This window comes from Lissotriton vulgaris, assembly GCF_964263255.1.
Source record: "Lissotriton vulgaris chromosome 12 unlocalized genomic scaffold, aLisVul1.2 SUPER_12_unloc_1, whole genome shotgun sequence".
In the NCBI taxonomy this organism is placed as follows: domain Eukaryota; kingdom Metazoa; phylum Chordata; class Amphibia; order Caudata; family Salamandridae; genus Lissotriton; species Lissotriton vulgaris.
The window spans coordinates 1330284-1474462 of record NW_028240611.1 but is presented as its reverse complement, the minus strand read 5'-3'; the positions used below and the strand labels follow the sequence as shown (position 1 = coordinate 1474462).

The 144179-nt window shown below is 50.9% G+C and overlaps 1 protein-coding gene across 1 annotated transcript; it reads left to right on the top strand.

The window, feature by feature from the left end:
- The first annotated feature begins 44646 nt into the window (after window positions 1-44646).
- Window positions 44647-127089, top strand: SLC39A3 (solute carrier family 39 member 3). Its single transcript, XM_086947833.1, has 3 exons — window positions 44647-44750; window positions 117230-117753; window positions 124931-127089. Exons 2-3 carry the CDS (start codon window positions 117547-117549, stop codon window positions 125684-125686), a joined length of 963 nt encoding a protein of 320 aa, XP_086803959.1. The 5' UTR covers window positions 44647-44750; window positions 117230-117546; the 3' UTR covers window positions 125687-127089.
- Window positions 127090-144179: the final 17090 nt, after the last annotated feature.

The following is a 144179-nucleotide window of genomic DNA, read 5'->3' as shown; positions in this document are numbered from 1 at the left end:
CTGTGGATTCCTCACCGACCCACCGCCTCCCCGTTGTCCACTCTTCTATACCAGAGTAATTGTAATGTATGTGTATATATATATATATATATATAGGTGCTGGGTGCTGTAGTACCAACAGCACTACATCAGGTGAGCGACCACATGGCAGGGGAGGTGCTTCCTCTCACCAATAGGAGGCATGCAGGTGGATTTTAAGTGGAAGCGCGGGACTGTTTGTCAATGCAGCAGGGGCGTCTGAGGAAGACTTCAATGTCGAAATGCATAATGCCTTACCTGCGTGTCCAATTAAAGGCTTATTTCCTGAGTTCCCTGCGTGTGCCTCTTCCTACAGTTCTGCTGGAGGTTGTGTGGATATTTTCAGCGTCAGCCAGAGACGCTTCAAGAGGCCACATCTGACAAGTGACTGCTGCATCACTGGCTTCTGCGAGAGCAGTTTTCTTCTTTTGTAACCGAGGTATCGGATTGCAGCAGCACACCTCTCCAGCTCCAGTCAGGCAGAGTTCACTGATAGCAGTTTCGTGACTTTACGGATAGGATTGGATATTATTGCAGCCTAGGACTCAGCAGACTTGTGCTGTGGCGGTGCAGATGAATGCGGGGACACAGGGAAGCCCGAGGACTTCAATTTGCATCAACAACAGTGCGCTCCACTCTGCAGTGCACCACAGCCACATGGACGTTATTTCTTCATTCCCCTCGCAGTACCAACCCAGGGATGTTGCATTCTGGGTGCTGTAGTACCAACAGCACTGCAGCAGGTGAGCGACCACATGGCAGGGGAGGTGCTTCCTCTCACCAATAGGAGGCATGCAGGTGGATTTTAAGTGGGAGCGCGGGACTGTTTATCAATGCAGCAGGGGCGTCTGAGGAAGACTTCAATGTCGAAATGCATAATGCCTTACCTGCGTGTCCAATTAAAGGCTTATTTTCTGAGTTCCCCGCGTGTGCCTCTTCCTACAGTTCTGCTGGAGGTTGTGTGGATATATATATATATATAATAAGCTTTGTTGGGAAGTGACCATGCCCACTTGGGCAGTATTATGAGACATAATGATAATCATTTAATACCTTGTGAATACATGAGAACAGGGTTTATCCATGTGGATTTGCTAGTTAAGATGGTTAATCTTTGATCCTACACGTTTGTGCAGCCTTATTTGATTTGATTTGATTTGACTTATTGTGTCATTGACAACCAAACATCTTTTGTATCTATCTTTTTTGAGGTATTAACTGCATATTATATTGCTTTTTGCTTTAGATACTACACCTCTCCAATATGTCTGCCATGTATTTTACACTGGGGGGTGAGTGCACTGTAGTCCTTTTTCAATGTCATTATTTGGTTTTTTGTAAATAGGACTATCGTTTTGCAATCCATTACAAACGTGAGCAAGCCGTAAGGTGAAACGCGTTGTTTGTTTTTGCTGCCTGAAATAAATCTTTGAAGCACAGCAACCTTGTGTGTCGTCGTGCATTTCCTGTGAACTGGGAAATTCTTCGTAGTGATATATATATATATATATATATATATATATATATATATATATATATATATATATATATATATATATATATAATTTTCAAAGGAAATGTTTTATTTTAAATGTTTTCCTGCATTGGCTTCACACTATGTGTGTGTTCTATCTTGACATTTGTGTACTGTGTATACTGTATATTTATCTACTGTCATCGGTCCGTCCGTGTGCCTCGAAGGCATGGAAAAAAGGGCGGAACTGATGTCATCACGCCGACGCGGACCTAATATGGTGTCGGTGACGTCAGCGGAGTCACGCGCGATGCCGTGCCTCTGTGACATCGGCGCAAAGCTACGAAAGAATTTCCGAATGTTGCTGACGCAAGGGGGATATTCACAAGGTGAGGAATCCACAGGCAGATACTGTATCTACCAGAAAAAGCGTTACCAAAGGTAAGTAACTTGTTCATCAGGCCCTTTCTGCAATCCAGATTTTTGCAGAAGGTACACCGGATGCTGTCACTATAATAGGGCCATTGTCATTTTATCTGTGATAATCGTCTGCAGTCTCAGAATGACAATAAGCCAGCCCCCAGTCTTTGCGAGGTCCGGTAGGGGCTGCTGCAGGCAGCCTCTGTCTACAGATTAAAAGATGAGATGCCCAGAGTGGAAACTTTTAAACTCATGGGGCCTCTCGCAGGGGAACACCTTACCTTCCTGAAATTCCCCAATTTTATTTTAGTGTGATGTCTGTAAGCCGTACTTAATTTGGGGACCCCATATTACAGATGCCTTACAGCCATTTATTTATTTGCAAAGTTTTCTATAGCACTGACTAGACCCGGGGGTATCAGAGCGATTTATATGAGGATCAGAGAGTTACAGGTTCCATAATTACATAGACAAGTATAGACATAGGAGAAAAGAAAAAAACCAATGAGATTACACAATAACGTGAGAATTATTAGCGCGTAAACACACGCCTTATGCGGACTAAAATAACGGACGGTCCGTGAAATTTACAGATGGTTTGTCACCCTAGCTGCAGCGCCTTCTCTGCATCCAGCAAGGCTGCAATGCCTTCTCTGCATCCAGCGAGGCTCCAGCACCTTCTCTGCATCCAGCAAGGCTGCAATGCCTTCTCTGCATCCAGCGAGGCTCCAGCACCTTCTCTGCATCCAGCGGGGCTCCAGCACCTTCTTTGCATCCATCGAGGCTGCAGCGCCTTCTTTGCATCCAGTGAGGCTGCAGCGCCTTCTCTGCATCCAGCAAGGCTGCAATGCCTTCTCTGCTTCCAGCGAGGCTGCAGCGCCTTCTTTGCATCCAGTGAGGCTGCAGCGCCTCTCTGCATCCAGCGGGGCTCCAGCACCTTCTTTGCATCCAGTGAGGCTGCAGCGCCTTCTTTGCATCCAGTGAGGCTGCAGCGCCTCTCTGCATCCAGCGGGGCTCCAGCACCTTCTTTGCATCCAGCGAGGTTGCAGCGCCTTCTTTGCATCCAGTGAGGCTGCAGCGCCTCTCTGCATCCAGCGGGGCTCCAGCACCTTCTTTGCATCCAGTGAGGCTGCAGAGCCTTCTCTGCATCCAGTGAGGCTGCAGAGCCTTCTCTGCATCCAGCAAGGCTGCAGCACCTTCTTTGCATCCAGTGAGGCTGCAGAGCCTTCTCTGCATCCAGTGAGGCTGCAGAGCCTTCTCTGCATCCAGCAAGGCTGCAGCGCCTTCTCTGCATCCAGCGAGGCTGCAGCGCCTTCTCTGCATCCAGCAAGGCTGCATGCAGCGCCTTCTCTGCATCCAGCAAGGCTGCAGCGCCTCTCTGCATCCATCGGGGCTCCTGCGCCTTCTCTGCATCCAGCGAGGCTCCAGCACCTTCTTTGCATCCAGCGAGGCTGCAGCGCCTTCTCTGCATCCAGTGAGGCTGCAGAGCCTTCTCTGCATCCAGCAAGGCTGCAGCGCCTTCTCTGCATCCAGCGAGGCTGCAGCGCCTTCTCTGCATCCAGCAAGGCTGCATGCAGCGCCTTCTCTGCATCCAGCAAGGCTGCAGCGCCTCTCTGCATCCATCGGGGCTCCTGCGCCTTCTCTGCATCCAGCGAGGCTGCAGCGCCTTCTTTGCATCCAGCAAGGCTGCAGCGCCTTCTTTGCATCCAGCGAGGCTGCAGCGCCTTCTTTGCATCCAGCAAGGCTGCAGCGCTGTAATGGCTGGATTTCCTGTCTAGATGGGATCAGCCCCCAGGGGCCCCTGTGACCCAGCCAAAACGTACTCACCTTCCCTTCTTAGATCGTATTCACAATGAGTAGCTATACAGATAAATATACAGATCGCACCTAAGAATGGGGAATAACAATATACATATATGGAGTTTTTTACAATATCTTATTCACATCAGTTGGCCTCGCGGTCGCCCCGACCCAGACCGTTCTACCCTAGGGCAGATCTGACACACAATCCGGCGTGTCTACACACGGGCCTGCAGAACCCAATGCTCCCTTTTCCAAGCGTTCGCGATCCTGCGAAACATCCACGCCAGTATCCCTCCTGGCGCTCTCACTTATCTTATACCACAATCCGGTGGCTTTACACGATAGTATCCTCCCTATCGTTCTCATTAACGCCGCATATCAACGACGACCACATTCCTATGAAACGTTATTGGGATGATATCTCAGCAATCTACTTAGGATAAAACTAAAGTAATAACTTTGGATATGGATTCAGATTATATAATGTACTTTGTGCTCACGACATCAAAGGTCCACTCACTCCCTCCTTATTTAGTTACCACTTATCGGATCGGGATTTCTCATCCGTTCGTCTAAATAGTGCCTAACTAGAAGTGCCATTTACCAAGATTGAACATAAGCACCAGGTACACGATAATTCTATATGAATTAGGGTATTTATTAACAATAGGCATAAATCACATTACTATGCAGCATTACATTTGCAAAGAGAATAAAAGATAAAGGTTAGAGTGCACGCACTATAAGAGTCGGTCGGACATCACCTGGTTAATGGGAAATCGGGACTCGGCAGTCATCTAGGCTCCTGTCTCGTCTCTGGGTCCTGGCTCGCCTTGCAGTCACCCTCAGCCGTCACAAGTACACGTCTGCACAGTTAGGCTCAAACTCGTCTGCTCTCCCTCAGGACCTCGGAACCTTGCTGTTAATTAGCTACCGTCTCTCTCTCTCTCTCTCTGCATTAGTGCGCTTCGCGCCACTTCTCGTTCAGTCTGTTTTCAGAGAGTCTCGGTCTTAAATCTTTCTCCGACTTCAAAGATGGCGACTTGTCCACCATGAAAGTGAATAATAGCAGAGATGCTAACGGCTAGATGCCGCCTACGGACTGACTAACTGAAAAGACTAACACCTTCGCTAATATCAAAGCCCGTTCCTTCATGGAAATTCACGGCCAGTAACCTGCCGCCCACCAAATTCTTGTACCTCCCCGTACCAAGGACACTTTCCCAGCCGGCCGGCCTGAAGTTGTGTCTTCGGAGTGGAGAAAAATACATTCCTTCGATAAGGGTCAGCCTGAACCGGTTCTCTCCAAGCGAACAACAGCTTGAAACTAAAACATTACATTTCACCTAGAAAGCCTTCTCGAGCTACCGGGCAGAAAGCAAAATGGAGTCTGTCTCGTTTAAGGCCTACGGAGCCCATAATATGCATAGCTCCATGAGAAACAGATCGGCATGTTAGCAAATGAGTAAATCATGACTAATACTTATATATCTAACCCCTCACTTAACTTCATAAGCCTTACTCTAAGGGAATTGGCACGAAAATGCCCTTATATCTGTAAGACAGGGTCCCTGTCTATCGGCCTAATCCCTATACTACGAGGGTGATAGGCTGGAGTCACTCTCCATCATTCTCCTTCTCCAGGGAGCTGGCAAAAAGACAGCCATAACATTACACCCCTTGACTCCAGTCTATTAACCAGCAACTAAATGGAACTAACGTCAGTAGATGAATAATATGAAACAAAACTAACTGATCTACGATTCTTCGTAAGTCTAAAAAATTGTAGCAGGGAAGGGATACACTGAATAAAGCAACAAATCGCTATAAGGATGCAGACAATAATAATAACCCCTCCCAAAATTTGTCGTAAAAAATGCATGTCAGGGAGCCAATTAAAAAGCCAGTCAAAGAAACCCTGATCTATGTGTTCTCTAATTTCTGCAGTCAAGTCGTGGAGTTTATTAATATGGGACTGGATATCTTTAGAATGGTCAGACAAATTAAAACAGCATAGACCTTCAAAATCAGAGCATTCATGCCCATGTTTTAGCAACAAATAATCGATAGCGGCACGATTCTGCAAAATAGCTCTACGTTCACCTTGGGAATCTAATAATAAATCGGACAGAACAGTAGAAGTTTGGTTGATCGATTTGACCATCCAGCAGGCCATCTTGCCGATTGTTTTGGCATTATAAACGGCCAATGCAGGAACACCAATAATGGAAAAAGCTAAACCAAGATATTCTGATCTGGAATAAAGATGAACAGAGGAATCACAATCTTCATGCAATGACATAGAATCTCGAACAATACGGGAATGTGAAGGAGGATGTGAAGAAAACATCAGCAAACTTAATCTAGTGATGGCACATGGGCCACCAGAAATATTCGCAGGAATATAGGGCCAAGATGAATTCCCGCATGAAAAGAGCCATCCAGCCGGTAACAACATTGAACGATAATGGCTAGTGGCAACAACTAAACTTTTGCAAGTCATATTGTTCTTCACTGAAAAACATGAATTAGGAAGTCTTTTCATACATAACAAACGCTGGTGAAATGAAAAAGTAGTAGCGGCTTGGAGTTTCAACCGCAAACATTCAGAGATGGCTTTAGGATTACAGGTCATCATGAAGCAAAGGTCACCAGGGGTAATATTAAAAGTAGTGATTCTGGAATTAAGTAGGACATCCTGGTCTGGAAGAAGAGTACATGAGGGACAATACTCATGGGCCAAGAAGTCGCCCAAAATGACATTAGGTCGGGCACTGGATATATTAAATACATGACGAAGTGTATCAGTAGATGCAGGGACAGCAACCAAACAGGTTGATAAAATGTCAGTGACGGACTTCATGGGTGTAAGACAAAAATGCGGAGAGTTCGTCACTCGCTTCGCGAGCGTGATCCAAAAATTGGAGGACTTCTGCCACGCGGACCGCGCGGCTCTTGTTATCCCATCACTCGGCGTCGGTAGATGCTCTCCTCTCCCGGCGTAGCAAGCCAAAAGGAGTCCAACGACGACACATCCTGCAGCAGCAGTCCAAAGAATGGTCTGAAAGAATACAAACACAGGCCTTAATCATTCTCGTAAGTAACATTTATCAGCTGGGACAGCTTCCCAGCCATCTTGCCCTGGCTTCATCACCAAAACGGTATTGTCATGACCGGTCGCAATAATATCAGCCTGTTCAGGAGGATTTTTAGGCGATTGCACCCATATTTTAGCTCCAGGAAGATCAGAGGATCCGAAGCCTTTTTGTCCTCGTACAGTTAGCAACGTTGGGGCAGAGCCTTTTTTGATCTCACCACTGAAGACAGGCATAATCAGTAACTGAGCAACACGGTCAGACTTTTTGATAAACAAATCCGTCTCACTGCTATTAAGCAAGAGAACCTTAATCTCTCCCTGATAATCACTGTCGATCACTCCTCCGAGTACTTGAACACCTTTCAGGGCCAGGCCAGATCTAGGGGCAATTAATCCAAAACTACCGGCAGGTATAGAGACACCAATGCCAGTTTCAACAATTATTCGATCTTTTCCTGGGAAGTGTGCATCATTTAATGCATGCAGGTCGAGGCCTGCGGAACCTGGGGTTGCTCTACATGGAGCCAAAGCACCGGGGGTAATTTCCCAATAAGTCACAGTGGTAGCAATAGAATTAGGTTTCGCATCAACATGTGGAGGAAACAAACGCATCAAAGGAGATTCAGCATGCAACAAAGGACGATTATTCAGTATTAACAAGGCTTGAAGTAAGACATCTCTCCACTGGCTGTAACGGTCATCAGTCAACTTGCGCAACTGTTCTTTCAACAAACCGTTCATTCTCTCAATCAGTCCTGAAGCTTGTGGATAATATGGAATATGAAACACCCAATCAATATTGTTCTCCATACAGAATTCCTGCACCAATCTTCCACGAAAGTGGGATGCATTATCTGATTGAATTTGGAATGGGACACCATAATATAAAATAATCAGTTCCAGGGTTTTAATCGTATTCACTTGGGTAGCATTCTTGCAAGGGAAAGTGACCAAAAGGCCACTATAAGTATCAACTGCTGTACAAATGTATTGACAATTCCTGCTCATGGGGAGCGGACCAATATAATCAATCTGCCAAATTTGGGCGGGCAATTTACCTCGATGTAAGTGACCTCGAACAATTTGAGGCACCTCTTTCTTTCTAGAATGCTGGCAAATGGGGCAATGTAAAATGGCATCTTTAATTAAAGAAAAGGGAATATGAATTCCTCTATCAGCAGCCCACCTGTTAGTGGCTTTCTCTCCAAAATGTCCTGCTTTCTGATGGGCCCATTTCGCCAATCCCGCCAAATCAGAATCTTGTATGTCAACCACTGCCTCAGAAATTTTAGACTGTTCATCTGCAATGTTATGGAAAAATTTGTCAAGGGAGTCGATTGGAGTATGAGCATCCACGTGAAAGATTGTTACAGTACTCTGCGGAAGCATTTCCCAAATTTCCTGCCACAATTCTCTACCCCACAATTCCTTAGAATGCAATTCCCAATTGTGCGAGTGCCATGTGGGCAACCACACCGCTAGTCCATTTGCAGTGGACCAAGAATCAGTGAAAATATGACATGTACCTGGTAACTCCTGTTTCAAAACTTGGTAAACTGCATAGAGTTCAGCATATTGACTACTCTTACCATCTCCAGTCGTGCTCAATAATTTCTTTGTAATCGGGTTATAGGAGACAGCTTTCCAATGTCTCTTGTCACCAATGAACTTCGCAGAACCATCTGTAAACCACACATGTTTTCTATCCTCCACGGACAGATCATCAAATGATTTACCCCACTTCACGGGAGACTCCTGCACTACGGGAACCGAACGCTCACTCTCAGCTTCATTGGAGGGCGCCTGCGCCACTCGCTCATGTAGAACCGCCACACCTTTCGGACCCACACGTGCCCTGTCCTGAATGTACCATTTCCATTTAATCACACTAGCCTCCTGAGCATGTCCAATTCGATGGGACTTCGGTGAACTCAAAACCCACTGCATGATGGGAATCTCAGGCCTCAAAATCACAGCATGGCCTAAAGTCAATTGCTCGGTATCCACCAGAGCCCAATAACAAGCAAGCAACTGTTTTTCAAAAGGAGAGTAACGCTCACCAGCCTCTGGTAGCTTTTTGGTCCAAAAACCTAATGGCACTTTTTGTCTGCCCTGCTTTTGCCACAAACTCCAATTGGCATACAGACCTTCCACGGACACATTCAAATCCACATTACCCTCACTCACGGGCCACAAATCCAAAGCATACTGAATAGCTTCTTTAGCCAAATCAAAAGCAGTCTGTTGAGGTTCACCCCACTCAAACGCATTCTTTTTACGAGTAACTCGATACAGTGGAGCCAAGATTTGACTCAAATGTGGAATATGTTGGCGCCAAAATCCAAACAACCCAATAAAGGATTGCGCCTCTTTCCTATTTCTGGGAACAGCAAAATCAAGAATTTTACGTTTAACTTGTGGGATCACTTCTCTGTGACCTTCATGCCAATTAATTCCTAGAAATTTCACAGCTTGGGATGGAGTTTGTAATTTGTCAGGATTGATTTCCCAACCTTTTGCTCGCAAACAGTCAATGATGCGATCTAAATGAGACTGTACTTGGTCTTGCGTTTCACCTTGAATCAAAATGTCGTCAATATAATGACAAATCTGAACTTGTGGAATCGAAGGCACTTCAGACAAATGTTCCGCCACCAGCCGGTGACAGATTGTAGGGCTATGTACATAGCCTTGAGGAAGACTCCGGAACGTCATTTGACGTCCATTCCATGTAAAACTGAATTGTTCTTGGCATTCGGGGGCAATCGGAATCGAAAAGAATGCATTAGCAATATCGATAGAAGCATACCATGTACCAGGATGCTTTTGAATTCTCTCAATCAATGTAACAATGTCAGGCACTGCCACAGTCAATTTAGGTGTATGTTTATTCAATTCTCGATAATCAACAGTCATGCGCCAAGAGTTGTCACTTTTGCGCACGGGCCAAACAGGATTATTCCAAGCGGATGTGACCGGAGTAATGACTCCCGCGTCAACCAAATCCTGAATCGTAGCTGTAATTTCTTCATGACCACCAGGGATGCGATATTGTTTCTGAGAAATCACTTTCGTCGCTAAAGGGATCTTAATAGGTGGCATGCGTAAACGGCCAACCCGTACGGGTCTGGTCGAAACGTACTGTCTAGTACCAAACTGATAGTAACCATCATCCAAATGCAAAGTCATACCTTTCAAGATGTCAATTCCAATAATGTATTCCAAAAGTGGCACAACTAACACAGAGTATTCTCTACGAGGAATCCTACCAATTTTAATCTCAAGTGCAGTTTGAACTGCGGGCGTTTCTTTACCACCCAGGCCGGTAATTGTAAAAGACTGTCCATGAAATTTCCTTGCTTTACCATGAATTAAAGTGGCCTCCGCCCCAGTATCAACTAACGCTCGGGCCCTTTGGATATTACGATGTTTCCAAAAAATCTCAATATCTACATATGGTCTGTAATCTCTGTGGGCCCACCTGCGTACCGGAGCTTGACCTATTTCCTAGTCCTTATTCCCGCGTTCCGTCAACCAAGACAGATCAGGGTAGATGTTTTCAGTTTTCTTCGGTATCAGAATATCTTGTTCATATCCGTCTCCAGTACGAAACGGATTAGTGTCAGGTTCAAAAAGTTGTGAATTACGGTCAGAGAGTCTGTTACGATCCTCCCTCCTACGTACATCAGGGGAAAAACTCCTTGCATCTCTACGTCTGTTAGAACCACGATCATCTCTTCCCTTTTCACGATCATCCTCTCTCCCCCTCCCATCACTACGACGGGGGGAATCACCACGTTCTTGGCGCCGATCATCACGGCGATCAAAAGTCACACGTCGTCTCTCATCACCACTGTCATCCGAACCACGATCATAATCATTCTTTCGCACACGACGGGCACCTTCCTTCCGATCCAAACCACGCTTACGAAACATATCCCATAGGATATTATTAGGTTCACCATCGATCTCTTCCCTTTTGACACCATCAGCAATGAGAGCAAGAAACATGTCGCGCCTAGAGAACTTATAGTCCCCACCAGTACGACCCTCAGGTCGGGATTGTCTTTCAGGTTTAAACCATTCACCCAGCTCACCAAGCTGACGAACAGACTCAAGCACAGCAGACAAAGGATTGCCAGTTTGATTAATCAATAGTGTCATCATGACCTGCTTGTAAGCAACAGGAGAAGTACGTATAATGCGGTTACGCACGGAAGATGTTAACAAACCATCCAATAACCTATCAGCAGTACTAAGGAAGATACACGTTTTCATGACTTCCTCCTTTAAACGTTGCGACGCATCGCGCAAAGTGTACCACGGCTTTTCATCAGAGGGCCAATCAGACTCTGTTGGATATTTATGATTACAGCCATCAGACGCAAGCTGGAGCAAAGAAGTTTGGACATTACCATTAAAATTTCGAAAATGGTCCTGAATAGTGGAATCAGAACTCAAAGAGCAAAATCGTAAGCAATCAACAGCATCGAGCATAATACCGGAAGCGCCAAGCTCATAAAGACGCACCATCCAGGTAAGCAAGGCCTCACCAGGCCGTTGTTTAAAACGTTGCAGGATGTCACTAATCTCCTGCTGAGTAAAATCTTCAATACAGTCAAGAGGGATGCCACCCGGATTACCAGGGGCTTGTTGTAATTTCCGTCGAAAGATCGGGTGAGCAGAAACTGCGGGAAGAGCTTCCGAGGAAGCCCGCATTTTAGATTTAACAGAACAATCAGGGCAAGCTACGTCATCCGCACGGGAAGAACGAGCACAGTCAGAATCGGGAGTCAAATCAATGCATGAAGCAGATTTACAATCACGTCCGGAGCGAGAAGACTCGCGCTTGTCACCCTCCTCTGCCGAGGAGTCAGAAGTATGAGAATCCCAGATATTACCGTCCCATTCATCAGGGTTCCAATCCAGTCCGGCTTTTGCTACAACCATACGCACCTTGCGTGAAGACACACGTCCACGCCGATGTTTGTATTTATATCGTGCAATACGGACCGCAGCTCTTTCGGCAATGGTCTGATATGTTTCAAGTTTGTCGGCAAGCAGTTTATTTTGACAACGTAAAAGAGTATGCGAATTTTGCAACTCAACACACTGTCCTTCCGTATCTTTAAATTGTTTCTGTAGTTGAACAAACTTCTCATGCAACATTCTGTATGCAGTAAGAACAATCCACCCTCTACGTCCTAAAATAGGAAGCTCATCACCCTTCACTACTGGCGCTTTCTGTAGGCACGAAATCACATCAGCAGGCTCCGCCTGCTCCAAGAATGAAGACCAATTTTCACTTAAACCAGTAGAATCAGCCCACTCACGGGCCAAAGCCTCGTAAGGCGTAGACTCCCAGCCGGGAATCTGGATCGGTAATTTAAAAACCGACGGAGATTTTTTCGGAAACATATTAACACACAAAAAATTATATACACAATTATAAACAAAATTAGATACGTACAAGCCGAGCGCAAACCAACGAGATGAAAACAACACAATGCACACAGGCTTCGTAAACAGTTCGTGACGCCAGATGTAATGGCTGGATTTCCTGTCTAGATGGGATCAGCCCCCAGGGGCCCCTGTGACCCAGCCAAAACGTACTCACCTTCCCTTCTTAGATCGTATTCACAATGAGTAGCTATACAGATAAATATACAGATCGCACCTAAGAATGGGGAATAACAATATACATATATGGAGTTTTTTACAATATCTTATTCACATCAGTTGGCCTCGCGGTCGCCCCGACCCAGACCGTTCTACCCTAGGGCAGATCTGACACACAATCCGGCGTGTCTACACACGGGCCTGCAGAACCCAATGCTCCCTTTTCCAAGCGTTCGCGATCCTGCGAAACATCCACGCCAGTATCCCTCCTGGCGCTCTCACTTATCTTATACCACAATCCGGTGGCTTTACACGATAGTATCCTCCCTATCGTTCTCATTAACGCCGCATATCAACGACGACCACATTCCTATGAAACGTTATTGGGATGATATCTCAGCAATCTACTTAGGATAAAACTAAAGTAATAACTTTGGATATGGATTCAGATTATATAATGTACTTTGTGCTCACGACATCAAAGGTCCACTCACTCCCTCCTTATTTAGTTACCACTTATCGGATCGGGATTTCTCATCCGTTCGTCTAAATAGTGCCTAACTAGAAGTGCCATTTACCAAGATTGAACATAAGCACCAGGTACACGATAATTCTATATGAATTAGGGTATTTATTAACAATAGGCATAAATCACATTACTATGCAGCATTACATTTGCAAAGAGAATAAAAGATAAAGGTTAGAGTGCACGCACTATAAGAGTCGGTCGGACATCACCTGGTTAATGGGAAATCGGGACTCGGCAGTCATCTAGGCTCCTGTCTCGTCTCTGGGTCCTGGCTCGCCTTGCAGTCACCCTCAGCCGTCACAAGTACACGTCTGCACAGTTAGGCTCAAACTCGTCTGCTCTCCCTCAGGACCTCGGAACCTTGCTGTTAATTAGCTACCGTCTCTCTCTCTCTCTCTCTGCATTAGTGCGCTTCGCGCCACTTCTCGTTCAGTCTGTTTTCAGAGAGTCTCGGTCTTAAATCTTTCTCCGACTTCAAAGATGGCGACTTGTCCACCATGAAAGTGAATAATAGCAGAGATGCTAACGGCTAGATGCCGCCTACGGACTGACTAACTGAAAAGACTAACACCTTCGCTAATATCAAAGCCCGTTCCTTCATGGAAATTCACGGCCAGTAACCTGCCGCCCACCAAATTCTTGTACCTCCCCGTACCAAGGACACTTTCCCAGCCGGCCGGCCTGAAGTTGTGTCTTCGGAGTGGAGAAAAATACATTCCTTCGATAAGGGTCAGCCTGAACCGGTTCTCTCCAAGCGAACAACAGCTTGAAACTAAAACATTACATTTCACCTAGAAAGCCTTCTCGAGCTACCGGGCAGAAAGCAAAATGGAGTCTGTCTCGTTTAAGGCCTACGGAGCCCATAATATGCATAGCTCCATGAGAAACAGATCGGCATGTTAGCAAATGAGTAAATCATGACTAATACTTATATATCTAACCCCTCACTTAACTTCATAAGCCTTACTCTAAGGGAATTGGCACGAAAATGCCCTTATATCTGTAAGACAGGGTCCCTGTCTATCGGCCTAATCCCTATACTACGAGGGTGATAGGCTGGAGTCACTCTCCATCATTCTCCTTCTCCAGGGAGCTGGCAAAAAGACAGCCATAACAAGCGCCTTCTTTGCATCCAGCGGGGCTCCAGCACCTTCTTTGCATCCAGTGAGGCTGCAGCGCCTTCTTTGCATCCAGTGAGGCTGCAGCGCCTCTTTGCATCCAGCGAGGCTCCAGCACCTTCTTTGCATCCAGCGAGGCTGCAGCGCCTTCTCTGCATCCAGCGAGGTTGCAGCGCCTTCTTTGCATCCAGCGAGGCTGCAGCGCCTTCTCTGCATCCAGCAAGGCTGCAGCGCCTTCTCTGCATCCAGCGAGGCTGCAGCGTCTTCTCTGCATCCCGCGGGGCTGCAGCGCCTTCTCTGCATCCAGCAAGGCTGCATGCAGCGCCTTCTCTGCATCCAGCGAGGTTGCAGTGCCTCTCTGCATCCCGCGGGGCTCCTGCGCCTTCTTTACATCCAGCGAGGCTGCAGCGCCTTCTCTGCATCCAGTGAGGCTGCAGCGCCTTCTCTGCATCCAACGAGGCTGCAGGGCTTCTCTGCATCCAGCAAGGCTGCAGCGCCTTCTTTGCATCCAGTGAGGCTGCAGCGCCTTCTTTGCATCCAGCGAGGCTGCAGCGCCTTCTTTGCATCCAGCGAGGCTGCAGCGCCTTCTCTGCATCCAGCGAGGTTGCAGTGCCTTCTCTGCATCCAACAAGGCTGCAACGGCTTTGTGTCCGGGAGATCCAACGACCCCTGGCGCAGGTCACACACCGTGGCAGCCTGGAGCACTGCAGCCTTGTGAGGGCCAGCGAGTCCCACCAGACCTCTCTCCACGGGATGGGCAGCCCTGCCAAGTGCTACGCATCAGGCATTAGACTAACGCATTTCAGTGCGGTGTTTCGCATCACTGCACTGAAATGGAAAGTCACGCATTAAAGTGCCTCCTCAGCTGTCAAAGCGGGAGCGCTGCTGTAATGCTGCATCACTTGCTGAATTTACACTGGAGTGAAGGCGCACTGTCACAGTGCCTGCTGCTGAGTGCTTCCGACCTGGGGGCAGGCTCAGCCGGTTGCAGCTTTGGCTGGTGCTACAATGTAACACATTCACTTGAAACAGCGCGCCACCACATTAATATGGACACAATCGAGTGACGTCTTTAAAAGCGCTGTGGGTCGGCGCTGCAGTAGTTCATGAGGAAGTTTTGGCTACTGGCAATGAATGAGTGCAGCTTGCACCGTTAAATCTAATAAGGAATACCCACAACTGGCCCTCCGAGTAGACCCCACACTTGCAGCTGAGAGAACCTGGCCGCAGAAGTGGATCCTCATCGGAGCTTCTGCCTACCTAGAGCACACCAGCAGCCCTGAAAACCAATCCTGCCCGGGCCATGGTCAGGCCCAGCTGCAGCTACCAGCAGGAGCAGGAGTGTTTCCCATGGCTCGCTGCAAGAAGTGAGTGCCTGGAGGGATGTTTGTACTGCTATACTATTTTCTGTGCTGCCACCATGCCTGTGCTTAACCTTACACTTTTCAGTACGTTTTTCATAGTCCAGAGTTGCATGGCAATAACTTGTTTTTGCATAGGTGAACGTCCGCCCACTGCTGGTCACTGAGGTTTACTTTGATGATTACAGCGCCGATCCGAGCAACTTCCGTCACTTCAGTCGAGCCGGCGCTGGCTGTACTAGCTCCTTGACAGGCTGGCTCCCCCGGACTCTTTTTCTTGTACCACTGCAATGTAGATGTCTATTTTGACATCCACGCTGGACATATATCTCATGATTGTGAGAATTGGATGGGCAGGACGTGTTTCTGGAGTTTCCTGATACACATGCTGCCTCTGCTGCCAAGGGATCGCCTGAACATGTTCTATTCTTTTGCCCCTTATACTCCTGTTTCCGACTTAAATGGATTGCCCCCTTTGTAGAAATCTGGGCGTAAGGAGACACAAGGAGGCATATAGAATAATGAAGACAAATACAATGCGTATGATTTATTCTGTACAGCAAAAGTTCCTAATCGCTGCATGGATCAGGCGTACTAAGTACTCTTCTGAAAGCGTTTAGGGTGTAGCTCTTATTGGTGCACATTATGAGGCCCCTCAAAGTTATGTAGAGATTTTATCGTGGATTGTGTCCTAATTCATTAGCACACAGATTTTTTATATTTTTTCATTCCTTTAAAAAGAAATCTCAAGCAGAGGTTTTTTAGGACTCGGACTAGCGTCCCAAGCAGCGGGCAGAGTCCGAGATTTTATGTTTTGGCAGTATGGGGGCTTGAACCCGCCCCTCTTCTCCATTGACTGGCCTCGTAAATGCTGGCCAGCCATTGGAGGAGAGGGGTGGCACTCGGTTCAAGCCCAGTCTTTTCCAGATTCGGGGGCGTTTCTCTCTCGTTTTTTTAAGCCCCGCCCCTTTTCTAGTGGTGGGCGTTACACCCTCCCTCTCGCCGAGGTCCATGGATTCGAATAAATGCTTTTGACTGGAAGAGTCGTCGCACCGAGTGTTCTAGTGTACCCTGAGGGCTGGTTGACGCTGCGAAGGATGATGAGCAAGACGTCCGAAGCATAAAAAATCAAGACCATTAATTCCTCACTTAGACGCACAGACACACCATGACCCGGCCGCCGACGCAAGGCCTGCCGGACTGGGCGTTTGACTCCATTAAACTCCGTCTTGCGCTTCACCACCGGCTTCTAAACCTCAGCCCCCCTGGGCAAATACTCAGGCCCTCGGAGACCCCACGGGGTGTCCCCGTGTTTGTACACGAGGCCGTGGTCTGCGCAGGAACAATTACTCCTACTTAATACTCTTACTTCCATCCACTTAAAGCCAGACTCCTGATTAAAATCTCACTCGCTCCGCACCACTTGCCAAATGTAGCATAAACAGACGTGCGAGCTTCACACCCAGAAACAGGCGGCCTCCCGGGGGCGCGTGCAGGGCAGCTGGCAGCCTGGGCATGTCCCAGCGCGCTCCTGCGGGTCAAGGTTGGGTGCAACACTGGGGTAATCCCGGGGCAGCTCTGCAGCACGTGCTGCACCTGTGCAAGGCAGGGCCCCAGCTCACGACCCTTTCACTCACCCACTTCTTTTATTTCCCTCCTTCCGTCCTCCCTTCCTCACCAAACTCCACTAACCCCCCTTCCTTCTTTGCGCACTCCCCTCTTCTTCCCCCGCTCCCCCTATTTCTCCCGCCGTTCCTCATTTCTATCCTATCTCTTTTCCTTCCCTCCGCCCTCCTTGATTTTTTCTTCTTTCCTTCTTTCCCCCTTTTGCGTCTACCTTTCCTCCACCCTTTTATCCGTTCTCGAGTCCCGAGTCCCTTACCCTTCTTCCTCATACCCCCACCCTTTCCTTCTTTTTTTTATTTCCTTTTGTTTCCTCATTTCCTTTCCTCCTTCCACTTTTCCTTTACTCCACAACCGCTCCTTTTGCTTCATTTATTCTTTTCTCTGTTCAACCCTTTTCCTGTGTGTTCACATCTCCTCCCCTGCACTTTCGTTTTCCTTTTCTTTTCCCACCCACCCTTTAACACCCCTACTAGTTGCCCCTTCTTTCCTTTCAGATTCCTTCTGCCCCGTGCCCTCCGTCCTGCCCCCTCGTCCATTCTAATCTCTTTTACTGCCCGCCCCCTCTTCCTTCCGCCGCTCGCTCACAGTTCCCCTTTTCGGCGATTCACCCTCTATGTCTTTCTTTTCACCCCCTCAGCATTCCCAGCCTCCGGATGCCCCATTTCCTTAGGGTTCAATTCTTGGCTGATGTTCCCGCTCCCATCCCGTGTGCCCCTTTTTACCAAGGGCTGCCCTCCACCTTCCTTCTCTGCTCCCCCCACTTGTGCCCCAATGCACCGTGGGTCCCACCTTCTTTCCCTGCCCTCCCCGCCCAAGCCTTGTGCCCTTTTCACCAGGCGCTGCCCCCCTTGCCTTGGGTCCCACCTTCTTTCCCTGCCCTCCCCGCCCAAGCCTTGTGCCCTTTTCACCAGGCGCTGCCCCCCTTGCCTTGAGTTCCACCTTCTTTCCCCCTACCTTCGAGCTTGTTTCACCAGGCGCTGCCCCCCATTGTCTTGGGTTCCACCTTCTGTCCCCCCCCCCCCACCCCCCCCCCCGAGCTTGTATCCTTTTTCACCAGGCGCTGCCCTCCCTTGCCTTGGGTCGCACCTTCTTCCCTCCCCCCGACCTTGTGTCCTTTTCTCCAGTGGCTGCCCCTCCCTTGCGTTTCACCTTCCTTCCCTGCTCCCATCCCCACCTTTTGCCCCTTTTCACCTGGCGCTGCCCCCCTTGCCGTGGGTTCCACCTCCCCCCTCACCCCCCGCCACACCGACCTTGTGTCCTTTTTCACCAGGGCTGGCCTCGTTGGTCATTCTGCGCCATCATCACAGTGCCTTGTTATGTGTACCACTGTTCCTTACATTTAGACGTAAGTATCCACTTTACAAGATCTGGGTGGCCTATAGGGCACCATTCTGTTTGCTTCAATACTTCTAACAACGTCATGATTAAAAACTAAAATCTGTAAGCGAGCAGATGAGCAGACAGAGCAAGGTGTGTGTGATTTCGAAGCACGCGTGCAGCAGTCTGGGGTACATAATGCTAAGTCGAGATTTGTGGTCCAAAAGTTCCATTAGAGCTGCAGATGGCAAGTGTTTCCTTCCATTCCAAGCTTACGCAATGAACACGACTTACGTGAGTGCCCGGCCCAAACAGGGGCCACCAGGGGCTGGAGGTTTAATTTAGCTGAGTAGTCAGCAGCTTGCAACACGTCAGTCTGCTCCCCAGATTTTAAGAGGAGACCGTAATAGTGGGCACACCGCACACTGAAAGGAAATGAGCTTGGCGTGCAGCTGACAGTAGGAGTATCTAGATATCTGTATCTATTTTATTATTATTTTGTGCACTTGTTGCTTGTGCTTGCTCCCCTACCCCCCTCGTTGCTTGTGCTTGCTGTCCTCCCCCCCTCGTTGCTTGTGCTTGCTGTCTTGCCCTCCCTCGTTGCTTGTGCTTGCTGTCCTGGCCCCCCCTCGTTGCTTGTGCTTGCTATCCTGCCCCCTCGTTGCTTGTGCTTGCTCCCCTGCCCCCCCGTTGCTTGTGCTTGCTGTCCTCCCCCCCCTCATTGCTTGTGCTTGCTGTCCTGCCCGCCCTCGTTGTTTGTGCTTCCTCCCCGCCCCCCTTGCTTGTGCTCGCTGTCCTGCTCCCCCTTGCTGTACTCCCCCTCGTTGCTTGTTGTTGGACAGGCCTCGTGGCATGCCCGACCCCTCCCCGCATGGTGGGTCTTGGACTACTACCACCCCTGTTCCCAGGACAAGAACTATACCTACAGCCCGCCGGGTCAACCCCCAGCTCTTCCCCGACGGAGCCCAGGCTCGTAACCACAACATTCTCGGCTGGCCCGGGTCCCTTCCCGAACCACCGTCCCCGGCCCAGCCGCCATCTTGGACCCTCCACGACCAGGACTCGTGGCCTCGGGTCGACCTCAACCTCAGGCCCAGCCAGGCCCCGACATCGAGGCACCACCATCCACCCAGGGGGTAACGAGACCACTTGGCGAGTCAATGGGAGAAGGAGTGTCGATGGATCCCCTCCGCATGGTTTCGATCGCCCCCAGCCTCCCTGGGCGCTGGCTCCACCCCCCTGCTGGGTGTCTGGACTCCCTCATCCCGGACCCCCCGACCTCCAAGTGCGAGGGTCCGGACATCAAAGGGCGCCAGACCTATAACTGGGGTAGCTCCAGAGCAGGAAGCCAGTTGTGTCCAGGAGTCGAGAGACACCTAGACGAACTCATCCTTGGAGGCCTGCTGGCGCTGCCGCGGCTCCTCTTCGTGAACCATCCTTGAAGGCCTGCTGACGCTGCCGCGGCTCCTCTTCGTGAACCATCCTTGAAGGCCTGCTGGCGCTGCCGCGGCTCATCCTCTTCGTGAACCATCCTTGAAGGCCTTCTGGCGCTGCCGCGGCCCATCCTCTTCGTGAACCATCCTTGAAGGCCTGCTGGCGCTGCCGCGGCTCATCCTCTTCGTGAATCATCCTTGAAGGCCTGCTGGCGCTGCCGCGGCCCATCCACTTCGTGAACCATCCTTGAAGGCCTGCTGGCGCTGCTGCGGCTCATCCTCTTCGTGAACCATCTTTGCAAGCCTGCTGGCGCTGCCGCGGCTTATCCTCGTGAACTATCCTTGAAGGCCTGCTGGCGCTGCCGCTGCTCCTGCTTGAGAACCCTCCAGCTCGAGGATTGAGAGCTATACACCTGTACCGGACCGGTACCGAGACTGTCCCGCTACCCCTTTACCCCCAGAGACTAGAATTGAAGGAATCACCGTATCCTGATCCTACTGTATCGTCCAGTATAACCTACTTAAGAATACCTATAAAAGTGTGCAGAACCTATCTTTGTGTGGCGTCTATCTGTGGGGGGGGTAGTTGCTCGTCCGTACGATCTAAGGAGAGGGCCCTCGCCAGGAGGCCTCTCCCCCTTGCTCGGCCGACCCTCAGGGTCCCCGTCTAACATTGGTGGCCAGCGGCGCGATTCGAGCCAACGCATAATCGTACGGAGAGTAGTTCACCCCACGACACCCAGCAACAATGACGACAAAAGAGACCGGAACAACCGCAAAATTCCAGATGGAACGGCTAGAAGAATACAGCCACAAGGAATTAAAACAATTCTGCATGGACTTGGGCATCGCTACCACGGGACTGAGCACCAAAGATGACCTCAAGCACGCCTTGGAGTCTTGGGGGGAGACAGAAGCGTCCCCACCCCAAAACGAAAGCATCGAGACCACAGAAACAGTTGCAACACCCGAAGAAGAAAGAAGAGCGGGCCTCCCTTCCGAGGAAGCCCGAGAACGGGAGAGGAGCCGGCTCCACGAGTTGGAACTGGCTCGACTCCGCTTAGATGGGGAACTAAAGCTAGCAGAAAAAAAGATAGCCCTCGAACACTTACGGCTACGGGAAGAACGAGAAGAAAAAAAAAGCCAGAGGGAGCTGGAAGAGAAGAAACTAGTGTACGAACACGAGCGCAGTTAAAAAGAACTAGAGATTCGACGACAAAACCGGGACCTCGGTGTCCCCGAGAACCCGAGCTCCGCTCCCCCTACGGACACCAAGGTCCACATTCCCAACGACGTCGTCCGAGAGTACTACCGGAACGACGACATCCAGCAATGGTTCAAGGCCTACGAGGTAGTCATGATCTCCCACCGTATCCCGCGAAAAGACTGGGGAGCCGGGTTGTGGGGGAGATTCGTGAACGAAGGAAGAGATGCCCTGCTACAACTCCCCGACGCAGAGATGACCTCCTACGAGCACATGAAAGCCGCCCTTCTCACTCGCTATGGGCTCACCCCCGAGATGTACCGGCAGCGATTTCGAGACTGTAAAAGAATCCCCGGTACCACCTGGGTGGAATATGTGAACTTTTTTAGCCGAGCCTTAGAGGGGTGGATCAAAGGCAGCCAGGTCTCCACCTACGAACAATTATTTGATCTCATTGTGTGGGAGCACCTATCCAATAATTGTTTCGTTGAACTAAGGCAGCATCTCCTCGATAGCAAGCTGACCGAACCCCGGAAACTCGCCATCGAAGCGGATCGATGGGAGAGCACCCGGGTCCCCCGGAATTGGCCGGGCGAACAAAACAGAGCCTCCCAGGGGTCCCACCGTCCGCGAGGGGGAGGAGGAGGCCAGGGGCGGGGCAGGGACACCGCCACGGTGCCCACCACTAGCAACCCCCGTCTCCGGCCGGAAGAGGAAGCCCTCCGACGCGACCGGGATTCCGCTCCAACCTCGTCTGCCACAAATGCCAGCGGTCCGGCCTTTACGCCAATGACCCCAACTGTCCGAGAAACCAGTCAGTCCAGGACCCGGGTCCAATGAACCGCCAGATCACCGCCGCCGCCCTCGGAGAAGAGCAAGGCGAAGAAGAAGCCGAAGAGTGCGAACACTACCAGACCGAGTGGGAACCTGCAGCCATGTCCCTGGTATGTATAGGGGAAAGGGACATGGTCCCGCGGGCCCCATCCCAGCCAACACACAGAAGTACAGCCAGTGGGTCACCATTAATGGACACCGGGCCGAAGCCCTCCGTGACACGGGGGCCAGTGTGACCGCAGTCCGTTGCTATCTGGTGACCCCCGATCAGATCTTGCCCAACGTACTTTGTCCAGTACGGTCTGCGGACAACTCCGAAAGCCTGTGCCAGATGGCCCGCGTCCCCTTCGAGTGGGGGGGAGTGTCGGGCATGCTGAAAGTGACCGTCCGAGACGATGCCCCCGTGGACTGCCTCCTGGGGAACGATCTCGAGAGCTCCCCCTGGGCCGCCGTTGAACGAAGAGAGCACCTGGGGATGCTTGGTCTCCCTGAATGGGTCTGTGCGACGACCCGATCCATGGCCGCCTGCGCCATCCCATCCACTGAAGAACCCGAGTGGCCCGAACCTCCACCGCCTGTCGTCGCTGAAGAGACCACCCATGAACCAGGTCCACCGGGGTCCGACAACGAAGCGCCTGACCCACTCCGAGTCCTTCCGGAGCTGGCCCAGTGGCGCCAAGAAGGTGGCCCCACTCAGGAACAGTTCCGCCAAGAACAAAGAACGTGTCCCTCCCTCGAGGGGCTCCGACAGCAAGCCATAGCCCAGAGCACAGGAGATGCCTCGGGGGCCCACTGGATCTATTGGGACAATGAGCTCCTCTACAGTGAGCAGAAGATTGCCGAACTGGGGGCCAGCCGAGTGCTGTTGGTCCCCCTCCGATTCAGAGACTTCCTCTTAAACCTGGCACACGATGGGCCTCTCGCCGGGCACCTGGGGCAGGACAAGACTTACAGCCGCCTGGTGACCCATTTCTACTGACCTAAAATGCGGAATGACGTGATAAACCACTGCCAGGCCTGCCCCACCTGTCAGGCCAGCGGGAAGAGCGGCCGGAAACTAAAAGTCCCCCTGCAACCCTTTCCCATCGTCACCACTCCCTTTGAACAGGTGGGGATCGACATTGTGGGGCCGCTGGAGCCCCGGACAGCGCAAGGGTACCGGTTCATACTCGTCCTGGTGGACCATGCCACCCGCTATCCCGAGGCCATATCTCTCCGGACCGTGACAGCGCCCGTGGTGGGCCGAGCCCTGATGGGAATATTCTCGCGGGTGGGCTTCCCCCGAGAGGTCGTCAGTGATCGGGGCACGGATTTCATCTCCAGATACATGAAGTCCCTATGGCAACAGTGTGGGGTCACCTACAAATTTACGACCCCCTACCACCCGCAAGGAAACGGACTAGTGGAACGATTCAATCGCACCCTCAAAGGGATGATCATGGGCCTGGAAGAGCCCCTACGCCGCCAATGGGACGTGCTGCTACCCTGCCTCCTGTTTGCCTACCGGGAGGTCCCCCAGAAGTCCCTGGGATTCAGCCCCTTCGAGCTCCTGTATGGGCACCCCGTCCGGGGTCCCCTCAGCCTGGTCAAGGAAGGGTGGGAGGTGACCCCCCAGAAGACTCCTGTTGTGTACAAGTACCTCTTGACCCTCTGGAACCAGACTCGGCGGTTCAGGGAACTTGCCAAGGCCAACCTCAAAGCCAGCCAAGAAGACATGAAACGTTGGTACGATCAAAATGCCTCATCCATTGAGTTCGAGCCGGGACAACGGGTCTGGGTCATGTCCCCGGTCGACCCTTGCGCCCTCCAGGACAAATGGACAGGACCTTTCAAGGTGGTGGAGCGCAAGGGCCCCGTCACCTACCTGGTAGACCTGGAATCCCCCCGGAACCCCCTCCGGGTCCTCCATGCCAACCAGCTTAAGCCTCACTTTGTGCGCTCTGAACTTAGCCTCCTGATGGCTACCGACAGTGGGGCTGAAGAGGACTCCGAGCCCCTCCCCGACCTCCTGAGAACCCGCGAAAAAGACGGCTCCGTGGAAGGAGTCCACCTCTCTTCTGCCCTGACACCAGCACAACGCCAAGGCTGCCAAGACTTGCTACAGCAGTTTGCCGACCTGTTCTCCCTCACCCCTGAGGTCACCCCCTGGTGCCTCCACGATGTCGACACCGGGGATAGCACCCCTATCCGGCACAGGGCCTACAGAGTGCCTGATCGAGTACGCGCCTGCATCCAGTCAGAAGTATTCAAAATGCTGGCCCTAGGAGTAATCGAGCCTTCCGACAGTCCCTGGGCCAGCCCGGTCGTGCTGGTCCCCAAGGCCGCTGCCCCAGGCGTCGCCCCCGAACTCAGATTTTGTGTGGACTACCGGGGCTTGAACGCCGTCACCCGAACAGACGCTCACCCCATCCCCCGAGCTGATGAACTGATCGACCGTCTGGGGGCCGCCCGATACCTGAGCATCTTTGACTTAACAGCGGGCTATTGGCAGATAGGTAATACAATCAAGAGGGTGTATCAGGGAAATATTTATTGACCTGTTGCATTGCTACGATCCCTACGTATAATGAAAAAACAAATAATAGCAATGGGTCAAAAACAACTTAAGCTATCCAGAAAAATGTGTATGTGTGTTGGGATACAATCTATGAATCCAAGGTATTCATGGTGAAAAATTGTGTTCCCATCAGATACCCGTCCTGTACCGCCCTACATCATTTGGCATCCTTCACCCGAAGGAAGTGGAAACATGTCCACTATGGATTAGGTAGATTGTAGCCTAATCGTGTAGAAGGATGCAGGGATGTGTTGGAAGAAATGGTATCAGGGGGGAAAAATAACTAGCAGTGCAATTAAATGAAAGTGCTATGTGCAATAGGTAAGTGAATAAGTTAATATTGGGTTGCAGGAGTGGAAAATGAATTTTAATAGGATCCTACCCACACCCAAGGTTAAAAAACAGTGCAAAATAGTGTAACAAATAACTACTTAGATGTAATCGAGGTCGACATGTTTCTGCAGAGTAGTAGGGTCAAGGGATCCCTGTCTGCTTCTTCAGGACCTTAATAGAAAATGCTACTGCTGATGAGTGTGTTATAGTGATTTAAAATCATATCACCTGAATTCGCCCGTCGAGATGATCAGGATAACCATAGAAACATTATGGATGGACGAACAGAGAAAGAATACACAGTTAGTAACGATAGCTTGTATAGAGAGATAGATATCTCGTGAAAATTACATGATGCCAAATAGTATTGATCAATGATTGCTTAATAATCAACCTAAATTGGTCAAATCGACCTTGATTAGAGAAAGAATAACATTATATTCACTCATCCACTGTCTGGGGAATAAACTCTCCACCTCACCCGGCCACAGCTCAGGTACAAATGGAGCACCGCTCTATTGGAAAGAAAGACGAAGAAAACACTATAGAAAGAGGAAGAGCTAACAGGAGCAAAGGCTAGACACGCCCTGTCCCTGACATGCGTAGGTCATGCATTTCTGAATTTGCATTTAGTAACCTACGTGGGTGCCTGTCTGCAGTGGCTGTAAATGTAGGGAAAGTATCTAGTATCAGAAATATTGGTGTGTGGTGGACAGGCCACGTGAAGGGCTTGCTTCCTCCCCGCATGACAGGGCCCGAGCCCGGCCCTCCAGGTGTTACCCACAGAACTAACCCGCACCCCGTCTCATACGGGACTCCTGCCCCCGGACATCTCTGCATCATGGGGCCGAATCACTACCGGCCCCCTCGCCCGGCCCGGCCGCCATCTTGGACACTGCACCACGAGGCCGCGTGGCCTCAGATCGACCCTAACCCTGGGCCTGGCCAGGGCCCGACATCCCGGCACCACCATCCACCCAGGAGGTGAGCGGCCCACTTGGCAGGTCAATGGGAGAAAGAAGTGTCGATGGCTCTCCCCCGCCAGGTGCCGATCGCCCCCAGCTCCCCCGGGCGCTGGCTCCACCCCCCTGCTGGGTGTCTGGACTCCCTCATCCCGGACCTCCCGACCTCCAAGTGCGAGGGTCCGGACATCAAAGGACGCCAGACCTATAACTGGGGCAGCTCCAGAGCAGGAAGGCAGTTGTATCCTGGAGTCGAGAGACACCGTGACAAACTCATCCTTGACGGACTACTGGCGCTGCCGTAGCCCTGCCTTGTGAACTGCTGTCCTACCTGCTGGCGCTGCCGCAAACCTTCTGAACCCTTCATCTTCACCGGGACCTGCTGGCGCCGCCGCGGACCGTCGCTACCTACGATCATCCCGGGACCTGCTGGCTCCGCCGCGGCCCGTCCATCTAAGAACGCCGAGCTCGAGGATTGTGAGCTAACCATCTTATCATCACATCTACCAGAGTGGTAACCAGACTGTCCCGCTACCCCCCTTTCCGCCCAAGAGACTAGAATCGAGGGGACCCCTGAGTCCAGACCTCCTTGTACCATTCTACCGTACTTAAAGATTGCTTATAAAGAACGTTAAACCTTATCCTTGTGTGGTGTACGTCTGTGGGGGGGAAAGTTATTCGTCTGTACGATCGCTGGAGACGGCTCTCCCCGGAGACCTTTCCTCCTGTCCTCGGCCGACCCTCCCGGTCCGTCTAACAGTGTGGAATGTCCTCACGTTGCAAGTACATGCCGATCGTGATTAGTACTAATTGCGCTGAGCAACGCTGCAGAGAGAGATTTTGCCCAACAAACTCATGCAACAAGCGGAAACCCAGACCGCTGGTATATTGAGCGTCCAACTATTGTGGAGAAAAGTTAGCAAAAAATGCTTTGGAAGACGCGTCGATGCGACCAGGAGTTACTGCCGCCAAGTACAGGGAAATCAAGATTTCTTACCCGTCACATATACGCTCTAAACTAGCGTGAGCCCACTAGGTTTGTCCCGTCTCGTCTCGAAAGAGCTTACCTGTCCGTCGGTACTCCTGACATCCGTCTAGGCCAGAGGTCTTCAAACCTTTGAAGGTTGAGCCCCCCCAGCGGAATTTTTGTAAATGTCGGGCCCCCCCACCACCTGACAGAAATTTCTGGAATCTGGTACACTACATATTTGACCGCTACCAGCATATCCCTGGCCATATCCGGCAAATAATGTTCAAAACAATGAGTGTTTCCTCCTTCTCCATGAATTCCCTCACTACCACTCACCAACAATGCACCTCATCTCTCTATAGCACCTTTCTGGCAAACATATAATTTTTTTTATAGTGCTACTCATAGTTTCATCATACTCAGGGGTATATGTACAAGCACCTATAGATACCACACCGTCACTTTTTACGATGTTGTGGTGGTGATAGGGGCATTGCCGTATTTACACGGCAGGGTTAAGCCACTTAACTTGGCTTAACGCTGCCTTGTAAATGCGGCCCTCTTTCATACTAAGCTTAGCGTGAAAGGGTGGGCAGTGGGTGTTGCAGTGGGCGTTCCACTGCAACAGGCACTGATTTTGATGTTGCGCCCTATTTACAAGGGCAGCGTAAAAGTGAGGCAGCGTTAAAATTAAGAACAGGGAAAACCTGGTCTTAAGCTGGTGAAAGTAGGAGAAATACATTATTTCTCCTCATTTTTGCTTCATCCATTTGTGCTGCCTTGTGCAGCACACATGGAAAAAGCAAAATGCCTTGTATTTGTACTCTTTAAAAAAATCAATTTTGTGATTTCTGTGTGTGCTGCATTAAGCAGCACACATGGAAGTGAGACAAATGGCATTTAAAGATTGTTTATGTACAGGAAGGTCCTCCTCCTGAACATAAACAATATTTTCCCTGCACCCAGACAGCCTTGAACTATGGTGCAATGGTGTCTGCGTTGGCACTACACTGCTAAGGGGAAACGCAAGGCTGCACCATATTGTTGTAAATATGGTGCAGCCTTCCGTTTCTGAAGTGGCGGAGAGAGGCTTTAACACATGACTGCTAAACGCCTCACTCCGCAACTTCCTTGAACATATGCCCCTCCAGTTCTTTGATCTGCATGGTACACCTTCTTTGTAGCAGGCACATTAACCCTCTGTGCTGTGAGGGTGGCAGGAGTGCTCATGTGAGTGCACAGTGAGGTATGCGACAGTGTGAGAGTAGGGTACATGGAGTGACTGCAGGGTGAGTGAGGTGACCATATGAATTTGGGTGTGCATGTTAGTGCAGAGTAGGACTAATGAATGCATGGTTAGTGATGGGCTTGTTTAAGTGAGATTGCAGATTGAGCAGTGAGGGGGACAGGTGAGTGAAGTGTCACATGATTGCAGGGTGGGTAGTGTGCTTGTGTGGCTGCAGGTTGAGGTACAGGGAAAACCGCGGAAGTGCATTGTGAGAGCAGCGTGATCACTGAGTGCAGGGTGAATGGTGTGAGTGCTTGGGGGTCAGTATGAGGGAATTGTGATCGCTGTGGGTGCAGGGTGAGCATGAAAGTGAAGGACGAGAATGAGGAGGAAGTTGTCTGAATGCAGGGTACATTCCCAGACACTTGCAGTAAATAGTTGCAAAATAGTTGCTTTCAGTTTTAGAAAAGGGGGCTCCTTGCCTCCCACTGCAGCTAAAGCATTTCAGCTGTAGCAATTAACCAGGATAGCCCCCCCCCCAAACATAGCTGCAAAGGTTTCAGATTGAAATGTGTGACATTTTCTTAATTTCAGTGTAATTATGAGTGACATTTCAAGGACTGTGAGTGACAATTTCTTGCAGGCAAACTCAAGCAGTGAAGACGAGGGAAACATACATATCAGAAATGACACCCATGTGAGCAACAAGGAACTCTAAGACGAGTCACATCATAAACCACAAGCTGTATTACAGAGCGGTGCACCCCGGTCCTGAATATTGCCCACTGCCTGCCAAGCCCCGCTGGTGGCCCCATCACACCAGTTGCAGCCTCTCACACAGAGCTACCCGGCATGCTCTTCTTACTCCGTGTTGCTTTGCGCGCTGAAAAGTTACGTTGGCAAGCACCACAGTCGCTCTCACAGTCACCTGACCCAAAACAGGTTAGTGCAAGCAACTACTAACACAGCTTACTGTCAGTGAGAAGACAGACTGCTATGTAATGTACAGCTCTCAGCTGTTACAGGGCAGACAGGCGGCAGCTCTGAAGATGATCATGACTGAGGCACAAGAAAAAAAAATAACTGTCAGGGGTGTTGCCAAGCAGGCCTGCGCAAATTACATAAAGCAAGAAAAATAAAGATGCGCAGTGAAAATCGGCCTAAAGCTGAAACCTGCACTCCATGCAAGCTTCTCAGGAAAGATCTGCTCAACGAGTCCCTAGGAGGCCTCTGCAACACGTTATGAGATTACTTGCATTTTGATGTGAAACCGAGCCCGCACGCGGCAGAGATGAACAGAGGCCCCTGCACACATTTGTTTTCAGATATATAAGCGGCTCTATCCCCTCTCCAACAACATGGTTCACCTTTGTCTTCAGAAGGGCAGTGTAAACCCTTTATCAGTGCTGCACCCTCCCACAATAATTACGTCTCATTTACACCTGTGCTTAGTCCCTTTACGGCGATTACATGGCTGAAAGGGAAATCTTGTATTGTTAATGAGGCTTTAATAGTTTTCACCCCTTCTTCGGGCCCCTGCAGCTTCGCTCTGCCGTCTGTTACTTTAATCAGAAGAGGACAAAGGTGAGATTTACGGTGGACTACGAGCCCCCCCTGAGACAGCGGCACGCCCCCCCAGGGGGGCGCGCCCCACAGATTGAAGAACTCTGGTCTAGGCTGTCATGTGGGAGGTACCTGGACGGACAGGAAGCAGACATTTAAACTTTCTTTCACGGGCTGCGAAGAAGGTCACGTGACTGCTTGTGTCACGTGCGCTAATTCGAATGGGCTGCTGGGAATTGTGGTTTATCTATGTGGTGGGAACAACTGCACTGATAGAGATAAAAGAAACACTAAGGTCGTAAGTCGACCGTGAGTCCTTTATTTTTATTTTTACTGATATTTATACCGCTCGTTAATGAACTGGCACATGCTATATTCTAATGATATTAAAAGAATCATTGCCTCAGTTAGAACAGAACTATAGTCTTGCTCATGTGGATGTAAGTATATCGCACTGCAATTACGTCAGGCTGATAGAATCGAAGTTGGTCAGTGTCGATTGAACACAGAGACCCTTCATAAATCTATGCCAATTATGACAGCCCTATCTACACTATAATGGAACTCTTCATTAAACCACGAGGTCTAATGTGATCGTGAAGAACATCACGATTGTGTAGGGCTGCTAAAATTAGTGGTCTATGTATATTTTATGCCACAATGACTAGAAAAACAATTTAGAAGGATAGATTACTGTGATTACTTTGTGTTCGTTTAAAAAAAACTTTTATAGTCAAGTGTTTGGAGTGTCACAACAAATGCTCACTGTTGACACAATACCTAGTGAGGTTCACAACATAAGGACACCCAATCGCCGAGAAGTCTATCATGACATCCACGGGATGTCTTCATTGAGACCTGTTTTGTCAGTTTGTAATTTGAACACCCACCTTTGCTCTCTTCTGTGTAGGAAGGTGCTTATGTCAGAAACTTGCTTGGGTATCAAAGGTTCTAGCACAGTCCAATGTAGATCGGTAGGAGCATGGTGAGCTGTTAAAAAATGCTTTGTCAATCTCGTAGCCTGCTTATTGCAAAGTATTGAGCTCTTGTGCTCTGTATCCTTATCTTTATTTTCCTGGTGGTCATGCCCACATACTTTTTTTCACAGGGGCAACTAATTAAATACATTAGGTTCGAACTGTTGCAATTCGTAAACCTACGTTGTTCCCATGGTCGTTCTGTGCCAATATTTTTTATTTTTTTATTTTATTTTATTTATTATGAGAAAGCACATCACAAAGTACAAATATTCGTTCGCCTACAACCCATCTCGGGCCGGCAGTGGGTCTCTGCGCAACAACCATGACACATAGGATGACACATGAAAATCATAGAGTTCAATTCAAGACATCGCAGCAGTTCAGCAGAAGCAGGTCTCCCTCTGTAGGCTTGTACAATCTGCGTTGTAATGTGCACTGTAAATAAATGGATAAAGCAGTACATTTTCAACTTTTCCTCCCAACCAATTCCCTGCCCCATAAAACCCGCCTCCCCTTAACTGGTCCCCTGGTTGTGCTCTCCATGTAAGTTCTCAGGCGTCCCGCTGGCAAGTTGTGGCTAGTGCAGCATACCACTCTCCATCTTTCCGGAGTGTCACACCCCTGTTCTCACATCTCTAGGGATGGGGTAACTCCTACCACCCATTGACTGTCTGGTGTGTGGGGGAGCGCCCTGGCCGGATCAATCAGGCTCCAATTGCACGTCACTCCCTCGTTCCTCCCCCTCTCCCTCTTCTGAGACATCCCCGTCCGACCTGGAGGACAGGTAGGTCTGGTACAGCCCCCAGAAGTTCTTGGGCCGACTTCTGGGCGGAAGGAGCTCACTGTATGTTTCCGCCTGCGTGTTACAGTACATCATGTCGCTAGCCCACCGCTTGAGTGTAGGTAGTGGGCCCCTCATCCAGCATAAAGCGACTACACGTTTTGCAAGGAGCATTCCCATGCTTACCAGCTTTCTAACTGAGACGGGTATCAATTTCGTGTATCCCATTAGAGCAAGGGCTGGGTCCATTGCCAGGTCCAGCTCCACGATAGCGCTTATTTCAGCAAAAACGCAGGACCAGAACCTCTGGACCCCCGGGCAGTTCCAAGCTAAATGCAGGAAGTCCGCAACCTGGGCGCGACACCTCTCACAGCGTGGAGTGTCGCGGAGACCGTACCTGTGCAGACGTTCCGGCGTATGGTACACCCTTTGCAAAAATTTAAAGTGGACCAAACGGTGCCTCCCGTTCAGGGAAATTCGTCTGGAGGCCGCACAGCAGTACGCCCACATGCTGTCATCGACATGGGTGCCTAGGTCAGTCTGCCAGGCTAAGCGCGCCCTCGTGTAGAGCAGGGCCGTGTGCTCGTGTCCTATCTTGTAAAGCCTAGTAATCAGCTTCTTCGGAGACTCAGTGTCTATGACATACACCAGTTCCGGGACTTCAGGGGGTTCCTCCATGTCAGGGCCCAGCAGTTCTAACAGGGCACTACGTACTCTATGGTACTGGAAGCGCTGAAGCAATGAGGTGCTCTCCCTCCCATGTGAAATCTGTACCCACGTCTTCACCTTCCCTTGCACGAATAGGTCCCCCAAAGTGCGTGCGCCCAGTTCGTGGAGGACCCTATGGACACCCGGTTCCGTCAATGTTGGTAGCCAAAGCGCCCACTGTATCGGCATGTTGGGTGCGTACATCAGCTCTTTGTTTTGCCTCTGCAAAATGGAATGCCAGGCGTGGTTAGTGGACAGTAGAGAGTCCAGCATGCCCACTCTGTGGTCTTTGGGGCCAAAAATGGTCGCAGGGAGCGGGGTAGGGTCTGCAAACAGCCGTTCCAGAATCACATGCGGAATGTCCTGGTTGCCATGAATCCAAGTGTGGAGGTGGGAGGCTTGCGCTATCCTGTAATAGCGTTCCAGGTCCGAGGCAGCCAGCCCCCCTTGCTCATATGGCAATTGCAGTACCTTCCATTGCACCCTAGGTTGTTTCCCAGCCCATGCCAGTCTCACCAGGAGTTTGTTTAGGGTTGCGAAGAAGGCTTTCGAGAGGACCATCGGGAGATTATTGAAAAGGAACAGAAACCTCGGGAGAATAACCATTTTCATCATGGCTATCCTTCCCATCAAAGACAGCGGGAGCTTGATCTGTAGTTTTCCCTCAGCATAATGTCTGGGTCCATGTGGAGCATGATGCCCAGATATCTTATCGGTTCAGTGGACCATTGGAGCGGGTAGTCCATCTCGAAGGGGTCAGTGATTGGGGTCAGTGGGAAGGCGACCGATTTCGCCCAGTTAACCTTCAGTCCGGAGAGTGCGCCGAACCTCCCTACTTCCCTCAATACCGATGCAAGATTATTGGCCGGGTCCCTGACATACAGCAGGGTGTCATCCGCATACGTGGAAATACCAATCTTGTAGGTAGGGTAGTTGAAGGCTTCGTACGAGTGGTATTCCCGAATCGCACACGCCAGTGGCTCTGCCACCAGGGCGTAGAGTAGCGGGGAAAGGGGGCACCCCTGTCTCGTGCCTCTGCTGATGGAGATCGGCTCCGAGACTGCATCTCCCAGTCTAACTCTAGCTGTGGGCTGATGGTAAAGGGCGCCAAGGAGTTGGAGGAAGAGCTCTCCCAGCCCCAGCTTCTTCAGTACTTTGCGCATGAAAGGCCACTCCACGGAGTCGAAGGCCTTCTCCATGTCTAGAAAGACCGCAATGGCTTTGGTGTCATGCCTGGTGTGCTGCATGGCTCCCATGACCGTGCGGATATTGTAAGTGAGGTTCCTAGCCGGGATAAACCCTGCTTGCTCCGGGGCTACCAACTCAGGTGCCACAAGTGCCAGCCTGGTCGCCAGCACCTTCGCGTAGAGCTTAGCGTCCACATTAAGAAGGGACAATGGGCTTGCCAGGTTTCAGTATAGTGACAATGAGTGCCTCTCTCATAGAGGGCGGCATAACGCCGTACTCACAAATTTCGTCAAAAAGGGTGGAGAGGTGGGGCAACAGCTTGTCTTTGTACGCCTTGTAAAAGGCCACAGTCAATCCATCGATCCCGGGGGCACTTTCCGATCTCATGCCGTCTAGCGCGTCTGATATCTCCTCACGGAGTATAGGGGTCATCAGGAATTCCCTCTGCCAGTTCTCGAGGAATGGCATCCTGATATAGCTGAGGTAAATGTCAATTTGGTCCTCCACCCCCGAGATTTTAGTGGTGTACAGTTCCTCGTAGAACCTCCTAAACTCCGCTAGTATGTCTTCCTCCGCCGTTAGTGTCTCCCCCCCTGGATTTCGCATTTCCGTGATTGTCTGCCTACGCCTGTTGCCCTTCATGATCCTGGCTAGTAGTGCACCTGGGCGGTCACCCTCTCCATACGTGCGCGCTGTCGCATATTTTCCTAAATGTCTGACCTCCCTGTCCGCCTCCTCGTGGAACTCTTTCAGTAGTTCTTGCAAGGTCCCATCCCCTGGCAGGTTCGGGTCGAGTAACTGGCGGCGTTCATAGTCTGCTATCTGCCCCTCCAGATACTTCAGCCTGTTTCTAATTGCCATCAGGACACTGGAGTGCTTCGCCATGACCACCCCCCTTACGTACACTTTAAATGTCTCCCAAATCGTCCCAAAGCTGTCCACTGAGCCTAGGTTGGTGGCGAAGAAGTTGTCTATGTCCTCTCCCAGGTCAGCCCTGAATGACTCATCCAGCAAGGAGTAAGGTGGGAAACGCCACGTGAACGGAGGGATTCTCTGCTTGGGAGTGTTCAGTACCAACAATACCGGGGAGTGGTCCGACAGGGTTCGGGGAAGCACCCTGCAGCCCCTGACCGTGGAGAGTAGGGTATGTGTGGCTAGCCAGTAGTCCATCCTGGTGTGGATGTTGTGGTACGCAGAGTAGTGCGTGTACCCCCCCTTGGCGCTATGTCTTTCTCTCCAAACATCTACCAGACCCAGTCTCAACATTTCTGCCTGCATTTGTTGCACAGCCGCCGCCGGTCGCCGGGGGGGGGGCGCCGATCTGTCTAGATCTGGGCTAAAAGTGAAGTTGAAGTCTCCCCCCCAAAGCATGCTATCAGCGGACCATTCTGCACAATGTTCCGCTACTGCCGCATAGAAGTCAGGGGAGTCGTAATTCGGGCCATAGACGTTCATGACCAGTAGGTTGTGCCCCTTGCCTGTGCACCTGCTCAACACAAATCTCCCCTCCGGGTCCGCCTTCATCAGTGCAAGGGATAACTTAGATTTCGGGTTGACCCACGTGAGGACCCCCCTGGCGTGTGTGGTGAAGCCTGCGTAAGTGGAGTGTCCCTGAAGCCCCCTGTGCGTGAGCATCTTGCTGGTATTGGGCAAGTGAGTTTCCTGCAGTAGCGCCAGGTCTATGTGGTGTCTTTGTAGATAGTGTAGCACCTTGCGGAGTTTCCGATAATCATTTAAACCCCTCACATTCCAAGTAACGGCCTTAAGGGTCTCAGTATCACTCAGTAAATCTGCATGTGTCGTGTTAGCCATTGACAGTGAAAGAGGACATCAATTGCAATGTAGTGACGAGTACCCCCCCCTCCAGAAGTAGCAGTTGCCCACCCACCCTGCGGAACATAACATTTCAGAGCACATTTTGGACCCCCCCGAACATCCCCGAACTCAGAACCCCCAATTCCCCCCACCTCCCACAGTCAACCAACCCCAACCTGGTGTGACCGAGACCCCTGCATTCCTCCCCCCCACCCATCATCAAACCCATGCAACACTTCTCCAAACAGGCTCAATACGAGCCGTAAGCTCTGTAAGCACTAGGGCAGAGGTAGCCTACTCAGTCTTTTCGTCGTACTCAGTCCTTTCGGGACTACCGTGCAATGTTCATAAGCTGCCCCTTCGCCCGCGCCCCCTTATGCTAGTGCGGCAGTGAGTTGTAAATTCCGTATACTACTAGCTGTAACGTCCCCCCCCCCCCCAACTCCAACCTCCCTGCACATTCCTTGTGTCGGTGCCCCTTTCGAGACCACCCCAGCTTAGGATAACTGTAGAATAGATAGGACAGCCCCCCATGGGAACTAGTACAATCTGTGCAGATCTCACCCAGAATTTCACATACTGTAGTCCAGCAGTCTCAGTGTATTGCCCCGAGCGGGCGCCTCCTGGCCAGCAAAGTGGGGGGGCGTCTCGGTCACCGGAGTAGCTGAGTCCCCAGAGCGTGTCTCTGCACACCCCCTCTCATCAGTCCTGATCCTCCAGATCCTCTTCGCCAGTACGCTCCTCTGCACGTGCCGACGGGCTACCTCGGTTCTCTTTAATCCACTGCTTCAACGATTTTTGCAGTTCCTTGGGATCGGTAAAAAAATGCGAATGTCCTTGCCTGTTAATGCGCAGCCGCGCCGGGTACAACATGGCGTAGTCCAGGCCCAAGTCTCTAAGTTGTTGTTTGTACGGGACGAATTGTCGCCTCTCCTCCTGGACTTTGGAGGTAAAATCAGGGTATAAGGATATGTCCATTCCCTCGTACTGTAGCTTCCCCTTCTCTCGAGCAGCACGGAGGGCAGCGTCCCTGTCCCTGTAATTGAGCAGTTTCGCTATAATCGGCCTAGGAGTCGCGCCTGGGGGAGGCCGTGGACCCAGAGTGCGATGGGCGCGCTCCACTATAAACATGGGGGAAAAGGTGTCGTCTCCCAATAGCGTCTTAAGAAGCTTCTCAACGAAGAGTTCCAGTTTACCCGTTTGGGTCGACTCCGCCACTCCCGTGACGCGGATGTTGGAGCGCCTGGAGCGCGCCTCCAAGTCCTCCGATTTCTCCTGGATTACCTGCAGCAGCCTCCCAAATTGTTTGCGGTCAGCGTAACATTCAGTTTGCGCCTCCTCCGCCTCCGTCAACCTGCGCTCCGCCATATCCAGCCGCTCCGCATGCTTGTCCACTCTTTCCGTCATCCGGTCCATCCGGTACGCCAGGGCGTCAATCTTGGTGCCGATGGCCGACATGCCCTCCTGCAGGCCTTTCTCCATTGTGGTCAGCATTCCTTTTATTTCCGCACATAGTGAGGCACCCGGGTCACCAGTAGCACCCGGAGACTGGGCGACTGGCTGTTCTGGCCCCTTCTGTCTCCGCTGGTCAAACGTGAGTTTCGTCTGTGTCCTGTCCCCCTTGCCCATCGGACCGTTAGCTGGGGAGGCGGGGGGGCACAAGAAAGAGAGTATTAAGGATGTCTCAAATGGTCTGCGTGCGTCCCCTCTCCGTCCGCAGGGCGATACTGGGGGACCGTCAGCCAGGCCGCTCTGATCGTGTGCCCAGGCGGGCTCGGCCTATAGTTCCTTCTCGAGTTGCTCTAGAATACCCCCGGACCTCTTCGGAGCGTCGCTCTTGTGGTGGGGGTCCTTCCTGCAGCAGACTTTCTCTCCCCAACTCTTGCCCCACGCCCCCGATTTACCAGGGAGTGCTATAAGGTAGAGAGCAGAGGGGCTCGTGCCTTCGCGGGGTTTCGCCGGCGCCACGTGGTCCCCCACTGGTTACCTCGTTGAGCAGTCGCCTCTTTTTCGTCTCCTCTGCAGTCCCGAAGCACCCAAAGTCTGTCCAGGGCGCCCTCAGAGGTGATGGGAGGGTGTGAGAGAGCTGTGGGGGCCGCCGACCTCAGGTCCCGTTTAGCTCCGGGATGTTCGCATCGGGCGGCCGCACGTCTGGTGACGCAGCTCGGCAGTGCGGTTCAGGAGAGGCCGGGGATCTAGGCCTGGTCCGTCCAGCTCCGATAGGTCGTGCAATGGAGGTCTCCCGTGCTCGCTTCTTTCCCAAATTGCGGTCGGAGGTCCGTCAGGGGTAGGGGAGTCAGCCCCCGCCGAAATCGCTCGGTGTTCGCCGCTGAAAAGAGGATCTTTGTCGGATATTTGGCGACGCTAGCTCGGAGCTCCGCTCTTACGCGTCCGCCATAGACGCCGGCTAGCTCCGCCCCGTTCTGTGCCAATATTAATCTTGGTAGATTTACAAGTTTGGGGGCATGCTGCAAATTCGTCCATACAAGACCGAAGATGGAAGTTCCAAGAAATACAGGCACCCTTTGGGAGATGCCTGCAGTTACCGGACATCATCCATGTGGACAGTGTGCAGCATGCCCTCAAACTTGTAAATCTACCAAGCTACGAGATTGACAAAGCATTTTTTAACAGCTCACCATGCTCCTACCGATCTACATTGACTGTGCTAGAACAACCTTGTGTCAACAGTGAGCATTTGTTGTGACACTCCAAACACTTGACTATAAAAGTTGTTTTTTTAAACGAACACAAAGTAATCACAGTAATCTATCCTTCTAAATTGTTTTTCTAGTCATTGTGGCATAAAACATACATAGACCACTAATTTTAGCAGCCCTACACAATCGTGATGTTCTTCACAATCACATTAGACCTCGTGGTTTAATGAAGAGTTCCATTATAGTGTAGATAGGGCTGTCATAATTGGCATAGATTTATGAAGGGTCTCTGTGTTCAATCGACACTAACCAACTTCGATTCTATCAGCCTGACGTAATTGCAGTGCGATATACTTACATCCACATGAGCAAGACTATAGTTCTGTTCTAACTGAGGCAATGATTATTTTAATATCATTAGAATATAGCATGTGCCAGTTCATTAACGAGCGGTATAAATATCAGTAAAAATAAAAATAAAGGACTCACGGTCGACTTACGACCTTAGTGTTTCTTTTATCTCTATCAGTGCAGTGGTTCCCACCACATAGATAAACCACAATTCCCAGCAGACCCGTCAAATTAGCGCACGTGAAACAAGCAGTCACGTGACCTTCTTCGCAGCCCGTGAAAGAAAGTTTAAATGTCTGCTTCCTGTCCATCCAGGTACCTCCCACATGACAGCCTAGACGGATGTCAGGAGTACCGACGGACAGGTAAGCTCTTTCGAGACGACACGGGACAAACCTAGTGGGCTCACGCTAGTTTAGAGCGTATATGTGGCGGGTAAGAAATCTTGATTTCCCTGTACTTGGCGGTAGTAACTCCTGGTCGCATCGACGCGTCTTCCAAAGCATTTTTTGCTAACTTTTCTCCACCATAGTTGGACGCTCGATATACCAGTGGTCTGGGTTTCCGCTTGTTGCATGAGTTTGTTGGGCAAAATCTCTCTCTGCAGCGTTGCTCAGCGCAATTAGTACTAATCACGATCGGCATGTACTTGCAACGTGAGGACATTCCACACCAATATTTCTGATACTAGATACTTTCCCTACATTTACAGCCACTACAGACAGGCACCCACGTAGGTTACTAAATGCAAATTCAGAAATGCATGACCTACGCATGTCAGGGACAGGGCGTGTCTAGCCTTTGCTCCTGTTAGCTCTTCCTCTTTCTATAGTGTTTTCTTCGTCTTTCTTTCCAATAGAGCGGTGCTCCATTTGTACCTGAGCTGTGGCCGGGTGAGGTGGAGAGTTTATTCCCCAGACAGTGGGTGAGTGAATATAATGTTATTCTCTCTCTAATCAAGGTCGATTTGACCAATTTAGGTTGATTATTAAGCAATCATTGATCAATACTATTTGGCATCATGTAATTTTCACAAGATATCTATCTCTCTATACAAGCTATTGTTACTAACTGTGTATTCTTTCTCTGTTCGTCCGTCCATAATGTTTCTATGGTTATCCTGATCATTTCGACGGGCGAATTCAGGTGATATGATTTTAAATCACTATAACACACTCATCAGCAGTAGCATTTTCTATTAAGGTCCTGAAGAAGCAGACAGGGATCCCTTGACCCTACTACTCTGCAGAAACATGTCGACCTCGATTACATCTAAGTAGTTATTTGTTACACTACTTTGCACTGTTTTTTAACCTTGGGTGTGGGTAGGATCCTATTAAAATTCATTTTCCACTCCTGCAACCCAATATTAACTTATTCACTTACCTATTGCACATAGCACTTTCATTTAATTGCACTGCTAGTTATTTTTACCCCCTGATACCATTTCTTCCAACACATCCCTGCATCCTTCTACACAATTAGGCTACAATCTACCTAATCCATAGTGGACATGTTTCCACTTCCTTCGGGTGAAGGATCCCAAATGATGTAGGGCGGTACAGGACGGGTATCTGACGGGAACACAATTTTTCACCATGAATACCTTGGATTCATAGATTGTATCCCAACACACATACACATTTTTCTGGATAGCTTAAGTTGTTTTTGGCCCATTGCTATTATTTGTTTTTTCATTATTGGCAGATCGGCCTCACCCCAGGCGCCCAGGAGCGATCCGCCTTCTCCACCCCGGATGGCCACTACCACTTCAAAGTGATGCCCTTCGGGATGAAAAACGCCCCCGCCACCTTCCAGAGGCTCGTGAACAAAGTATTGGTGGGGCTGGAAGAGTTCAGCGCCGCCTATCTGGACGATATTGCCGTGTACAGTCGCCACTGGGCCGAACACCTCCAACACCTCCGGGAGGTCCTGACCGCCCTCCGGCGGGCAGGACTAACAATCAAGGCCAGCAAGTGCCAAATCGGCCAAGGGTCCGTGACCTACCTGGGGCACCAGGTAGGAAGTGGCCAAGTGGCCCCTCTCCAACTCAAGATCACCGCCATCCAGGCTTGGGAGCCCCCGGTCACCCAAACAGAGGTCCAAGCCTTCCTGGGGCTCACCGGATACTACTGGCGCTTCGTGGAGGACTATGGCAGCATTGTGGGGCCCCTCACAGAACTCACGTCCAAAAAGAACCCCCCGAAAGTACACTCGACCCCTGAGTGTCAGGCCGCATTTGAGAACCTCAAGTCCGCCATGTGCACCGCCCCAGTGCTCCAAGCCCCCGACTACAGCCGGGAATTCATAGTACAGACGGATGCCTCTGATCATGGCGTTGGGGCCGTCCTCTCCCAAATCAACACAGAGGGAGTTGACCAGCCAGTGGCCTTCATCAGCCGATGCCTGCTGGCCCGAGAACAGCGCTGGAGCACCATAGAGCGAGAGGCCTTCGCCGTGGTGTGGGCCCTCAAGAAGCTCCGGCCCTATCTCTTCGGTACCCACTTCCGGGTGCAAACAGACCACCGACCTCTGCAATGGCTGATGCAGATGCGAGGAGAGAATCCGAAGCTGTTACGTTGGTCCATCTCCCTGCAAGGGATGGACTTCACTGTGGAGCATCGCCCAGGCCAAGACCACGCCAATGCAGATGGCCTGTCCCGCTTCTTCCGCCTCGGCGAGGAGATTACCCAAAAGGATGGGTGACTCTCTCTGCCTTCAGCTGGGGGGACGCATGTTGGACAGGCCTCGTGGCATGCCCGACCCCTCCCCGCAGGGCGGGTCTGGGACTACTTCCACCCCTGTTCCCCGGACAAGAACTACACCTACAGCCCGCCGGGTCAACCCCCAGCTCTTCCCCGACGGAGCCCAGGCTCGTAACCACAACATTCTCGGCTGGCCCGGGTCCCTTTCCGAACCACCGTCCCCGGCTCAGCCGCCATCTTGGACCCTCCACGACCAGGACTCGTGGCCTCGGGTCGACCTCAACCTCAGGCCCAGCCAGGCCCCGACATCGAGGCACCACCATCCACCCAGGGGGTAACGAGACCACTTGGCGAGTCAATGGGAGAAGGAGTGTCGATGGCTCCCCTCCGCCTGGTTTCGATCGCCCCCAGCCTCCCTGGGCGCTGGCTCCACCCCCCTGCTGGGTGTCTGGACTCCCTCATCCCGGACCCCCGACCTCCAAGTGCGAGGGTCCGGACATCAAAGGGCGCCAGACCTATAACTGGGGTAGCTCCAGAGCAGGAAGCCAGTTGTGTCCAGGAGTCGAGAGACACCTAGACGAACTCATCCTTGGAGGCCTGCTGGCGCTGCCGCAGCTCCTCTTCGTGAACCATCCTTGTAGGCCTGCTGGCGCTGCTGCGGCTCCTCTTCGTGAACCATCCTTGAAGGCCTGCTGGCGCTGCCGCGGCTCATCCTCTTCGTGAACCATCCTTGAAGGCCTGCTGGCGCTGCCGCGGCCCATCCTCTTCGTGAACCATCCTTGAAGGCCTGCTGGCGCTGCCGCAGCTCATCCTCTTCGTGAACCATCCTTGAAGGCCTGCTGCCGCTGCCGCGGCCCATCCACTTCGTGAACCATCCTTGAAGGCCTGCTGGCGCTGCCACGGCTTATCCTCATGAACTATCCTTGAAGGCCTGCTGGCGCTGCCGCGGCTCCTGCTTGAGAACCCTCCAGCTCGAGGATTGAGAGCTATACACCTGTACCGGACCGGTACCGAGACTGTCCCGTTACCCCTTTACCCCCAGAGACTAGAATTGAAGGAATCACCGTATCCTGATCCTACTGTATCGTCCAGTATAACCTACTTAAGAATACCTATAAAAGTGTGCAGAACTTATCTTTGTGTGGCGTCTATCTGTGGGGGGGGGTAGTTGCTTGTCCGTACGATCTAAGGAGAGGGCCCTCGCCAGGAGGCCTCTCCCCCTTGCTCGGCCGACCCTCAGGGTCCCCGTCTAACACTTGTGCTTGCTCCCCTGCCCCCCTTTGCTTGTGCTCGCTGTCCTGCCCCCCCTTGCTGTCCTGCCGTTGCTTTTGCTCGCTCCCCTGCCCTCCGTTGCTCGTGCTTGCTGTCCTGCCCCCCTCGTTGCTCGTGCTTGCTGTCCTCCCCCCCTCGTTGCTTGTGCTTGCTCCCCTGCCCCCCGTTGCTTGTGCTCGCTGTCCTGCCCGCCCTTGCTGTCCTGCCGTTGCTTGTGCTTGCTCCCCTGTCCCCCCGTTGCTCGTGCTTGCTGTCCTCCCCCCCTCCTCCTCCTCGTTGGTTGTGCTTGTTCAGTCTGATGGGAATGTGCTCATTCAGTTTGTGGCCTCTCTTGCAAATGTCAGTTTCATGGCTCTTGTGAGAGTGAGTCTGGCAGGGAGAGGTAGTCCCAACAATAACTTGTGTCTATAGATTAGTAGATTCACAAGTTGTAGTAACCACACAGCCCTTGAGTGCCATTTTCTTCGGGCTGGGGTTGAGGGAGGGAGTAGAAGTAGCTGCAGGCGGTCAGCATGGATATGCCTTTCCAAACTGTGGGTCAGTCTGAGGTCACGGAGAGAGGACAGCAAGCAAGGGCCTGATGCATAATAGAAACATGGGTCTGAGCTCTGGTGAGACAGGAACAGACACTACTGCCAATGACTGCTCTCTCTGCCATTTGGACAGTATAACAAAGAGGGGGCTGTTGTGCCCAACCGGCTACCCTGAGCACGCTATAAGGTAGCCAGCCTTGCACTCATAATGTAATGAATCAATTTCTGCAGACTGTGAAAGCCTTAGGGCTCAGTTCAGTAAATGTGATGGCCTTGTAGTGGAATGTGTGTGGCTCTGTGTGTGTGTGTGGCTCTGTCTGTGTGTGTGTGTGGCTCTGTCTGTGTGTGTGTGGCTGTCTGTGTGTGTGTGTGTCTCTCTGTCTGTGTATGTGTGCCTCTGTCTGTGTGTGGCTCTGTCCTTGTGTGTTGCTCTGTCCGTGTGTGTGTGGCTCTGTCTGTGTCTGTGTGTGTGGCTCTGTCTGTGTGTGTGAGGTTCTGTCTGTGTGTGTGAGATTCTGTATGTGTGTGTGAGGTTCTGTGTGTGTGTGTGTGTGTGTGGCTCTGTGTGTGTGTGTGTGTGGCTCTGTCTGTGTGTGTGGGGCTTGGTCTGTGTGTGTGGGGCTCTGTCTGTGTGTGGGTCTCTGTCTGTGTGTGGGGCTCTGTGTGTGGGTCTGTGTGTGTGTGTGGGGGGGCTCTGTGTGTGTGTGTGTGTGTGTGTGTGTGTGGATCTGTGTCTGTGGGGGGGGGTTCTGTGTGTGTGTGTGGGGGGGGCTCTGTGTGGATAGCTTTTTTTGTAGGTGGCTCTATGTGTTGGTGGCTCTGCCTGTGGGAGAATGGCTCTGTGTATGTGGCTCTGTGTGCGTGAGGATGGCTCTGTGTAGGTGGCTGTGTGTGTGTGGGTGGCTCTATGTGAATGACTGTGTGGGTGGCTCTGTGTGTGTGTGTGTGTGGCTCTGTGTGAGTGTAAATGCAATAGGTCATGCATATGCGAGCGATTAAGCTATTGGCAATGTAAATGACAATGCCATTTATTTAACGATTAAGCTATTGGCAATGTAAATGACAATGCTATTTATTTATGATTTTAAAAAAAAAGTCATGAGCAATGCCAATAGCTCTACCTTTAATAATGCCGAGACCATTGCATTGTAAAGGCCTGTTCGACTTATATTGATGTGATTGTAAATGGGCTGTGAATGTCTTTATATAATGTTATGGCCTATTTTTCTTTTAAAAGAACATAGTCTTGAACATATGTCATTGTTTTCTTTTAGGTACACTGTAATGAAGTTCATAATTTTAAATAATGATGCTGTTTTTACAATTATGCTGCTATTATACGGAACTCTTTTTTTTTCACCAACACTGACACACTTTGACCTGTCTATCTTGCTGTGACTGTAAAGAGGCTGTGTCTGTTAATTTATAATTAACGCTCCCAGTTTTCCATTTTTACAGATAAATACAGACAGAAAACAATGTTTTTTCTGTCTGTATTTATTTTTAAAAGTGGAGAAATACAGGAAATTGTGCTTCTTTTAATTGACTCTCTGTGATGTCTTTAATGAATTATAGAACAGCAGCTGAGCAGATGGACAGCATGGGAAATTCTAAAAACGGATAAAATGTCTTTAAATAACAGCATATGTCAACATACATTTATGGTATAATGCTAGTATTTACCAGTGGATGTGTTGTTATGTAATATTTAGCAGCTTAAATAGCTAAAATACAACAGACATCAAACTATGAGTGTGTGTCTACCAGTTAAATATATATGGAAATGTACCGTTTTACAACTTCACTTACACGCAAAATAAATATGGATAAATACAGATAAAATACCCTAAAAATAAATACCCTAAAACCGGAAGCCCTATTTATAATGAAATGTCTTATTTGTATTGTTTGTAATTGTCTTGTTTTATGGTGTATTTTTACGATCCTCAGATATCGAAATGAAGTCTTTTTGTGTCTGTTCTGCCACAACTTCTTACGTGTCCTGAGTAAAGCCCCTAGACTGGAGGGGACAGAGGGCACCTGCACACCCCACTGCCAATCAAAAACCGGTGCACTCTCGGACCGCACTCGGATTGGCTGGGATGCCCCAGTGCACCAATCTCAGGTTTGCGTAGACTCAGCAGCACGCTCAGAGTATGCTCAGCTGTCCCCGGGATTGGTTGTTAGGCGACCCGGAAGTACTAACAATACGGACAAATGACAACATCCGTGACATGTTTAGCAGCGGGTGACGGAGGAGAAGCTGAAATGACGGCCGACCCCAGGGGCGGGTGAGTGAAGAGACGGAGGGGCCGGGGCGGGGAGAGGGGTGAGTGGAGAGACGGAGGGGGCGGGGAGACGGAGGGGCCGGGGCGGGGAGAGGGGTGAGTGGAGAGACGGAGGGGCCGGGCCGGGGCGGGGAGAGGGGTGAGTGGAGAGACGGAGGGGGCGGGGAGAGGGGTGAGTGGAGAGACGGAGGGGCCGGGCCGGGGCGGGGAGAGGGGTGAGTGGAGAGACGGAGGGGGCCGGGGAGAGGGGTGAGTGGAGAGACGGAGGGGGGGGGGTGAGGGGTGAGTGGAGAGACGGAGGGGGGGGGTGAGGGGTGAGTGGAGAGACGGAGGGGGGGGTGAGTGGAGAGACGGAGGGGCCGGGGCGGGGAGAGGGGTGAGTGGAGAGACGGAGGGGGCGGGGAGAGGGGTGAGTGGAGAGACGGAGGGGGCGGGGAGAGGGGTGAGAGGGGTGAGTGGAGAGACGGAGGGGGCGGGGAGAGGGGTGAGTGGAGAGACGGAGGGGCCGGGGCGGGGAGAGGGGTGAGTGGAGAGACGGAGGGGGCGGGGAGAGGGGTGAGAGGGGTGAGTGGAGAGACGGAGGGGGCGGGGAGAGGGGTGAGTGGAGAGACGGAGGGGGCGGGGAGAGGGGTGAGTGGAGAGACGGAGGGGGGGGGTGAGGGGTGAGTGGAGAGACGGAGGGGGCGGGGCGGGGAGAGGGGTGAGTGGAGAGACGGAGGGGGCGGGGAGAGGGGTGAGTGGAGAGACGGAGGGGGCGGGGAGAGGGGTGAGTGGAGAGACGGAGGGGGGGGGTGAGGGGTGAGTGGAGAGACGGAGGGGGGGGGGGTGAGTGGAGAGACGGAGGGGCCGGGGCGGGGAGAGGGGTGAGTGGAGAGACGGAGGGGGCGGGGAGAGGGGTGAGTGGAGAGACGGAGGGGGCGGGGCGGGGAGAGGGGTGAGTGGAGAGACGGAGGGGGCGGGGAGAGGGGTGAGTGGAGAGACGGAGGGGGCGGGGAGAGGGGTGAGAGGGGTGAGTGGAGAGACGGAGGGGGCGGGGAGAGGGGTGAGTGGAGAGACGGAGGGGCCGGGGCGGGGAGAGGGGTGAGTGGAGAGACGGAGGGGGGGGGTGAGGGGTGAGTGGAGAGACGGCGGGGAGAGGGGTGAGTGGAGAGACGGAGGGGGCGGGGAGAGGGGTGAGTGGAGAGACGGAGGGGCCGGGCCGGGGCGGGGAGAGGGGTGAGTGAAGAGACGGAGGGGCTGGGGCGGGGAGAGGGGTGAGTGGAGAGACGGAGGGGGCGGGGAGAGGGGTGAGTGGAGAGACGGAGGGGGCGGGGAGAGGGGTGAGTGGAGAGACGGAGGGGCCGGGGAGAGGGGTGAGTGGAGAGACGGAGGGGGGGGGTGAGGGGTGAGTGGAGAGACGGAGGGGGCGGGGAGAGGGGTGAGTGGAGAGACGGAGGGGGCGGGGAGAGGGGTGAGTGGAGAGACGGAGGGGGGGGGTGAGGGGTGAGTGGAGAGACGGAGGGGGGGGTGAGTGGAGAGACGGAGGGGCCGGGGCGGGGAGAGGGGTGAGTGGAGAGACGGAGGGGGCGGGGAGAGGGGTGAGAGGGGTGAGTGGAGAGACGGAGGGGGCGGGGAGAGGGGTGAGTGGAGAGACGGAGGGGCCGGGGCGGGGAGAGGGGTGAGTGGAGAGACGGAGGGGGCGGGGAGAGGGGTGAGTGGAGAGACGGAGGGGGGGGGTGAGGGGTGAGTGGAGAGACGGAGGGGGCGGGGCGGGGAGAGGGGTGAGTGGAGAGACGGAGGGGGCGGGGAGAGGGGTGAGTGGAGAGACGGAGGGGGCGGGGAGAGGGGTGAGAGGGGTGAGTGGAGAGACGGAGGGGGCGGGGAGAGGGGTGAGTGGAGAGACGGAGGGGCCGGGGCGGGGAGAGGGGTGAGTGGAGAGACGGAGGGGGCGGGGAGAGGGGTGAGTGGAGAGACGGAGGGGGCGGGGAGAGGGGTGAGTGGAGAGACGGAGGGGGGGGGTGAGGGGTGAGTGGAGAGACGGAGGGGCCGGGGCGGGGAGAGGGGTGAGTGGAGAGACGGAGGGGGCGGGGAGAGGGGTGAGTGGAGAGACGGAGGGGCCGGGGCGGGGAGAGGGGTGAGTGGAGAGACGGAGGGGGCGGGGAGAGGGGTGAGTGAAGAGACGGAGGGGGCGGGGAGAGGGGTGAGTGGAGAGACGGAGGGGGGGGGGTGAGGGGTGAGTGGAGAGACGGAGGGGGGGGGTGAGTGGAGAGACGGAGGGGCCGGGGCGGGGAGAGGGGTGAGTGGAGAGACGGAGGGGGCGGGGAGAGGGGTGAGTGGAGAGACGGAGGGGGCGGGGAGAGGGGTGAGTGGAGGGACGGAGGGGGCGGGGAGAGGGGTGAGTGGAGAGACGGAGGGGCCGGGGCGGGGAGAGGGGTGAGTGGAGAGACGGAGGGGGCGGGGAGAGGGGTGAGTGGAGAGACGGAGGGGGCGGGGAGAGGGGTGAGTGAAGAGACGGAGGGGCCGGGGCGGGGAGAGGGGTGAGTGGAGAGAGGGAGGGGCCGGGGCGGGGAGAGGGGTGAGTGGAGAGACGGAGGGGGCGGGGAGAGGGGTGAGTGGAGAGACGGAGGGGGGGGGGTGAGGGGTGAGTGGAGAGACGGAGGGGGGGGGTGAGTGGAGAGACGGAGGGGCCGGGGCGGGGAGAGGGGTGAGTGGAGAGACGGAGGGGGCGGGGAGAGGGGTGAGTGGAGAGACGGAGGGGGCGGGGAGAGGGGTGAGTGGAGAGACGGAGGGGCCGGGGCGGGGAGAGGGGTGAGTGGAGAGACGGAGGGGGCGGGGAGAGGGGTGAGTGGAGAGACGGAGGGGGCGGGGAGAGGGGTGAGTGGAGAGACGGAGGGGCCGGGGCGGGGAGAGGGGTGAGTGGAGAGACGGAGGGGGCGGGGAGAGGGGTGAGTGAAGAGACGGAGGGGGCGGGGAGAGGGGTGAGTGGAGAGACGGAGGGGGGGGGTGAGTGGAGAGAAGGAGGGGCCGGGGCGGGGAGAGGGGTGAGTGGAGAGACGGAGGGGGCGGGGAGAGGGGTGAGTGGAGAGACGGAGGGGGCGGGGAGAGGGGTGAGTGGAGAGACGGAGGGGCCGGGGCGGGGAGAGGGGTGAGTGGAGAGACGGAGGGGGCGGGGAGAGGGGTGAGTGGAGAGACGGAGGGGGCGGGGAGAGGGGTGAGTGGAGAGACGGAGGGGCCGGGGCGGGGAGAGGGGTGAGTGGAGAGACGGAGGGGGCGGGGAGAGGGGTGAGTGAAGAGACGGAGGGGCCGGGGCGGGGAGAGGGGTGAGTGGAGAGACGGAGGGGCCGGGGCGGGGAGAGGGGTGAGTGGAGAGACGGAGGGGGCGGGGAGAGGGGTGAGTGGAGAGACGGAGGGGGGGGGTGATGGGTGAGTGGAGAGACGGAGGGGGGGGGGTGAGTGGAGAGACGGAGGGGCCGGGGCGGGGAGAGGGGTGAGTGGAGAGACGGAGGGGGCGGGGAGAGGGGTGAGTGGAGAGACGGAGGGGGCGGGGAGAGGGGTGAGTGGAGAGACGGAGGGGGCGGGGAGAGGGGTGAGTGGAGAGACGGAGGGGGCGGGGAGACGGAGGGGCCGGGGCGGGGAGAGGGGTGAGTGGAGAGACGGAGGGGGCGGGGAGAGGGGTGAGTGGAGAGACGGAGGGGGCGGGGAGAGGGGTGAGTGGAGAGACGGAGGGGGCGGGGAGACGGAGGAGCCGGGGCGGGGAGAGGGGTGAGTGGAGAGACGGAGGGGGCGGGGAGAGGGATGAGTGGAGAGACGGAGGGGGCGGGGAGAGGGGTGAGTGGAGAGACGGAGGGGCCGGGGCGGGGAGAGGGGTGAGTGGAGAGACGGAGGGGCCGGGGCGGGGAGAGGGGTGAGTGGAGAGACGGAGGGGCTGGGGAGAGGGGTGAGTGGAGAGGAGGGGCCGGGGCGGGGAGAGCGGTGAGTTGAGAGACGGAGGGGGCGGGGAGAGGGGTGAGTGGAGAGACGGAGGGGGAAGAGGGGTGAGTGGAGAGACGGAGGGGGGGGGTGAGTGGAGAGACGGAGGGGGCGGGGAGAGGGGTGAGTGGAGAGACGGAGGGGGGGGGGTGAGGGGTGAGTGGAGAGACGGAGGGGGGGTGAGTGGAGAGACGGAGGGGGCGGGGAGAGGGGTGAGTGGAGAGACGGAGGGGGGAGAGAGGGGTGAGTGGAGAGGAGGGTCCGGGGCGGGTAGAGGGGTGAGTGGAGAGACGGAGGAGCGGGGAGAGGGGTGAGTGGAGAGACGGAGGGGGGGGGTGAGGGGTGAGTGGAGAGACGGAGGGGGGGGTGAGTGGAGAGACGGAGGGGGCGGGGAGAGGGGTGAGTGGAGGGATGGAGGGGGCGGGGAGAGGGGTGAGTGGAGAGACGGAGGGGGCGGGGAGAGGGGTGAGTGGAGAGACGGAGGGGGGGGGGTGAGGGGTGAGTGGAGAGACGGAGGGGGGGGGTGAGTGGAGAGACGGAGGGGGCGGGGAGAGGGGTGAGTGGAGGGATGGAGGGGGCGGGGAGAGGGGTGAGTGGAGAGACGGAGGGGGCGGGGAGAGGGGTGAGTGGAGAGACGGAGGGGGCGGGGAGAGGGGTGAGTGGAGAGACGGAGGGGGGGGTGAGTGGAGAGACGGAGGGGGCGGGGAGAGGGGTGAGTGGAGAGACGGAGGGGGGGGTGAGGGGTGAGTGGAGAGACGGAGGGGGGGGGTGAGTGGAGAGACGGAGGGGGCGGGGAGAGGGGTGAGTGGAGAGACGGAGGGGGCGGGGAGAGGGGTGAGTGGAGAGACGGAGGGGGGAGAGAGGGGTGAGTGGAGAGGAGGGGCCGGGGCGGGTAGAGGGGTGAGTGGAGAGACGGAGGAGCGGGGAGACGGAGGGGGGGGGGTGAGTGGAGAGACAGAGGGGGCGGGGAGAGGGGTGAGTGGAGAGACGGAGGGGGGGGTGAGTGGAGAGACGGAGGGGGCGGGGAGAGGGGTGATTGGAGAGACGGAGGGGGGGGTGAGGGGTGAGTGGAGAGACGGAGGGGGGGGGTGAGTGAAGAGACGGAGGGGGCGGGGAGAGGGGTGAGTGGAGGGATGGAGGGGGCGGGGAGAGGGGTGAGTGGAGAGACGGAGGGGGCGGGGAGAGGGGTGAGTGGAGAGACGGAGGGGGCGGGGAGAGGGGTGAGTGGAGAGACGGAGGGGACGGGGAGAGGGGTGAGTGGAGAGGCGGGGAGAGGGGTGAGTGGAGAGGAGGGGGCGAGGAGAGGGGTGAGTGGAGAGACGGAGGGGCGGGAGAGGGGTGAGTGGAGAGAAGGAGGGGCCGGGGAGAGGGGCGATTGAGAGGGGGCCGGGGAGAGGGGTGAGTGGAGAGGAGGGGCCGGGGCGGGGAGAGCGGTAAGTGGAGAGAAGGACGGGCCGGGGCGGGGAGAGGGGTGAGTGGAGAGACGGAGGAGGCGGGGAGAGGGGTGAGTGGACAGGAGGGGCCGGGGCGGGGAGAGCGGTAAGTGGAGAGAAGGACGGGCCGGGGCGGGGAGAGGGGTGAGTGGAGAGGAGGGGGCGGGGAGAGGGGTGGGTGGAGAGGAGGGGACGGGGAGAGGGGTGAGTGGAGAGACGGAGGGGGGAGAGAGGGGTGAGTGGAGAGGAGGGGCAGGGGCAGGTAGAGGGGTGAGTGGAGAGACGGAGGAGCGGGGAGAGGGGTGAGTGGAGAGACGGAGGGGGGGGGTGAGTGGAGAGACGGAGGGGGCAGGGAGAGGGGTGAGTGGAGAGACGGAGGGGCGGGAGAGGGGTGAGTGGAGAGAAGGAGGGGCCGGGGAGAGGGGCGATTGAGAGGGGGCCGGGGAGAGGGGTGAGTGGAGAGGAGGGGGCGAGGAGAGGGGTGAGTGGAGAGACGGAGGGGGCGGGGAGAGGGGTGAGTGGACAGGAGGGGCCGGGGCGGGGAGAGCGGTAAGTGGAGAGACGGAGGGGGCGGGGAGAGGGGTGAGTGGAGAGACGGAGGGGGCGGGGAGAGGGGTGAGTGGAGAGACGGAGGGGACGGGGAGAGGGGTGAGTGGAGAGACGGAGGGGGCGGGGAGAGGGGTGAGTGGAGAGACGGAGGGGGCGGGGAGAGGGGTGAGGAGACGGAGGGGGCGGGGAGAGGGGTGAGTGGAGAGGAGGGGGCGGGGAGAGGGGTGAGTGGAGAGACGGAGGGGGTGGGGAGAGGGGTGAGTGGAGAGACGGATGGGCCGGGGAGACGGGTGAGTGGAGAGACAGATGGGGCGGGGAGAGGAGTGAGTGGAGAGACGGAGGGGCCGGGGAGAGGGGTGAGTGGAGAGACGGAGGGGGCGGGGAGAGGGGTGAGTGGAGAGACGGAGACGGAGGGGGCGGGGAGAGGGGTGAGTGGAGAGACGGAGGGGACAGGGAGAGGGGTGAGTGGAGAGGAGGGGGCGGGGAGAGGGGTGAGTGGAGAGGAGGGGGCGGGGAGAGGGGTGAGTGGAGAGACGGAGGGGGGGAGAGAGGGGTGAGTGGAGAGACGGAGGGGCTGGCGTGGGGAGAGGGGTCAGTGGAGAGGAGGGGTGAGTGGAGAGACGAAAGGGGGGGAGGGGTTAGTGGAGAGACGGAGGGGCAGGGGCGTGGCGAGGGGTGAGTGGAGAGATGGAGGGGGCGGGGAGAGTGGAGAGACGGAGGGGCCGGGCGGAGAGAAGGGTGAGTGGAGAGAAGGAGGGGGCGGGGCGGGGACAAGGGTGAGTGGAGAGGAGGGGCGTGGAGAGGGGTGAGTGGAAAGATGGAGGGGCCGGGGCGTGGAGAGGGGTGAGTGGAGGGGGCGGGGAGAGGGGTGAGTGGAGAGACGGAGGGGGCGGGGAGAGGGGTGAGTGGAGAGAAGGAGGGGCGGGGAGAGGGGTGAGTGGAGAGAAGGAGGGGCGTGGAGAGGGGTGAGTGGAGAGACGGTGGGGCCGGGGCGGGGGGAGGGGTGAGTGGAGAGAACGTGGGGTGTAGAGAGGGGTGAGTGGAGAGACGGAGGGGGGGGGGTAGAGGGGTGAGTGGAGGGACGGAGGGGGCGGGGAGAGGGGTGAGTGGAGAGACAGAGGGGGCGGTGAGAGGGGTGAGGGGAGAGACAGATGGGGCGGGGAGAGGGGTGAGTGGAGAGACGGACAAGGCGGGGAGAGGGGTGAGTGGAGAGACGGAGGGGCCGGGGCGGGTAGAGGGGTGAGTGAAGAGACGGAAGGGTCGGGCGGAGAGAGGGTGAATGAAGGGGTAGAGAGGAGCTGGGGTAGAGATACAGGTGGGCAAAGAGGCATCTGTCACCCAACAGAGGATCTTCCACAAGTGCTGCATACACACTTGTGCAAACATGTAGGCTCCAGGCTGTGTTCTCGATGGTGGTCCTCATTGCTGGGGGTGTAACAATGTCCCATGCGCAGGTCGCAGCCCAGATGACCGTCCTTTACACCCTGCCTGGAGAGTCCCATCCCTGGCTGATTTGCAATGCTGTGAGTTCAGCTTGGCTGGTTTGGTTAACCCACCGCACAGGTGCTCGTCTGGGACACAAGTCTGTATGCCCCTGTGTTTCTCTGCCCGTTTTTGCCTTCTGTTCTCTTGTTGCTCCTCACCGCTCCCGCTGACCCGCCCCCCTGACCGCCCATTTGCTGCCCCTGCCACCCGCCTGCTCCTATATATCCCACCCCCCTATATGGCGGCCTAAGGCAAGCCGGTCCGCGCATGGACCGCACCCAGTGCCAGAACCCCTGTTCACCCCCGCCCATCACTACTGCCGCCGCTACGATGCCAGTACTCTCCACGCTCTCAACTCCAGACAGACCCACACCTGCTTCGAAGCCGCCCCGAACTGCACACAGGGCCCCTTCACCTGCCGGAATTGCAGCTACACCAGCCTCACAACCGCCGAACCACCCACCAAGAAAGGCCACAATCACCTCCGATGCATCCTACTGAACCCCCGCTCCGCACACAAACATGCCGTCGAGCTCTGGCACCTGCTCGACACTTCATCCTCGGACTTCGCCTTCCTGACTGAGACCTGGATGAACAACTCCTCAGCACCCCACTTTGCCATCCTAGACGGCTACAACATCACCCGCAGAGAACGCACCAACGGAGTCAGAGGAGGAATCGCAATTGTCCACAAGAACAGCATCGGGGTCTCAACCAGCACCAAGAACACTCTCAGCACCCCGAACACATGCACTTCCAGATCCACACAGACCCCAACTCCACCCTCAGAGGCAACTCCACCACCCTGATCAATAACCTCGCCAACCTTCACCTTCTCAGGAGCTCTGATTTACCGACCACCTGGCACACATACTGATTTCACGAATAGCATCGGTGAAGCTATAGGCAACCTAGCCCTTAAATCAGCCAATTTTACCATCTTGGGAGACATCAATATACATCTAGATACCCACTCAGACCAGGCCACAATCTGTTTTACGGACACTATGAATGTACTTGGCCTAAAAACCCTTACCACCTCTGCCACTCACAAGGCGGGACATATACTTGACTGTATCTGCTCCAATATCGAAGGACTCAAAGTAGACACTCCACAACCATTAACCTGGACAGACCATAGCTACATTCCGTTCGAATTCCCGGTAATATTCCACTCCCTGACCAAAAAAACTAATGTCTCTTCAGAGCCTGCCATGGTAGTACCCTGCTGAAAAGGATCTGGTTGAGAAACCAGACTTTCTAACAAGAGCAGATAAATCTAGACCGACTCCGTCAGGAGCTCCTGACAAGGACAGTCAGGCCTTTAGGGAATGGATTGACACCCTCATAAAGGACCTGGAGTCTATCCCTCCTTTTCTAAAGACCAGGAGAAAACAAAGACCTACTGCCCCGTGGTTTTCTCCCACCTTAAAAAAGGAACAAAGAAAGGTTAGAGCGCTCGAACGAAAGTGGCGACTTAACTATACAGACACAGACCAAGATTTGTATAAAATCGCCCGTCGTCAATATCACGGCTTGATCAAAACGGCCAAAAAAGACTACTATACGGAAGCTATCAATAAAAGTAATAACAAACAAAAGGAAATCTTTAATATTGTAAATACTTTTACCAATCCCAAAACCATGCAGAAAGACATTCCCCCCTCACAGATCCTCTGCAACACCATTGCAGACTTCTTTGAGGGTAAAATTTTAACGCTGATCAAAGACTTCCCGCAACCTCATACCTATGAGGAGAGCAAGGAAATTAAATCCAGCCCAGCAACTCATACCCTGTCCTCCTTTCAACCTATAAGCCAAGAGGAATCTCCTATAGAAATCCTCAAAATTAAATCAGGCTCCCCCTTTGACCCCTGTCCCCCGCTGGTGCTCCATTCACTAATAGAGATTGCCAACCCATTCATTAACAGTCTCATAAATTCCTCACTGAATTACGGCCTGGTCCCTGAAGAATGGAAACTCGCAGCGGTTAAACCCTTGCAAAAAAAACCACTATCGGACCCTTCCACCCTCACAAATCTTCGCCCCATTTCCTTACTCCCAGCATTTTGCAAACTTACTGAGAAAGCTGTCAATAAACAACTTACTGCTTTCTTTGAAGCCAATAACATCTGGCATCCCAACTAAGCTGGTTTCAGAGCTCAGCATTCTACGGAATCAGCCCTAATCTTCTCCTCTGAAACCCTCCGTGCAGCACTAGATCAGGGAAAGAAAGCAGTCCTGGTCCTACTAGACCTGTCCGCGGCTTTTGACACGTTGTCCCATACCATTCTCCTGAACAGTCTAGCCGCGGCAGGCATTACCGGAACTGCACTGAGCTGGATAAAAAGCTTCCTTGCTAATAGGAGACAAGTGGTGATCCTAGGACAGTACAGGTCAGAAGAAAAGCCAGTAGGCTCTGGAGTCCCCCAAGGCTCCTGCTTGAGCCCTACTCTTTTCAATTTATATATGGCCCCACTTATCACCCTCATCTCATCTTTTGGCATAGATACCGTCACATACGCTCACGACACGCAGCTCATTCTGGTGCTAGAGAATGACACCTGTGAAGCCGAAACAATGCTCCAAAATTGCCTCACTGCCACATTTAAATGGATGCATTTAAATCATCTTAAGTGCAATACTGGGAAAACCGAAATTCTATCCTTCGGCAAAGGAAACACCTTCAACCCCACATCCTGGTGGCCTGAGGACGCCATTGCCCCCCCCCAGTACTGCCAGTACTGCCGCCTCAGTCCGTAACCTAGGGATCTGAAAGAGACACGTTAGTGATAGAGTTTCCATTCTTCAGGGACCAGGCCGTAATTCAGTGAGGAATTTATGAGACTGTTAATGAATGGGTTGGCAATCTCTATTAGTGAATGGAGCACCAGCGGGGGACATGGGTCAAAAGGGGAGCCTGATTTAATTTTGAGGATTTCTATATGAGATTCCTCTTGGCTTATAGGTTGAAAGGAGGACAGGGTATGAGTTGCTGGGCTGGATTTGATTTCCTTGCTCTCCTCATAGGTATGAGGTTGCGGGAAGTCTTTGATCAGCGTTAAAATGTTACCCTCAAAGAAGTCTGCAATGGTGTTGCAGAGGATCTGTGAGGGGGGAATGTCTTTCTGCATGGTTTTGGGATTGGTAAAAGTATTTACAATATTAAAGATTTCCTTTTGTTTGTTATTACTTTTATTGATAGCTTCCGTATAGTAGTCTTTTTTGGCCGTTTTGATCAAGCCGTGATATTGACGACGGGCGATTTTATACAAATCTTGGTCTGTGTCTGTATAGTTAAGTCGCCACTTTCGTTCGAGTGCTCTAACCTTTCTTTGTTCCTTTTTTAAGGTGGGAGAAAACCACGGGGCAGTAGGCCTTTGTTTTCTCCTGGTCTTTAGACAAGGAGGGATAGACTCCCAAGGTCTCCTGTCCAGTCCATGTTAGACTGGCACTCTCTGGCCAGAGGGTCCTCAGACCCCTCCCAATCCTCCCAATCATCCTCATCCCTCATCTCCTGAGATGCAGGGTCGTAACTGAATGAGGTCAGTTCATAGAAACTAAAATCTCCAAACGGCGTCGAGATCGGCGTCGTCCTGACGTCGGAACCGATTGAAAGGAGGCATCGGGGACGGCGCCGCCCGAGGACGACGCCGGAGGGGACACCACACGGACCGACGCCGGGGGGGGGTCGTAAGGTCCACCGGTGACGATCCACCGCCCGAGGAGAGTCCAGCGGCGCCGGGCCCGAAGGCGACGCCGGGGCCGCTGTACCCTGCGGCGCCGGGCCCGAGGGTGTCGGGATCGTGGGGCCCTGCGGCGCCGGGCCCGAAGGCGCCGGCGGCGTCGAGGCCGAAGCACCCGACAGTGTCGGGGTCGAAGCCCCCGACCCACTAGGGCCCTCAGACTGGTTCGCTGGGCCAGAAGGCGCCGCGGAACCCGTCGGAGGAGAAAGGGACCTCATGGCCATGAGGAAACGCTCGACCTCCTCCGGCGTCGCGTTCAGCCCAGGGACCGGGGGGTATGGGGCCGAACGCGGCGCCCGCGACTCCTGAGGAGCCGCGTGGGTGGTGTCAACCGAACACCCGGCCGCATCGCGCGTGCGTCGGGGGGGAGTCAGAAGAGCGATGATGTCTCTTCGACTTCTTATGCTTCTTACCTGATGACTTGGACCCGGAGGAGTGGCGCCGACTCCCGGAGCTGTGACGGCTCCGTTCCCGCGACCTGTCCCTCGACCTCCCGTGGGACCGGGACCTCACACGGCGCGGGGCCGACTGGCGGATTTCGAGTCGCCTACGGGACCGCTCCCGCCTGGCCTTCCTCGAAAGGGCCCGACAGTTGGAGCAGGCCTCGTCGTCATGGTCGACGCCCAAACACATCAGGCACTGGCGGTGGGGATCCGTGACCGACATGGTACGGTCGCACTTGTCGCAATGCTTGAATCGAGCATCCCTAACGGCACCGTCGGAGTCGTACAGACTTCGAAATGGATCAAAAGATCACAAAAAAGTTTAGTCAAAAAATGACTAGGGAACTGCTCTTTCCAGATCTGCGCTGGCTGGCGCGGAAAAAAGAAGAACTGACGTCAGCACGCGGAGGCGGCGTCTAAGTACTCCGACGTCATCATGGCACCCACGACGCCGACGACTGACGCGGAGCCGCAGACGACGCCTACCGACGCGCAAGGGTACTGCTACGCAAAACTTTCCGGATCCAGTCTGACGCCTGGGGATATTCTAAGGTAAGGAATCTATCACTAACTAATGTCTCTTACAGATATATCGTTACACAAGTAGTAACTTGTGCATCAGATTTGACCCCTCCCTGAGCTTCAAACAACAAGCCACTACCGTAGCAGGGACCTGCTTCGGAATCATTAAAGGGCTCAGGAAATGTTTCGATCTCATCGCCCTCCCCGCAAGGAAAACAGTCGCAGTAGCCCTCATTACCTCCCGCATCGACTACTGTAATAGTCTTTATGCAGGGACAGACAAAGAAGTCTGCCAAAAATTACAAATTGTACAACATGCTTGTAATGGCTGGATTTTCTGTTTAGATGGGATCAGCCCCCAGGGGCCCCTGTGACCCAGCCAAAACGTACTCACCTTCCCTCCTCAGATCGTATTCACAATGAGTAGATATACAGGTAAATATACAGATCGCACCTAAGGATGGGGAATGACAATATATGTATGTACGGATTTTTCTACAATATCTTATTCACATCAGTTGGTCTCGCGGCCACCCCGACCCAGACCGTTCTACCCTAGGGCAGATCTGACACACAATCCGGTGTGTCTACACACGGGCCTGCAGAACCCAATGCTCCCTTTTCCAAACTGTTCGCAATCCTGCGAAACTACACACTAGTTCAACCTCCTAGTGCTCTCATTTACTCAAGCCACAATCCAGTGGGTATTAACACTGGTCTCCCACCCAGTGCTGTCACTAACGCCGCATATCAACGACGACCACATTCCTATGAACCATTATTTGGGATATTATCTCAGTGGTCTACTTGGAATAAAACTACAATAATAACTTTGAATAGGGTTCCAGATTGTATAGTGTACTCCCTGCTTTTGACATCGAAGGTCCACCCACTCCCTCCTTATTCAATCACCATTTACCTGATCGGGATTTCTCATCCGTTCACCCAAACAGTTCCTGACTAGAAGTGCGGTTTACCAAGATTGAACATAAGCACCAGGTACACGATAATTCTATATGAATTAGGGTATTTATTAACAATAGACACAAATCACATTACTATGCAGCATAACTTTTGCAAGAAAAAGGTAAAGATTAGAGTGCACATCCTACATAGGTTAGACAGGTATCACCTGGTTAGTGGGAAGTCTGGACTCGGCAGTCATCTAGGTTCCCTTCTCGTCTCTGTATCCTGGCTCGCCTTGCAGTCACCCTCAGCCGTCACAAGTACACGTCTGCACCGCTAGGCTCAACCTCGTCTGCTTCCCCTCAGGACACCGGAACCTTGCTGATTATTAGCTACCGTCTCTCTCTCTCTCTCTGTATCAGTGCGCTCCGCGCTACTTCTCGTTCAGTCTTTCTCAGAGAGTTTCGGTCTTAAATCTTTCTCCGACTTCAAAGATGGCGACTTGTCCACCATGAAAATGAATAATGGCAGAGATGCTAACGGCTAGATGCCGCCTACGGACTAACTGACAAACTGACTAACACCTTCGCTAATATCAAAGCCCGTTCCTTCATGGAAATTCACGGCCAGTAACCTGCCGCCCACCAAATTCTTGTACCTCCCCGTACCAAGGACACTTTCCCAGCCGGCCGGCCTGAAGTTGTGTCTTCGGAGTGGAGAAAAATACATTCCTTCGATAAGGGTCAGCCTGAACCGGTTCTCTCCAAGCGAACAACAGCTTGAAACTAAAACATTACACTTGACCTAGAAGGCCTTCTCGAGCTACCGGGCAGAAAGCAAAATGGAGTCTGTCTCGTTTAAGGCCTACGGAGCCCATAATATGCATAGCTCCATGAAAAACAGCTCAGCATGTTAGCAAATGAGCGAATCATGACTAATACTTATATATCTATCCCCTAACTTAAATTCATAAGCCTTACTCTAAGGAAAATAATACGAAAATGCCCTTATATATGTAAGACAGGGTCCCTGTCTATCGGCCTAATCCCTATGCTATGGGGGTGATAGGCTGGAGTCACTCTCCATCATTCTCCTTCTCCAAAGAGCTAGCAAAAAGACAGCCATAACATTACACCCCTTGACTCCAGTCTATTAACCAGTAACTAAATGGAACTAACGTCAGTAGACGAATAATATGAAACAAAATTAACTGATCTACGACTCTTCGTAAGTCTAAAAAATTGTAGCAGGGAAGGGATACACTGAATAAAGCAACAAATAGCTATGAGGATACAGATAGCAACAATAACCCCCCCTAAAATTTGTCGTATGAAATGCATGTCAGGGAGCCAGTTAAAAAGCCAGTCAAAGAAACCCTGATCTATATGTTCTCTAATTTCTGCAGTCAAGTCGTGGAGTTTGTTAATGTGGGACTGGATAGCTTTAGAATGGTCAGACAAATTAAAACAGCATAGACCTTCAAAATCAGAACATTCATGTCCATGTTTCAACAATAAGTAATCGATAGCTGCACGATTCTGTAAAATAGCTCTACGTTCACCTTGGGAGTCTAATAATAAATCTGATAAAACAGTAGACGTTTGGTTAATTGACTTGACCATCCAGCAGGCCATTTTGCCGATTGTTTTGGCATTATAAACGGCCAATGCTGGCACTCCAATAATAGAAAAAGCTAAACCAAGATATTCTGATCTGGAAAAAAGATGAACAGAGGAATCACAGTCTTCATGTAATGACATTGAATCACGTACAATACGGGAATGTGAAGAAGGATGTGAGGAAAACATTAGCAAACTTAATCTAGTGATGGCACATGGGCCACCAGAAATATTCGCAGGAATATAGGGCCAAGATGAATTCCCACAGGAAAAGAGCCATCCAGCTGGCAATAGCATTGAACGATAATGGCTAGTGGCTACTACTAAACGTTTACAGGTCATATTATTCTTGACTGAAAGACATGAATTCGGAAGTCTCTTTGAACATAACAAACGTTGATGAAATGAAAAAGTAGTAGCGGCTTGGAGCTTCAGCCGCAAACACTCGGTAATAGCTTTAGGGTTGCAGGTCATTATGAAGCAAAGATCTCCAGGGGTAATATTAAAAGTAGTAATTCTGGAATTAATAGGGACATCAAGATCTGGAATAAGAGTACATGAGGGACAAAATTCGTGTGCCGCAAAGTCACCCAGAATAACATTAGGTCGGGCATTAGATACATTAAAAATATGGTGAAGCGTCTCAGTGGATGCAGGGACAGCTACCAAACAGGTCGCTAAAATGTCAGTAACGCTTTTCATGGGGGTAAGGCAAAAATGCGGAGAGTTCGTCACCCGCTTCGCGAGTGTGATCCAGAAATTCGATGACGTCTGCCACGCAGACCGCGGGGCTCTTATTATCCCATCAACCGGCGTCGGTGGATCCTCTCCTCTCCCGGCGTAGCAAGCCAAAAGGAGTCCAACGCCGACACATCCTGCAGCAGCAATCCAAAGAATGATCTGAAAGAATACAAATACAGGCCTTAATCATTCTCGTAAGTAACATTTATCAGCTGGGACAGCTTCCCAGCCATCTTTCCCTGGCTTCATCACCAAAACGGTGTTGTCATGACCGGTCGCAATAATATCAGCCTGTTCAGGAGGATTTTTAGGCGATTGCACCCATATTTTAGCTCCAGGAAGATCAGACGATCCAAAGCCTTTTTGTCCTCGCACAGTTAGCAACGTTGGAGCAGAGCCTTTTTTGATCTCACCACTGAAGACAGGCATAATCAGTAACTGAGCAACACGGTCAGACTTTTTGATGAACAAATCCGTCTCACTGCTATTAAGCAGGAGAACCTTAATCTCTCCCTGATAATCACTGTCAATCACTCCTCCGAGTACTTGTACACCTTTCAGGGCCAGGCCAGATCTAGGGGCAATTAATCCAAAACTACCGGCAGGTATAGAGACACCAATGCCAGTTTCAACAATGATTCGATCTTTTCCTGGAAATTGTGCATCATTTAATGCATGCAGGTCGAGGCCTGCAGAACCTGGGGTTGCTCTACATGGAGCCAAAGCACCGGGGGTAATTTCCCAATACATCACAGTGTTCGCTATAGAATTTGGTTTTGCATCAACATGTGGAGGAAACAAACGCATCAAAGGAGATTCAGCATGTAACAAAGGACGATTATTTAAAATTAACAAAGCTTGAAGTAGGACATCTCTCCACTGGCTGTAACGGTCATCAGTCAACTTGCGCAACTGTTCTTTCAACAAGCCATTCATTCTCTCAATCAGTCCTGAAGCTTGTGGATAATATGGAATATGAAACACCCAATCAATATTATTTTCCGTACAGAATTCCTGCACCAATCTTCCACGAAAGTGGGATGCATTGTCTGATTGAATCTGGAATGGGACACCATAGTACAGAATAATGAGCTCCAGGGTTTTAATAGTATTCACTTGGGTAGCGTTCTTGCAAGGGAAAGCGACCAAAAGGCCACTATAAGTATCAACCACTGTGCAAATGTATTGACAATTTCTGCTCATAGGGAGCGGACCAATATAATCAATCTGCCAAATTTGGGCGGGCAATTTACCTCGATGTAAGTGGCCTCGAACAATTTGAGGCACCTCTTTCTTCCTAGAATGCTGACAAATGGGACAATGTAGAATGACATCTTTAATTAAAGAAAAGGGAATATGAATTCCTCTATCGGCAGCCCACCTGCTAGTGGCTTTCTCTCCAAAATGTCCTGCTTTCTGATGGGCCCACTTCGCCAATCCCGCCAAATCAGAATCCTGCATGTCAACCACTGCCTCAGAAATTTTAGACTGTTCATCTGCAATATTATGAAAAAATTTGTCAAGGGAGTCAATTGGAGTATGAGCATCCACGTGAAAGATTGTTACAGTACTCTGCGGGAGCAATTCCCAAATTTCTTGCCACAACTCTTTACCCCATAGCTCCTTGGAGTGCAATTCCCAATTATGAGAATGCCATGTTGGTAACCACACCGCTAATCCATTTGCAGTGGACCAGGAATCAGTGAAAATATGACATGTACCAGGCAACTCCTGTTTCAAAACTTGGTAAACCGCATAGAGTTCAGCATATTGACTACTCTTACCGTCTCCAGTTGTGCTTAACAATTTCTTTGTAATCGGATTAAAAGATACAGCTTTCCAATGTCTTTTGTCACCAATGAACTTCGCAGAACCATCCGTAAACCACACATGTTTTCTATCCTCCGCGGACAGATCATCAAATGATTTACCCCACTTTACGGGAGACTCCTGCACTACGGGAACCGAACACTCACTTTCAGCCTCATTGGAGGGCGCCTGCGCCACTCGCTCATGTAAAACCGCCACACCTTTCGGACCCACACGTGCCCTGTCCTGAATGTACCATTTCCATTTAATCACACTGGCCTCCTGAGCATGTCCAATTCGATGGGACTTCGGTGAACTCAAAACCCACTGCATAATGGGAATTTCAGGCCTCAAAATCACAGCATGGCCTAAGGTCAATTGCTCGGTATCCACCAGAGCCCAATAACAAGCAAGCAACTGTTTTTCAAAAGGTGAGTAACGCTCACCAGCCTCTGGTAACTTTTTGGTCCAAAAACCTAATGGCACTTTTTGTCTGCCCTGCTTTTGCCACAAACTCCAATTGGCATACAGGCCTTCCACGGACACATTCAAATCCACATCACCATCACTCACGGGCCACAAATCCAAAGCATACTGAATAGCTTCTTTAGCCAAATTAAAAGCAGTCTGTTGAGGTTCACCCCATTCAAACGCATTCTTTTTACGAGTGACTCGATATAATGGAGCCAAAATCTGACTTAGATGGGGAATATGCTGACGCCAAAATCCAAACAATCCAATAAAGCATTGCGCCTCTTTCCTGTTTCTGGGAACAGCAAAATCAAGTATTTTTCGTTTAACCTGTGGAATCACCTCTCTGTGACCTTCATGCCAATTAATGCCTAAAAATTTCACATTCTGGGATGGAGTTTGTAATTTGTCAGGATTAATTTCCCAGCCTTTCGCTCGCAAACAGTCAATGATCTGATCTAAATGGGACTGTACCTGGTCTTGCGTTTCACCTTGAATCAAAATGTCGTCAATATAATGACAAATCTGAACTTGTGGATTCGTGGGCACTTCAGACAAATGTTCCGCCACCAGCCGGTGACAGATCGTAGGACTATGTACATAGCCTTGAGGAAGACTCCGGAACGTCATTTGACGTCCATTCCATGTGAAACTGAATTGTTCCTGACATTCGGGGGCAATCGGAATTGAAAAGAACGCATTAGCAATATCAATAGAAGCATACCACGTACCTGGATGCTTTTGAATTCTTTGAATCAGTGTGACAATGTCAGGCACTGCAACAGTCAATTTAGGTGTATTTTTGTTCAATTCTCGATAATCAACAGTCATGCGCCAAGAGTTGTCACTTTTGCGCACGGGCCAAACGGGATTATTCCAAGCAGATGTGACCGGAGTAATGACTCCCGCGTCAACCAAATCCTGAATCGTAGCGGTAATTTCTTCATGACCACCTGGATTGCGATATTGCTTTTGAGAAATCACTTTCGTTGCTAAAGGGATCTTAATAGGTGGCATGCGTAAACGGCCAACCCGTACGGGTCTGGTCGAAATGTACTGTCGTGTACCAAATTGATAATATCCATCATCCAAATGCAAAGTCATACCTTTCAAAATGTCAATTCCAATAATGTATTCCAAAAGTGGCACAACCAACACAGAGTATTCTCTACGAGGAATTCTACCAATCTTAATTTCGAGTGCAGTTTGAACCGCGGGTGTCTCTTTACCACCCAGACCGGTAATTGTAAAAGACTGTCCATTAAATTTTCTCGACTTACCATGAATTAAAGTGGCCTCCGCCCCAGTATCAACCAACGCTCGGGCCCTTTGGATATTACGATGTTTCCAAAAAATCTCAATATCTACATAGGGTCTGTAATCTCTGTGGGCCCACTTGCGTACCGGAGCTTGACCTATTTCCTAGTCATTTTTCCTGCGTTCCGTCAACCAGGACAAATCAGGGTAAATGTTCTCTGTTTTCTTTGGTATTAGAATGTCTTGTTCATATCCGTCTCTAGTACGAAACGGATTAGTGTCAGGTTCAAAAAGTTGTGAGTCACGGTCAGGGAGTCTGTTACGATCCTCCCTCTTTCTTATGTCAGGGGAGTAACTCCTTGCATCTCGTCGTCTGCTAGAAACACGATCATCTCTTCCCCTTTCACGATCATCCTCTCTCCCCCTCCCATCATTACGACGGGGGGATCCATCACGTTCATAGCGCCGATCATCACGGCGATCAGAATTCACACGTCGTCTCTCATCACCACTGTCATCCGAACCACGATCATACTCATTCTTTCGCACGCGACGGGCACCCTCCTTTCGATCCAAACCACGCTTACGAAACATGTCCCATAAGCGATTATTAGGCTCGCCATCAATGTCTTCCCTTTTGACACCATCAGCAATGAGAGCAAGAAACATGTCACGTCTGGAGAACTTATAGTCCCCACCAGTACGACCCTCAGGTCGAGATTGTCTTTCAGGTTTAAACCATTCACCCAGCTCACCAAGCTGACGAACAGACTCAAGCACAACAGACAAAGGATTGCCAGTTTGGTTAATCAATAATGTCATCATGACCTGCTTGTAAGCAACAGGAGAAGAACGAATAATGCGGTTACGCACAGAAGATGTTAAAAGACCATCCAATAACTTGTCAGCAGTACTAAGGAAGATACACGTTTTCATGACTTCCTCCTTTAAACGTTGCGACGCATCGCGCAGAGTGTACCACGGTTTTTCATCAGTAGGCCAATCAGATTCAGTTGGATATTTATGATTACAGCCATCAGACGCAAGCTGGAGCAAAGAAATTTGACCAGCACCATTATAATTCCGAAAATGATCCTGAATCGTAGAATCAGAACTTAGAGCAAAATCGTAAGCAATCAACAGCATCGAGCATAATACCGGCAGCGCCAAGCTCATAAAGACGCACCATCCAGGTAAGCAAGGCCTCACCAGGCCGTTGTCTAAATCGTTGCAAAATATCACTAACCTCCTGCTGAGTAAAGTCTTCAATACAATCAAGAGCTATACCACCCGGATTACCAGGGGCCTGTTGTAATTTTCGTCGAAAAATCGGGTGAGCAGAAACTGCGGGAAGAGCTTCCGAGGAAGCCCGCATCTTAGATTTAACAGCACAGTCAGGGCAAGCTACGTCATCCACACGGGAAGAACGAGCACGGTCACAATCGGGAGTCGAATCAATGCATGAAGCAGATTTACAATCACGTCCGGAGCGAGAAGACTCGCGCTTGTCACCCTCCTCTGCCGAGGAGTCAGAAGTATGAGAATCCCAGATATTACCGTCCCACTCGTCGGGGTTCCAATCCATTCCAGCTTTTGCTACAACCATATGCACTTTGCGGGAAGACACACGTCCACGACGATGTTTATATTTATATCGTGCAATACGGACCGCAGCTCTTTCGGCAATGGTCTGATATGTTTCAAGTTTGTCGGCAAGCAATTTATTTTGACAACGCAACAAAGTATGCGCGTTTTGCAACTCAACACACTGTCCTTCCGAATCTTTAAACTGTTTCTGTAATTGAACAAACCTCTCATGCAATATTCTGTATGCATTAAGAACAATCCACCCTCTGCGTCCTAAAATAGGAAGCTCATCACCCTTCACTACTGGCGCTTTCTGTAGGCATGACACCACATCGGCAGGCTCCGCCTGCTCCAAGCATGAAGACCAATTTTCACTCAAACCAGTAGAATCAGCCCACTCACGGGCCAAGGCCTCGTAAGGCGTAGACTCCCAGCCGGGAATCTGGATCGGTAATTTGAAAACCGACGATGATTTTTTCGCAAACATAATGACACGCAAAAATTATATACACAATTATAAACAAAATTTTATACGTACAAGCCGAGCGCAAACCAACGAGATTAAAACAACACAATGCACACAGGCTTCGTAAACAGTTCGTGACGCCAGATGTAATGGCTGGATTTTCTGTTTAGATGGGATCAGCCCCCAGGGGCCCCTGTGACCCAGCCAAAACGTACTCACCTTCCCTCCTCAGATCGTATTCACAATGAGTAGATATACAGGTAAATATACAGATCGCACCTAAGGATGGGGAATGACAATATATGTATGTACGGATTTTTCTACAATATCTTATTCACATCAGTTGGTCTCGCGGCCACCCCGACCCAGACCGTTCTACCCTAGGGCAGATCTGACACACAATCCGGTGTGTCTACACACGGGCCTGCAGAACCCAATGCTCCCTTTTCCAAACTGTTCGCAATCCTGCGAAACTACACACTAGTTCAACCTCCTAGTGCTCTCATTTACTCAAGCCACAATCCAGTGGGTATTAACACTGGTCTCCCACCCAGTGCTGTCACTAACGCCGCATATCAACGACGACCACATTCCTATGAACCATTATTTGGGATATTATCTCAGTGGTCTACTTGGAATAAAACTACAATAATAACTTTGAATAGGGTTCCAGATTGTATAGTGTACTCCCTGCTTTTGACATCGAAGGTCCACCCACTCCCTCCTTATTCAATCACCATTTACCTGATCGGGATTTCTCATCCGTTCACCCAAACAGTTCCTGACTAGAAGTGCGGTTTACCAAGATTGAACATAAGCACCAGGTACACAATAATTCTATATGAATTAGGGTATTTATTAACAATAGACACAAATCACATTACTATGCAGCATAACTTTTGCAAGAAAAAGGTAAAGATTAGAGTGCACATCCTACATAGGTTAGACAGGTATCACCTGGTTAGTGGGAAGTCTGGACTCGGCAGTCATCTAGGTTCCCTTCTCGTCTCTGTATCCTGGCTCGCCTTGCAGTCACCCTCAGCCGTCACAAGTACACGTCTGCACCGCTAGGCTCAACCTCGTCTGCTTCCCCTCAGGACACCGGAACCTTGCTGATTATTAGCTACCGTCTCTCTCTCTCTCTCTGTATCAGTGCGCTCCGCGCTACTTCTCGTTCAGTCTTTCTCAGAGAGTTTCGGTCTTAAATCTTTCTCCGACTTCAAAGATGGCGACTTGTCCACCATGAAAATGAATAATGGCAGAGATGCTAATGGCTAGATGCCGCCTACGGACTAACTGACAAACTGACTAACACCTTCGCTAATATCAAAGCCCGTTCCTTCATGGAAATTCACGGCCAGTAACCTGCCGCCCACCAAATTCTTGTACCTCCCCGTACCAAGGACACTTTCCCAGCCGGCCGGCCTGAAGTTGTGTCTTCGGAGTGGAGAAAAATACATTCCTTCGATAAGGGTCAGCCTGAACCGGTTCTCTCCAAGTGAACAACAGCTTGAAACTAAAACATTACACTTGACCTAGAAGGCCTTCTCGAGCTACCGGGCAGAAAGCAAAATGGAGTCTGTCTCGTTTAAGGCCTACGGAGCCCATAATATGCATAGCTCCATGAAAAACAGCTCAGCATGTTAGCAAATGAGCGAATCATGACTAATACTTATATATCTATCCCCTAACTTAAATTCATAAGCCTTACTCTAAGGAAAATAATACGAAAATGCCCTTATATATGTAAGACAGGGTCCCTGTCTATCGGCCTAATCCCTATGCTATGGGGGTGATAGGCTGGAGTCACTCTCCATCATTCTCCTTCTCCAAAGAGCTAGCAAAAAGACAGCCATAACAATGCTGCAGCCAGACTAGTGTTAGGATGGAAAAAGAGAACATCAGCCACAGCAGCAATGAACATTCTGCACTGGCTGCCCATCCACAAAAGGGTGCTCTTCTTCAAAATTTTACTGATCACTTTCAGGGCTTTCAATGGAAATGGACCATCTACATAATGAAAATGTTCAAGCACTACTGCCCCACATGATTCCCCAGGTCCCAAGGGGCCAATCTTCTCACTATTCCCAATTTCAGACTGAAAACAAAAGGAGGAAAATCCCTGGCGGTACTAGGTTCCAAGGCCTGGAACCTTCTTCCCCTTCATCTTCATCAAATCCCCACAGAAACAATTTTCAGAAAGGCTCTTAAAACCTGGATTTTCACGCTCTCTGAACAGCAATGTAAAAACCTAGTCTAGATACCCCTTTCTCTCCACATCCACCAGGAGCATTAAATCTCTTCTATAGCGCAAAGATGCTCCTTTGGAGTGCAACCTGCGCTTTATAAAAACCCCCTCACATCACATCACACACCCGACTGAGGCAACTCGTCACAGCGCCGGCCACACTCTCGACCCGTCTTCTCCTCAGCTTCCCACGTCTCCTTCAGCCACACCACAGAACTCCTCTGGACCGACCTCAGCTGCATTCACTTCACCTTCCAGAAAACCACCACACACCACCGCACCCAACAGATCCCCCGCCGCTGCTATAGCAAAATTACCGAAGACCAACTACACGCAAACCTCGCTCTCTGCCCACCCACCGAACCCTCGAACACCGATTACAACGCTGCCCACAGCCTCAGACGCTGGATCGACGACTGTGCCAACACCTTCGCCCCACTGAAGAAACCCTCCTACAGAGACACCAGCAAGAGGGCCAGCTGGTTCACCCCAGAACTCCTAGCCTCCAAGCGAGCGAGCCTGCCGGAAACTAAAGAAGAAATGGCACAGTGAACAGACTCCGGAGAGCTACACAGTCCACAAGGACGCCATCCGCAACCGCCATCACCTCATCAGGACTGCCAAGAGGACCTCCTTCAAAGACCGCCTCAACAACGCACACAATAGGAAGGAACTCTTCAACATCGTGAAGGAACTTTCCAACCCCAGCTCCAACACCAATGACATTCCGCCGTCGCAAGTCCTGTGCGACTCCCTCGCCACTTTTTTCCACGCAAGATAGCAGACATCCACAACAGCTTCAACACCCAGACAGCCCCAACAGACAGCAACACAACAGACTCTTCGCATACCATCGACCACGACCCCCTGCTAGCCTGGGCCAACGTGAGCCTCGATGACACCATCAAGACGGTGAGCACAATCCACTCCGGCTCTCCGTCAGACCCATTCCTGCACCACATCTTCAACAAAGCCAGCAGCTCCATCACACCCCATCTGCATAACGTCATCAATCTCTCCTTCGAGACCGCAACCTTCCCAGAGAGCTGGACACACGCCGAGCTCAACGCCCTACTCAAAAAACCCAAGGCGGACCCAAGAGACCTCAAGAACTCCGGCCCATCTCTGTGCTTCCGTTCCCGGCCAAGGTCATCGAGAAGATAGTCAACGATACCTCAAAGAAAACAGAATCCTGGACCCTTCTCAGTCAGGGTTTCGCAGCAACCACAGCACCGAGACTGCCCTCATCGCCACCACAGGCGACATCAGGACCCTGCTGGACAACGGTGAGACCACGGCCTTCTGCCTCCAGGACCTCTCCGCCGCCTTTGACACCATCTGCCACCGCACACTACGCGCACGCCTCCACGACGTAGGGATCCGAGACAAGGCTCTGAAATGGACCACCTCCTTCCTCTCCAGTAGAACCCAGAGCGTCCGCCTCCCTCATTCCGATCCGAACCCTCCAAGATCATCTGCGGCGTGCCCCAGGGATCTTCCCTCAGTCCGCCACTGTTCAACATCCACATGGCCTCGCTCGCACACATCGCCCAACAGCACAACCTCAACATAATCTCCTACGCCGTCGACATTCAACTGATCCTCTCCCTCAACAAGGACCCCATCACCGCCAAATCCAACCTCCATGAAGGAATGAAGGCCTTCGCCGACTGGATGAAAACCAGCCCACTGAAGCTGAACACGGACAAGACAGAGGTCCTCATCCTCGGCTCCAACCCTTCAGCCTGGGATGACTCCTGGTGGCCGACAGCACTGGGGGCAGCCCAACACCCACCGACCACGCACGCAACCTGGGAATCATCCTCGACTCAACACTCTCCATGACCAAGCAAGTCAACGTCGGCTCCTCCTCCTGCTTCAACACCCTCTGCATGCTCCGCAAGATCTAAAAGTGGATCCCGACAGATACAAGAAGAATTGTCACCCATGCCCTCAGCAGCAAACTTGACTACGGAAACGCCCTCTACGCGGGAGCACCGACCAAGCTCCTCAAACGACTGCAACGCATCCAAAATGCTTCTGCAAGACTGATCCTCGACATACCATGCCACAGCCACATCCCCCCCCACCCGAGAAACCTGTACTGGCTCCCCTTAAACAAGAGGATATCCTTCAAGCTCCTCATCCACGCAAACAAGGCACTCCACAAGACAGACCCAGCCTACCTCAACAGACCAGTTTCCTTCTATAGCCCCAACCGCCAGCCCCGCTCCGCCGACCTCGCACTCGCCATAGTCCCTCGCATCCGAAGAACAACCAACAGCAGGAGATCCTTCTCCCACCTCGCCGCCAAGACCTGGAACACCCTCCCACTGAGCCTACAACAGACCCAAGACCTGCTGACCTTCGGGAGGCTACTCAAGACCTGGCTATTTGACCAGTAGCGGCTCCCCCCTACCAGCGCCTTGAGACCCTTGCGGGTATGTAGTGCACTCTGCAAATGACTGATTGATTGATAGAAGGTAGAGGTGAACGTGATTCTTTTTATTCTTGCTGGTACCCTTTCTCAAGCTTGGCAATCTGCCTTTGTATGGGGCCTGCTGAGGAAGGCAGCCCAGGCCTGGTCAGGACTTTACAATACATAGTCTTACCAGCGTCCGTAAACACGACCGCCTCTGATGGTCGGATGTGGTCGGATCAGTCAATAAACTGCCGCCCACTGCCTCTCTGATGTGTCAGCCATGGATGCCCTGCTTATTCACATAGGGGCAGGTGCCTCACCGCAACCGGCAAAACAACAACGGGTGCCGCTCCTGGGTTTGTAAGAGGGGCTAGACTGCTGTAACTGCCAGCAGGTCCAGATTGCTTTGTTTTCATCACAAGCGCCTGCACTGGACAAAGACCACGTGGTACACTCGCTGCTGGGCTGGGTAGCTCGGCTTCATCTGCCTTGAATGGGGGTATAATTACTTTCCTTGGACCATGGCCCGAAGCATAACTTCATTTAATCTATGGAAAATTATCAAATTAAGATTGAGGCGGCAAATTCTGTGATAACAGAGTAAATGTAAATGTAATTTGTACTTGTAAAGCGCACTAATACCCCAACTGGGGTGTCCTGGCGCTGTAACGCATACCGCTGTGGAACCCTTCCTTGCTTTTCCCTGTGAAATGTCCACTCCTGGGCACCCCCAAAGTGAAGCCAGGCATCCCAGCACTGTTGGGGCCGTTGTGGAGATAAAGCAAGCTGCTAAGCTATATTCGAGGCATCAAAGCTCCCCACCTCCTGTGGGGTCCCCCAAGGATCATCTCTGTCCCCTCTCTTGTTTAATTTGTATCTTTCCCCCTTGATTCGATCCCTGAAGGAGTTCAAAGTCACTACGTTTAACTACGCTGATGATTTACAATTGATCTTTACTATAGATAACTCTCCTGATTCCATCCAGGAGTTCCACAGCACTCTTCTCCACATTTGCCAATGGATGGACTCTAACCATTTAAAGCTGGTTAGTTCTCTTTGGCAAGGGCCAGACACTCTGGGGCCCCCACTATTGGCCCCCGAAGTGTGTCCTGCACCGAAGCCCTCTCCCTCTGCCAAAAGCTTAGGAGTTATCATCAACAAGGATCTTTCTCTAAAGGCTCAAATCAGTGAGGTTGTCTCCTCCTGCTTTTTTCAACTCCGCAAGTAGAGAAAGATCAGCCGTATACTTACGCATTCTGCCTTGATTCAAGCAGTATACTTACGCATTCTGCCTTGATTCAAGCAGTTATTGCCCTGGCACTATCCCACTTGAACTACGCTAATTCCATCTACTTAGGCCTTCCTCTCTGCCTTACTAAGCGTATCCAACTGGCTCAGAATCAGGCTGCCAGACTGATTCATCTGCAACCGCGCTGGCAGTGTGCCAGGCCTCTGCTGAAAAACCTCCACTGGCTCCCTATCTCCCAACGGATCACTTTCAAAAGGGCCTGCTTCCTTTTTTTTAAAATCTATTCACGATCATAGCCCCAAATTTCAGTTGCCTCTTGACCAGATATGTTCCCCCTTGCAGTTTTCGCTCTGCCAACCATCATCTTCTGATTACCCCCCTTTAAACTTCGCCGCCAAGGAGGCAGCAGATTTGCAAAATTGGCACCCAGACTTTGGAAATCCTTCCCTTTAGAGATCCGGGCCTGTAGCAAACTCTTAGATTTTAGAAGACTGTTAAAAACGTGGTTGTTCACACAGGCCCGCGTATAGTCCTCTGCGGTCCCTGCTCACACCTGACTCAGCGCCATGAAACCTTACGGTGTACGTGCGCTTTACAAGATACTATTAACATAACATAATATTGCCCAGAGTTGCAGAGTGGGACCCATGATTAGAATAGGCACTGAGGCGAGAATGATCAGGTCCGAGGAAATTGAGCCCAAGACCCGCCGAGGCGGGAATTGAACCCTGGTCCGGGGCCAGACCTCTGCATCAGGGTCTGCCACTCTAACCATTGAGCCACACTTCTCCACGTAGGCAGCTGGCAGCGCACTGCGTTTGCTACTTTTAAATGCATTACAGCCTGCTCTAGTACAAGCGTGCTCCTCGGGGTGTCCCTGGGGCGCAGTGAAGTGTGACTAATGCATTTTAGTGCAGTGATGCGGACACCAGTATTAAAATGTGTTAGTCTTACCCATGATGCGTGGTACTTTGCAGGGCTGAAAGAGGAAGTGATGGAAGAAGGAGGGCTTGGGCAAAAGTAAGGTGAATCATAACTAACCAGCCCAAGGTAAACCAGGAACCATGCCCTAGAACCAACAACAATTGGCACTTCACCCCACAGGAATACTAAATCTTAGTCTTCAAACCGAAAACAGGAAATCCAAAGCCTATGCAAAATAAGCATTTGCAATGCAATAGGTCTCGCATTACAAAAGTTGGAGCTATTGGTCTTGAAAATTACACATTTTATATTTATGTGTTGGTTTCGAAAATAGTGAAATTAATAGCTTTGTCATTTACAGTGCAAATACTTTTAACTTTTGCAAATGTGACACTTATAGCATTTGTAATGCAACATGTTTTGTATTTACGTGACTTAGATGTATTGATATTACTAATAAAAATGGCTTATATTTTTTTAATTAATTAATACTTAAATAAAAGTTATTGTAATTTATAATGGCAATAGCTTAAACTTTTCTAAATACCTTTTGTGAAGATTATGTTCAGTGTATTTTATTGACTCAAAATCCAAGAACTGAAGTGAAATATTAACATATTTTTGTGACATTTGTTATAAAGGTAGAAACATAGAGAGAACATATTTGAACCAGTTGTTGAATTGTTGCACTGATTGATGCTGTGGTAGCGCGGAGAGATGTTGTGGTGCCTCTGAGTGATGCTGTGGTGCCCTTGAGAAGAAGGCGGGTGGAAGAGAGCAGCAGATGAGCTCGGGAGAAGAGAAGAGAACAGGGAGTTCTAGAAAGAGGTGGGTAGAAGAGAGCTGCATAACAGCACAGCAGAAGCAAACATGGAGTTAAAGAAGGAGGCAGGTGGAAGAGAGCAGCAGATCAGCACAGTAGAAGAGAACAGGGAGTTGGAGAAAGAGGCAGTTGGAAGAGAACAGCAGATCAGCACAGGAGAATAGAACAAGGAGTTAAAGAAGGAGGCGGGTGGAAGAGAGCAGCAGATCAGCTCGGGAGAAGAAAACGGAGTTACAGAAGGAAGCGGTTAGAAGAGAACAACATATTGGCACAGGAGAAGAGAACACGGAGTTAGAGAAGGAGGCGGGGTGAAAGAGAATAGCAGATTAGCACAGGAGAAGAGAAGCGAAGGGAGTTGAAGAAGGAGTTGGGGTGGACGAGATCAGCAGATCAGCACAGGAGAAGATAACATGGAGTTAAAGAAGGAGGCGGGTTGAAGAGAACAGCAGATTAGCACAGGAGAAGAGAAGAGCAGAGAAGAGACCAGGGAGTTAAATAATGAGGCGGGTGGAAGAGAGCAGCAGATTAGCACAGGTGAAGAGAACAGGGAGTTAAGGAAGGAAGCGGTTGGAAGAGAACAACATATTAGCACAGCAGAATAGAACAGGGGATTAGAGAAGGAGTTGGGGTGGACGAGAGCAGCAGGTCAGCACAGGAGAAGGTAACATGGAGTTAAAGAAGGAGGCGGGTGGAAGAGAGCAGCAGATCAGCTCGGGAGAAGAAAACGGAGTTACAGAAGGAAGCGGTTAGAAGAGAACAACATATTGGCACAGGAGAAGAGAACACGGAGTTAGAGAAGGAGGCAGGTTGGAAGAGAGCAGCAGATCAGCACAGCAAAAGAGAACAGGTAGTTAAAGAAGGAGGCAGGTGGAAGAGAGCAGCAGATCAGCACAGGAGAAGAGGACGGGGAGTTAAAGAAGGGGGTGGAGTGCATGAGAGCTGCAGATCAGCACTGGATAAGAGACCAGGGAGTTAAACAAGGAGGCGGTGGAAGTGAGCAGCAGATTAGCACAGGAGAATAGAACAGGGAGTTAAAGAAGGAGGCAGCGTGGAAGAGAGCAGCAGATCAGCACAGCCAAAGAGAACAGGGAGTTAAAGGAGGAGACGGGTGGAAGAGATCAGCAGACCAGCACAAGAGAAGAGAACAGGGAGCTAGAGAAGAATGCGGTGGAAGAGAGCAGCAGATCAGCTTTGAAGAAGAGAATAGACCAGGGAGTTAAAGAAGGGGGTGGGGTGGATGAGAGCTGCAGATCAGCACAGGAGAAGAGACCAGGGAGGTAAAGGAGGCAGGTTGGAAGAGAACAGCAGATAGGCACAAGAGAAGAGAAGATAACAGGGAGCTAGAGAAGGAGGCGGTGGAAGAGAGCAGCAGATCGGTACGCGAGAAGAGAAGTTAACAGGGAATTAGAGAAGGCGGTAGAGTGAGTGATGGCGGTAGAGTGGTAGAATGAGGGCGGTAGAGTGGTAGAATGAGGCGGTAGAGTGGTAGAATGAGGCGGTATAGTGGTAGAGTGAGGGCGGTAGAGTGGTAGAGTGAGGGCGGTAGAGTGGTAGATTGAGGAGGAGGGCAATAGATCGAGTGAGGGCGGAGTTGGAGGGCGGAGTTTGTGTGCTTTGGTTATTGTGTGATGTTGATCGAGTGTGTGAAGCTGAGCATTATTTGAGTGTTGTTGTTGGGGTTGTAAGAGGCTGAGGGTGTGACGTGTGTTGTTGAGGATGTGAGGGGGTGTGAGTGTGTTGTAAGTGTGTCTGGGTGTGAGCTTGTGTGTGTGTGTGTGTGTAGCACCTGTTTGGACCCGGTTTATTTAAAGCCCTAGCTAAAGTGTAGTAGTGATAATGTTTGAACATGGCGATGGCTTACGCAAAAAATAAATGGCATGGCTTAAAAGACGTAAGCTCACAATTAGTGTTTAGTATAGTGTACCGCACAACTGGCATTTTGTTAATGCTGTTAGTACCAGATATATAACAGAACTAACATTAGATCTACAAAAAGCCATAACTATTGGCTTTGTGAACGTTAAAGCCCCAAGATCTCAATCGGCACCCATTGCAGCACCTGCTTGGACCCGGCCCACTTAAAGCCCTAAGTAAAGTGTAGTACTACTAATGTTTAAACATATTGAAGGCATACGCAATTAATTGAAACGCTTCCAAAACACAAATAAGCTAAAAATTAGGTTTTAGCATAGTGTGCCGCCGAACTGGAATGTTTCTACTCCTGTCAGAGCATCCACATATGTAACAGAAGCGAAAATACACCTAGAAGCAGCCATGGCCATTGGCTTTGTCAATAGTTGTTCATGCACAAATAATGCAAAACGGTGCAATACATTAGTCCTGAGTTAGCGCTACTTAAAATTGGCCAAAAACAAAATAAAATTTAAAACCCTGAAATGCTGTGAAGTTAAAATCTTGTTTTTCCCCTAGGGTGATGGTAGAAACGGAGAGCCCGATTGGCACATGTTGCTGCACCTGCTTGGACCCGACCCAATTAAAGCCCCAAGTAAAGTGTAGTGCTAAGAATGATTAAACATATGGAAGGCATACGCAACTAATCAAAACGCTTCCAAAACACAAATGAGCGAAAGATTTGGTTTTAGCATAGTGTGCCGCCTAACTGGCATGTTTGTACTCCTGTCAGTGCATCCATATATGTAACACAAGTTAAATTACACGTACAAGCAGCCATGACTATTGGCTTAGTAGTTGTTCCCACACAAATAATTAGCACAAAAGAAAACTTTAGCTGTACAAATAATAATAAAAAAGGTTTAGTTCTTACGGGCGAATTTGTAACAAAAGGCAAACTGAGGTTTCGGAGTTTGCGGGAAGCAGGTTCGAGTCAGAGCGCTGGCTCACCATTCAGTAATTGTGGACAAGCTTGTGATTACTGGGTAAGATTATAATTTAAATGAAATGTGAAACTGGAAACAAACTTGTAAGAGACTGCTACGCAAGGAATATTAAACGCATTAATGGTGAATGAAGTTAAAGTATTCTCATTTAAACCGAATGGCAACGGGCGCCGACTAGCAGGAAACGCAGCAGGAGGTGGTGTGGGACAAACATTGAGTCAACAAAAAAAAAAGTCTTTGGAGGAGGGCTGATTCTGCGGAGCGCGTGAAGTGGCAAGCTCTGACATTGTGCAGAGGGGGGCGGGGGAGAGCATTCCTTTGAAATCTGAAGCTCTCAGCATTGCTGTGGCGGGTCTGATGCGATGATGAGAGGCGGCTCGGGGAGCAAATGGCAAGCGCATGCACGGGCACATGCACTCTGCGTAATCTGCCTGCCAAAGCCCCTTGATTAGCTTTCCTGATCCAACTCTATATGTCTCGAGCTGCAATGCTCCTTGCCCCTATGCGCACACTCAATCATAATTGATGGCCCTTGTAATCACTGTCTCCACTGCCCATACACGCTACCCACTCTCGAGCCCTGTCTTACTTCTCACACTGTTTTTAACATGGCTCTGCTAAATTGCAGATCCCTGCCCAAACACGCTCAGGAAATCTATATACTCCTAGAAGACTACCAACTACAGAGACATGGTTATCTCCGGACTCTGACCCGGATATCGTCCAGGCTTTGCCGTCTGGCTTTTTAATTTAACATCTTGACAGATCAAAGGGAAAGGGAGGAGGGATAGCCGTTATTTTTAAAGAGCATATTTCCTGTCGGTTTCACGGAAGTCCTATACTTGACTGTGAAAATGTCCATTTCAAGATTCAAGTTTCTCCATGTAAATCTCTCTCCGGAATCCTTATCTATCGCCCGTCTGGTGCTACTGGACAATTTAGCAGCTCACTCCTGGAAACATCACTTGCTCTGGCCAGTACTTTCACTAACTTTATGATCTTAGGGGACTTAAACATCCACTTTGATAATAATGGAGACAACCTAGCCACTGAACTGTTACTGGATTTAGCGACGTGCCAGCTCCATCTGGGAAACCATCAACCTACTCATACCCTGGGGCATCTTCTGGACCCCATCTTTTCTAGTACCCCTGACCCTACAGTGTTCGCACCAATCCCGGTACCGTGGTCAGATTTCTCATCCCGTTTAGTTGGTGGATCCCGAGCACCTACTGCCCTAAATCAGCCCCCAGTAGGCTCACTCGCTCATGGCCGAAGTTGAGCCTGGACAAATGGAAGCACATCTTGGAGCTTTCTCCCCCTATATGTGAGATGGATCTTGTATCTGCGGATACTATGTTCTCCTTGTGGACTGAAAATTCCCTGGACATTGTTCTCTCGAAAAACCTTCCTTCAAACTAAAAGGGCAAAACCACCTCGCCCTGGTTTACTAAGGAGATTCGGCTCCTAAAAAAACTTTGTAAAAAGGATGAAAGGATATGGAGGAAGGACTATGATCCTCGCAGAAAGCAGGACCACAAACTCGCGATCCTAAACTATAAAAAGGCCCTCAAAACTGCGCAAGCTGCATTTTTTGAAGAAAAAATTAGATCCTCCGCGAGTTCTTCAAGAGAAACATTTCAAATCATGAAAAAGCTCCTAAAACCCCCGGATCCCCCCTGCCCCGTGGACTTCTCAGAGAACCGCTGCAATGAGCTAGCAGAGTTCTTTGACCAGAAGATTCAAAAAATACTGAAGGATCTTCCCCTGTACAATCCTGCTGACCTACCTGAACCGCCCCCGCGAGCCTCACAGCATGCGGAGCCCAGTCTGGATAAGTTCGCCTCCATTACAAAAGATACTCTCCTCCCTATTTTTCAGTCAATTAAAAGTGGCTCTCCACTAGACCCAGCTCCATGGAACATCTTAAAATTAGCAGCACCCACCATCCTTGCCCCTTTGGTGAATTTGATTAACATCTCCCTTTCCCAGGGCATCGTACCCTCGAGCTGGAAGACGGCTGTAGTTAAATTTCTACCTAAAAAACCCAACCTCAATTCCCCTGGAATTGAACAATTTCTGGCCCATTTCCCTTCTGCCAGGCATCAGCAAGGTGGCAGAAAAGCTTATCAGTCGTCAGCTATCTGACTACCTTGAGTCAAGTGATCTACTTAAACCCTCACAGACGGGCTTTCGCCCGGGTCAGGGTACAGAGACTGCGATGATCGCGGTAGTTGAAGAGGCCAGAAAGATCATAGATTTAGGGGGATCTGTGGCAGTGATCCTCCTGGAGTGCGCCCTTTGACACCGTGAATCATCCTATGCTGGTCCATCGGCTAAGAGACCTGGGTATTTCAGGACTTGCCCTGTCCTGGCTGAAATCCTTTCTACACAGTCGCTCATATCAGGTGGCAGAGGGCAACTTCATTTCCAATACAATTCCAGTACACTGCAGCATCCCCCAGGGCTCATCCTTGAGCCCAACGCTTTTCCATGTGTATATGTCCCCCCTTGAAAAAAAATTCACTCCATATGGAATCCAGCTTCTGACCTATGCCGATGACACCCAGCTTGTCGTATCACTTAAGTCAACACGACCACCCTTCCATCGATCTCTACTCCTGTCTTGGGGATATAACTGGGTGGATGAACAGGTCCCATCTTAAGCTTAACGGCGGAGAGACGGAGATTCTGGTCATGGGCAACCAGTCATTTCGCCCTGAGACTTTGTGGCCCCCTTGCATGGGTCCTCCTCCAACTCCAAAGGCTGATATTAACAGCCTGGGGATCTGGCTGGACCAAGGCCTTACGTTCTGCACCCAAGCTAGAAAAACGGACGGAGCCTGCTATGGCCTTCTTCGCATCTCCCGCAAAATTTTACCTTTGCTCCCCACCCAGTCTAGGAAGCTTTTGATCCAGGGCCTCATATTGTCCAAACTGGACTATGGTAACGCCCTCTATCTCGGCGCTCCAAAGAAAGTGACAGCCAAATTATAGGTTGTGCAAAACTCTGCGGCCCGGCTTCTTACAGGCACCAACAACTGTTGCTCAGCCAAATCAGCCCTCGGGTCACTTCATTGGTTACCCATACTTGAAAGAGTACATTTCAAGGCCCTCTGCACTACTCACAAGATCCTGTATGGTAAGGCTTCCCCCTATTCTAAAAGATCTCATTGCTCCCTATAAAACCAATAGAACCCTTCGGTCCACGCACCTTCACCTGACCTCAATACCCAGGGTTAAAAGGGCCCGATCAGGAGGCCGCCTTTTTTCGTATAACGCTTCCAAATTATGGAATTCACTCCCGGACATCTGTGCTCAGCCCAACCTCCTTTCCTTCCGCAAACTTTTGAAGACCTGGCTGTTCCCATAAACCTTCCTCATTTTGTCATCGCCTGTTCTATCACTAGCGCTGTGACGCTTACGGGCAGCCATGCGCTCTAGAAATCTGTAAACATAAACAATGCGCTTGCGCATTGGTAGGTCGAGTCCTAAACATGTTCTGAGTCAGCTATGTCAAATCATTTGATGGTGACTGAATCAATGTGAAAAAAACAGTAGCCTAGATAAAATACCAAGATCTGTTCAAAAACAAATACAGCAGTCAGTACCTGATACATCAGGCGATGATCAAGGGAACTGATAAAGCAGTACATGAGTCATACACTCATTGTGCACCCCAAGTCCAGCAAAGACTAAGAACCTGCTGGAGAGGCAACGGAAATGCACATGAACCTCCGTAGTTTTTAGATCTAAAACATCTTTGTAGTAATAGTCCAGAGAATGTCAGAGCAGACCACCCATGAGGGGAGTCTCTTTCTAATAGTAAGTTGTGGTAGGTGTCTGGGATCTGATAGATGAGAGGATATCAACATAAAGAAAGGACTGGTATTGTGTGCTGTGAGGTGTTGGAGAAGAGTAACGGGAGAAGGCCCTAACAGGTCATTGCATGGATGGAGACTGTCAGATTACAGAACTCTATTATATACTTCCTTCTGATAGTAGGCAGTGTTTCTGTGGTTGTACTAGGCAGAAGAATGGGAGAGTGGACGTGAATCCTCTGATTAGAGCACCTGTACCCTACGCTTAATTCCTAGCAAGCTTGTACCAACCTTTTCTTGTCACTGTCAATATGCATACCATCTAGATTGGCAATACAGCCATTTATTTGAAAATGTCATTCGCGTGCAGTACAGGGCTCAAAATATCTACTCACCCACTCGCAATTGCGAGTAAAATGTTATCAGTCGAGCTACTTTTTTAGCACCTATTAGTCCCATCTGGTGAGTAAACTTAAGCTGGAAAGGAACAGGTGTTCTGTTCATTCAGAAAGTGAATGAGCAATAAAGATGCCATTACATCTTGTTTTTATCTTGACACATTTTCTGACTTAAAGGAGAGATGTCAAATGACAGTTTGTCTTTTAACTAATTGCTGCTTGGAAAATTAGGTTTAATTTTCTCGTACAAGAGTGAGAAGTTTCTGTCAAGTTAGCTGTCTGAAGATGTCAGTTATTTTGCTCTAACACAAAACATTTAACCCCTTCACTGCGGGGTGTTTTCCCCCCACCTGTGCGGCGGGAGGGGGGCCGTGCGCAGTGCCGCTGTGCTTGGGACGAGCTCAGTTCGTCATGAGGCACAGTGGAGCTGCACTCATAACGAGCTGAGCTCGTCACAGCCACACCTGTTTTCGAACGTTCAGCACAGCGTGGAAATTATCCCCGCGTGCGAACGTTCCAACGGCCGTGATGAGCTCAGCTCGTCATGTGTAGCTCAACCGTGCCTTATGACGAGCTGAGCTCGTCACAAGCACACAACGGGTTAAATAAATAGCCTGTAAATTAATATTACAAATATTTCGAAATATATCCGGAATTACAAAAAGCATTTTTTTAATTAAGAAGTGTGATGCAAACAGCGAGTTAAATAGGAGCTAAGCAAACCAGTAGCACCTTACTGTGATATGCAAATGTCCCATATTTGCAGAAACTCTATTCCCAAACATTGTTTGTACACTATGGGCCTGATTCTGATACGGTTAGAAAGGCTTCCTATTGGCATTTGCTACTTCCAAATTGGATCAGGAACATGTCTTTCTGAATGACTCGGAAAGGTTTACGACCGACTAATGTATGATGCGAGTTCGGGTGTTAGGAATATTCCAATACCAACCCAGCGACATTTGAAAAGACCGAGCCGTACGGAGCAGAATTGTACATTTTTACAGGCCCAGGCCGTGTTTCCAAATTACAGAGTACGATGTTGGATTTGGACAGCCTTTCAAAATTGTGTCGTCTGACTCTAGTCAGCAGTCGGAATCAGACTTTGGGGTCCCGTAGTGGGCCCCCTGTACCCAGAGCCTTTTTCATTGGGCCCGTGGGGGTACCCATGGTTGCCCCCTTACAGCCATGCACAGTGTGACAGGCACCGGGGGTGCCCGCCACAGGGTCCCGATTTTACCCAGCCACCCTTTTCTTCAATGGCAACCTATGCATTCCGGCAGAACAAAGGCTCTCGTTGAAGTCCATGGGAGTCCAACCGGAGTCCAACCGAATCTTATCTGGAAGCCTCCGGATGCATCGTCCAAGGTGGGTTAAACTCTACCGATTTGGTCGGAAACTATTTCCAAGCCAATTCGGCCGAGAAGCCTGCATCAGAATCGGACCCACATTTTTTATCAGTAAAGCTGTATGTCAGTGGGAAAGGTTGTGGTCATTTCATTGTAAAATCTGCTGATTACAAATGACAGTGTGCTACCGCTTTAGTTATGTATTTATTAAAAGTGATAGTTTTTAGGTTTCGCCTAAGTGAAAGCTGCGCACTGCGCAGCTTTTCGCGCAGGCGAAAACCTAATGAGAATAGTATGTGGCTTGACAATCCGCCCTCTGTTCCATTGGCTAGCTCCATAAATGGAGGCTAGCCATTGGAACAGAGATCTGTCCGTCATGGCCGGACCAGATTCGTGGGCGTTCCCGCGATTTCTACCCTCTCCACCCTTTTTCTGATCGTCATCACGGCGGTGTGTGTGCTATTTATTTTTTTTTTGTCTGGGCATCCTTCGTCACACCAGCCTGCTCGCTCTCCCTGTGAGGACGCAGACCCGATCCGCTGTCCGTGTGCCGGTTAACCCGACCCCCTCCCGCTGTCCGTTTGCCCGTTCCCGCCCCCCTCCCCCCGCTGTCCGTGTGCCTGTTAACCCGACCCCCTCCCGCTGTCCGTTTGCCCGTTCCCGCCCATCTCCCCCCGCTGTCCGTTTGCCCGTTAACCCGACCCCCTCCCGCTGTCCGTTTGCCCGTTCCCGCCCCCCCTCGAGAGTAAGAAGCGCCGATCAAACTCTTACGGTGCTGAAAGGAACAACCCATTTGGTCCGAATCCTCAGGGTGAAATCTTTCTCTAACTGGAGTGTGCTATCCCCACCAAGGGTTTCTTGTCCTATACATGGGCCCACCTATGTCTACTAAAGCCTGCCCGTTCTACCATGCATGGTTCCTGTAGTTCCAGCTCAGGGGCCCTCACGCAGTTATCTGCCCCAACCCTGCCTCGCAGAAGCCCCAGCCCTGACCTGCAGCGTCTATTCCGGATTCTGGCAACACAGCCTAATCTGGGCCTGTAGCACCCAGAGTCCTTTACTGGGGGCCACATACACAGCTCTACCGCAGCACCCCTCCTCCGCAAGCACACACAGCCCTGCCGTCTGCCTTCGCCCCGGGCCTGCAGTGCCCCCATTCCAGCTCCAAGATCCATTGGCGGCAGCCCTTAAAACATGAATCAATCCGTCCATCGACGCAAATCTCTATAGTGCCCGACGAGTGTCCCTGCTGCATCCTCTTATTCCAGTCCTGAACAACCACACCTCCCATAAAGCTCCTCAATTCATCCCTGCAACACCCTTTTTTCCAGTCCTCGACATCCCACCCCCACTAAAGATCATCAATTCTGCTCAAGACATATCCACCCCCACTAAAGCAGCTCATCAGTTCTGGCCTTAGTCCATCCAGTACGGAGCACGTTCACCTTATTGGTGTATCCCGGCACCAATCTCCCCTTATGTTCGTCACTTCTACGCAGGGCATATACTACACTAACCCTGTCCTTATTCAACTCCACGCACACCCACCTTCACTAAAGCTCGTAAATTCTGCCCTGCAGAAACCCCGATCTCCTTGTCGGGCACACCCACTGTCCAATAAAGCACCCCAATTCTGGCCAGGACAGGCCCAACTGCACTAAAGTTCGCTAATTGTGCCCCGGACACACACCTCCACTAAAGATCGTTAATTGTGCCCAGGGCACACACGCCTCCACTAAAGCTCGCTAATTCTGCCCCGGACACACACCTCCACTAAAGATCGTTCATTTTGCCCCGGACACACACCTCCACTAAAGATCGTAAATTTTGCCCCGGACACACACCTCCACTAAAGATCGTTAATTCTGCCCGGGCACACTCACCTCCACTAAAGCTCGTTAATTCTGCCCGGACACACACCACCACTAAAGCTCGTTAATTCTGCCCCGGTCACACAACCCCGCACCAAAGCCTCGCAGTTGCCTCTTATTCCAGCCCTAGGCAAATGCCCCTCCACTACAGGTAGCCAATTCGTAGCTGCAGGCGCACCATATTTCAGTCCTGGGACCACACTGTCTGCGGCCATAACCTTGTATGTCAATATGCTAGCTTTACCAGTGCACCCAACCTGCAGCTTTGTCATTCCAGTCCTTCGGCGTACATGTAACTGTTGCTCCAGCCCACACCAGCGGCGCCCGCTTCTTCGCACACGCAGCCCTACCGATGAACCCCCGTCGAGGTCTGCAGGACTCCAATGTCCCCTCAAGGTCCAACGCGCAGCCTTGTTACCCCAGCCCTGACATGCAACACCCTTACTATGACAGCACAGCCGATGAACCCTAATCTTAATGAAAAGCTCCATAGTCCTGCCCTAGTGCCCTCAGACATCCCTCGACCCAGTCCTGCAGCACTCTTAGCGGGGGACCCACGCGCACATCCGCTGCCACGCCCTTCTGCTTTGTCAGCGCACACAGTTCTTCAGTACCTGCATTATCGACTTCCTATTCTAGGGCCCCCACATATCTCTGCCATCCCACCCCTGGCCTGCAGTACCCTGGCCAAGCTGGCACCCACACCTCAGTCGATGCACCCCACTCTTGCCCTGCAGGCAGCACTCCGCCCACCCAGAGCTGCTGGTCTTCGCCCAGCCTTGACCTGCAACACCCTTAGTCTAGACCTGGGGCCCAAACGCACATCTGCTGTCGTACCCAGCACCCACCACTCCGCTTAAACCGTGACTTGCAGCATCCCTAGTCAATACACAGCGCCCTGTAGACCGCCCTCCCCCCTGACCTGCAGCCCCTCTCTCTGCCAGCACGCGCAGACCTCACTCTCGCGCTGCAGCCCCGCCGCTTCATGCAGAGCCCTCGGCGGTCTCGCGGAGCCCCGCTGCACGCACTCACCTCGTAGAGCAGGTACTCCCCCCCCCCCCCGCGTGCGGTACTCCTCCCAGTCTCGCGCCTTGCTCTTCTTATCTGGAAGGTTCCGCTGGTGCTCGGCCAGGTCGTCGGTGTCGGTGTCCAGCCACACCTCGTGAGACTGCCGCTGATCCTCCTGCGGGCGAGACACGACTCCTCGTTAACAACAATCCCACCAACATCGAACTACATTCATAAACAAGCCGCCATCTCACTGCGCCGAGGCCCGCAGAACTCTCGGTATAGAACTGCGTCACTAAAGCTGTAAATAACGCCATGCCTGTCAGTGTTGAATATTGCTGCCTGGAGGTATACAAGAATAAGCTAGCAGGAAGGGGTTACCACTGTTTCTGCTCCCTGAACTTGTGGAGTAGTCCAGCTCTGTACCCCCTTTGTACCCGGCCCACTCACTCCCATCCGCGACCCCGTTCACAGGGCCTGCACCCCGCGCCACACAACTAGCAATCATTCTCCCTTTAGCACCCAGGCCACAGCCACTGTAACCTCTCACTGGTGTGCAGTGCACACACTAGTTAAGTTAACGTTCTTAGCCGGAGGGCAATCGTCCTTCTAGGGGTCAGTGTTAATGAGGCTTTAATGCGGCCAAGCAGGCGTTAATCCTCTGTATTCATAATGGGCTGATGTCGCCCGGCTTGTTAGGCTATGGTGAAACCCCGCCATGGCGACTGTGTATGTGTGGCCACTACTACTAAGCATTAGTACTGCTAACAACACTACTACTACCAATAATTAAACACAATTGTTACCAACTAAACAATATAAACAACAAGAACTGTTATGGAACGTGAATAATAATAATGATTGCTACCGTTCAACTCAATGAAGGTACTTTTTAGGTTTCGCCTCGCCGAAAGGCTGCGCAGCAGACTTTCGCGCAGGGCGAAAGCTTATGTCTAGAGATGTGTACTCATGTCCCGCCCCTCTGTTCCATTGGCTAGCTCCATAAATGGAGGCTAGCCATTGGAACAGAGATATGTCCGTCATGGCCGGAGCAGATTCATGGGCGTTCCGGCCATTTTTACTCATCCCGCCCCCTTGCGATCGTCATGCGGCGGTGGGCGGTGTTTATTTTTTATTTTTTTACAGCTTTTGTTTTCCACCATTTTGGAAGTGCAGAGGTGGGTTGCGCGATGTCCCGCTCTCTGTTCCCGCCCCCCCTCCCGATGTCTGTGCGCCTGTTCCTGCCTGTTGGACAGGCCGCATGAAGGGCTCGCTCCCTCCCCGCATGACAGGGCCCGGACGCCGGCCCTCCAGGTGCTACCCACAGAAGCAACCCGCACCCCGTCTCCTACGGGACTCCTGCCCCCGGACAACTCTGTATCATTGGGCCGGGCCACTGTCAGCTCCCTTGCCCGGCCCGGCCGCCATCTTGGACACTGCACCACGAGGCCGCGTGGCCTCAACTCGACCCTAACCCTGGGCCTGGCCAGGCCCCGACATCCCGGCACCACCATCCACCCAGGAGGTGAACGGACCACTTGGCAGGTCAATGGGAGAAAGAAGTGTCGATGGCTCTCCCCCGCCAGGTGCCGATCGCCCCCAGCCTCCCCGGGCGCTGGCTCCACCCCCCTGCTGGGTGTCTGGACTCCCTCATCCCGGACCTCCCGACCTCCAAGTGCGAGGGTCCGGACATCAAAGGGCGCCGGACCTATAACTGGGGCAGCTCCAGAGCAGGAGGGCAGTTGTATCCTGGAGTCGAGAGACACCGTGAAGAACTCATCCTTGACGGATTGCTGGCGCTGCCGCAGCCCTGCCTTGTGAACTGTCGCCCTGCCTGCTGGCGCTGCCGCAGCCTTCTGCAACCTTCATCCTCGTCGGGACCTGCTGGCGCTGCCGCGGACCGCTGTAACTACCACCTTCGTCGGGACCTGCTGGCGCTGCCGCGGACCGTTGCTACCTACGATCATCTCGGGACCTGCTGGCGCTGTCGCGGCCCGTCCTCCTAGAACGCCGAGCTCGAGGATTGTGAGCTACCCATCTTTTCATCGCATCTACCAGATTGGTAACAAGACTGTTCCGCTACCCCCTTTCCCATCCAAAGAGACTAGAATCGAGGGGACCCCTGAGTCCTGACGCCTTGTACCATTCTACCGTACTTCAAGATTGCTTATAAAGAACGTTAAACCTTATCTTTGTGTGGTGTCCATCTGTGGGGGGGAAGTTACTTGTCTGTACGATCGCTGGAGACGGCTCTCCCCGGAGACCTCTCCCCTTGTCCTCGGCCGACCCTCCAGGTCCCGTCTAACATTGGTGGCCAGCGGCGCGATCCGAATCAACGCGTACGTACAGAAAGTGACTCACCCCACGACTAAACCACAATGACAACCAAAGAGAGCACAGAAAAATTCCAGATGGGGAAATTGGAAGAGTACAACCATCGTGAGTTAAAACAATTTTGCATCGAACTAGGCATTGCTACCACCGGTCTGAGCACGAAAGACGATTTCAAGCACGCCATTGAGTCTTGGGCGGAAACCGGGGCCGTCAGACACCCGGACCAGAACATTGCAGCATCAGAGATCAACACCACTGCTCCCGAAGAACGGAGAACGGGCCTCTCACAGGAAGAGATCCAAGAAAGAGAAAGAAACAGACTACACGAATTAGAGATGGCACGGCTCAAGATGGACGGTGAACAAAAACTAGCGGAACAAAAACTGAACTTGGAACACCTACGGCTCCGAGAAGAGCGGGAAGAAAAACAAAGACAAAGAGAACTCGAAGAAAAGAGACTAGCGTACGAACACGAGCGCAAACTGGCAGAGATAGAACTACGGAAGCAAAACAAAGACCTGGGGGTGCCCGAGCAACCGCGCACCCCAGGAGCTACAGAACCAAAGGTCCACATCCCCAAGGATGTCGTCCGAGAGTATTTCCGAAACGACGACATACAACAGTGGTTCAAGGCCTACGAGATCGCCATGGCCTCCCACCGGATCGATCGAAATGACTGGGGAGCCGGTCTATGGGGGAGGTTCGTCAATGAAGGCCGCGATGCCCTGTTACAGCTCCCAGACCATCAAATGACGTCCTATGATCACATGAAGGCCGCCCTCCTCACTCGATATGGACTCACGCCCGAGATGTACCGCCAGAGGTTCCGCGACTGCACCCGGATCCCGGGTACAACTTGGGTGGAATATGTGAACTATTTTAGCCGAGCCTTCGAAGGGTGGATCAAAGGTAGCCGAGTCACCACCTACGAGCAACTCTTCAATCTCATTGTATGGGAGCACCTCTCCAACAACTGCTTCGTCGAGCTCAGGCAGCACCTCCTCAACAGTAAATTGACTGATCCACAGCAGCTCGCCGCCGAGGCTGACCGATGGGAGAGCACCCGAGTGGGCCGGGGTGGACAGAACGAACATAACAGAAACAACCAAGGTCATCACCGTCCCCGAGGAGGAGGAGGCCAGGGCCGGGGGAGAGACACCGTCCCGGCCGCTCCCGCTACCAGCACCCCGCCCCGGCCAGCCGGGGCAACCCCCCGATGCGCCCGGGGTTCCGAGCCAATGTCACTTGTCACCGGTGCCAGCGAGTCGGCCACTACGCCAATGATCCGAACTGCCCAAAGAACCAGACTCCGGGGCCCGCCAGGTAGCTGCCGCCGCCCTGGGAGAGGAGCAAATCTCCGAAGAACATGAAGAATACGGACAGGAACAACAAGAGTGGGAACCGGCCGCCATGGTTCTGGGGTGCCTAGGGGGAAGAGACATGATCCCGCGGGCTCCCCTACCCGCCAACACCAGAAAATACAGTCAGTGGGTGAACATCAATGGGCGCAGGGCTGAAGCCCTACGTGACACGGGGGCCAGTGTGACGGCCGTCCGCTGTCACCTGGTGACCCCAGAACAAATCCTGCCGAACGTTCTCTGCCCCGTCCGTTCAGCCGACAATTCTGAGAGCCTGTGTCGGATGGCCTGCGTCCCATTCGAGTGGGGAGGAGTATCCGGCATGTTGAAGGTGACGGTCCGCGATGATGCCCCCGTGGACTGTCTCCTGGGGAACGATCTCGAGAGTTCCCCGTGGGCCGCCGTGGAAAGAAGAGAGCTCCTGGGGATGTTGGGCCTCCCGGACTGGGCGTGCGTAACCACCCGGTCCATGGCCGGCCGTGCCATCCCCCGACCTGAAGAACCCGAATGGCCAGCACCTCCTCCCCCCGATCGCTCCAGTGGGGGACGCCGACCAGACCGACCCCCCCCAGAACAAACCCAAGAAGGGCTCGCTCAACACCAGGACCTTCCAGACCTGGCTCAGTGGCGTCAAGAAGGGGGACCCACCCAGGAACAGTTCCATCAAGAGCAAAAGACCTGTCCCTCCCTCGAGGGACTACGACAGCAAGCCCTCGCCCAGAGCGCGGGAGATACCGCCGGGGCCCACTGGATCTACTGGGACAATGACCTGTTGTATAGCGAACAAAAAATCGCGGAGTTGGGGGCCAGTCGAGTGTTGGTAGTGCCCCTCCGCTTTAGAGACTTCCTGTTGAATTTGGCCCACAATGTCCCCCTGGCTGGACACTTGAGACAGGACAAAACCTACAACCGCCTGGTGACCCACTTTTACTGGCCAAGAATGAGAAATGACGTCCTCAACCACTGCCGGTCCTGCCCCACCTGCCAGGCCAGCGGGAAGAGCGGCCGCAAACTCAAGGCACCCCTGCAACCATTCCCGGTTGTTACCACCCCGTTTGAAAAGGTGGGAATAGACATTGTGGGGCCCCTGGACCCCCGAACAGCACAAGGACATCGATTCATCCTGGTACTGGTGGACCACGCCACCCGCTATCCCGAGGCTGTTCCCCTGCGAACTGTAACAGCCCCGGTGGTCGGCCGAGCCTTAATGGGGATCTTCTCCCAGGTGGGCTTCCCCCGGGAAGTCGTCAGCGACAGAGGCACGAACTTTATTACAAAATATATGAAATCCCTCTGGCAGCAGTGCGGGGTCACCTACCGATTCACGACCCCCTATCACCCTCAAGGAAACGGACTGGTCGAGCGGTTCAACCGCACACTCAAGGGAATGATTATGGGGTTGGAAGAGCCCCTCCGCCGCCAGTGGGATGTGCTACTCCCGTGCCTCCTCTTCGCCTACCGAGAGGTCCCCCAGAAGTCCCTCGGCTTCAGCCCTTCGAACTCTTGTACGGACACCCTGTTCGAGGGCCCCTCAGCCTAGTCAAAGAAGGTTGGGAGATGGCCCCCCTGAAAACCCCTCCAGACGTCTACAAGTACCTCCTGACCCTACGCAATCAGACCAGACGATTCAGAGAAATAGCCAAAGCGAATCTTGAGGCCAGTCAGGAGGACCAGATTGGTAACAAGACTGTCCCGCTACCCTCTTTCCCATCCAAAGAGACTAGAATCGAGGGGACCCCTGAATCCTGACCTCCTTGTACCATTCTACCGTACTTCAAGATTGCTTATAAAGAACGTTAAACCTTATCTTTGTGTGGTTTCTATCTGTGGGGGGGAAGTTACTTGTCTGTACGATCGCTGGAGACGGCTCTCCCCGGAGACCTCTCCCCTTGTCCTCGGCCGACCCTCCAGGTCCCGTCTAACTCTGCCCCCCCTCCTGCTGTTCGTGTGCCCTTTCCCGCCCCCCCCCCCCCCTCCCGCTGTCCGTGCCTTTCCGCCCCCCCTCCCGCTGTCCGTGTGCTCTGCTCTCCTCCGTGGAAGATCCTTGTTAACATCCTGCTCTTGACGTAAAACAATTGGATGAAACTAGCAAATGACAGTGCTCTTTGGAGCAGAAAAGGAGCAATGTGTACTTGCAGTTATCCGTTCCCGCCCCCCCCGCTGTCAGTGCCTTTCCCGCCTCCCCCCCCCTCCCTCTGTCCGTGTGCCTGTCCCCCCTCCCTTCACTTGGACGTTCGCTCACATTGTTCAGGTGCTATCTGAAAACTTGACTGTTTAAACAAGCTTTCAATTCTTTATATTAACTCTACCTGAACTTGTGGGTTGTTCTCCTTCTCTTTATACAGAGAGAAAGGAGCGAGTTAGCACTCTAGTTCTTTATTAGATCTCTGTGGGAACGTCATCAGGTCCCTCGGCAGTCCTTCTTCGCTGTTTAGTACTGGTCTGCCTGTCTCGGTTTCCAGCTGGTGTCGCCGCTGTTTCCGCTTCCTGCATCAGTTGTTGCTCAGCAGAAATGGCGTCTGAAGCGGAGGTGGATGTACCCGATGTGGACACTGCCCTGCAACAGTGTTCTGCGTGTGAGGTTGCCACGGTATGTGAGGTGGGGGAGGGGTATGTGGAGCTGTCATAGGGAGGTGCAGCTGTCAACATGTTATTCTGAGTCTAGGGAGAGTGCCGGCGAACTAGCATAGCTCCCCACACTGTGCGCTGACAGATAAAGTTGTAGCACTAATTTGTAGGCACCAACATTCCCATCACCTCCCTGTCCGCAGCGAAACCCGTTCCGTCCACCCTTGTGCGCCGAGCACTATCCTTCCACACATTAGTGTATCATTCATCCACCGACTCTACCTGCCCGCAGTGCCCTTTCTACCAGCCGTCCTGATCCCCACGGTGTGAACCGCAGTATGTTGTATCCAAAGACTGTGAGTCTATAATGCGATATGTCTTCTGTCAGACACATTCGTCAGTTCGCTCCATACCCCCGGTTGCTGCAGTTGTTGGCACCCAGTCTGGAACACGCACTTCCTGCTCGCTCTCTCATGATGGGCTTATGTAAACAGTTATCCGGTACTGTTTTGGCGGGCGCACTTTACCACCTTTTAAGCACAAATTGGTATTTTGAAGGTATGACCATCATCCAATGGCCACCTGTTAAATCCACTGTCCGCGCCTTTCCCGCCCCCCTCCCGCTGTCCGTGCCTTTCCCGCCCCCCCCCTCCTGCTGTCCGTGCCTTTCCCGCCCCCCTCCCGCTGTCCGTGTGCCCGTCCCCCCCTCCCGCTGTCCCGGCCTTTCCCGCCCCCCCCGCTGTCCGTGACTTTCCTGTCCCCCCTCCTGCTGTCCGTGCCTTTCCCGCCCCACCCCTCTCCTGCTGTCCGTGTGCCCGTCCCCCCTCCCGCTGTCTGTGTGCCCGTCCCCCCTCCCTTCACTTGCTTGTGCGACTTCAAAAGGGGGGTACTTTCTCTACTGGCAAAATGTCCACGTGAATTCCTTGAATGGTGAGACTTTGGCAGAGGTGTTTCCCTACACCACAGAAGGGGAAATGTGTTGTGTTGCATTGTATTGTAGCATCTATATAGTGATTACTAACCCTGTTTCGAGGGCTGATGTGCTTGCCTACATAGGTAGTACACCGTGTACGGGGTTTGGAAGGAAAGGTGGTACGTTTGTTTTTCGATCTCATGTGAAAAGTGTTTTCAGGTCGTACAGGATGACCACCGAGGCACTGTTATTGTGCTATGGGAAGCAGTGCTTACAGTATGATGGCTTAAGAAGTGTGAGAGACCGGAGTACAGTTTATGGTTTCTAGTATGCTGCCATCTTTGGTCAGCTCTGAGGGTCTCTTTGTGGTATGTCTCAGGATCATAGTTCACTAAGCTTTGTATACATATATGATCCTGAGCAGGCATAAGCTGGAGGGAGATTATTGGATGGCCTTCATTACATGAGCAGTGGTGCTGGCTTGGTTGCTGCCATGTCGGTTCAAACCTAAAACAAATTGGATGGACATAGCTGGTACTCAGGGGAACTTGAAGAAGCGGATGGCAGCTTACGGTCAGCCAAATAGCCTTAAGTCAAGTGTATAGTGTCCACATATTGACTTAACCCAGCTTTGAGTCTCACATAAGTACTTAGATAAGCGAGGCGTTCTCTTATGTACCTCACCAAAAGAAGCAATCGACAAGTTCTCAATAACAGGAATCCACTCTGGTAGCTAAATCAACCAACTGTGCAGCCAAGTATTCTGTTGCAGTAGAGGTCCACATATGTATTTAACCGAGCTAGATGTTAATAGGGGTATTTAACGAAGCTAATTGTCTGCAGCATTTACACAAGCTGTGTGTTTACATGTATCTACATGAACCAGGTGTTCACACGTTTTTAGCTGATCCAGGTGTTGACATAGGCTTTTATCTAAGATAGAAGTCCACACAAAAAATAGATTGTTACAAGTGACTACAGATGTGTCCGCAAATATATTTGTCTGAGCTTTATGTACAAACAAGTATGTACTCAATCTTATACTTGAAAAGTACTACAATATAGAATGTATAGGTAAACACACCTATGTGTGCGCTCACACCACACACACACATGCATTCTTCCAGCTGGGAGATGACATAGGTATTTATGAATCATGTGTGCACCCAACTGTTTAATTGAGCCACATGGCCACACAAGTGAAACATACTCCCCAGTTGAAAATGTACTGTGTAGTTAAGTGCAGATGCATACACAGCTATCTAATTGTGTGCAGTACGTAATCAGTTTTCCATTGACCCACACTACCACACGTTTATTCCCAGGCACTGTATACACGCAGGTACTTACCTGACCCAAGTGTACAGAGCATTATTTATCTGAATGAGATACCTCTGACAGTATTTAAATGAGCCAGACTTGTACAGATGGGTTTATGTCAGTCAGTTATGCAGTAGAGGTGGGGGGAATGTTTTGTACCGCACGCAGAGTAGACCGAATTCAGGTCACTCTGCCTTACTCTTTAATGGGGAGTTCTGGCCAAATTCTATCATTCGCCATGTGGCAGATTTTTTCTCCAGTGAGGCTCCAGAAAATACAAGCTGGTGCATGCGAGCGAGCTTGAGCATCCCCTAGCGTGGTTTTCTAACGCGGGCAGTCACGGGCAGTCGCAAGCGTTCAAAGGGCTGCCATTCATGCAGATTTGCTGCCACTCGAGTAGGTTTTCTATTCGAGCTGCAGCAAAATCAACTCAAATGGCAGCGATCTCTATCGCAATCCATGGTGCCATTCACGCTTATTTTCGCGCAACTCGCACTACCAGTACTAAATTGTAGTGCGAGAAGCGCAAGCTGCATATTTCTCTGTAGAATCTTACCGTTTTTATGTTACTTCGCTAGTTCTGTCCACTCCTAGTATGCACACAGAGAGTTACCCTACCTAGATAGGCCCACAAGTTTTTCCTGAAAACATGTGTAGAAACCGATTAAAATGAGCCAGTTTCCCACAGATCAATTTTACCTGAGGCAGGTGTCCATGTGGGGATTCACCTGAACAGGGTTTTGACACGGGAATTTGCCTGAGCCTGGTATCCATACACCACGTAACTTAATAGGTACAAAAGGAATGCATTTAAGTCAGGTATACATAGGGGTATTTATTTGATCCATGCATCTATTCAGGTTCTTACCTGAGCCAGATCTCTGCAAACCAAATGAACTGTACTAGATTGACACACCACAATTTACCTGAACAAGGAGTCAATCGAGGTATTTAACTGAACCAGCTATCCATACAAGTACTTAATTGAGGAATATGTTTCCAAAGATTTTCATGGTATGGTAGCGGAACATAGATAGCGTAATGTTCACTGAAACTTCTTGCCGTTCAAAGTATCGCAACAGAACACTAAGGTGTTCTCTCTACAAACCTGAGCATAGTAAAACAGTTAACTGCAGACTAGGGAGTGCAGAGTGACTAGGGAGTGCTCAGGAGTGCAGAGTGACGAGGCCGTGCTAGGGAGTGCAGAGTGACGAGGCCGTGCTAGGGAGTGCAGAGTGACTAGGGAGTGCTATGGAGTGCAGAGTGACTGCAGAGTGCTAGGGAGTGCAGAGTGACTGCAGAGTGCTAGGGAGAGCTAGGGAGTGCAGAGTGACTAGGGAGTGCAGAGTGCTAGGGTGTGCTAGGGAGGGCAGAGTGACTGCAGAGTGCCTGCTAGGGAGCGCAGAGTGACTGCAGAATGCTGGGGAGTGCAGAGTGACTAGGGAGTGCAGAGTGCTAGGGAATGCAGAGTGACTGCAGAGTGCTAGGGAGAGCTAGGGAGTGCAGAGTGACTAGGGAGTGCAGAGTGCTAGGGTGTGCTAGGGAGGGCAGAGTGACTGCAGAGTGCCTGCTAGGGAGTGCAGAGTGACTGCAGAATGCTAGGGAGTGCAGAGTGACTAGAGAGTGCAGAGTGACTAGGGAGTGCTAGGGTGTGCTAGGGTGTGCTAGGGACTGCAGAGGGACTGCAGAGTGACTGCAGAGTGACTGCAGAGTGACTGCAGAGTGACTGCAGAGTGACTGCAAGGGAGTGCAGAGTGACTAGGGAGTGCAGAGTGACTAGGGAGTGCAGAGTGACTAGGGAGTGCAGAGTGACTAGGGAGTGCTAGGGAGTGCAGAGTGACTGCAGAGTGCTAGGGAGTGCAGAGTGACTGCAGAGTGCTAGGGAGTGCAGAGTGACTAGGGAGTGCAGAGTGCTAGGGTGTGCTAGGGAGGGCAGAGTGACGCAGAGTGCCTGCTAGGGAGTGCAGAGTGACTGCAGAATGCTAGGGAGTGCAGAGTGACTGCAGAATGCTAGGGAGTGCAGAGTGACTAGAGAGTGCAGAGTGCTAGGGTGTGCTAGGGACTGCAGAGTGACTGCTAGGGACTGCAGAGTGACTGCTAGGGACTGCAGAGTGACTGCTAGGGACTGCAGAGTGACTGCTAGGGACTGCAGAGTGACTAGGGACTGCAGAGTGACTAGGGACTGCAGAGTGACTAGGGACTGCAGAGTGACTAGGGAGTGCGAGGGAGTGCAGAGTGACTAGGGAGTGCAGAGTGACTAGGGAGTGCAGAGTGACTAGGGAGTGCTAGGGAGTGCAGAGTGACTGCAGAGTGCTAGGGAGTGCAGAGTGACTGCAGAGTGCTAGGGAGTGCAGAGTGACTAGGGAGTGCAGAGTGCTAGGGTGTGCTAGGGAGGGCAGAGTGACGCAGAGTGCCTGCTAGGGAGTGCAGAGTGACTGCAGAATGCTAGGGAGTGCAGAGTGACTGCAGAATGCTAGGGAGTGCAGAGTGACTAGAGAGTGCAGAGTGCTAGGGTGTGCTAGGGACTGCAGAGTGACTGCTAGGGACTGCAGAGTGACTGCTAGGGACTGCAGAGTGACTGCTAGGGACTGCAGAGTGACTGCTAGGGACTGCAGAGTGACTAGGGACTGCAGAGTGACTAGGGACTGCAGAGTGACTAGGGACTGCAGAGTGACTAGGGAGTGCGAGGGAGTGCAGAGTGACTAGGGAGTGCAGAGTGACTAGGGAGTGCAGAGTGCTAGGGAGTGCAGAGTGACTAGGGAGGGCTAGGGAGTGCAGAGTGACTAGGGAGTGCAGAGTGACTAGGGGGGGCTAGGGAGGGCTAGGGAGTGCAGAGTGACTATTCCTGTTACGACCTCTTATGCATCCTGGAAAAAATAAAAATAAATTCTGGCATAGAGAAACTATAATCACCAAATTACTGTGTTTTTTGTTGCGATGCATCGGTTTTTAGGTCGAGCAGACAGAGTCTGCGCGAGACCTATTGTTGCCCGTATTTGGGACTGTAGACACGAGAGGGGCACGAGCGCAGATTTCACCTCGTGGGCGCACACGGCGCCGTGCCCCTCTCGTGCCTCATATTCCCGTGCGCAAACATTCACACAGCTACACTCACGCGCACATACACAGCCACACGCATACACACACACACACACACACTGCATACACACACACCCCCCCTTAAACAGACCCACGAGCACACAGACAGACACACTCACAGACCCACTCGAACACACAGACACACGCGCGTACATCCCCCACCACTCACCGGGCTCTTTCGGCGTGTTCCGTGTCTCCTCCGCAGTGCTGGTCTTCACCCGGGCCCCCTCCTGGGACCCGGGACTTCAGATGCCGCACTCCGGTTTGGCGCCGGGGCTCGGAGCGCGCATGCGCGGGCAGCCCCTGCCCTCTCACTCAGCCCGGGCTACTTTCTGTTTCTGTTCTGTGTTGCTTGTTGTGTTTTGCGCTGGAGTCCTCTTTATGTGTGCACAAGAGTGTGTTGTGATTATTGCGTATGTTCTCCTGCCTCAGGCTCTTGGGTGTTCAGGACTTGTGATCTGAGTGTTTCGGAGAAGTGGCACGTGCCAACTTTCAATATTGGCAGTCACGTTTTGGCTATTTACTGGTCTGCTTAAATTTCCTCCTTGCTTTGGAATACAGCCTCCTAATTTCTTTTGCCGTTCTCTTAAGAATACCGTCTCTTGCTCCCTCTTTCCACGCCCACTTTATTTTAACTCACTGAATTGAGGCCCATATGCTCTCAAACCCATGCCTGTTTTTAGGTCTCGCTATTCGATGCGCACGCATCGAGCTTGCGAGGATATAGGGCTTTAAACAAACTTTAACTAACTGGGCGATTTGGTGCTGTGCCCGTGGCTTTTAGGTCAATGCGCAAGCGCATTGACCTAAAATGCGCGTGCACATCACCAAATCGCCGTCTGTTCCCTCAGCCGCACTCCAGGCCCCTGCTGCTTTCACACCCTCTCCCCGCTCCGCCCCCTCCCCTGCCCGCCGTGTCGCATTTCTCCTCCCCCCTCCCCTTCTCTGCCTTCCCTCCGTCTTGTTTTTTTTTTTTACCTGCTCCGCCCCTCCCCTGCCCGCCGTGTCGCATTTCTCCTCCCCCCTCCCCCCCCCCCTTCTCAGACTGTCCGGCACCCGCACTTCAGCAGTGGCGGCCACATACCACTCGTAGGACGATGCCATTGAACAATAATGGCGGTCGCTACTTGTTAACATAAGGTGCCATACCTGCTTTAGTGTGAAACATGCCTGGTATGCTTGCTTTGTCATAGAGCCTTGGTGCGTTGTGTAGTTGCTCAGAGCATGCCTGCTCTTTATGCCCTTTTCCTTTGCGTCTCTTGCTAGCTAGAGCCTGCCCTAAGCACGGGCTTCCCATAAACGGCAGCCTGACCACTTCTAATTACAGGACCCGTAGCAGGCTACCCTGGACAAGGTGAACGACGGGCACGAGGCGCAGACCCTGTCACTAAGCAACCTCTCTCCTTTCCCTCTGCACAAATGCTCCCTTGGGCAGAGCAGCGGCCTTGCCTGTAAACTACTTCCTGTCCGGAAACAATTAGACATAGCATTGCAAATGCATCCTTGTAGCTCTTGACACAGGCAGCTAATTTCAGGCGGCGCTATTCATTGCAAATGCCATGATCTCGGCCTGAGATCAGGCCTTTTTGCTGCAGCTGTAGACAAGAAAACTGTGTCAGGTGCCGTCTTCCTCACTGCACATGTGATGTCGCTGTATATAGTACCCATCGACAGCCAGGCTTCGTCACTGCAGATGGATGCCTGCTGCAAACAGCTAATTTCAGATGGTGGCCCTTTCGTTGCATATGGGCATCTGCTGTAGGTTCACCTCCAGTCCCCAGCTGCACACTTGTCGACTTGGTGAGACCAAATTTAGGATTTGTCAGGTTTTAAAACTACTAATTCGCATATGGATGAAATCTCTGAAAATTACACTTGTTGGTCAGAGGATGATGTAACATGAATTCACTCTGTGTTTTATTTAACTCAATACCTCTGCCCAAAACCTCGCCAAAAATAAACATGGGAGAAGATGTGGCACAACGAGCAGTGCTGATGAATTTGGAGCTGGGGAACCAGGTTCGAGTCTCGGCATCCACTCAACATCCTGTGATTTTGGGCAAATCACTTTATCTCCCAGTTCCATCTAAAAATAAATGTGTACTTGTGTAACTTAACTGGTGCTCATGTAAAGCACTGCAGGTCGAGTTTGCCCTATGTGAAACTGCAGAAGAAAAAGTTTTACTAACGCGTTAGGCCTCATTTCTTATGTGCTGGCGATGCAGATAGAGCGCCCACACTGCATAAAAGTGGCATCCTTCCCTACTGCATTTTCTTTTCCGCAAATTGCTATAATATCTTTGTTACATTTTCCAAACTATAATGGCAACAAGTCCACGCCTCCAGAAAAAAGGCTGAGTTAACGCTTGTAGCTGGTATCTGTTATTGTTAAGCTACAAGTTCAAATCAAGGCAAACTCAGACTTTCATCCGGGGCACAAGTGCAAATAAGCATTTGAAATGCAGTAGGTCTCGCATTAATGAAACTTGGAGCTCTTAGCGTTGCAAATGCCACTGTTTTTTTTTTGTCAAAATATCCCAGCAGTAGGCTAAGTAATGAAAAAAAAGTCCACTAAGCAAAGAAAGGGTGCAGTACCACAGGCTGTTACTAGGTGTCCCTAAGGACCTATTAGCCACAGAAGGTACTGCACCCCTAATGCAATTATAATTTGAAAAATTGCAGCTGAGCATGCGTTTCCATTTGTTTTTATTACAATTGAGATTTTTGCTAGCTTGCATTTTATTACCATATAAATAAACAACAATGGTGCATTTTTAAAACGCAAGCTAACAACCTGAAAGCTTGTGCGCTGTGGTTTAACCAGCTTTAGTTGTGAAAACCAATACAAACATTTGATATTACAAATGCGGAAGTAGCAGTTGTGTGAATAACCATCATTTCAATGCTGTTGGAAATACTGTGCAGGTCTGATGTTTTCAATTTGACTTTTTCCTCCTCTGTGCTCAAGTGCCTGTTTTAGTTAAAAACCACAGAATGTACAATACTAATAACATAGCCTCTCTTTGCCGAAACACTCATATAAAGATCCTAAATAATTTGCAAATGTGACATAATTTGATGTAGAGGTGAAGGCATTTTTTTAAACGAGTAATAGCGCTGGAGGGATGAGCAGGGATGGGCAAGCAACTACAACAGCAGGGCTTCAATGACGACATAATGTATCGTATAATACGCATGGGTAGGAGTACAAATTGCCAAGTGACCTGTTGAGCTTTGCAATGCAGCAGCGCCCTGTAGCCTGCCACAACAATATCTGAAGAGTATCTGTAGGAAGGTAGGATCTTTCTGCCTGGTTACACCCATTTTTAGGTCGAGCGACCTATCTCAATGCGCATGCACATTGAGCGGGAGCTCGATATATAGGGACTTAAACAGAGCTTACCGAGATCAGGCGATTCCCAGGCGATTTCTTGCAGTGCATGTGAAAGCGCGTGCACAATGCCACCAGCCGCTTGCCTCGCATTACCACATCAAAGGCGGCCGCGTCTCAGGCCCCTGCTGCTTCACACCCTCATGCCGCTCTCCCCGCTCCGCCCCCTCCCCTGCCCGCTGTGTCACATTTCTCCTCGTACTTTATTCACAGCCGGCCGGCCGGCCGTACTTTCTCCCTCTCCCCATCTCCCCCTCTGCCTGCTCTCCTCTCTCTCTCCCTCCCCCCTCTCTCCCCTCTGTCCTTCGCACTCGCATGCTTAAAAAAAATACTAAAAGTAGCCAAAGTGACAGAATAAATTATTTCAGCCAAGATGATCTCACAAGAACGGCCACTTCTATTGCTCGTAGCTCCTTAAATGTTTCCTATTTATTGCAGAGGCTAATGGAAACACAGTGAGTTCAAATTACGAAACGTAGACAGGGTTCTTGGCATGGTGTTTACTTTCTGTTCTGCACTGCTTCTTGACCACTCGGGCCATGGGTATTAAGGGCAGATCTCGAGGTAAACAAACAGTAAGCCAGAGGTAACAACACCTGGTAACTCTGACGAATCTCAATTGTCGTCTATTTATGAACACAATCAGACTTTGAGATATTAATCGCATAATTCAAAGGTGCAATTTATATTTGAGGGAGGTCATAATTACGTGCCACAGGCAATACAGTGGAGAGAATGTGTATGGTGTACAGCCGTTGGAACTAAAACCTACTTCTGTGCAGGCATGTGCTTAAGAACAAGAAAGCAAAGTGGAAATGCATACTGCGAGTTAGAAGAGTGAAGAACTTACCCGTCTCATTCTACCATTGGACATGATGTCTGCAATTCCTTTCGCTGCATCGTTTTTCTCTGCAACGCAGAGGACTTTACGAATCTGAACTCTGCAAGCCTGCAACATGGCGGAGGACTGACAGAACCTACTACTACACTTAGATAAAAACCTAAACCCATAGGAGGCTAAAATCGCGGGCTGAAAGATCATCCCTTACTTAGGGGGGCGCTGCCAACTCCCACTGACTTCATGTCATATAGTACCCCTGCTCAATCATAAATGATTCCCGATTCATAAAACTCCCTCTTTTAGCTTATATTGCATAGTATGCTTATGGTAGCGTAGTGTACACCTCTATATCAAAATGGGATTAATTACTTTTGACCTGTCATTGCTTTCAAGTATTTAAATATTTGTGAACTGCAGCCATTCTAATTCAGTACTAACAGTCAATTCCGTCATCTTTTTGGGTCTCCATATCAGAGATGCACTGGTATTTTCACTAACACGGGCACTTGTCACCTCTGCCCGCGGCTGTTACCTGCAGCACTAGATACAGAGGGGCAGCAAAGTTCAGGGCATACCCAGACACACACAACTACCCAAAATGTATTAAGGAGCGCCCCTAGTCCCAGCACACTATAACCTCAATTCTCTCAGTCACAAAAAGCGGGTAACTCTCCCTATTCCAAAACAAGGCATGCCCAACCCACCATCTACAACCCTTACATTAACATCGGTCAGTGATTGGTACAAAATAAGTACCCCTCTGTATATAATAACAAGCATTTGCAATGCAATAGGTCTCGCAGCATTAAAGTTTGAGTTATTGGCATTGTGTATGACAATGCGTTGCATAACTTTTTTAGCATACTTTGAATTGGTGAGCACTTTGAGTGTGTGCAAGAGTGCTGTTGCTCACAGCTGTTATTATTCACGCAGCTCTAATGATGCACCTCACGCACGGGGCTGACGCAGTTATTATTCACAAAGCACTGACGCTCTGATGAGGCACCTCATGCACGGGCTCACAGCTGTTATTATTCACGCAGCTGTAATGATGCACCTCACCACGGGGCTGACGCAGTTATTATGCACCTCACCACGGGGCTGACGCAGTTATTGTTCACAAAGCTCTGATGATGCACCTCATGCACGGGCTCACAGCTGTTATTATTCACGCAGCTGTAATGATGCACCTCACCACGGGGATTACACACAGGTACGTTCATTTTTTTGTTTTTAGGCGTTGGGAGAGCAAGTGATTTCCCCAGAATCACACGATGTTGATCCACCTCAAGACACCAACCGGTTCGCCAGTTCCAAGATCGGCGGGTTGTGGTTGCTGCCGTGCAATATGGCTAAAAAGTAGATACACACCACAGCACTTTTTTTCTTTACGTGAAGCCATGCTGGACATTAGCTTGCAGCATGGCTTCACGTAAAGAAAAAAAGAAACATTGACAGAGCCAATAAATCTCACAGAGGCGAAACATATTGGCTTTGCCAAAGCTGGTTAGCTTTAATGATTCCAACAAACGCTCAGAACAAGTCCTTAAACTAAAAACAATACGACTAGTAGAACAATTTTGGGCAGTAGAAAGAAGTTTACATTTTTTTAAAAATCGGCAAAAACAAGGAAAAAATATGGGCAGCTAGCTCTTTAACTCCAATTAAGCAATGCCAACAATCATTAACATCATGTTCAAACATTTGCTGCAATTTAGAGAGACAGAAGGCTCTGGCGGCATGAACAAGCAACAGCAGAGAGATACGTGCAGAAACAGGTGCCAGCCTCAGCACAAATCTGCAAAGCATTGCACAAGTAGCATTCGGGTGCAGACATGTATAATCCTCACAAACGCAAAACAAACGAGTAAGGCTACACAAATACAGCACAGGTGGATACAGCTATTTTCCCATTTCATTCACAATCACACTTTGGAGCAGCCAGTTGTGTTCGGCACACTGCGTAAGGCATTTGAAAAAAAACAGGAAGAAAAAAACCACAACGCTCCAAGAAAAGTATGGGTTTTGAGTTGGGGACGAGCTGCTGCTGCCGCAGTTTATCATGATAGGCTCCCAAACCTTTCCTTTCCAGAAACAAAGAACCGGAGGTCGGAGACGAGAATCTCCTCTTACAGAGAGTTTGTCCACTGATCTGACGTGGTTTGTAATGAATACGCAGCCTGCACCAGATGGGAAAGATGCATCGTGGGCTGGTGTATCAAACTGCAGCCAAGGAGGAAGGGAACAGTCGCCGTTTCAAATTCCTGCTCAGGAACTGCGGCCGAGGAAAGGAAGAGTTACTGCATAGTTAAGCAGATTATTTCCGAGACAATGGCAAAGACAGCCAACTATGGGGAGAGCTCGCGAGGGCCGTTCTGTCAACATTTGGTGACGTATAACAGGGAGATAATGTTTAGCATGTTTTCCTTTAAGCGAAATAAGTTTTACACGGAATAACAGTAAAATAAAGCAATTTATTGCTTAAAAGGTACATTTGTGAGGGGTATGGCATCACGCGTAATTCAGGTGTGAGACTCCGGAAAACGGCTTTATTTCAGCTGTGCCCCACCTAACACTGCCTCCACTCCAATATAAGTCAATGGGGAAATAAGCAGGACAGAGATAAAGAGACGCCGAGAGCAATGAAGGAGGTGTCTAAGGGAGAGATGAAAGAGAGGGAAGACTTGGCGAGATGGACAAACGCAGAGGAAGGAGAGACAAGTGGAAGGCAAATGCCAGAGGAGAGTATGAGTGAGACATGCAAAGAAAGCACTGCAAATGGACTAGAGTGAAAGAGGAGAAACTAGGGAGGAAATAGCAATGCCAGGAGGTCTGGGAGGCAGGGAAGGAAGTGTTAACGGTAAGGAAGTGAGAGCCAAAGGAAACTACAGAAGCGGGAGAGGGGCGGAAGGGAAGAGCAATCACTGAGGAGCGAGCAGGAGAGGCTGAGAGACCAGTGAGACAATTTATCATCAAACCCGGAGCCTCGCTGCCAACTTATCAAAGTGCCCACTGGATGCATATGATCGGTCCCGAGCATCTGTCTGTCCGCTGTTCCCAACATTAGCGCAGACATCAGAATCAGTGGACTATCGAATGCAATTACAGCGCGCGAGACAGTCAATAACGATTGATAGCGCCTACTCTTCCTATCGCACACGGCGCTAGTGGGGGGTTGAAGCTCTGCCTTGAGCCGCCCCCGTTAAACAATGATTGAAAATATGCATTTGTCTTGGTAAAACACTGCAGCCCGCACCACTTCATTTGCTGAACACATTATCAAATTAAATGAAAAGCGAACTGCCAGGAGCAGCAGTTACTGCGTAGTAGGGATGAATATTTACTTTACGGTGTTAGCAGCGCGCACAGAGTCCGGCGTCTATTCCCTGTTGTCGCCTTTGCGGGTCACAGCGAGTAGGAGCGCTGAAAGTGATTGCGAGCGATCGCTGAGCGAGATGCCGTGAGCGGCGGGGCTGCCCTGCTGCTGCGGTTGTCCTCGTGGTAGGGGCCCTTGTGGGACGTGCTCGTGGTGCCTTGGCGGGGCTTGCTGGGCTTGCTTGTGTGCTTCCCAGAGAGACAGGAGATTGGGAAACGCGCGCGGCCGGCGCCGATCGCTTTCCAGAGCGTGCGCGTGACATCTCCTGTCTCCCGGGAAGCAGACCCGGCAACAATAGTATCGCGCCTGCGCGATGGCATATGGTTTCGCCATATGCATCGCAGGCGCGAGACCTAAAAATAAAGATGCCTTTAAATTCTGTATTTATTCTGTCACATTTGCTGCAGTTAAAAGACAGGCCTAATGTCGGGCTTGTCTTCTGACAAATTGCTGCTTTTGTTAACTTGGGGATTGGTGTTTACAACCTCCTCTCGCTTTGCAGTCAGAGAAAGTAAAGAAAATTACGTGACAATCTTGCTGCAGGGCAGGGAGTGGTAATACACAACAAAATGTAAATAATTGTAAATCACCTGTGCACATGCAGCAGTTAGGAAAGCAAAAACGAAGCACATTGTTTTGTAATTCTAAAGTGCGATGGAAATAAAGATATTAATAGGGCCAAAACAAATCAAGGCACTTTAATTGGGGGTGAAAATGATAAATATTCACTGAAACCCGATTTACACGAGTTCTCATGTGTGTGCAGTACAGTTCTAGCACTAAAACTTTTGTCTGTACAAATGTTGTCGGCATTTCAATGGAATACGTGCTGTCTGTAAAAGACACTGCACTTTGGTTACATTAAAACATGGCTGCCTCATGTCCATTAAAGCTAGGTGGTTCGCAAATGTTTGTTGTTATGAAAATTTGGGTTGTGGTTCTAAAACATTTCTGAAGCAATGAGATCGAATATCCACCATAAAGAGCATTACCAAAGATAAGTAATGTGTTCTTTTAGCTGCATTTTATTTAGCAATTGGGGCTTCACAGGAAAAGATATGTTTTGAGTGGGAAAGACATCAAATCCCTAACGTTTACTTTCATATTCGAAGAACTGAAATCTCTACAGAGTACCCTGTTGATTACTTCCACAAGATTTTCTTTCTGCCCGTTCTTCTTATCAGTCAAAACCAGAATGACTGTTAGTCCTCCTATCAGAGCTTAATGTCAGATGTTTCCTTATATACCTGACTTTTCATGAGAATTAGCTACATTTTCAAATGGTAGACATTTTGCATTTAATGTTTTCAAAATACTTTTGATCCTCTGTACTGATGGTAAGAAGCAATTTTACCATACGTGGCAAAACCAGGCTTACACTAGCCCTTTCGGAGAGTTTTTAGAGTGGCCTGCAAAACCCCTTTCACAAAATCTTTCATTGCCAATCAAGCTATTGAGGATTATTTGGAGGCTTAGCTAATGTTTTTCCATGAGTCAAACAGACTAAATATTATGTGCCCAAGATTAATGTGCCCTATCCTTGAAACAAGTCTTCTGTCTTTGCCATTGCTAGAATAAGATAGAGCCGTAAAAGGTCATGATAAATATAATACAAGCAAACAATTAATTACATTAGTCATAAAAGTGTCTAAGTTTAAAATAAAGTTCATCAATGTATTAAAAAGTAGGAAAGACTGATAGAAAATTGTAGCAAAAAATGAAGTTTGATAAAAGCAAGCAAGTTCCAAAATCTTATGAATGTGTTTAAACTTGCGAAAACAGCAATATAAAGTACAAATATTCCCCTTTTTGCTCGTGCATTGGACCTGATGCACCATATTGCCGACAGATAGATCGCAGCAGAAAACACAATGAGGCCACTAGTGTTGATCTTACAAACTCTCAAAGCTATATGACGATCCCCGAACCCAATAAGTCTGCAAAGAGGCTTGATCCAGGGTGACCGTTGCTTTTCATAGGCTTTACAAAAAAATAAAACGTGTGATGTTTTCGGCTGCCTCATGACCCATTGGACATATATTTGTTGAGTCTCCCTTTTTGATTCAGGAGCAAGTAAAAGAGGCTACAGTTTGAATCCCCAGTTCAAAATGTAGATAAAGTGCGCGTGCAAAAGGTTTAATTCTAGTTGTCAATTATAGTTGTCATAACCTTTCATATAGGTATGACAATGCTCACACAATGCTCACTCTTATTTTCCTTTAGATTTCAGCATGACTGGAGGATTCTTTTTTTAAATATTATGGTAGGACTTATTGCCTCGTGACACTTCAGTACAGAGACACAGCAGGCACTTTCATCTGACTTGGGGCACTACCATCATTCACAGTTGGGTAGTAAATAATCTCAAAGAAGATTGATCGTTAACTATAGTCAATTACAGCTCTATGTCCCATGATCAAAATATGCATATTTACCCTTCTTGTCTCGCTGGTGTAAATATTTTGTAAATTTATCTTGCCTACTTGACTGTGTTTGCTAGTTCTGTTTTTCTAAACCAAATTCTTATTGTAAAGTGCTCTGTCACTGTCCGGAGTCTAGCAGTGCTGTAACAAGACATACCAGCTAAACCAAAAACAAGTAACGTTCAGATGTGTAATCAACTGACGGGCTAGCCTTTGCATCACCTACATCTTAAATAATGGCAGTTTTAAATTTAGCAGAGACTCCTGACCCCTCAATGGCGGAAGGGAAGAGCAATCACTGAGGAGCGAGCAGGAGAGGCTGAGAGACCAGTGAGACAATTTATCATCAAACCCGGAGCCTCGCTGCCAACTTATCAAAGTGCCCACTGGATGCATATGATCGGTCCCGAGCATCTGTCTCTCCGCTGTTCCCAACATTAGCGCAGACATCAGAATCAGTGGACTATCGTATGCAATTACAGCACGCGAGACAGCCAATAACGATTGATAGCGCCTACTCTTCCTATCGCACACGGCGCTAGTGGGGGGTTGAAGCTCTGCCTTGAGCCGCCCCCGTTAAACAATGATTGAAAATATGCATTTGTCTTGGTAAAACACTGCAGCCCGCACCACTTCATTTGCTGAACACATTATCAAATTAAACAAAAAGCGAACTGCCAGGAGCAGCAGTTACTGCGTAGTAGGGATGAATATTTACTTTACGGTGTTAGCAGCGCGCTCAGAGTCCGGCGTCTATTCCCTGTTGTCGCCTTTGCGGATCACAGCGAGTAGGAGCGCTGAAAGTGATTTTGAGCGATCGCTGAGCGAGATGCCGTGAGCGGCGGGGCTGCCCTGCTGCTGCTGTTGTCCTCGTGGTAGGCGCCCACGTGGGACGTGCTCGTGGTACCTTGGCGGGGCTTGCTGGGCTTGCTTGTGTGCTTCCCAGAGAGACAGGAGATTGGGAAACGCGCGGCCGGCGCCGATCGCTTTCCAGAGCGTGCGCTTGACATCTCCTGTCTCCTGGGAAGCACAACCAGCAACAATAGTATCGCGCCTGCGCGATGGCATATGGCTTCGCCATATGCATCGCAGGCGCGAGACCTAAAAATGTCATGCCACATCCACCACCACATCCACCATCACCATCACCACCACATTCACCGCATCCACCACCGCATCCACCACCACATCCACCACCACATCCACCATCACCACCACATCCACCATCACCTCCACATCCACCATGACATCCACCGCCACATCCACCACCCCATCTACCACCACCACCACCGCATCCACCACCACCACCGCATCCACCACCCCATCCACCATCACCACCACATCCACCACCACATCCACATCCACCATGACATCCACCGCCACATCCACCACCACATCCACCACACCATCCACCACACCCACCACCACCACATCCACCTCCACCACCACCTCCACCACCACATCCACCACCACCTCCACCACCACCACCACCACCACCACCACCACCACATCCACCCCCACCACATCCACCCCCACATCCACCCCCACATCCACCACCATAACCACCACATCCACCACCACCACCACATCCCCCAGATCCACCACCACCACATCTGTGTGTGTGTGTGTGTGTGTGTGTGTGTGGCTGTGTGTGTGTGTAGGTGCAAATGCAATGTTCTTGGATTTTTGTCATAATAAAATACACTGAACATAATCTTCACAAAAGTTATTTACAAACGTATAAGCTATTTCCATTATAAATTACAATAAATTTTATTTAAGTATTAATTATTTACAAAATTAAAAGCCATTGTTATTTGCAATATCAATACATCTAAGTCACGTAAATACAACACACATTGCATTACAAATGCTATAGGTGTCACATTTGCGGAAGTTAAAACTATTGACATTGTAACTGACAAAGCTATTAATTTTGCTACTTTCAAAACCAACACATAAATAAAAAAAAGTGTCATTTACAATACCAATTGCTCAAACTTTCCTTATGCGAGACCTATTGCATTTCCAATCCTTGTTCTTAACTGTGTTACACCAGTTTCATGAGACCTGCTAGGGAACTTAAAAGGTGGACGGCTTGTGGAAGAGCTCCCATCGATGCAGACGCTCACTTATTACCAGGCAAGATTATATTTAGGATGTTTCCTGGATTACCAGCATTAAAACCCTCTTCTGTGGGGATAAACTTAAGGACTCCTGACATCTGTGGTTTTAAATTCATGTGCCACAACATTTCTCTAAAGCCATACACCTATAGAAAGGGAATCGAAGTCACTGGTGAGGGCAGAGGGTGTTTTATGAAATACATGAAATGCCAGCAATTGTAAAGCGCACAGCTACCTCCGGAGACGTGTCCCGATGCCGGGGGCGAGAGTCGCTTGGTGCTGGGCTAACCTGCCTCCGGCCCCGGGGATCGAACCCTGGCTGCTACCCCACACCTCTTCACTATCATTGCATGTGTTTGTGTACAGAATGGTGAGTGCCAAATTGAGTTGTATGCTACCGACGATTGGTACGATTTGCACACAAAAAAGACTTTCATAGCGTGCCAATATCCTACCCACATCTTGGACATTAATAAGTGGGTATCAGCACAGTCAAGAATTGGTCCTGTTGAAGCTAACAATTGTCGGACGATAATCCCGAAATAGAAATTCTCTGCGCTCTGTCAATCAAACCACAATACACTTACACTCCAAATCTACAGGGGAGCTGAACGCTGTGTGTCCCTGCTATGCCTCGTCCCCCAGACGCTTCTTGTAACCATGGCAGCCATTTCTGACATCCAGGCGAGCTTCTCGGTCTGCAGCGAGCATGCACCAGAAGGAGGAAGAATAGCACACATTTGAGTCCCACTTAACTATACCTTTCATTCAGGTTCAGTGTGCTGCCAAGAAAAGCCAGCAAGTCTGACTTTCTTTGTTATTAAGATGTTTTGTTTGTGCAACGGCAATGTATGCAAATATCAATGTTCTTAGAATGGGGGCTGTTGGAACGCGGAAAAAAATCTGGTATTGGGTTAGTGGACTTTTCAAGAGACCCTTTTTTCATTTCCATTACATCGATGGTTTTCAAAGAGGAGTGCATCATTTATAGTGGTAGACTTGCGAACTGGACTTCCACCTGTCTGAATTGCTATGTAAGCTCCATTCTTGTAGTTGTTCACCAATGACACTTTTTACAAGTATGTAAAGTTTATAAATTACATACTGAATTGGTTCCTATACTTCTCGACTCCACTGTCTCTCTTTTAATTTTTTTATTGAACTACTCTATAATTGAATCCCTTCTTGTTAAAACAGAGCACTTTAATCTGGGGAAAATTGAATCCCTTCTTGTTGAAACAGAGCACTTTGATCTGGTTCTGGTTCAGGCTACTTCCACGTGAATGTCTAAATTCAAACCTCCGTTTAATATCCAGCCACATATAACATTGGACTTCCAACGGAATGAAGAAAAAAAAATATATATATATAATATTTATTTGCAGGTCTTACACAATTATTGAGGGTGACAGCGTAGTAAGCAGGGAACCAGGAGACAGTTCGGTTGCCTGACGCGTTTCGGGCAGTGCGCCCTTGTTCACAGGCCTCCAGAGTTAGCATGCCGCTGGCAGGGCAATCTTTTATTTATATATATCCCTATCCCTATCCCTATATCCCGCGCTACTAATATTAGTGGTGTAGTAGTGACCACCCATCCAAGATTGTGATACATTGACGATTTGTTCCTTGTTTGGAGGGGCACTCCTGAGAGTGCCATGGCTTTTGTTAAGGCAATCAATAAGAACAGCCTTAATTTGAATTTTACCTCCAATATCAGTTCCAGGTCACTGTGTTTTTTAGATGTAGAGGTATATGTTGAGAATGACAACCTTGCAACCAGATTATACAGGAAACCCAGTGCTGGCAACACAGTATTGCATGCCAGAAGCCACCATACGGCACATCTGATCCGGAGCATCCCCTTTGGGGAGATGCTTCGGATCAGAAGAATCTGCAGCACTGAGGTAGAATGCGCAGCTGCGCAAGAGGCAAGTAGACTATGCTTTTTAGCCAGGGGGTTATTTGAATACTAGCCTACTTAAAGCAGTTCAACGGACCCAGTCTATTACAAGACAGGAGGCTATGGTTCCGAAAGATAGGGCTAAGGTAAAGATCGATCTAGCTGTAGACAAGGTTCCTGAGGTACCCTCTCGCATTATATTGACTTACAATAGTCAGCATGGGGAATTGAGAAAGATTCTTTACAAAAATTGGAACCTTGTCCAAAGTGATCCAGTTATTGGACAAAAAGTGACTAATAAACCATTACTCACTTTTCGCAGATCGCCCTCCATGGCCAAGGCGTTAGTAAGGAATACCCTGGAGCCTCACCTGTCCACCACCTGGTTGTCTCTCAGTAGGGGTTTTAAAACATGCCACCAGTGTAAGGCCTGTCGTTACGGAAGCAATAGGACCCATTACAGCAGCCCCTTTCGGCAGGAACCGGTTACCATCGCCAAGAGGTTAACCTGTAGGACAGATTACGCCGTATATGTGTTGTAGTGTCCATGTGGGTTGAGGTATGTTGGTAGCACCCGACTGCCCAACAACAAGCGGATCCTCCAACACATACGGGCTATTGTGGGACATGACCAGACCTATCCGGTTGCCAAGCATTTCGAAGTCAAACATTCAGGCAGTCCTGATCAGCTCCAGTATTATGTCATCGATACAGTAGAAGTATCAAGGAGAGGAGGGGACCGAGAGGCCAAACTCCGTCTCCTTGAGACTAGATCTATACTGGAGCTGAGCACAAAGAATCCAAATGGATTGAATGACTGGGAAGATCTTTACACCTGCATTTAGGATTCCTTAAGGCTGCTTAGTCTGTCCGGATAGAGATATTAACTGAATGGTTTTAGCTAGTTTTAATATAAATGTGTGGCTAAAGGGCATTAAGTAATTCATGTAAAATTGGTTTTTAATGATCTGTTTGTCTTGCACTTTTTGCACTTATTTGTTGCACTTTAGTATGGCACTTTAATCCTTTGGGCAGACATGTATTTATTGGATGGCCCACTTGGGCTTTATACGTTTGGAGTCAACCCAGTTGAAGATTGCGTTGGGTTACAATGACATGGGAATGTTTCTTAATACTGAGTTTTACATTGTGTAAGCAGCCAGTTTTCAAGAGACAGTGGGACTATGGCGTGTTAGTTTGGCCCTACCCAAAATAGTGTAAGGCCAGGCTTGAACTTGATGCCAGACATTAGGGCTTATATGAATTTTCTACACATGCTATCGCCTGTGATTGATTACAATGCAAATCAATTTAGAACACAAAAATGGTTCTTGCTTTTAATATGATATATTAAATTGTCATTTTACAGGTTTGCTGCTATGTACATACAGGCTGTTTTAAAATTTGGTACAATACTTATTTATTTATTGGTTCCATTGACGCAATTTTGCACAGTATTTCTTCCATGTCTATAATATGTCGTCTTGCACTGTCACTTTAAATAGTCTGCCTATTGGCTTGCAGTTTGTCATGTGATCAAGCCTCTTCTTGAGGCGAAATGCGTCATGGCGGACGCGCTGGCTCAAATTCAATAAAAAGCACTTTTTGCACCGGCAATTGAAGGGTTCACTCCTCGTCATTTGGATTTTCGGCAGCACCAGCTTGCAGTGTGGCGATTTTTCTGATATAATATCCCGAGCTACTAATATTAGTGGTGTAGTAGTGACCACCCATCCAAGATTGTCAACAGTAATCACACATCAGTGGATCAGGAAGGTTGCCAGAATTTCAAAAGCTGATATTCAAAATGTATAAACGATTCTCAAACTGGGTGCGAGTTCCTCAACTTTTGCACCTACAAACGTTTAAGCTATTGCCATTAGAAATTACAATAACTTTTATTTAAGTATTAATTAATTCGAAAATTAAAAGCCATTGTTATTTGTAATATCAATACATGTAAGTCACGTAAATACAACACATATTGCATTACAAATGCTATCGGTGTCACATTTGCGAAAGTTATAACTATTGGCATTGTAAAAGACAAAGCTATTAATTTCGCTATTTTCAAAAACAAAACATAAATAAACAAGCATTTGCAATGCAATAGGTCTCGCATTAGGAAAGTTTGAGCTATTGGTCTTGTAAATGACAATTTTTTTATTTATGTGTTGGTTTTGAAAATAGCTAAATTAATAGCTTTGTTATTTACAATGCCAATAGTTATAACTGTCGCAAATGTGACACCTATAACCTGGGGTTGTGCTGAGTGATGCTGTGGTGGTGCTGTGGTGGTGCTGTGGTGGTGCTGTGGTGGTGCTGTGGCGGTGCTGAGTGATGCTGTGGTGGTGCTGTGGCGGTGCTGTGGTTGTGCTGAGTGATTCTGTGGTTGTGCTGAGTGATGCTGTGGTTGTGCTGAGTGATGCTGTGGTTGTGCTGAGTGATGCTGTGGTTGTGCTGAGTGATGCTGTGGTTGTGCTGAGTGGTGCTGTGGTGGTGCTGAGGTGGTGCTGAGGTGGTGGTGAGTGGTGCTGCTGAGTGATAATGTGGTGGTGCTGAGTGATAATGTGGTGGTGCTGAGTGATAATGTGGTGGTGCTGAGTGGTGCTGTGGTGGTGCTGAGTGGTGCTGAGTGGTGCTGTGGTGGTGCTGAGATGGTGGTGAGTGGTGCTGTGGTGGTGCTGAGTGATAATGTGGTGGTGCTGAGTGATAATGTGGTGGTGCTGAGTGATAATGTGGTGGTGCTGAGTGATAATGTGGTGGTGCTGAGTGATAATGTGGTGGTGCTGAGTGGTGCTGTGTTGGTGCTGAGTGGTGCTGTGGTGGTGCTGAGCGGTGCTGTGGTGGTGCTGAGCGGTGCTGTGGTGGTGCCGAGTGATAATGTGGTGGTGCCGAGTGATAATGTGGTGATGCCGAGTGATGCTGGGGTGGCGCTGAGTGATGCTGGGGTGGCGCTGAGTGATGCTGGGGTAGCGCTGAGTGATGCTGGGGTAGCGCTGAGTGATGCTGGGGTAGCGCTGAGTGATGCTGGGGTGGCGCTGAGTGGTGCTGTGGTGGTGCTGAGTGATGCTGTGGTTGTGCTGAGTGGTGCTGTGGTGGTGCTGAGTGGTGCTGTGGTGGTGCTGAGTGGTGCTGTGGTGGTGCTGAGTGGTGCTGTGGTGGTGCTGAGTGGTGCTGTGGTGGTGCTGAGTGATGCTGAGTGATGCTGTGGTGGTGCTGAGTGGTGCTGTTCTGGTGCTGAGTGATAATGTGGTGGTGCTGAGTGATAATGTGGTGGTGCTGAGTGATGCTGTGATCCCTCAAACTACTTTATTTGCTCACCGTGAGATGCACTAAAAAGTTTAATGGCACAACCCATATGGAATTCCTATGGTTTCACAGCGCCGTCTAAATTGAGGAAAAAAACACACAAAAGCGTCAATCTAAACAATTACAGTCTGATCTTGCCACAGCAACAACCTCCACGTGTCAGCCAAATTATTAAAATAACCAAGTAAAAGAAAAGAAGAGCTTTAAACTTTATATGCATATTGCCTCCTGATGGCGCACATTTATTCTTTTTGAGTGATATTGCAAGGGTACTTCCAGCTAAGCTGTGAAGTGTGTGTTTTTTTAAAAAAGACAGTTACAAAAAATGTGCATTACCTACAGCCTGTGTACTACAAAAACATATTTTGGAACCACTTTATCGTAAACATTTCTACACATTTTATAGCAGCCTATCTTATACTGTGTGTAATGCGGTTTAAAATAATGACTGGGACTTTGTAGCACCAAACATACACAACACTATTCTCCACTGCACCAACAGCATTCAATTGTGGCTCTGCTGCAGTGTATGAACTAATAGAGGAATACATGGCAGTCCATGAGCCTCTGATTAACATAACTTGCTTTTATTTTTAATTTAAGCTGTTATTGTTTCATTACTTGAAGATGGAAGACCAAAAAAAGTTACCAAACATGTTTTTCAGTCCCACCTACGATCCCACCTACGACCCCACCCCCACGTTCACTCACCCCGCCCCCACTGCACGCATCAGATCCCCTTTTTGTATGCACTTCGACCACTGTCTAGGGACAGCTGCATACAGAGACCAATACTACTAAACAGATTCGTTTTGGACACAACGTGGGGCAAAATTATGGAAGGAGCCAAGACAAAGCTCAAGACCATGTAGAAATGGTTTGCGAAGAGATTATAGGAAATTGCCGGCGCCCATCTGTCATCTATTTCCATTTTTCAATGAGGAGAGAGGAGGATTTGTGATTTGCTCGGCAAACAATTAAGCAAGGAACGAGAAGCCCCTCCAGGTCCCAGGTGAGATGCCATCCACCCCAGAGCCCCTAGGCAGACACAGCCCCGGGCTCGAGCCCAATATTCAGTCGCTTGAGGCAAGTAGGAATGATTTACACATATGCGAAGGCCCGCGAGAGGCGGTGCAGTAAAGCAGGAGAAAATGGCTCCAGGGAGAGTGCGTCAAAGCAACCACCGAGACGGCTAATGGCCACTTTCACAAACCTACACTATGACAAATGCACAGGGCAAACCGCCTGGGAGGGAGCAACACGTGGCTCGAGTCAGCAAGCACACGCGCCAGACTGACAACACAGGCGCGTGCTCCGCCGAGTGTACTTGCAACGCTGCACGCGCCCAAACCAAAAATATTACTACTGCTGCGCCAGATATCGGTTGTCATCACTAAGCTTGCTTTCCAAGACAAAAGAGTTGCACGTGCACCACAGGGAAGATATTTTTTTTGTCCAGAACCTTCTTTTGCACAATTCAATAAAAGAGGTACCTTTCCAATGCGTGTGCAGATTCTAAACCCCCAGGTGGGCAGCTCAAACAGGACAGGGCTGGAAAGAAGCCAGTGAAAGGTAAAAGTTTTATTTAAAAAGCCTGCTTATTCACTGCTGGCGGCCGGCCAGCAGTGAATAATTAGGGGAGAGAGAGGAGAGGTGCTGGGGAACAGATGGCTGTGAAGCAGGGGGCGGGGCAGCGGAACCCTTTGAAGTCACGGCCTGCAGCCGTGAATAAGTGACGGTTAAAAAAGACAGTTACAAAAAAATGTGCATTACCTACAGTCTGTGTACTACAAAAACATATTTTGGAACCACTTTATCTTAAACATTTCTACACATTTTATAGCAGCCTATCTTATACTGTGTGTAATGCAGTTTAAAATAATGACTGGGACTTTGTAGCACCAAACATACACAACACTATTCTCCACTGCACCAACAGCATTCAATTGTGGCTCTGCTGCAGTGTATGAACTAATAGAGGAATACATGGCAGTCCATGAGCCTCTGATTAACATAAATTGCTTTTATTTTTAATTTAAGCTGTTATTGTTTCATTACTTGAAGATGGAAGACCAAAAAAGTTACCAAACATGTTTTTCAGTCCCACCTACGATCCCACCTACGACCCCACCCCCACGTTCACTCACCCCGCCCCCACTGCACGCATCAGATCCCCTTTTTGTATGCACTTCGACCACTGTCTAGGGACAGCTGCATACAGAGCCCAATACTAGTAAACAGATTAGTTTTGGACACAACGTGGGGCAAAACTACGGAAGGAGCCAAGACAAAGCTCAAGACCATGTAGAAATGGTTTGCGAAGAGATTATAGGAAATTGCCGGCGCCCATCTGTCATCTATTTCCATTTTTCAATGAGGAGAGAGGAGGATTTGTGATTTGCTCGGCAAACAATTAAGCAAGGAACGAGAAGCCCCTCCAGGTCCCAGGTGACATGCCATCCACCAGAGAGCCCCTAGGCAGACACAGCCCCGGGCTCGAGCCCAATATTCAGTCGCTTGAGGCAAGTAGGAATGATTTACACATGTGCGAAGGCCCGCGAGAGGCGGTGCAGTAAAGCAGGAGAAAATGGCTCCAGGGAGAGTGCGTCAAAGCAACCACCGAGACGGCTAATGGCCACTTTCACAAACCTACACTATGACAAATGCACAGGGCAAACCGCCTGGGAGGGAGCAACACGTGGCTCGAGTCAGCAAGCGCACGCGCCAAACTGACAACACAGGCGCGTGCTCCGCCGAGTGTACTTGCAACGCTGCACGCGCCCAAACCAAAAATATTACTACTGCTGCGCCAGATATCGGTTGTCATCACTAAGCTTGCTTTCCAAGACAAGAGTCGCACGTGCACCACAGGGAAGATATTTGTTTTGTCCCGAACTTCCTTTTGCACAACTCAATAAAAGAGGTACCTTTCCAATGCGTGTGCAGATTCTAAACCCCCAGGGGCGCAGCTCAAACAGGACAGGGCTGGAAAGAAGCCAGTGAAAGGTAAAAGTTTTATTTAAAAAGCCTGCTTATTCACTGCTGGCGGCCGGCCAGCCGTGAATAATTAGGGGGGAGAGAGGGGAGGTGCTGGGGAACAGATGGCCGTGAAGCAGGGGGCGGGGCAGCGGAACCCTTTGAAGTCACGGCCTGCGGCCGTGAATAAGTGACGGTGGGGGGGGCGGGGCAGCGGAAGCCTTCGATTGCTGCTGGCAGGGGCAAGCTCGTGCACGAAGGAGCTTGTGGTCACGTGATTTCACGTGAACTGTTGAGAATCCGGATCGTAAAAAGTCAGCTTTTGGGTTGACAACAATAGGTTCGAGTGAACTCGACCTAAAAATGTCATTTTCAATACCAATAGCTCAAACTTTCCTAATGCGAGACCTATTGCATTGCAAATGCTTGTTCTCTTCTAGAGATATACATTTTTTGTTGTAGTAACCCCTATAGATGTTAGTTTAGCATGCCCTTTTCTTGTAATAGATAATGTTTGAAGTTTATACCTTTTAGTAGGAATCATGTTATCCCACATTAAAGTCTTTTTTTTCTGTCAACTGTTTCTTTCCAGAATGAAAATGATTGCGTGAAACGTGATGTTGCACTTTGAGTATGGTTTGTGGCCCCTGGGCACAGATGAAACAAAGCATTAAATGGTTGTGCATAGGTGTCCATGACGCTGCAATTTTATTGACTCCACCTACAAGGACTGTGTCTGTGCTCTTCGTGCCCCAGAGTTTAAGCATCGCCTTGTTTTCATGCATCTGGATGAAGACGGTTATGGTCCCACAGAGCACTTTCTGAAGATTTATAGTGCAAGTTTCCACATGTTAAGGAATTGAAGTGGAGACATTCAAGTACTGGCAAACGGCGGAGTACACTGTAAAGATGAACATTTTGATTGCCAAGTTGCTGTGCCTTTTCGGCATGCTCTTTCTCATGATGCTTGCATCCCTGCTGCCTGTTAAGATTATAAAGGATGACTACGAGAAGCCGTTTCGCTCTGGGCGAACTCTCACCCTCTGCAATTCCTTTGCAGGAGGGGTTTTTCTGGCCACCTGCTTCAATGCTTTGCTGCCTGCAGTTCGCGATAAGGTTGGTGAAAAGCGCATCTGCTGTTTCTCATATATGTGCCTATGTTGTTCGGCTGTTTTATGTTCCTCTGTTGATATTAAGTGAAATGTTACTTGCTTTTTGCTGTGCTGCCTGCATCTGTTAGGTTTCATGACTGCAAAGCTATCCTCAAAAGTTCTAGAGGACATGGCTTTCGGCCCGCAGTGGTTTACAGATGCAAGGATAATATGTTCATCTTCACTATTTAAAACTCGAGCACTAAACCCATAATTCTTTTCTTACACTGGAGCACAATTTGCATACCCCCCCTCCCACACCCCCCCCCCCCCAAAAAGAAATTGAGAGCAATCCCGCAAGCCACCGTTTTTTCAGCTGTCATTTAGTTAATGATCGATTTGTGGCTTGTAAATGGTGGAAAGAAATCCACAGGTAAGCGGAGGCACTATAACCAATATCTCCCTGCATAGCACAGAGGTTGGGGACCTAAGGGTGTGCAGAACACAAGGCTGATGGCAGTGGGTTGTGTGCAACACCTCGTTGCAACTCCGGCCCCAACCCAGTACAGTGCACAGCTGATTGGAGTTAGCCCACAGGGGTTGGTGCCAGGCCCTTCAGCCAACCGCTGATGTGGTTGGTCAAAGGCAGACCGCAGTTGGGGGTTGACTGCAGGCCATGCCCTATGGTCCAAACGTGCTGGACAGCTGGGGTTAGAAATTAACATCATTAAAAAAAATCACTGAAAAAAAAAGTCATGGTTCTGAGTTTAGCATTCAAGAACAACTAACCTTGCCAGTTCTGGTTACCAGCACATGCCACAATTCTTGCCATCCACCATGATCAAAGACCGGTTTGTTAGCAATGGACTATCTGCAGAACATAGATCTGCAGGAGTTGGAAAGCCAACATCTCCTCAGTCCTCCTCTACTCCCTTCTCGTTGTATCCGTGGATTGCAGAGGAGTAGACTAATGTTCGATTCTACAAACACAGAGGAGCTGCTGCTGCAAAGCCATGCTTGCTAGGAGCGCCAGACTCAGGAACTCGCTCACTAGATCCCAGGAGTAACTCTCCATTACATAGGGATGTCTTAATGTATTCAATGCTACATTAAAGGAGGGTGTTATCTACTTCTTTACGGCATAGTTGTAATGAGTCAAGGGCCAAGAACGAGTTCACATGTAAATGTCAGTAATTAAGGTGTGTTTTTAATTATTTAAAGGGAGTGCTTAATAGTTGGGACCCTAGTAACAGTGAGCACTGTCTGCCAGTTGTTGAGCTTTGAAAAAGGGGATTAGATAAAGAAGAGCTTGGCTCTTCTTCCTGTGAGGAGGGGACCTTTCATTGCAGACTGCACCGAGTCAAGTGTCTGGTGATCAGATTTTCAGTGGAAGTCTCAGCAAGGCCTGTTTTTGAAAAAATATAATGTAAACCCCTTTATACCATTCCCTTGACTTCCCCACTTTCACATTTTGGGTGGAACCTTTTATTGAATATCATTTCAGTTCCTTTGAAATAGAAGGAAAGGTTACATACTTCTACTCCCAGTTCTTTGTTGTGTGCTAATCACTGACTTAGTAAACAACGCTTCCGCTTCTGCGGAAGCGTTGTTGATCAAGGAAATGGATCAGGGATTTGAGAAACTAGCTCCGGTACAAAGGAGTCCGTATGAACTGCCTGGCCGTTGGCGAGACTTTGCTTCCAAACCCTGTCGTTTGTCACTTTTACCATTTAAGGAAAACTCACAGAAAGTTTTCTAAAACCTTCCAAGTCCTCTTATTTGGGTATATAAGAAAGTAAGTAATACATGTTTAGGTTTCAGTCGTGTTTGTTTAGCGCTGTATGAATTACAGATAAAAAGAATTGAATGCCAGAAAATAGTAATCGTTCAGTAACCTTTTCACTAAACAAGCATGAAACCATCTTCACAAATGAGCTCAGGAGTAACCAAACGAAAAACGCCTAATGTGGACCCTGGGAGAAATAAGGACTAGAGATGTGTCCACCATTATGAAAACACTGACTTAATGCCTGCACTACCCCCCTCTTGCCCAAAATGTAATTGATCAGGTAATCAGACAGCCTAATTAACACAACCTCTAAGCAGATCACAGCTCCATTCCTGCTAAATACTGTTTCCGTTGGCACACCTTGATCTATGATTTCTCCTAGTTAATGAAGTTCCACGCAGTCTGTGGGTGTGTGAAGCAAAATTACCTTCATGCCCACAGTCAGGCGGATGCGCCTGGCTTCCGGGCCGCTGCGCAATTGCGGCTGTAGTCTCCTATTCCCTCCTCCTCTCGGTGCAATGCAGGGTGGGCACCCGCCAGTCTCAAGGTAGGGGCGGGGTGAGCAGCCTCATTCCAAAAGCGCATAAGTGCGGGGTGGGCTCCCCCACATTCACAAAACAAGGGCAAACGCGGGGTGGGCACCCGCTGCTCCAAACAAGCACAAATGTGGGGTGGGCTCCTGCCTCATCAGCAACACAGGGGAATCCCTACGCCGGGGATTCCCTCCTCCACAAGCAGCTCAGTGCTGCGAAACCCACGCATTGCTCTTCTTGAGCTAAATTAAAAATATAGCGCTCACAAGGCGCTAGATGCAGCAACAGTCCTGGGAGATTAAGCGGGCAATGCTGGGCCCAGGGATGCCAGCCCTCATGGCGGTTCCTCCTGGGCCCCAGCAGCAGTGCGCCCCAGCAGGATCAGGAACAGCACAAGCACACACACAAACATGGGGTCACAGCCGCTATACTTATACCACTTCTTCCTTTGTCTGCAGTGCAGGGTTTGGGGGAACCAGATTCAACTGGTTCAGGAGGGAATTGGAGCACTTTGTTTTTCAAGCTCCTCTTCCCCTTTGTCAGGTGGGGGCTCTTTGATCAGACACACTACTAGGGGCGGAGCTAGCATTGTCAAGGCTAGGCACAAATCCTTTCAGGATCAGGGGATGGCTCCTCCCACTACTCCCAATGCAGATGTCCCATTCAGCCTAGTGCTGACTCACCCTGCCCCTCCTGGAGCCATACATACCTCCCAGCCTCTGTCACTCACAAGCCAGACATGCAATTCACATCAGGCAGGCAGCCACATAGCACACAGAAATGTCAACTTCTATAAGTGGTATTTCCCAAATAATCATAATAAATCTGCGCACACAATTGTGCAGCATTTATTATTAAAATTCCAAATATACTAAACTCGATCACGCTACTCCTCTTGTATCAGGAATTACCACTGACACACTGATCAGGGAATCCCCAATGCATTCCTATGGGAGGGCAAGCCAATGTTACCAAATGTACACAGAGGGCGCACACACTTTACACTGGACAGCAGTGCTAAAGTGCCCAGAGGCCTAAAACCACCAACACCATGTCAGAAATAAGGCCGGGAGAAAGGCAAAAAGTTTAGAGATGACCCCGCAAAAAGGGCCAAGTCCTACAGCCAGGTAATCAGACAGCCTAATTAACACAACCTATAAGCAGATCACAGCTCCATTCCTGTCAAATGCTGTTTCCGTGGCACACCTTGATCTGCAATTTCTCCTAGTTTATGAAGTTCCACACAGTCTCTGGGTGTGTGAAGCAAAATTCCTTCCTGCCCCATTTTTTCAGCAAACTGGTCCTTGTATCTTCCTTTTACTCCTTTTTTGGGGGGGGGCAAAAGGGTTTGTGAACCTCCGTGTGTGTATTTGGGGCCCCAAACTCAGCACCTTAGTTTAAAGAAACTGCTAAGATCCTTGGATTTTGATGCTCAGCCCCCATCCAGCCTCTCCACCTCTTTCCATTCTTATCGTTGCTGGGATGGTGCATTCTCTGGACGTTTTATTCTTTTGGAAAGTTTCCCTCTGCTCCTCTCTTCGGTCCCCTAGCTTTGCTTCTCCATACCACTTATTTTGGCCTTGGTCTGTCTCAGTCTGTGTTTCAACTCTTCTAAGTTGTTCTCCATTCAGGATACCCTTTTCATAAAAATGTTTAGGGGCGGGCCCTAGATCCTGCAGATGGTCCCCCAGCAAGTATTCCGACTGGGTCATATTAGCCCAGTGAGCATCCTGATTTCCTATCTCATTGATAGGCAGAGGACCTCTGCTGGTTTAAAAAAAGTCCTTCTCTCTGGCTTCCTTGCCTTTAGTCTCTCTGAAGGGCATGATGTGGTAATACCTCAGCCCCAAATATAGATCTGGTACAGTCGCCAGTTCTGTTATTGAACGTGTAGGACTTGTCTCAAGTTTCACCAGTCTAATGAGGCCACTGTCGCCAAGCTGCATTTCCTGGGCTTCTCACCCTTCCACAGCCTGGCTCAGACCTTGTTACCACACTTGCCAGCAGAAGGTATTCTTGACACTTCTTGGGGCTGGTTCCAAGAAGAGACTTCTGTTTTTCACTGTTGGTTTCCTCCAACCCCATTCCAGGTCTCCTCACCTCACCCTCTACCACCAACAACTACAAGACACAAAGAAAAAGGCCCTTACCTCCAGACTCAAAGCCAGCTCCAATAATGGCAAAGAACTCTTCACCATCGTTGGGGAGTTCTCCAATCCTGTAGCTGCCAACAATGAAGCCATCTCATCCAAAGCACTCTGCAACGACCTCTCAAACGTTTTTGAACAGAAGATTGGCAAGATCTACAACACATTTGGTCCACAGCATACCAATGCAAACTACCCTGGTCAGCCGGACACCACATTCATCGCCAAACAGCATCTAAGCAACTGGAAGCCCCACTTGAAAGAAGAAACCACCGCCCTGATGAATATCATCCACTCAGCAGCCCCCTCTGACTCATGCCCCCACTTTGTCTACAACCTTGGAAGAACCATCACCTCCCCCATGCTCATCGCTTTCATCAACACCTTCATAACCACTGCCACCTTCGCTTCTTCCAGGAAAACTGCAGAAGTCAATGCTTTATTAAATAAACCAACAGCGGGCCCCAAAATCCTCATTAGCTACAGACCCATCTTGCTCCTGTCCTTTTCCATCTAAAGTAACGCAGAAAGCCATTAATATCCAACTCTCAGACCTCAAAGAACTTCATAAACCCCTAGACAGCTCTCAGTCAGGCTTTCGCACCAACCACAGTGCAGATACCACCCACATTGTGGTCACCAATGATGAAAGAAGCATCCTCGACTGAGAAGAAACAGCCCAATAATCCTCCTTAACCTCTCTGCAGCTTTCAGTATGGTCACTCCTCAGAAAGATTCAGCACTTCAGTATCTGCGGACTGGCCCTCAAGTAGATATCCTCTTTCCTCACAGACAGAACTCAAACAAGTTAGACACCCCCCCCCCCTCCTCCCCCCCCACCCGCACACACACCTCAGAGCCCAAGAAACTCGTCTGCAGAGTCCCTCAAGAATCGTCACTCAGCCCAACTCTCTTGAACATCTACTTGAAGCCCCTCGCGGACACCGTCTGAGCCCACAGCATCAATATAGTACCTTACAGCGATGAAACACAGCTCATCCCTTCCCAACTCAGCCAGCACTGCCAAAGCAAATTTAGCCAACTGCATGAGCAACGTCGCTGCTTGCATGAAAAACTGCCTCCACCTCAACACAAACAAAACTGAAGTCCTAATCTTTAGCAATAACCACTCCCTAGGACTCCTCTTGGTGGCCCTCTGAACTTGGCCCCCCACTCACCCCTGCCGATCATGATAAGAATCTCTGGATAATACTTGACACCAATCTCTCCATTGGCAGACAGATCAACACCATCTCCTCATCATGCTTTCACATCTTGCAAATGCTACGCATGATTTACAAGGGAATCCCACTGAAGACCAGACGAACTGTCACCCATGTTCTTATCACAAGTGGACTTGATTACGGAAACCCCCTTTACATCTGAGTCGTAGCCCATTTAATAATCCGCCAGACTCCTCCTGAACAACCCATGAAATAACCACAGCTCCCCACACTGTACCAATCTCCACGGGCTCCCAGTCCAGGAAAGATGCAAATTCAAATACTCGCCCACACCTACAAAGCTGTCCACAACACAGGTCCAGCTTACCTCAACCACCACCTCAACTCCTACCAACCCCTCCAGACACCTTTGAGCTGCGTCCCAGGCAAGAGCACACCCCCGTCGCCGCATCAGGAAGACCAGACGCGAAGGACGCTCCTTCTCAGACCTTGCAGCCAAAACCTGGAACGATCTCCCCAAACATTTCAGAATCTCCCTCTTGGACTTATGAAGGAACCTACTTAGCACCTGGGCACCCTCACAGGTGATTAGACTCACTCTACAAATTAACATAACCCCTTCCGATGCGCTGCATTTTTACTACCTGTCCATGCTGCGGACCCTTAACCCACGTTGTAGGCGCTTTGCTGGAGCTCCTCCGAGACCATTCCACCCCACTCCCCTCTTCACAGGAATGCACTTGTAAAGAGGAACTTTAGGAGTTTTTGCTTTGTACTTGGTTTGTCAATCCTACACACGGGTGAGGGTTTTCTGTGCTTGATTTAAATCGAAATACACATATTGTACTTTGGAATTCATTAAAGATGCCTTTGGGCACACACATTCTGGGTTTTAATTCAGTAAGGATGGCAGTGATCCCAGATATCCGTGGTTTGAAATCAATAAAGATGTCCATGGTCCCAGATCCAATGTTTATGGGTTCAGGGAGGATGCCCACAAGAGAGGAAGAAGGTTACATTCAGTAATTTGCCTGTCGGAGGGGAAGCTCTGTGCTTGTAGGGGTGATGGGCAATGCTTTTATGAAGGGGTAGGATGGTGCTTGTAGGGGTGATGGGCAATGCTTTTATGAAGGGGTAGGATGGGTGTCTGCCGTGCCTGTAGAAGAGTAGTGGCTCTGTTTAGGAATGGGCGAGGGGATGGCTCTGTCTTTTGTGCCTGTGGATTGACATGGAGTATGCTTGTATAGAGACGGGGTTGACTGTGCCTGTAGGTGGCCGTCTGCTATGGCTGTAGCATGAGCCACTGCCAGTGAACAGTTGTGTCCCCAGCTCATTCAGACTTCTGTTCTCGTGGGATGGGTAGCTGCAGTGTCTGAGGGATGTTTGCTAGCTGTGCAGTTAAGGGTGTGCTGCTGTACTTTTTATATTGGGTTTTGGCCCTACTTGGAGAAGCAGGCAGCTGTGCCTGTAGGGTAGGCAGAGGCTTCAATGTGCCTGTACTAGTTTTCTGCTGTCCATTGATGCACCTGTTTTTTTGTTCTCATTCCAGCTCACGCAGCTGTTGCTTGACAGTAACATCACTACAAACTACCCCCTTGCTGAGACCATCATGCTGGTGGGCTTCTTCCTGACCGTCTTTGTGGAGCAGGCTGTTCTCGCCTTCCGGAAAGAGAAGCCTTCCTTCATTGACTTGGAGACTTTTAATGCTGGGTCAGACATTGGCAGTGACGCTGAATATGAAAGCCCCTTTATCGCTTCGACTCGCGGCCACAACTTGTACGACACTGGTCGTGGCCACCATTCTCACAGCCACAACCTGAACATCCAGGAGTTAAGCCGGTCCAGTCCGCTGCGTCTCATCAGTTTGGTCTTTGCCCTGTCTGCACACTCCATCTTTGAGGGTCTCGCACTCGGGCTGCAGGAAGACGGGACCAAGTTGCTCAGTCTGTTCATCGGAGTGGCTGTGCATGAGGCGCTTGTGGCCATGGCTCTAGGCATCAGCATGGCGAAGGCATCCCTGTCCCTGAAGGAAGCAGTCAAGTTTGCTATCCTGGTGAGCCTGATGATCCCTCTGGGCATTGGGATTGGGATTGGCATTGATAGTGCCCAGAACGTGGCCAGCAGTGTGGCCTCCGTCCTACTGCAGGGCATCGCTGCTGGCACCTTCCTCTTCATCACTTTCTTTGAGATCCTCGTGCGCGAGCTGGATGATAAAAGAGACCGCCTTCTCAAAGTGTTTTTCTTAGTGCTGGGGTATGCGATCCTTGCCAGCATCTTGGCAGGCCTGCTTTTTTTAAAGTATTAAATCTGGAAACCAAGGCAACAAATGTTTCTATTCCACGGGGAAAGATTGCCATTTTGAGGCAGCTTATGTTGTCCGTTCCTGCTGTAAGTGATGCAGATGCTCTGGGAGGCAGAGTGCAGCGGGGGGTCCTTGGTGGCCCGCAGCATCCTGGGAGAATCGCACTGGTCTGTTCAAGGAATGAATGGATGGATGGATGGGAGAGAGAGGTTGATTACACTGTACATAATGTTACTGTAAGTCTTGGTACTGGTTGAAATGCCCTCTTTGTGGACTCTGGGAGGCAGAGTGCAGCGGGGGCTCCTTGGTGGCCCGCAGCATCCTGGGAGAATCGCACTGGTCTGTTCAAGGAATGAATGGGAGAGAGAGCGGTTGATTACACTGTACATAATGTTACTGTAAGTCTTGGTACTGGTTGAAATGCCCTCTTTGTGGACTCTACATGGATTTTACCTGGTGTCACCTGGTGTATCTCCCTCAGACTCTGCCCTCGTCTGGGACTCCGAGCTTTTGTACTCTTTTGTTTTGCTCATGTGATTGCTTCTACAGTTGAAAAGAGGGCACAGTGAAGATCCATGGACGCTCTTGGAGCGGGGCTGTCAGTGTGGACCCTTCTTGCACTCGTGTGGCATAAATACAAGAGGGTTCATGCACTTTTTGCACTGATGGCGTACATGTGACCAAATACACAGTCGTTGGGTGTTGTAATTTCGGCTGATAATGTTGAGCATGTTCGACTCCTTTTAACTTGTAGTGACGGGGACATAGACCCCAAACAGGCGATTCATACAAAGCAGAACACCGATGGTACTTAGGCATCCTGGCCCCAACCACTCTTCCCACAAGCCCAGAGTGGGGGCACATGTGTACCTCAACTGGAGCTCTACTTGAGGATCTAGGCCCCATCATTGGGCCCAGTGAGCCGGAGTGCGACCCTCACTGCATCAGGGGGCTTTCTGATTTACTGAACACGGTGATGGTTTGCAATTTCCAAGCACAATGTGTGTGAGAGTGAGCTCAAAAAATCACGAGCAATGAAGGTTAAAGTGCTGCCTAATACACTTTTGTGTTTTCAATGTCCAATGGACTGGTTTGGAGGGCGGCGATTCATAGGCACGATATGAACTTTTTATTCCAAAATCTAAGACTGCAGGAATGTGGGGGCGCCTTTTGGGGTGTCTAACTAATGAGGAAGGCCACAATTGCCTCCATTTTTTGTCACGAGGCCTGAGGGTTGCCCTCTTTTTTTACTGGTAGAACTAAGGTCCTGAGTTCCTTCTTTCCAAGTTTCCGCTCATCTCTCAGTTGGTGTCTTGAAAACATATCATGTTTGTTTCTATTTTAGCTTCAAGTCCAAAATGTAGATAAGACCAAGAACATGTCAATAAAAATGTTTCTGTGAAAAAGAGATGTTGACTTCATGCGAGCAACAGAACCTGCTGGATTAACCTCTGTATGAATATCGCGTGTGTTGGGAGCACCAATGAGGGAGATCCTGCTGTCTCCTCATTGGAGCCAGAGACAGCCTTGCAGGGCAGCATTGCATTTTCCCTGCTACTAAATTATCATTTTGTGATTCGATTTTAGGATTTCAGTGGTTTTCACCAACTGTGCTATGAAAGTACAGTGCTTCCCTCCGTAAGAAAGGGGTACATCCTTGGCAATGGAATTTCTGCAATCAGCTGTTGTATAACTTGTGTCTCGAAGATGAGCATCCAGACCCTGTCATGAAGCTCAGGCTCTTCTTCATAACTACTGTAACCCCCCCTCCCTCCCCTCCTCGCACCCACTTATGAGCAGTTGATGGATTACTAGCATTTTAGTATATACACCGCTTCTTCAGCCCAGGGTCTATCTCCCTCTAGTTTCTGCCTCATGGTCCGTTTCTTATTGAGCAGATGGTCAACAGTCCTTTGTCTTGATCAGCACCGCAAGTCCGTATTTCCCCGGTTTCTTCTTCCACGTCGGTAGGTGTTTGAATGTCGTCCAACTTCTACATCCTTGTTAGCTGAGGATCTGCAGGCCCCCATTTCTTTCTCATGTTGAGCACATGGTCAGTATTTCTCTAGTTTCTACTTCCCTATCAACAAAAGGCTAGACCTCCTGTAGTTTTCTATTTTCTGGTTGGCAAAGTGTTTGCAGACCTATAGCTTTTTACCTCCTGTTCAGCAGAAGCACAATTGTCCTCTATTTTGACCCTATTGTTTAGCATAGGGTTCTCAAACAACCAATCTGAATTCATTAGGACTTTGTAGATGGCTGTGATACCTAGTGATATCCTGTTTATTTCCAGCATCCCAGCCTACTGCTTTGACCCTGCTAAGAAGAGAAGATTTGTAGGTTACATAACTTACCCACATAAAATTGAAAACTTTCCCCCCCACACACACTTTCTCGTTCTGGGACACTTAAAACATGTTCAAATAAGAAAAAAAATGAATACCAATTGAGCACAATCAATCACGTCCAGTATAGCTGTTGCTTGACAAGGGAATTTCTTTTGATATACTTGTGGCCACTTCACCCCACCTGGAGACCACCTCCCCACACTGACTCTTAAATGACCTTGGCCGTTCACTCTCTTTAAGAAATCAACCTCGCCAAATAGGGGTTACAGATAGCCGAGTTCAATGATGCCTGAGTTTTCAGTAAAGGTTTGTTGATGGTGATGGGTTTTCTCCATGAAGCATGTGGTCCTGTTGCATACCTAAGTTTATGGGAAGGCTTTCCATAAAAGGATTGAGCCAAAAGGTAAGAAAAAGACGCTCTTGTGGGTGAGTATGGGTGTTAGTCTGCACAACCTTCCCAAGTGTTCTCTTTTTACTCTCACCTGCTACTTTCTTTTCACGATCCTCCACCACCAGCAACAGGCTGCACGCAGGAACTGGAACAAGATCACAGCCGACCAGCTCGCGTCCTCCCTGAGCACGAACCCTCCCACCAGCACAACGAACCCTAGCCAGGCGGCCACCAACCTCACAAAGTGGATCAATGACTGCGCAGACGAGCTCGCCCCCCTGAGGACCCCGCCCAGCAGACCCGGCAGCAAGAAAGCCCCATGGTTCACCGACGAACTCAAGAGCTCCAATATAGAACTGCCGAGCCCTCGAGAGAACCTGGCGCAGAGACCCAACACCGGACAACATGACTGCCCTCAAGCTCGCCACCCGGAAACACCACCAACTCATCCGCGCCACCAAGAAAACTGCATTCAAGGAACGACTGGACAACAACGCACACAACAGCAAAGAACTCTTCAACATCGTCAAAGAGCTCTCCAACCCCAACGCCGGAAACAACGACATCACCCCTTCGCAAGACCTCTGCAACTCCCTCGCCTCCTACTTCCACAACAAGATCGCGGACATACACAACAGCTTCAGCACTCAACCGACGAGCACCACGACCGAACCACCGCCCCCCACCACCACCCTCCGCGCCTGGACTCCGATCAGCACCGAAGACACCGTCCGTACGATGAACTCCATCCACTCCGGATCTCCGACCGACCCCTGCCCTCACCACGTCTTCAACAAGGCCGACGCTATCATTGCACCCCACCTGCGGGACATCATCAACACCTCCTTCGACACCGCTACCTTCCCGGAGAGCTGGAAGCACGCGGAACTCAGCGCTCTACTCAAGAAGCCATCGGCTGACCCCACCGACCTCCAGAACTACCGCCCCATCTCGCTGCTCCCGTTTCCTGCAAAAGTTATCGAGAAGACCATCAACAAGCAGCTGGTCGCCTTCCTCGAGACGAACGGATCCCTCGACCCCTCGCAGTCTGGCTTCCGGGCCAACCACAGCACCGAGACCGCCCTGATCGCAGTCACCGATGACATCCGAGCGCTGCTCGACAACGGAGAAACAGCGGCCCTCATCCTCCTCGACCTCTCAGCGGCCTTCGACACTGTCTGCCATCGTTCCCTAGTACAACGCCTCAGCAACGTCGGAGTCCAGGAGAAGGCACTGGAGTGGATCATCTCCTTCCTCGCCGGAAGAACACAGAGAGTCCGCCTCCCCCCGTTCAGATCTGAAGCCACCGAAGTCATCTGCGGCGTCCCTCAAGGCTCCTCGCTCAGTCCAACCCTCTTCAACATCTACATGAGCCCCCTCGCAGACATCGCACGCCAGCACAACCTCAACATCATCTCCTACGCCGACGACACCCAGCTGATCCTCTCCCTTACCAACGACCCCGCCACCGCCAGAGCCAACCTTCACGAAGGGATGAAAGAGGTAGCCGAATGGATGAAGAACAGCCGCCTGAAACTGAACTCGGACAAGACGGAAGTCCTCATCCTGGGTGTAGGAGAGTAGGGTTTGCAATCCTATGATCACCCAGATTTTTTTGCTTTTGTTTCACTGGTTTACGACTTTCTCTGGCTGTGGGCCTGCCAATCAGACCCACAGCCTGGCTGTTCTCTTTCTAAATTACGATATGTACCCTAGGTGCATTTACCAATTGGTACTGGGCCACCTTATCAGACCCCGTAAGGCAGGGCGGAGGTGTACCCAGGGCCGCCAGGGGCTGCAGCATGTATTATGCCACCCCTGGCTGGCCTCCTAAATTTGACACAACTGGCTGCACGACAGCTGGGGCGAAGTCGTGTAATCGCCCTTCGCTTTAGGTATAGTAGCTCTATATCTAACCATACAATGGACACCCGAGTCCCTATCAGTCACTCCTATGGCAGGCCTTAACAATCCTGAAGGCAGAGTGCGTGGGCTCGTGTGAGCTAGGTTCAGGCCCGAGCCGAGCCCGGTTGCAGCTTGCGGAATCAAGACCCAATGGCTGTTCCATGATAACGCGTACCACATCGGTAACTTCGGTGTCGCGTTATCAAGACATGTCGTGTAAGGTGTCATACGAATCGGGATGCGGCCCCCTCACCAATTCTGGCGACGAGGTTAGCATTCCGCCCTTCTAGAGGGACACGACATGTACGTAACTGTGAACCCCGGTTAAAGTTAACTAAAGCCTCAGCTCCACAAAATGGATGCTGCCACCACAGACACGAGTCTGACCTCCTGCTGCTGGGAGTCCTTCCAGCGAGGAGAGCTTGGACAAAGGGTTTCCTGTCGGGGGCGGTGTTCGCACCGTCCCAGACAGGGTTTGTGTATTCTGGGTAGGTAGGGCTTTTGCGAGAAGGTGACTGCGGAGTGGCACCCCGGTGCTCACTACGCATCTGCCGGCCAGAACCAGTTCCAGAGGCGCCAGCCCTGGCCTGGGGAAAGTCCGGCAGGGGAGAGGGGTGTAACTACCCCCCTTCCTGGTCCCACCCTTAGGGCAGGACCTAGTCATGTACCCACCCCTTTCTTTAGAATAAAGGCCGGAGCGGGGACCCTTCCAAATTAGATCATCTTTGAATCAAGAACTACTTTCTACGAAAGGACACTCAAGACTCTTCTCAAGATTTCTCCCTTGTGACTAAGGAGTAGTCACCCTGCATCAGCGGGCACCATCTAAGAACTCTGCGGTTTGCTGTAAGTCCTTCCTCAAGGAATCCGACGGCCCAGCTCGACGAGAACCGGCTTCCCTGGCACCTCTGACCTCTACCCACGTCATCAGCTCAGCTGTGATCTGTGGGTGCGACGAGACCTCGAGGGACCGGCCATCATCAGAACCTGCACGCTCTTAAACCAGCACGACCATCGAGGTAACTCTCTGGTGAGTGCTCTGGGGTCCGAGAAGCCCCGACCCTGAGCCGCTCCAGCACCGAAGTGCAGTCTCCCAGCATCTCCACGATCTGCGTGGGGCCCTTCTGCTCGCTGCTCAGCCCGTTGTCTGGTCACTAGCCGCTGGCTTGTGCCCTTCCTTGACGACGACCGACAAACAACTCTGCTGGTCTGGTTGCTCCAGACTGGCCCTTGCTTCCATCTTTGCGAGAAGCACCCCGGACCCTCCTGGTCCACTCAAGACGCCATCTTAGGCCCACCACGTGGCCCTGAGATTTGCCAAGGCTTGTTGCCCCATCCTGGGCCCAGCGACGCCGACAGCATCATCCTTCGTGGGACAGCTCGCACCTCCACCGTGGTCGCCGACAACGCCTCCTGGTCCGTGAGACTGCAGAGCCTAGCGTCGCCCACTCACCTAGTCGAGGTGACGGCCAACCGGTGCCCTCCTGGTACCCCCTGACTACTGGCTAGTAGTACGAACTTGGTCCCCTCTGCTTTCAGGTGTCATCGATCTCTGATCCAGGCTTGGATCACTACGGACTATTCATCACTGGTCGCCGGCCAGCAACTCCTTTTCTTCCGGCTCCTGGCTCGTCAGCGAAGACCCCGACGCCTGTAAGACTTGTGCAGCCGCAGCCCTCGTGGTTAGGTAACTCGGCATTTCGGTGCCTGCATAGCCTCTTTACTCTAGGGTCCTGAGTCCCTCGCTTCCGACTTGCTTTATCGGGTCCGCCCGAGACCTTAAACTTTCCGTGTCCTCGGACACTTGTTTTAATTGTGCACTTGAAGTATTTTCCTAAGAGATTTGGTTTGTGCTTAGTACCCTGTCCTCATAAAGAGTACAGGCTGTTGTGATTCTTAATAAATATCCTATTTATTTTCATAACACTTGTGTGGTGTCCTTTCACTTGGTGTTCAAGGGGTACATGTGTGGTAAACAGCTGGCTTAACACGCCCTCTCGAGTCTTTAGCCTTAGACTGCTCGTATCCACGCTACTAGGATAGCTGGTCTATAGGTTGACTTACAACCAAACACCATAAGGGTCGTTGGAACGATACATAGCGGTCGCTAGAATAGCGAACGTTGCATATCGGGCCAACTTCTCACATTGGTGGCAGCGGTGGGATTTGAGCTTGCTGTTGTTTTACCACACGTATCCTAAGAATATCTTGTTGAAAGATCACATAAGTACTGTTAGTACATATAACTAAAGCTTAGAATACTCTGAGTTCTACTGAACCAGCTGTTGCAGCTCCTCAAGGCTTAGCACACCTTGGCTGCAACTCTTAGCAAGGGATCAGTAGGTAAACACATAGTGTAGGTAGGTGCATCACTTACACCACACTAGAAACAGTATGTCGGACAAAGGAGGAAACTCTGAGTCTCCCCTTGTGTCAGTTGACCCTCCACAGGTCATTCCTTCAAGATATACTGCGCTTAACTTCCATGAGTTACGACAAGTATGTACCTCTAGGAAGATTAAGCAAGGGGCTAACCCCACCACCTCCTTTCTGATTGGTCTCCTAGAGACTTATGATGCCAGAAAGGCTGAGAAGCTTCTTAGCCCTTCTAATCCAGAAGGAGACATGCCTCCCCTCCAGGGAACCAGAGACGATCCTGACCTCATCCACCTCGCAACTGAGAACGAAGATGTGGAGGAGGATGAGGATGAGGATCCCTCTGGGGATGAGGCAGATAAGGGACAGGTAGAAGTCGTTAGACTAAGCAGGTCCAACTTAAGCAAGCATGACAGTGGTACTGGGGGACTCCTGGGGCCACTATCAGGTCAGCTTAACATTGGGAATGGACGAGCCAGATCTCTGTCAAGAGGCTCTGGCAGATCCCTTCAAACCAATGGCTCTCACAACTCTTCGCAAAGAGGGATGACGTTCCCCTCAGCGGAGAGTGTACGAAGCTAAGGAAAGGGCAGCTAATCTGAGGATCGAAAGGGAAGAACTTGCCCTGGCCAAAGAGAGGCTTGCCTTTGCTAGAGAGCAACAGTTAAGTGGGGCGGTCCCCACTGGTGGCAGCATTATACCTAGCAATAGGGAAAGGAGTTTTGATACAAAACACCTTGGTAAGATAGTGCCCCCCTTTAAACAAGGGGACGACATCCACAAATGGATTACTGCTTTGGAGAGGGCCTGCACTGTGCAAGGTGTACCCCAGAGTCAGTGGGCAGCTATCTTGTGGCTCTCCTTTGAAGGAAAAGGAAGAGACAAGCTCCTCACCACAAGGGTGGAGGATGCGAACAATTACCAAGTCTTGAAAAATACACTCGTTGAAGGGTTCGGCCTAACCACTGAGCAGTACAGGGTGCTGTTCAGGGATACCCAGAAAACGCAGTCTCAAGATTGGTCTGATTTTGTCGATTGTGCCACTAAGGCTTTTGAGGGCTGGTTGCTGGGCAGTAAGGTTACTGATTACGAAGGATTGTATAATTTGATGATGAGAGAACACATTTTAAACAATTGTCAGAACCAGTTGTTGCATCAGCATCTTGTCGACTCGGATCTGACCTCTCCCCAAGAATTGGGAAAGAAGGCAGACAGATGGGTTCGTACGAGAGTTAAACAGAACCAGGGCCAGAATCAAGGTGGTCAGAAGAAAGCAGACCAGAAGGGTAAGGATTCTAAGGGGGAACCAAATGACCAGAAGTCTTCGACAGGTCCCCAACAACCCAAAGAGGGTGGGGGTCAGGCTCCCCAAAAGAAGAAAGAAGGCCAATCCAAAAGATGGTGCCAGTACTGTAAAAGTAAATCTCACTGGTTTAGTGAGTGCACCAAGAAAGGAGGAGGGCAGACTCCTGCCACTGCAGCCCCTAAGGCACCTGTGCTCCCTAGTACAGTCAGCAGTGGTAGTGCGCCTCCCAAGGGTTTAGTAGGGTTAACCCTGGGTTCTGAGGGGCGTGACAACTTAGTTGGCACACTCACTCAGGCTGTCCTTGTCAGTACAGGGGACGCGGACGTGTCCCCTGACATAAGTCCCAATACTTTGGGCAAATACCGACAGACGCCTTTCATAAATGGAAAGATGGTTCAGGCCTATAGGGACACTTGTGCCAGCGTCACCATGGTGACGCCTAACTTTGTGGACCCTGGACAGATCATGCCAGGTACAGAATTCCTGGTGACCAATGCAAGCAATGTCACTACCAATCACAGTATGGCAATTGTAGCTTTCTCCTGGGGAGGGGTAACTGGCCAAAAGAAGGTTGTAGTTAGTCCAGACCTCCCAGTGGATTGTTTGTTGGGCAATGATTTGGAGTCATCACAATGGTCAGAAGTGGAGCACCGGACTCACATGGAAATGTTAGGTTTGCCAGCACATATGTTCGCTGTGACTAGGTCACAGGTCAGGAAATGCCCCACTGAACAGGTGCTGGATCCTGGAACAACGGACCAGACACCTCCCAAGAAAAAGAGCGGTAGGGTTAAGGCTGCGCCTTCCCCCTTGCCCCAGGTCGTGGATCAAGTCTCAGAGGAGGCTGACCTACAGGAATTGAGGGAAACTGAGCCTAGGGAGTTCGAACTTGATCAAGTTGAATTCTTGGGTTCAGGGGGACCCTCAAGGGAGGACCTGGGGAAGGACCAGTTAGACTGCCCTTCTCTTGAACCCCTCAGACAGCAGGCTGCTGCTGAGGCTGCTGGGAACGCCACAGGTACCCACAAGGTATACTGGGAAGATGGACTCCTGTACACTGAGTCAAGAGACCCCAAGCCTGGCATGACCAGGAGGCTGGTCATACCCTTGTCTCAGCGTGGTTTCCTACTTACCTTGGCCCACGAGATTCCCTTAGCAGGTCACTTAGGCCAGACGAAAACGTGGGACAGGCTTGTCTCACACTTTCACTGGCCTCATATGAACGAAGATACCAAGGAGTTTTGCCGCTCCTGTGTCACTTGCCAAGCCAGTGGTAAGTCAGGTGGCACGACAAAGGCCCCCCCTTATACCAATGCCTGTGGTGGGGGTGCCCTTTGAACGGGTGGGGATCGACATCGTCGGTCCCATGGAACCACCGACAGCATCAGGGCACAAGTTTATACTGGTGGTAGTGGATCATGCCACCAGGTATCCTGAAGCTATTCCCCTTAGGACCACTACAGCACCTGTTGTGGCAAGAGCCCTAGTTGGAGTATTCTCCAGAGTGGGCTTCCCTAAGGAGGTCGTCTCCGACAGAGGTGCAAACTTTATGTCGAGCTACTTAACTGCTATGTGGAAGGAATGTGGTGTCAACTACAAGTTCACTACACCCTATCATCCACAATGCAATGGGCTTGTTGAGAGATTCAACAGGACCCTTAAAGGGATGATTCATGGACTACCTGAAAAGCTTCGGCGTAGATGGGACGTCCTGATCCCCTGCCTCTTGTTCGCCTACAGAGAAGTCCCACAGAAGGGGGTTGGCTACAGCCCTTTTGAACTTTTGTTCGGGCATCCTGTAAGAGGACCCCTGTGTTTGGTGAAGGAAGGATGGGAGAGACCTCTCAAAAAGCCTGCAGCCAACATAGTGGACTATGTGCTTGGCCTCCGCTCGCGGATGGCTGAGTACATGGAGAAGGCATCTGAAAACCTTAAGGCCAGCCAAGAACTCCAAAAAGCTTGGCATGACCAAAAGGCTGTCTTGACTGTTTACCAGCCCGGACAGAAGGTGTGGGTGTTGGAGCCGGTGGCCCCAGCAGCACTCAAGGACAAATGGTCCGGGCCCTACACCATCCTGGAGAAAAAGGGAGAGGTCACCTACCTGGTCGACCTGGGAACTCCCCGGAGCCCCCACAGGGTGCTTCATGTCAACAGGCTCAAGGCATATGTCGACAGGAAGGACATGAGTTTGCTCATGGCCCTAGATGAGGGACAGGAAGAAGAGAGTGACCCTCTCCCGACCTGCTCACTCAGAATCCTGACGATGGATCGGTAGATGGTGTTGTCTTTTGTGGCAGCCTCTCCGAACATCAACAGAGCGACTGTAAACAGGTTCTTCAGTCGTTCAGACATATGTTTTCTCTAACACCCAGTCAGACCGATTGGTGCACCCATGAGGTTGACACTGGTGACAGCTTGCCCGTTAAGAGTAAAATCTACCGGCAGCCTGATCACGTTAGAGACTGCATCAAGAGTGAAGTGCAGAAAATGTTGGAGCTGGGAGTCATTGAACCCTCGGATAGCCCATGGGCTAGTCCCGTAGTTCTAGTGCCGAAACCTCACACCCAGGGTGGTAAGAGAGAGATGAGGTTTTGCGTAGACTACAGGGGTCTCAATGCAGTCACTAAGACTGACGCCCACCCAATACCAAGGGCAGACGAGCTTATCGATAGATTGGCTTCGGCCAACTACTTAAGTACGTTTGACCTGACCGCTGGGTATTGGCAAATCAGGTTAGCTGAGGACGCCAAGCCTAAAACAGCATTTTCAACCCCTGGTGGGCATTATCAGTTCGTGGTGATGCCCTTTGGTCTGAAAAATGCACCTGCCACCTTCCAAAGGTTGGTGAATCAAGTCCTTACTGGGCTGGATGACTTCTGTGCGGCGTATCTTGACGACATCGCTGTCTTTAGCTCCACCTGGGAGGATCACCTGGTCCACCTGCGGAAAGCGTTAGAGGCTCTGCAAGCAGCAGGCCTCACTATCAAGGCCACCAAGTGCCAGATAGGGCAGACACAGGTTGTATACCTGGGCCACCTTGTAGGTGGAGGCCAGGTTCAGCCACTGGAGAGCAAGATACAGTCAATCAGGGACTGGGCTCCTCCAACCACCCAGACTCAGGTTCGAGCTTTCTTGGGCCTGACTGGTTACTATAGGAAGTTTGTCAGGAACTATGGTTCCATCGTGACACCATTAAACGAACTGACAAGTAAGAAAATGCCAAAGAAGGTTCAGTGGACAGCGAGCTGTCAAAAAGCATTCGATGACCTAAAGCAGGCCATGTGCACGGCGCCTATCCTCAAGAGTCCGGACTACTCCAAACCATTCATTGTCCAAACAGATGCTTCTGAGTTGGGTGTGGGAGCTGTTCTTTCTCAACTGAATTTCGATGGTCAAGACCAGCCCATTGCTTTTATAAGCAGAAGGCTGACCCCTAGAGAGAAGAATTGGTCAGCTATTGAGAGGGAGGCCTTTGCTGTGGTTTGGGCCCTGAAGAAGCTGAGGCCATACTTGTTTGGCACTCACTTCAAGATTCAGACCGACCATAAGCCCCTCTTGTGGCTAAATCAGATGAAGGGTGAAAACCCCAAACTGCTAAGGTGGTCCATTTCCCTACAGGGGATGGACTTTACAGTGGAACATAGACCTGGTACTGATCATGGCAATGCCGATGGGCTCTCCAGATATTTCCACTTAGAACAAGAAGACTCACCTGGTCAAGGTTAGTTTATTGTTCCGACGTTTGGGGGGGGGTCATGTAGGAGAGTAGGGTCTGCAATCCTATGATCACCCAGATTTTTTTGCTTTTGTTTCACTGGTTTACGACTTTCTCTGGCTGTGGGCCTGCCAATCAGACCCACAGCCTGGCTGTTCTCTTTCTAAATTACGATATGTACCCTAGGTGCATTTACCAATTGGTACTGGGCCACCTTATCAGACCCCGTAACGCAGGGCGGAGGTGTACCCAGGGCCGCCAGGGGCTGCAGCATGTATTATGCCACCCCTGGCTGGCCTCCTAAATTTGACACAACTGGCTGCACGACAGCTGGGGCGAAGTCGTGTAATCACCCTTCGCTTTAGGTATAGTAGCTCTATATCTAACCATACAATGGACACCCGAGTCCCTATCAGTCACTCCTATGGCAGGCCTTAACAATCCTGAAGGCAGAGTGCGTGGGCTCGTGTGAGCTAGGTTCAGGCCCGAGCCGAGCCCGGTTGCAGCTTGCGGAATCAAGACCCAATGGCTGTTCCATGATAACGCGTACCACATCGGTAACTTCGGTGTCGCGTTATCAAGACATGTCGAGTAAGGTGTCATACGAATCGGGATGCGGCCCCCTCACCAATTCTGGCGACGAGGTTAGCATTCCGCCCTTCTAGAGGGACACGACATGTACGTAACTGTGAACCCCGGTTAAAGTTAACTAAAGCCTCAGCTCCACAAAATGGATGCTGCCACCACAGACACGAGTCTGACCTCCTGCTGCTGGGAGTCCTTCCAGCGAGGAGAGCTTGGACAAAGGGTTTCCTGTCGGGGGCGGTGTTCGCACCGTCCCAGACAGGGTTTGTGTATTCTGGGTAGGTAGGGCTTTTGCGAGAAGGTGACTGCGGAGTGGCACCCCGGTGCTCACTACGCATCTGCCGGCCAGAACCAGTTCCAGGGGCGCCAGCCCTGGCCTGGGGAAAGTCCGGCAGGGGAGAGGGGTGTAACTACCCCCCTTCCTGGTCCCACCCTTAGGGCAGGACCTAGTCATGTACCCACCCCTTTCTTTAGAATAAAGGCCGGAGCGGGGACCCTTCCAAATTAGATCATCTTTGAATCAAGAACTACTTTCTACGAAAGGACACTCAAGACTCTTCTCAAGATTTCTCCCTTGTGACTAAGGAGTAGTCACCCTGCATCAGCGGGCACCATCTAAGAACTCTGCGGTTTGCTGTAAGTCCTTCCTCAAGGAATCCGACGGCCCAGCTCGACGAGAACCGGCTTCCCTGGCACCTCTGACCTCTACCCACGTCATCAGCTCAGCTGTGATCTGTGGGTGCGACGAGACCTCGAGGGACCGGCCATCATCAGAACCTGCACGCTCTTAAACCAGCACGACCATCGAGGTAACTCTCTGGTGAGTGCTCTGGGGTCCGAGAAGCCCCGACCCCGAGCCGCTCCAGCACCGAAGTGCAGTCTCCCAGCATCTCCACGATCTGCGTGGGGCCCTTCTGCTCGCTGCTCAGCCCGTTGTCTGGTCACTAGCCGCTGGCTTGTGCCCTTCCTTGACGACGACCGACAAACAACTCTGCTGGTCTGGTTGCTCCAGACTGGCCCTTGCTTCCATCTTTGCGAGAAGCACCCCGGACCCTCCTGGTCCACTCAAGACGCCATCTTAGGCCCACCACGTGGCCCTGAGATTTGCCAAGGCTTGTTGCCCCATCCTGGGCCCAGCGACGCCGACAGCATCATCCTTCGTGGGACAGCTCGCACCTCCACCGTGGTCGCCGACAACGCCTCCTGGTCCGTGAGACTGCAGAGCCTAGCGTCGCCCACTCACCTAGTCGAGGTGACGGCCAACCGGTGCCCTCCTGGTACCCCCTGACTACTGGCTAGTAGTACGAACTTGGTCCCCTCTGCTTTCAGGTGTCATCGATCTCTGATCCAGGCTTGGATCTCTACGGACTATTCATCACTGGTCGCCGGCCAGCAACTCCTTTTCTTCCGGCTCCTGGCTCGTCAGCGAAGACCCCGACGCCTGTAAGACTTGTGCAGCCGCAGCCCTCGTGGCTAGGTAACTCGGCATTTCGGTGCCTGCATAGCCTCTTTACTCTAGGGTCCTGAGTCCCTCGCTTCCGACTTGCTTTATCGGGTCCGCCTGAGACCTTAAACTTTCCGTGTCCTCGGACACTTGTTTTAATTGTGCACTTGAAGTATTTTCCTAAGAGATTTGGTTTGTGCTTAGTACCCTGTCCTCATAAAGAGTACAGGGCTGTTGTGATTTTTAATAAATATCCTGTTTATTTTCATAACACTTGTGTGGTGTCCTTTCACTTGGTGTTCAAGGGGTACATGTGTGGTAAACAGCTGGCTTAACACACCCTCTCGAGTCTTTAGCCTTAGACTGCTCGTATCCACGCTACTAGGATAGCTGGTCTATAGGTTGACTTACAACCAAACACCATAAGGGTCGTTGGAACGATACATAGCGGTCGCTAGAATAGCGAACGTTGCATATCGGGCCAACTTCTCACACTGGGATCCTCACCCTCCGCCTGGGACGACTCCTGGTGGCCCCCCGCCCTAGGCAGCGCACCCAAACCAACAGACCACGCACGCAACCTGGGCTTCATCCTGGACTCCTCCCTCTCCATGACCAGACAAGTCAACGCCGTCTCCTCGTCGTGCTTCAATATCCTGCGCATGCTACGTAAGATCTTCCGGTGGATCCCCACCGAGACCAGGAAGACGGTCACCCAGGCCCTCGTCACCAGCCGTCTGGACTACGTCAACACCCTCTACGCCGGAACCACCGCCAAACTCCAGAAGAGACTCCAGCGGATCCAGAACGCCTCAGCACGACTCATCCTGGACATCAACCGTCACAGCCACATCTCCGGACACCTGAGAGATCTGCATTGGCTCCCGGTCAACAAGAGAATCACCTTCCGTCTCCTCACCTACGCACACAAAGCCCTACACAGCCAAGGCCCAGGATACCTCAACAGCCGCCTCAACTTCTACGCTCCCAAACGCCAGCTTCGTTCAACCAGCCACGCCCTCGCCGCCGTCCCCTGCATCCGCAGAGCCACCACAGGGGGACGGTCCTTCTCCTACCTCGCCGCCAAGACATGGAACTCCCTCCCCACCCACCTCCGCCTGACCCAGGACCACCTCGCCTTCAGGAAGCAACTCAAGACCTGGTTGTTCGAGCAGTAGCAGTTTCCCCCCCCTGCCCCCCCCCCCCCTCCAGCGCCTTGAGACCCTCTGGGTAAGTAGTGCGCTATATAAATACGATGATTGATTGATTGATTGATACTTTCTTCAATGCATCTACTTACCAGTGGCAAAATAACCAATGCCGAATTGCTGTGGTTGGGTCCATGCTCAGAGTTAATTGCCACACTGCATCCAGGAAACAACTTGAGGTGTAGTGCTCCCACCTCTTGCTACTTAGCTGGCTGAAAGAAAATCTATAGAAGTGATAATTGAAAATTGAATCACTCTTAAAAATGTTTTTGTGATTTCTGTTCACAAAACTGAGGTGTGAAGAGGTCACAAGCACCCAGAGAAGTGTGATGGAAAAGTGACTTTATTGGATAAACAGAAACCCATCCCCAGTCTCAGCTAGGACAGAATGCAAGCAGAGTTCCAGAATTTGGATTTAAACCAAGTGAGAGAAGGCAGTGCCATTCAACCCACACAGTTCACACACTTAAATAAGCCAGCAAGACCCAACTCAAATTGTAGACCACTGCCAAGAGTCCCAAACCACAGACTATTCTCTCTGCTGGATGATGGCTTTGGTCACTATGCATAAGTTTTTCTGAGCACATCACGGTGGTGTCTTTTCCCCTGCCAGGATTTTCAGGTCTACGATGATCCTCGGATGCAGATTCCTAGGACTGTGACCTGTGGGTTTCATCGTTGAACTAACACAGACTTAGTAATGAGTGTTTCAGCTCTTCAGTGGTTGAGAGGTCATGAAAAATGACAACTTAAACCGTGCTTGATCTACCGGACCATCCACTCCTGATCTACAGGACCGTCCACTCCTGCATCTACAGGACCGTCCACTCCTTGGATCTACAGGACCGTCCACTCCTGCATCTACAGGACCGTCCACTCCTGGATCCATAGGACCGTCCACTCCTGGATCCACAGGACCGTCCACTCCTGGATCCACAGGACCGTCCACTCCTGGATCCACAGGACCGTCCACTCCTGGATCCACAGGACCGTCCACTCCTGGGTCCACAGGACCGTCCACTCCTGGGTCCACCGGACCGTCCACACCTGGGTCCACCGGACCGTCCACTCCTGGGTCTACCGGACCGTCCACTCCTGGGTCTACCGGACCGTCCACTCCTGGGTCTACCGGACCGTCCACTCCTGGGTCTACCGGACCGTCCACTCTTGGGTCTACAGGGCCGTCCACTCCTGGGTCTACCGGACCGTCCACTCCTGGGTCTACCGGACCGTCCACTCCTGGATCTACAGGGCCGTCCACTCCTGGATCTACAGGGCCGTCCACTCCTGCGTCTACAGGGCCGTCCACTCCTGGGTCTACCGGACCGTCCCCTTCTGGGTCTACCGGACCGTCCACTTCTGGGTCTACCGGACCGTCCACTTCTGGGTCTACCGGACCGTCCACTCCTGCGTCTACCGGACCATCTACTCCTGGGTCTACAGGGGCCGTCCACTCCTGGGTCTACAGGACCGTCCACTCCTGGATCTACAGGACCGTCCACTCCTGGATCTACAGGACCGTCCACTCCTGGGTCTACAGGACCGTCCACTCCTGGATCTACAGGACCGTCCACTCCTGGATCTACAGGGCCGTCCACTCCTGGATCTACAGGGCCGTCTACTCCTGGGTCTACAGGGCCGTCCACTCTTGGGTCTACAGGGCCGTCCACTCTTGGGTCTACAGGGCCGTCCACTCCTGGGTCTACAGGGCCGTCCACTCCTGGGTCTACAGGGCCGTCCACTCCTGGGTCTACAGGGCCGTCCACTCCTGGGTCTACAGGGCCGTCTACTCCTGGGTCTACAGGGCCGTCCACTCCTGGGTCTACAGGGCCGTCCACTCCTGGGTCTACAGGGCTGTCCACTCCTGGATCTACCGGACCGTCCACTCCTGGATCTACAGGACCGTCCACTCCTGGATCTACAGGACCGTCCACTCCTGGATCTACAGGGCCGTCCACTCCTGGGTCTACAGGGCCGTCCACTCCTGGGTCTACAGGGCCGTCCACTCCTGCGTCTACAGGGCCGTCTACTCCTGCGTCTACAGGGCCGTCTACTCCTGGGTCTACCAGACCGTCCACTCCTGCGTCTACAGGGCCGTCTACTCCTGGGTCTACAGGGCCGTCCACTCCTGGGTCTACAGGATTGTCCACTTCCGGATCTGGATGGCCATCCGCAGGTGCATGCACAACTGAATCTATGGAACCAGATGCAAGGGTGCACTGTGGAGCATCGTCCAGGGAAAGCCTTCGTTACACGAGCGTCCTGCGTCGCACAGTACTTTACACTGTCCTACAAGAACCTGGACGTTTTCAGACACCCTTTTAACATCCCCATCTCCATACTGTCAAGCAGTAGAACTCTGTTGTAAAAGAGTAGAGCACCTAAGTCCAAATCGCAAAGGACACTACATTTGCAGGTCTAATTTGAGATCTGAAAGTTAAGAGTCAGCCATGGCTCTGCTGCCTGAAAAAACGATGATGGGTGGCATGACGGCAGAGATTTCAGATCCTTGGTGTGCACAAAAAAGTAGGAAGTGAAAATGGCCATTATGGGTGGGTAGTCTGAGTCAGGTGTCAATGGGACTTGTGAGGTTATGAGCTGTGCAGTGGGAGGGGTGGTGTGTTTGTATCGCTAACAGTTCCTTGCAAACTTGGCTGCTTTTTAGTCTCTACATTGTAATCATAATATCCCCGATCAAGTACTTTTTTGGGACATTTCTTTGAAGTTTTTATGTGTGGTTTTTATGAAATATTATACCTTCCATTGTATAGTGATGGGCCTTGTGCGTTTATTGTAGGAAAGTGCCCCTTTTTAACTGTCACCCTCACTTTTTTGCCTGATATTCAATCTAATATCTACTGAAGTTCTCTGGGTTCCTGCTAACCCGATCCCCAGTGCCAGTGCTCTTCCCTAAAACAAAGTAACTGTGCAAGTGTTCCCCAGATTGTTATACCTTTAGCACCCCTATAAGCCCCTCTCCTCCAGCAGGATTTGCCATTGAAGCTGCATACCATGTCTTAATAAAGCCCGACTGATGCCAGTAGTGGATTTGTTAAAACAAGCAACGCCCCCTTAAAACCTACCAGCCTCTTAGTGTACTGGCTGACTGGTATCATCCAGCCTGCCGCCACAGATTTGGTTCTGGCTGCTGCAGGCGAGAGCCTGCACCATCTCGGGCCAGAAACCATGCCTGCTCCGGAGGAAGGGGTTCACACCTC

Bases quoted from the DNA above. Each gene is read 5' to 3' on its own strand.
- SLC39A3 (XM_086947833.1), top strand. From the start codon at position 117,547: ATGAACATTTTGATTGCCAAGTTGCTGTGCCTTTTCGGCATGCTCTTT. The intron at 117,754-124,930 runs GTTGGTGAAAAG...TTCTCATTCCAG, and splicing joins TGCCTGCAGTTCGCGATAAG to CTCACGCAGCTGTTGCTTGA.